The 143,043-nt window shown below is 46.4% G+C and overlaps 5 protein-coding genes across 6 annotated transcripts; 3 read left to right on the top strand and 2 right to left on the bottom strand.

The window, feature by feature from the left end:
* Nucleotides 1-12,389: 12,389 nt before the first annotated feature.
* Nucleotides 12,390-25,203, bottom strand: LOC146181513 (protein limb expression 1 homolog). Its single transcript, XM_084576574.1, has 4 exons — nucleotides 24,757-25,203; nucleotides 19,589-19,731; nucleotides 16,495-16,635; nucleotides 12,390-14,062 (listed from the first exon to the last, which is right to left on the bottom strand). Exons 1-4 carry the CDS (start codon nucleotides 24,992-24,994, stop codon nucleotides 13,667-13,669), a joined length of 918 nt encoding a protein of 305 aa, XP_084432700.1. The 5' UTR covers nucleotides 24,995-25,203; the 3' UTR covers nucleotides 12,390-13,666.
* A 4,740-nt stretch (nucleotides 25,204-29,943) lies between these two features.
* LOC146181512 (FAS-associated factor 1-like) lies at nucleotides 29,944-60,759 on the top strand. 2 transcript variants are annotated; one of them, XM_084576572.1, is made up of 19 exons: nucleotides 29,944-29,975; nucleotides 30,565-30,688; nucleotides 38,012-38,080; nucleotides 39,413-39,545; nucleotides 41,915-42,000; nucleotides 43,383-43,474; nucleotides 44,888-44,972; nucleotides 47,288-47,377; nucleotides 48,021-48,101; nucleotides 49,124-49,217; nucleotides 49,769-49,832; nucleotides 50,355-50,436; nucleotides 50,809-50,957; nucleotides 51,927-52,063; nucleotides 55,829-55,917; nucleotides 56,546-56,626; nucleotides 57,212-57,322; nucleotides 58,108-58,329; nucleotides 60,501-60,759. In XM_084576572.1, exons 2-19 carry the CDS (start codon nucleotides 30,650-30,652, stop codon nucleotides 60,597-60,599), a joined length of 1,803 nt encoding a protein of 600 aa, XP_084432698.1. In that variant the 5' UTR covers nucleotides 29,944-29,975; nucleotides 30,565-30,649; the 3' UTR covers nucleotides 60,600-60,759. The 2 variants fall into 2 exon arrangements, with proteins under 2 accessions (XP_084432698.1, XP_084432699.1); XM_084576573.1 differs by lacking the exon at nucleotides 29,944-29,975 and adding an exon at nucleotides 29,979-29,997.
* A 2,858-nt stretch (nucleotides 60,760-63,617) lies between these two features.
* LOC146181511 (tRNA pseudouridine(38/39) synthase-like) lies at nucleotides 63,618-82,381 on the bottom strand. Its single transcript, XM_084576571.1, has 12 exons — nucleotides 82,143-82,381; nucleotides 81,239-81,354; nucleotides 80,016-80,217; nucleotides 77,440-77,524; nucleotides 75,791-75,896; nucleotides 72,803-72,863; nucleotides 71,664-71,845; nucleotides 68,952-69,111; nucleotides 68,503-68,566; nucleotides 66,049-66,166; nucleotides 64,685-64,800; nucleotides 63,618-63,943 (listed from the first exon to the last, which is right to left on the bottom strand). The coding sequence occupies exons 1-12, from the start codon at nucleotides 82,272-82,274 to the stop codon at nucleotides 63,849-63,851; spliced, it is 1,437 nt and encodes a 478-aa protein (XP_084432697.1). The 5' UTR covers nucleotides 82,275-82,381; the 3' UTR covers nucleotides 63,618-63,848.
* A 583-nt stretch (nucleotides 82,382-82,964) lies between these two features.
* On the top strand, nucleotides 82,965-84,596 carry LOC146181510 (uncharacterized). Its single transcript, XM_084576570.1, has 5 exons — nucleotides 82,965-83,112; nucleotides 83,191-83,461; nucleotides 83,769-83,942; nucleotides 84,030-84,104; nucleotides 84,408-84,596. The coding sequence occupies exons 1-5, from the start codon at nucleotides 83,010-83,012 to the stop codon at nucleotides 84,463-84,465; spliced, it is 681 nt and encodes a 226-aa protein (XP_084432696.1). The 5' UTR covers nucleotides 82,965-83,009; the 3' UTR covers nucleotides 84,466-84,596.
* Nucleotides 84,597-86,222: 1,626 nt separating this feature from the next.
* Nucleotides 86,223-119,879, top strand: LOC146181509 (phosphoglucomutase 1-like). Its single transcript, XM_084576569.1, has 7 exons — nucleotides 86,223-86,521; nucleotides 115,200-115,362; nucleotides 116,584-116,771; nucleotides 117,025-117,590; nucleotides 118,019-118,322; nucleotides 118,544-118,678; nucleotides 119,623-119,879. Exons 1-7 carry the CDS (start codon nucleotides 86,285-86,287, stop codon nucleotides 119,710-119,712), a joined length of 1,683 nt encoding a protein of 560 aa, XP_084432695.1. The 5' UTR covers nucleotides 86,223-86,284; the 3' UTR covers nucleotides 119,713-119,879.
* The last annotated feature ends 23,164 nt before the right edge of the window (nucleotides 119,880-143,043 follow it).

The following is a 143,043-nucleotide window of genomic DNA, read 5'->3' as shown; positions in this document are numbered from 1 at the left end:
TCGGGCGGCTCCACAGTTACCCGCCTGGTGACGTCATCACCAGACGTGACGTCATTATAACTTCTAGTTATTAGACATGGCTTGATTTGACGCCATAATGACGCCCCATCCGGTCATGCCATCACCGTGTGATGACGTCATAGCCGGTCATTGTCATTAGTCATGGCTATTTAGTCATTGTCATTATTAATTACTATTTAGCCATGGCTGTTCCCAAGGAAGCGGGATCGAATCCCGGCCTCGGCGGCCGCTTTTCGATGGCGGCGCAAAGCAAGGCGCCCGTGTGCTATGCGATGTCAGTGCACGTTAAAGAACCACAGGTGGTCGAAATTTCCGGAGTCCTCCACTACGGCGTCTCTCATAGCCTGAGTTGCTTTGGAACGTTAAACCCTACAAACCAAACCAAACCTTGTCGTGACTAATATGACTAATACTAGTTACTGACTAGTCATAAGTACTGCTTAGTGACTAGTTAGCCACGAATTGGCTGTGGTTTAGATGGTTAAACCTGGTAGAGTAGCGAGTAGAGTAGCTAGGCTCAAAGTGCGACCACGGCCAAGGTGCGAACACGACGAAAGTGTGATCACGGCGAAGAGGCGAAGCGGCTGGCATAGTGTAGCTCTCGCTACAAAAATAAAATGATCACATGATGAACCTTGAAAGAATTCTCACTGGCCTTCCTGAGCGCGTCTTCTTCGGGAGTGCTTGCAGTGGCTCTCGGGTATGAGGGACAGTCAGGCAGGGCTCCCGTGTGTGATGTTGTTGTGGCTGTAGGAAGAACAAAAAGAAAATGCACGGGCCTGCTACTGGCTCTGTAGCTGAGCCACCTCTGCTGCCTGATTTAACTGATTTATTTATAGGAAGGGAAAGGCGCGGTAACTGTCTCACTTGATTTCTGTGGACACCGCAACCGCGCCGTAAGGGAGGGGAGGAAGATGGGAGTGAAAGTGGAAAGAGAGAAAGAGGAGCCGTAGTGGAGGGCTACGGAGTAATTTCGACCACCTGGGATTCTTTAACGTGCGCTGACATCGCACAGCACACGGACGCCTCTTCGTTTCGCCTCGTGCGGACAGAAGAGATAGTAGAGAAGAAAGAAAAAGAAGAGGGAGAGAAAGATGCGCGCCGCAAAGCCCCAACAACAGCCTCGTCCACCACCGAAGCAGTGACGGGTGCAATTGACGGCCTACAACAGATAAAAATCGGTGGCAGGCTAGCCCCCTGTCCCAGCGCTAGGTGTTGGCCAGGATCAGCCACCTTTCCCCTCTCCCTGTGTGTGAGGAATGATGCGGCTCATTTTCTTTTGTCTGCTTATTAGGATAGTAGTCTTCAGGTATTGCCTGGGGACCCCTTGAGCTGCGCCGTATTCATAGGTGATGTCGGTTACGTATGTACGCTTTACCGTTGGCTGCTGTAACTGTATACCTTCGTGGCTCTGGGCCGACTTTCGTTATGACTGCTTTCTCCCATTCCTTTCCATGCCAAAACCACACTGGCTGGTTCTTGCTTAATGGGGGCAGATCTTGAGCATGCTGGTCTGCGTGCCTGTGTTGTGCCTGTTGGCTTATTGGAAGTTTTTTCTGGAGCTCCTTGTGCGGGTAGTGCATTAACGAAGTACTGGAATGGGCTGGAATAAACGTTTATTCTTCCCATAAGCATCTCTCCTGGGGACAGGAGGCCATTCATCGGAGCTGCTCTGTGATTCCACAGTACCACTGCGAGTTCTTGCCTTCGGACAGCGCTCTTGTAATCATTGCCTTTATGTTTTGGATAGTTCTCCAAACTTGTCCATTTGAGCGAGGAAAAAAGCGGTGATGTGGGTTTGTGGACAATGTCCCATTCCTTGTTAAGTTTCTAAACTGGGTGGAGTCGAATCGAGGGCCTTGATCACTCACTACTGAAGGTATGTCAAAGCGTGCATACGTATCCTTGAGCACTGTGACTACCTATGAGACCGAGGTTGTTGACATTTTCTTGACCTCCACAAACTTTGAATAGTAATCCACTATAAGCGAATAAGTAGCACCACTGTGGTGGAAGTCCACTGCCAATTTCTTCCAAGGACGTGTTGGTAGTTCTCTGTCAAGGAGTGGCTCTCACTGGTTACCTCGTTAATGGTTTCGGCATACCTAGCAATTAGATATCATCTCCTCAATGTCCTGGATTATTCCGGGCCAGTAGACACTCTGGCGAGCTGTGTTCTTGCATGAGACGATGCCTCTATGGGTCATGTGGAGCTTAGAGAGTTTGGGGGCATGACAAGTCGTTATAGTGTATAGTTCACTTTTGATGGAGTAGTAGGGCTTCAATGCTGGGGCAACTTTTGAAATCTCATCAGGCCTGCCCTTCTGAATGTGCGTGGCTATACACGTTGGAGTGTGCTATCAGTAGGGGTGAAGTTTCTTATCTCGGCTAGCTTGGCGATTGAAGCTTGCACTAATGTACATGCCGAAACCTGATACTCTTAGACAGGGGTCTTAATGGTGACTGTTGTATCAGGAGCTCGAGACAGAGTGCCCGCAACTGTCAGGTGTTTACCAGGTACGTACACCAACTTCACAGTGCAGCGCTGGAGCCGAAGTAGTAGACATTGTAATCTGGGGGAGATTTTATGAAGTCCTTACATTGAAGACCGATGAGAGGTTTATTATCAGTTTCAACCGCAATGCTGCGACCATACATATAATAGTGAAACTGTTCACATACAATCACAACAGCCAACAGTTCCTTCTCAATTTGCGCATAGCGCTGCTGTGCTGGTGTAATTGTGCTGCGGATGCATAGACTACTGGGTGTCCATTCTGAAGAAAGGCGTTGCCGATTCCATAGGAACTTGCATCTGTGGATATGGTAATAGGTTGTGCCGGGTCAAAGTACTACGTCACTATTGCTGCTGTCAGCTTGCTCTTGATCTCGTTGAAAGCATTTGCCATCTTGGGAGACCAGGGCCGGCCGCGAGATATCAGACTTAAGTAGCTCTCGAAGAGGCTGTGTTCTTTCGTCAAGTGCTAGCTACCAAAATGCACTCTTAGCATTCAAAATTGAGAACACTGTGCACCCACTCTGTCATGTAAATAGTTCTTCTGGAACCGGAATACGATAGTGATGCCGCTTCACTGCTGCATTTAAGTTTTTGGGGTCAAGAATGATTCGCATACTGTCTTCTTAGCGGCTATAACAATCGGATGCACATAGTCTATTGGTTCTATCACATGCTTAATTATGTCATTCTGTTCCATTCATTCGAGTTCAGCTTTGACAGTCTTTCAGTCTTTTCTAATGCACTTGGTACACTGCGAGAGGCGGACTCTGTAGGTTTTGCGTCTGGCTGGAGGTGTATGCTGTACTCTCCTGGTAGCCTGCCAATGCCTTTGAGAACATCAAGAAATCCTTGAAGCAGAGCTTCAAGCTCCTGAGAAGCCGGAGGGCATGACTCTTCCTCTGCTCTGATGCTCCTGACTCTGTGCAAGCAGCTGCTTAAGTATAGGCTTCAGGATTTCTTTCACTAGCAAAATTTTAGAAAGCTTTGCTTCTGAGCAAGAGAGTTCACATTCATATCCAATGTTGAGTTGCTTACTTAGGAAAGTTGTAACCTTTTTTTTGAACACTAGCTGTTCAGGGAGAATATTCACGTCGGATACCGTGTCCAAATTAATGTCCACGTTCCGGCCATTTACTTCGACGCTTTCCAACCAGTCTGACGATGCATCGTGTATACAATATCCACGGTGAAGCTACACAAGAATTCTTGGTCGGAGTCGTCATCATGCTCAGCGCCAAGCATGCGAACTTTTGTCTGCTTTGTTCGTTGCTTCTGGCGGCAAACACTCGCTTAGTGTCCGAACGTCCCACACGCATAGCAGGTAGAGCCGTAATCAGGACATTTTCGGGGTAGGTGCACGGTTCCATACCTGCCGCATGTACGCTGTGGCACTGTTTCTTTGGGCTGAATGTTCCTTCAATGAAACGCTGGTTGTCCCCTCGGATGTTGCTGATGATGCTGATGCGGCCATTCCCCTTTGTATCGGGGGATCACAAAGTTCTGGATCAGGCCAGGAGGCTACCTGTTGTCGATCGCGCTTGTATTTTCTGCTCAGGTTATCCACCATCGTTTCTTGTCCATCTGCAGTCGTTGCTAGCGAATACACATGCTGCTTGGATATTTACGCCGCTCTGCACGTAGCGATTTTCTCCAGCGTCAAATCTCTCTCGCAGAACAGCCTTTCTCGTAGTGATGCGTCAAAATTGTCGACAATGATCCTGTCGCCCAAGAGGCGGTCGGTCATGCTTGTCAGCGAAGTCGCACATTGCTGCTTGATGCGGAAGTTCAGCAATAAACTCGTCGATCGTCTGGTTTTATTCCAAACTCATGCTTTTGAAGACGGCGGTCGATTGCGTCACGTTTTTGTAAGGAAGGTACTTTTCGTCGAACTTCGAAAAAATGGCTGCTACCGTGTCACTTCTCTGCTCACCTTTGGCTGCCTCAAGAAAACGGAATCTTTCCACGTCTTTCCGCAATGTTGGGTCCATGACATGAAGTAGCAGTGCTCTCCTTGTTGCTTCTGACTTTGTGGTATATTCGCGTGCTGTTTCGTAAAGCTGGTAGGCCGCCTGCCAGTCCGACCACGCTACCGCGGGTTTGCTGCCCGGCTCGAAAGGTTTCGGTGGTTGAATAAAGTGGAGTGCCATGCTTCATGTACTGTGGTGCCGAGTCACTCAGGGGCCAGAGAGGTGCTACGTTCCGTTACTTCTGACACTGTTATATCTGAATGACTACACACATTATGGTTGACGGATGATACGACAGAGAGCAGACACCACGGTTAGCAGATCACATGACTCTGGCCTACTACACGTTAGGAGTGGCGTTTATTGAGTAAAAACGAAGAGATTCTTAGGCGCTACTAATTACATAACAGATTGCTCATCTCAAAATTAAATTACCACTTCTAAAAGTAATAGAAAAAAAACTGTTCGCAACGTGAAGCTATAAAATAAGTTAACGAGAAATAGCACGGCTGTGCAAGTGTGTCAGCCCGATCAGGTGTGCCATTAGGTGTATCAATCGAATGCTGTGGAAGCCTCTATGGCTAAAACAGTACACCGAATAGTTACTGTCTTCGAGTGCATTACAAACGTTCTGGCAGTTCAGCTTACGCAAGCTTTGCAAACAAGGACGACTCCTGTCATGACAAACATGCCTTCTGAAATGTATCAGCCTCAGGAAAAACCAATGGCTGCCTCTCCTTTTCACAGGACTACAACTTCAGGTGAAGCTGTGACGCAAATATGGTGGAGTCAGACGCACGAAGTCTCAAACGTAGTGGTTATCCCATGTCATCCCGGCTGGGTCTGTTCGACTGGCACCGTCATTCTGTCATGGTCACGTTGGGTTCAGTACCTCTACCAGATGTCACATGGTGGTAACAACGAAGTGGGCACAAAATAACAGGTAGGCCTGACTTGCGCCAGCAAAAGAACTAAGCAACTCGGCGGCGGCAATAGCAGCAAACGTGTTCTCTTGTCTTCGAGCTATGTGATCCCCGGTGCACTCGTCAGCGCTCAACTTGAAGTCGTTGCAGAAACATCTCCATAAAGACGCAAAAGGTGACTAGCACGTGCAACTTGGAACATTGTGGAAACGGACGCGCGTTGCTGGAACCATTCGCAATACACCTCGGCGCATCTTGCGAGACTAAGACAATGCTAAACTACGCCTCTCAGCGACACTGAGTGTAAATAAGCAAATAATCGTTTTTTTATTGTGCAATGACCTAAGGGGTCAAAACATATTGATGCAGGCCTGCGGCACCTGTGAATGCCAACAACTCTCGGTGATGGGGCCCATATGTCCATACTCATGTATCAGATAGCAGAGTATAATGGTTTGACCAATCCTCAAAGCGCTTCCCGTTACATTAGCGTCTTCTCTACGGCACCAGAACCGGTCTGCATGGGGAAGCGGGAAGGGTAAGAACGGAATAACCGCTCTCCCCGCATACAGCGAGGAGGGCCAGTCTGTCTCCCGCTAGCTGTGTGTGCGGTCTGCTCTCTGGGCGCCTCTACGCGTGCCCTGAGAAGGGCACGCTTGTAACCCGCGCATAAGTGTCTTAGGCTCGCCTCTCACAAACGCTATAACAATTCTGGCGACGAAGTGAACCCTTTTTCCGGCATTGTACTAAATTCTCTACGACTATGCAAACCTATGAGGTATTGGAGCGTTTCACGGGGAAGGAGTACCCTGGACCGAGTACCTGGAGCGAGTGAAGCGGTTTTTCGATGCTAACAGCGTTCCCGGGCAAAAGCAAAGGTCTGCGTTCCTGACGTGCTGCGGACCCAACACTCCTTGCTACGTAGCCTGGTGACGCCCAAGACGCCTGACCAAGTCTCAATCGAACATAAATTCAGCGTACTCTCCAGCCACTTCATTCCGAAGCCTTCCGTGGTGGTATGCCACTTCAAGCTCAACAGTCGGCCTAGCCAGTCAGATGAATTCGTCAAAGATTACATGCCTCGCTGAAAAATTGGCAGTGACTTAGCTCAGCTATGCCAGGATATACGCAACAAGAGGTACAGGTTTCACTCAGTCTAATCACATGATCGGTTACACGGCAGGCCTTCACGTCGTCCTCCATCACCGCATCACCTTCCAGCAAGGCCAGAGCACGCCGCACGAGTCCCGACGCCGTCTATTGGCCAGGCGCCCCGCTCTCTGCTCTGGCGTCTCCAACTCTCGCTTGGCCTTGCGCCGTTCATTCTTCCTGTTCTCGGTGGCCAGCCAGCAGGCCGCAACCTCGGGGTCGGACGAGTTGAGATTCTCCAGTCTCCAGCACCGCTCGGCAGCGGCCCGGCCGTTGTTATTGTTGTTCTTGTGGTTGTAAGAAGAAAAATAAAATGCAAGCACTGCTACTAGCTCTGTAGCTGAGCTCCGATGCCTCGTGCGGACGGGAGAAAGTAGAGAAGAAAGAAAAAGAAGAGGGAGAGAAAGACGTGCGCCGAAATAGCCGTTGTCCACCGCCGAAGCGGTGGCGGGTGCAATGACGGCCTACAACAGATCAAAAATTCGGTGGGAGTCAAAATCCTTTTTGCGATGGAGACAGCCAGAACAGACTCAAGCATGTTGATGCAAACACAGGGCGTGGCCGAAGCTCAGACCGTTTACACTGCGAAGCGATGAAATAGACGATAAGCTATTATCGCTAGAGCTGCAATACGCAAAATGCCAGCATGCCAAATCCCGTTGCGATGCATGTGGCAAGAGAGGGCATTTAGCGAGTGTATGCCTCTCTATGAAAAATACAGACATGAAGCAGAACATGAAGTAAACACAGCAAGAAAAGGCGCCAAAAGCAGCCGTGCACAGCCTTGAAAAAGTGCGAAAATTTTTTCTACCAAGCCGCAAGTCTACGAGACGTGGCAGATGAACAGCGACAAAATAGTTCCACCGTTTGTAGCAGTGTTGTAAGTTGCAGGCAGATATCTTCACATGGAGCTGGACATGGGAGCCAGTGTCTCTGTCGTGCATGGTGAAACTGCATGTTCCAACAGAGTAGAGCCTTCAGACGCAATACTGAAGAGTTACTGCAGAAGGCCTGTTAGAGGCAAGGTTACCATGCCAGTCCAGTTTGGATAAAAAGAAGCTACATTGCCATTGTTTGTAGCTGGGTGTCAAAAAGGTGTCAAAATGCTCAGAATGAAAAGCCAATGCTTTATGATGCTAATGAGAAAACTTAGTTTGTATTTGTTAAATTAACTGAAATAAGTGAAAAATTAAAAATGTGTTCCAAGGTGTCCAAGTGCTCAGAATGAAAAGACAATGTTTGCTGATGCTAGGCGTCAGTGTATAAAAAATTCTAAAACTTTCACCGCAGTGGTGTAGTGGTTAGGGCACTTGACAGCTGGGCCCAAAGGATACAGGATTGAATCCTGGTCGCGCCGCTTTTCGACAGAGGCGAAAACGGCTGTGTGCTGTGCGACATCTGTGCACGTTAAGAACCCTAGCAAGCCGAAATTTCCGGAGCTTCTACTACGGCGTCTCTCACAGCCTGAGTTGCTTTTTAAGGTTAAAAGTCATAAACCAAAAAAAATTTAAACCAAATTTGAGGTGATGCCACAATCGAACCTTGACATTACTTTTATTACAGGTGTTAGCCTGATCATTGAGACAGTACGCCTACCTAGATCGTGACTTCAAACATACCACATGATAATGTAAAATGTTTTTTAGAAAAATAAAAAGTAAAACAATAACAAAATATAGGACTAAAAAAATTAAAATTGCTGCGAAATTTTGCCAACGATGGTGCCACCGATCAATTTGCATACAATCATTCCTCTGTCATTTTAATCCACTACTATGCTAAAGCCAGCCTGCCTACATGTGAAGCAGTAGTGATTACATCACTGTTTTTTATTTTTTATCCCTCATGTGGCCTGCACTTGACTTTGGCCTCGCAGTCGTAGCTCGGAGATTCGAACTAGAATCGAAACAGCTGAGAAAATTTGATTACAAATAATTAATGCACATAGGCAAATATCACGTGGTGATCCATATACAATAATGCATTATGCATTATCACAAATCATAAAACACGAACACAAAAGTTAGGTGTCTACTCCTAAAAAGAAAGATACCACAGATGTTTGAAAATGAAACTGGACATGAGACTCTGTTATACCATAAAAGCACTTTATTCTGCAATGGTGACTGTGCCTAAATTATCAGCCCATATCTTGCAGCTTCCTTAATGCGTGTACATGCGGAAGCTGCACTTGCTTATATAAATGGAAAGCCACAAAAACACAGGTCTGCCTTGCCACACACATAGGACTGGTGCACCGCTACCAGAGGACAAGACATTGAGCACAGGAAACTGGTGCGTAACTGCAGCAGCTGAGTTTTTACAAAAAGAGTGACAGGAGGCATGGTTTAGGTGAATGATCAGAAAAGCCAAGATGCAAACAGTGCTTTAACCAGTTGACTACCACATTCGCTAAGTGAACAACTGCTCCACACAAGGTTAGGTCCTCTGCAGCAAACAGATCTCCCCCCAATCACATTTAATTTACTCAGGCCTTGCACTGTCCCCCTATCCCAGCAAGTTTCCTGGTTCCGTTTCCCCACCTATTAATGACTGTTTCCCCTCCTATGGTATTTATCATATTATACTAACAGATTACTGGTTACCTGTTCTCCATGCAAAATTTTCAAACCAGGTATGGTGTTTGACAAGAATTTGGGTCCTACCGTGACTGTGGCTGGAGCGAGAGTGCTGCCAAGCCACAAAACTGGATTGGCGACTTTCGCTAAAGAGTGTGTGCCAGGCAAGAAAGGAAGTCCCTCCGGCTACCTAGCTAATAGTGAGGTTGCGATCTCGCAAGAACTTGCAAGCCCCTCACCTGGCATATTCTATGCTGTGACAACCATCTCCAACAACAGGGCCATGGATCACCAGTGCTCCTACTCCAGACACAGTCGCTGTGGGCTCCAAACTTTTGAGAAAGACTGCACGCTTTCTCCTTTAGTTTCAGCTAGAATATCATTAGATTGCATTTCATGTCTAACATACGTGCAAATTTCATGCACTTCTATGTAAACAGCCCCCTTAACAGACTTAAATTGTTATTGGCATTATTATTAATTATTATTAATTAAATTGTTACCTTTATTAGCATGTTATTAGCAAAAGTGCACTATGGTGGACAGTGGAAGGAAACAGCCAGTTACCACAGCCAGATTTCTTTAGGCTATACACAATGACATATCACATTAACTTGCAGCTGATGCTTCTGCAGATACTCAGACACATAAACTACCCTTGAACAATGCTTTCTCTTCCAACTCGCGCAGGTGGCAGTGGCTATTTTTAAGAGAAGCCTCTATACCGTGACACCGTTAATGGTTCATTACACCATATATATTAGCAGTGATCTGAGAATAAATTACAGCATTTTTTTTTGTTCCCAATTTCGCTATGCAGATGGGTGCACTAATTTTGCTTACGTAACTTAAGGATGACAGGTTCTCTATACTCTTGCTTGTGTTGGAACAGAAAAAAGGTACAAAATTATGCTCAATGGTTTGCAGTCATGGCTCATCCTCACTTCACAAACAATTTAGACCATCTGCACCTCATAGCCCAGGAAGGCAAAAAGGAAAGGTTGCAATGGATTAAGACCAAATGCCAGCTGCACTATATCAAGACAGCACAAAGAGAAGAATCACAGACTAGGAAGAAAAGAGAAGCACATGGCAGCAATCACAAGTGGCTTGACGATTCCCTCCTCCTTCCCCCCTTCCCTCACTGCGGCACACACCACTCACTTGACCAGCGCTTCATGGCAAATACATGAATCGCATCACAGACTAGATTACCACAGCATGAATGCCGTGCATTGAGGGTGCAATCTGGCACCGAAAGCACGGCCACACACATCTTATCTCACTCGGCGCTGAGACAACCGCACACCAGCTGGTCTTCAAAATTCCCCTTTCCGCAATAAAATAAAGAAAACAGGTATAATATACACATATGTATATATATATTATAAAGCAAATGCAGCATCGGGGTGTAAAGATAAAATTACAAGCATAGATAAAGTCTTCCTTTCTCAAATGACCACGCACTTGGCTAACATGAGATGGTTGATAAAGTTAGCATACTCTTCTGCTACTTTTTCAACTCTACAAACAAGCAAATGCAACTAGCATACAAAGGGACAGCAACACTATACTCATAAGGAGCACAGGTGTGCTTGAACTCAGCCAGCCATGCTAACGCAACTGCGATTCGGCAAGATCTCTCAGAGAAGTAGACTTCTCAAAAAGGCAACACTCATTATATATGCACTCAATCAAGCAAGCTGCAACTGGGTTCAAGCTCGCTCTTCAAAAATTTCCACCGTGCTCAGCATGCCTTACGCGACAAAATCACTCTTTTATTTTTGTCATAAATCCGTTCGCACTTCGTTACGCTACAGGCCTACTTTCCCATCTGTACAAAAGTCAGTGCGATTCAAGCATTAGTTATCAAACAGTCGTAAGAAAAAGAACACAAATAAATATGGCAGTCAAGAACAAAAATGTAAAAATCGCATCAAGACGCACTCTGAAACTTCAGCACCAGCATATACACAAAACTATCTCAATTCAATGACCAGTGTTCTACACATCACAAATGTCCATCAGCATGAGGTCTCACTGGAAAGTGGACATTCAGCCCGCGCTGCGATCCTCCCAGCACAAAATGAGCATCTTTTTACAAATGCCACCCTGTCTCTACAGCTGCACAACTGGCATTCGTCTGTCTTGGCATAGGTAGGCACTCTGCCAACTCATCACAGGTATGTGCGGAATCCAGACATCCAACGAGGTGGACCTTTCAGGCCTTTGCCAACAGCTTCGTGTCAATGAAATGCCTCATAAGCAGGTAGAGTTTCCAGCATTCCCCGCTTTAGAGTACTCTTCATAGTGTTCAACAAGTCGTCTCAGTCCCGCACTTCAAGAACACCTTCAGCGGCCAGTACTGCTAATCAGTACTTGTGCCAATGCAGAAATTGCTAAATCTGCAACGTTTTAGCGCCAAGGCTCTGTTGTAAGCAACACCAAAATAACCGCTCAAGCGTGGCAGCAAATGTGAATGCAAAAAGCTTAAATGCAAGTGAACACAATAAATATTTCTGCACTTGAATAATTATCAACAGAACATCGCACAGCCATCTTAGAAGAGTACTGACACAAAATTTTCAACATCTCCTCCGGTGGCAATTAACATTTGCAAGTAGAAAACTGCAATTGATGAGTAAATATCGGCATTTAATACAAATAGTTGTGGATTAGGGTAAAAAGGATACTCAGTAAATTACCAAGCACGGCAAAATATGCAGCTGGTAATCAAGTAATCCGGCAAACTTGTGCCACTTCATTGAAATGCCAGTGCCATAAATATGCCACCAAAAGCAGCCAATATCTGATAAAACTCCTCTCCTAATGTCACAGAACATCGCGGATATCATACAGAGTACTTAATAATCTCAAACACGTTTTTAAGGCAATTTTTTAGTGTTCGAATGAAAAAATTCAGATATGCTAAGCTCCCTCCATTATTGCCTAGAAGTGTCCTCAGAGATATGCAGGAACTCGGTCCCACACAGTCCGCTGAAATGGTTTTGTGTCAGTACTCATCCAAGACTGCCAGGCCCCAAAAGTGTGCACGGCCATCTACGCATAAGGTGTGCACAGATTACAATAGCCACATACAAGCAGATCTACTTCCAATCAGCAGCAAAATGCTGCATGCAATCAACCCAGCATTCAGCAGAATTCTAATTGGCACAGGAAGTGGCAAGCCTGCCCTGAAACAAACAAATGTTGATCAAGCTTCAACAATCACGAGTATTCTTTTTCTTGCACTTATTTCCCTTTTTCTTTTGAGTATTCTTTCTTAGGCAGTGAGTATCAATCAAGACACAACATTCAAAGGTAAGAGCAAAACAGCCCGAAACAATAAAAAGTGGACCAGACGAATACACTAAACATCTACAATGAAGTCTTTATGCCTGTCTGGTAAATTTTAAGTCTGTTACAGACAGCTCCTTGCCATTTGATGCAGGGATCAAAGCCTGATGGCAGTTGTGCACTGGTACACAAGTTCAGCATTCATTTGGCTTATGTGCACTGAAAATATCCTGATAAAATCATTGTAAAAAAGAGAGCCACATGAGTATTTTTTTCCTCGGCATAAACCATCTTCCATGGCACTCAGATACGCCTAGCAAAAATACAATTTGGCACAAAGCAGCAAGCTAGCGACAAAGGCTGCTAGATAAATTATTTAGCCATATATACCCTAAGCATCAAGGAGATATCATTGTTTGCCCATTTATAAAGCTGGTCTTTAAGCAGCTCAGTTCTACTAAATTGTCGAGCCCAGCTTAGGTCACCTGGCAAACAAAAAGTTTGCATGTTAAAAAGCCTCAGTGGTGGCAGGCAAGCCTCACCCACATGCTCAGCACAGGAGAGCAAAGTGTGTCAAAACAACCACCCTATCAAGTAAATAAAAAGGCAGAGGCAGGAAAAGCCTACCTTTGGTCCCATGTGTTGCCAACAGCAGCACCAGTATGGCCACATCACCAATAGAGAAAATTGTGCTAGGAGCGACCAATAACAACTCCTTAAATGGCTTCAGTCACTAACCTGCAGTTTCTACTCCAGCAGTGCAACACTACCGAGTTTTCAACAGAGCTCAAAAAAGATGAGGCACTTCAGTGGCTAGTCATTGCTGAGCACTATAGTGTAAGCCTCGATGCCCACGTGGGTTCGACATACATGGGCAGTGACAAAGTTACTGGCTTCTTGTGTTTGTTGGCAGCAGCAGCAGTCCGAGTATGGGCACTCTAGTTGTACTTGAACTGTCTTCTGCAAGAGCGACGCATTTGTGCCCAAATACGATCCCATCACAACCCAATTGCATTCACAGCAGAGTTGCCAGCATAGGCAGTATAAGCAAAGAAGCACTTGAAAGACCTTGACGGCTGAGCATGAGGCAGCCTGCGTATATCGAAGGCATCACAGCAGGGGAATGGTACTGCTGAGTCGATATGACAATGCCCTTCCTCTGTTCAGAAGCAGGCTGCCAGCCCACACTGCTGAAAGCGGCCAGGGCGGGGCTCAGGGACTCACGGTCGGGCCATCAGCACTCATGCGGGCAGCAAGCGCCAGGATGCGCTGCTTCTCCAGGGGAAAGCGCAGCTCGCGGCCCGCAAGTCGCGCCGCCTCAAGCTCAGCCCTGGCAGCAGCGGCCTCAGCAGCCACACGACCGGTACCAAGCTGTCGCTCGCGTGCCGCCCAGTCGAGCGCCATTTGGGAGCGAAGCTCATCATCCAGCGGCCGGCGTGAGTAGTGCGCAAGCACCTCCTGGCGCGAGCACTGCCGTTCGCGCATCGCCTTCAGCGAGCCATTCCAGTGCAGCAGCTGGAAGACACTCATCAGCTCCTGGAACTCGAGCATGGTGCGGCCGCGGTTCGCCTCTAGCATGAAGCGGAATGCCTCGACGCCTTGACTGCCCTGAAAAGCAGAATTAAATAGTGCACTTTGAATAGCGCCCTCGGAGAATGGGTGCGTCAGAAATACCATTTTTGTGCCCTTCAAGACAGAGCTCTTTTTTCCATACTTAAAAGGGTCATGCCAGGTCATCCACTATATGACAGGTTTTGGCTTGTGGCAGATAATACTGGACATATTTATTCTATTTCCAAAATTTTAGCACCCTAGGAGCATTCCTTATTTCGAAATAAGTGGCTGAAGTTGATACCGCAAAGCTCCTCCCACCAGCAACGATCAACATGTTGAAATGCTTGATGACATCACAGAGCGGCACTGGCCACCGTATCGTCTACTGCTGTTCCGGCACCGATAAGCTAATGATACATTACTCTGTTCGCGCTTGCTAACATGATTCCCAATCAGTGTACTCAGCATGCTTTCTGTAGCATGCAGACTGTCGTGAAGCGCGATTTAGTTCTTGCCCAGGCATCCACCTTCGGCACGACTGCTACCATCGGCCGATGGCAGCACTGTCCCCACCGCCTTAAACACTGCTGCGCCGGCCGCGCCGGCCGTGCCTTCAGCGCAAGCCGTCCGTCAAATGTGCAAAAGCCATATTTGGCCCAAAACAAGGAGTCGAGAAGAACATGACTGAAGTTTATAAACGGATGCAGTGAACAAGCTTAGTTGTGGTGGTGAAACATTTTTTCTATTGTTACTTCCTCAGAGTGCGAACCTGGCACTAGACAGGAAGAGAGGTCTATCGGGTGCACAAGCCTGATTGCAGGTGACTCTGCGATATGACGCATCACGTGCTTAATATAGGATAGCATTTGCAATAGTGGCAACACCACGAGGGTGTGGGGGGTATGTCTGCATTGGACGCAGACCTAAAGGAGGTGCAGCTGCAGCGTCGGAGGTGTGTGACGAAACGACTTCAGTGGTGACATTGCATCAGTCGCTCCGCACTGGACTTCCTCACGTTTATTGCTCAGTGGGATGCAAATATTTGTGAAGATATCCTCGTCTCATGAAGAAAGATAAGTGTGTGTGTGTGTGGGGGGGGCATTCAATATGAAACTGATTAAAACCTACCTGACATCTACAATATGCGAGCACATTCATTTTCAAGACTTCTAGTATTATCTGTTGAACCGAATTGGAAGAAAGCACCGACACTGAAGACACAGACAGTAGCATTCGACCCTTCAAGATTAGAAATTTTTGTTTGCTGTATAAACACTTCAAATCAATGAATGCCTTCACCAATTGTCTTCACAATTCGCACATGCAGTAGTTCTCGACTAGGGTAACACAAGGAGCAATGTCAAGTGATGCTTTGAAAGTATCTTTTTAATATTTGTACACTACTATCCTAAGAAATGTAATTTAGCTGTTTTCCAGTATTTGTGCAAACTGTCATTGTTAGCTGTTCTTTCTATAAGTTCAAGCGGACTCTGTACCACTGACCCCCATGCCCAAGCAGCACTGTTCATATCACTGTAAACGTTTTATTGACTCAAAATTGTTCACAATTCTAGTTACTTTGCTATCAACTGCAGCATTCGTCAGAGACCAAATCTCAGAAAATTCTTTTATGTTTTTTCTAATAGCCATGCCCCATTTACTCAGTGGTTAGGGTGCTGGACTGCTGAACTAATGGACGCAGACTTGATCCTGGCTGCATTCTGATGGAGGCAGAACACAAGGCACCTATGTAATCTGTTGACAATCTCATTTGGATACATGTTCAGCCTCAAAGCACTCCAGACTTGGTGCAATTCGGTCTGCCAGAGACAATGTGCAACATGCGAGGCACGAGGTGAAGGTGCACGGTACAACTGCTTGTAGTGGTGGGCCTTTAATTGCACTCGTAAACCGAGAAGTTCTCAAACTCTTTCTTGCTTCAAAGGTGCCGAATATACACTCGAAATATAAGGCACAGAGTCACCGATGCTAGCACTCACTGGTAAGGTTCTTCTTTACCGAAACGCACATAAAATTCCATTCACAAGCAGTCAACCATGTTCTGTTAAGTCTATGAAAAACCAATCACGTTTCCTTACCGTTCACTCTATCCAAAAATTTGGTTCAGCCAAGTTTGTGTCAGGAAGAGCCTACTGTGTACAGACCACACAGTTCCAACATGCACAGCGTTATGACACTAAACACAAAACTGATTCACTCTGAAATGTGTATACCAAAATTTATTGCAGGGCTCCTGTAAGCACCTATCCTGGAGTGACGGGCACGCAAGTCATGCACATCATGAACGAGCCTTGGCAAAATAGCCATATTCACCAGGCACCAAAATCTGGTGTGCGCTATGCAATCAAAATATTGCATGGAATGGGCCGCAGTCATTGAGCCTTAACTCAGTCATGGCCGAGTATAAACTGCTACACCGCACCAGTGACTGCCAAAATACCTAATGCCAATGAGCCGGTACTCACGCCAAATGAGGCCTTGGCATCATGCACTGCTTGGGCAACAAATTCATCTGAAATGCGCCGGCTTGGGTGTTCGTTGAAGACCGAGTTGACCAGGGCAATTTTGGCTGCACTGCGGCGAGCCTCTGCCTTGGTTGGACAGTTCTGCAAAAAAGAACAAGGCCAGGATAAGAAGCCACATACACCCCTGTCGAAATATGTGCCCCAAGCAGCCACAGCACTGAATTATCTACCAAGTATGTGTGAACGAACATGTAGGTTTTACAGTGAAGAGGCTGTGTAACATGCTTCTACAGTTCAAACTTATTCATATCTCTACTTCCAGAGGAAGTCTATTAATACACAACATTATCAAAGGAACTGTCACCAATGTCATCAATTTCACCCCATAGTGAGTGATATCAGGGCATGGTCTGTTCATTTGTAGCTCTCACTGCACCTTTAAAGCAGTATACGCATTTAATTATGTTATTACACACGAATCATAAAAAAAGGTGCACAGCCTACACCCATCTTCTGTGGTAAAAGCAATGATAAGTAATGCAACCATGAACAAAATATATTGTCACAAATGCAGAAATTCCAGAGCTACAAATTATCCATGTTCTAATCTAATAACCAAAACCCCTTCCATGTTTCAGCAGTTCCTATTACGCTGAGCAATTTCTGGCTCTAATTAAAACATGCTACTATCTATTTTCTATGTGTATTTACTTTAACAGCCCAGTGCACATTCTGCTGACCTTGAGTCAATCGATATCAACAGACAGCAAAAATGCATTAGAATTTTGCAAACTAGTACAACTTAAGAGGAACAATTTTTTTTAATGTGCTTGATGCTCATGGAGCCAGAGCATAACTCTGAATAAACCAAACGTTGAAATTAGTGACTTATCACTGTAGCAGGAAAATTAGTCTAATCATCAGGCAAGCACACTTTACTCACCATGTATGCTGAATAATCCATGCTAAGTATACATCACAATCACAGCATGAAAAATGCATATCAATAAACTGAAGCAGTACAATCTCAAGGCTGGATCAGGAAAGGGGGCTAGTGCTTTTCAATAATAATGCACTTAAGAAAACAATAGATAGATGCTTCTTTGAAGTTTCTAAGATGTTAGGTGAGCAGGTATTAAATGCCTCAAGCAAAAATTAAATGCTCAATTAATCCTTATCGCAGAGATTCTCACAAGGCAGGAGTACATTATTATAAAATGCATCTGATAAATACATCTGACAGATGCAAACATTTTCTGAAATATTCAGCACATTGTACACATTGAAAAATTACTGACCTGCGACGCTGCATGTGTGCAGTCAGAGATGGCACAAATAGTGATGTAAACATGTTCCTTTCTGCATTACAGCGCACAATGAATTCTATAAACTCACTCTAGCACTAGTATTGAATAATGTAGTATATACCTCAGTGATACTGCCTAACATGTTCAAGACGACTTCTGCCCAGTGTCACAGACGAGTTAAAAGAGCCAGTCTGCCAAGTAGAGATACATGATGGTGGAAAATAAGAGCAGAACTGGTGTTTTCTTTGGCAATTTAATTATTTTTAAGTGACAGAGACAACGAGGTCAGGCCCAACAGTGCTGACATGGTGCCCAAACTGTCGCTGTGATGACAGCTGGGTGACATCATCTGGACTGAATACTGCTCCACGTTACTTGAAAAGGACTTAGCACAATCCAGTTATTAAAGTGAAAGCCTTGCTTTCCTCATGAGTGGCTTGAGCAGGATGTGTGAGCAAAAACAATACCACAAAACTCACGCGATTTTGTAACAAATTTGTGACTCAACCATTCCTTGTTCAGCATTCAGGGTGATGTCATACCATTTCACTTCTCACAGAGTGTTTATATGCTAGCTAAGTTGGAGGATAGTTTGCTATGCTGATTCCAACCAACTACATCTGTACCTCAAATTGTGTGCCGTTCATTGTAGTTTCAAACACCCACCAAGTGAAGCACATAACTTCGCTTTTCATTTCCCAAAAACCAAATCAAAGACGTTTAACACTTTGTCAAACTCTCTAGAAGTCCCTTAATGCTAAACTGACAGCAAAATCATACCAAACTATGCCAAACTTCTTTTGCACATCACAATCAGTTTAAGCAGAGTTAAACCCCGCCTAATTTATTTTACGGGATGAAGTATTGGGCATCTTTTTATTTCTTGGTTTCGCCATTGTTAGCCTTTCATTCTTGTGATTACCTGTGTTCTTTTCATCATGTCCTAAAATACTCTGAAAGGAAAGAGCGCCATTATGGTCCCAGCAGCATGGCGACTCACAAGCACATCTACCCGATGGCACCATCTTACTGGGATGATACAGTTGCAGGCATATACGTATCAGATGGCACCAGTTTTCTTTCAGGGACAAGTTCCTTAAAGTTATTCGGACATACTGCGAAGTGCCTGCATAAACAGATTACCCCATTCTGCTGACATAGAAGGCAGCTTCTTAATGCTAAAAAGCAGAAAAAAAAAAAAGAAGTTAAATACACAGGTACCGCCACCATTGGTTCTTTAACCGGGTGAACTGCAGTGACTTCAAGGCATTTTTCCATGTGCAAACCCCTGACACTACTAGCTACACTGCCATTCACATCCTAATGCAATCACAGAGTTCCTCTTGGTCCTGGCATCACAAGTTTGCACTGAGTGACAGGAAAGAGAGTGCTCCATTTTCAGCAACAACCCAATATTTTCAGCAACAAAGGAACTTTTGCTAGCAAAACAAAAAATGTTAAACTGGCCAGATGGAGCCGTACAATCATTACTTGTTTCCTTTCATTACTCCGCAGAAACAACAGTCAAATTGACTGGTTTACTGCAAAAGAGAGTAGCATTCGATTTAATCTAGTATCAAAAACATTTTGAAAAACTGGGCTGATCTTCCGAAGCACACTACCATTTTAGATATGTTGGCATTCATCACTTACTGCACAAGCAATGATTAGTGAAAGCCACTGCACACACTGCCCACCCACACGCTTGCCAGTCACAGCATACAGGACACAAAAAACTGTGCAATGTGATGAACCACCACAGAGGAGTGCAATCTGCAAAAACTCACCTGGAAGCTTCCGAAGCAGCTGCCACCGGGCAGCGTGACGTAGCACACGTAGGGCGGGCTGCAGGCAGGAACCAGCTCGTATGTCACCGGTTCACCGGGACGCTTCATCTGCCAAAATTCCTGCAGAGCCTCCACCACGTTCACTGCGGGCAATGCAAGGAGGAGACATGTGCACATGTTGGCTTTTCAAAACACAGGACCAGGTAGCACAGCAGTGTAATCACAAGGAAGCCACAGCAAGACCACCAAAATTAGGACAAGGCACCTGCTTGCACAAGCCACACCAGAGACAGTGCCGTGCATTCAAAAATGAAAAAGGCAGGTCACAGGATTATGCCGATGCCTCTCTCAATGTTTCCAAACGCCTTCTCACACCAAACTGTTTCTAAGTGCTTCACTCAGTGTGCTGCCGAAATGTACAGAACAGTCCACTGTTAAAGGGAACATGAGACTGCGTGGCTGCCATGCTTTACAAAGCACTGCCAAGAGAGCTAGTGGCAAACAATCGCACAAGGTGCATGCAAAATAAGCACGGCTTGCTGCTCTTCCCCAGCATGCAAATGATGGCACCCATTCTTGCCAGTTGTAGGCGGCAGTGCTTTGCGAAGGGTTTAAGCCATGAGACCGCACGTTCCCCTTAACAATGGACCATACTGTACATTGAACATGTAGGGCTTGGCACCAACAAGATTCACGACAATCAACCAGGCAAGTGCCGTCAATCACCAACCACATCCAAACTAAAAAGACAAAGGTAACAGGGCTGCAGCAACAATGCAGAACTCCTCCAATTTTGGTGGTCAGCACTGAGGGTCGCCGAAGAAGGGGTAGGCAGCGAACGCGATGGTTAGATGGCATCCTCGAGGCACTGCAGATGAAGTTATGTGATGTTAGGAAGATAGTGAGAGACTGGAAAGCGTGGCGTGACATGGTCTATAGGGTCACGAAGAGTCAGACACGACTGAACTGAACTGAACTTCATCATGACCCCCTTTTCCAAGTCTCATTTCCCATACAGTAGAAACTGAGATGAGCTGCTTGAAGAATGATATGTGCTGCTTCACTTCGAGCATGTTTCAAACAATCTTTCCCATGCTGTTAGCGTGAAGTAAGAAATGCAAAAGCTTCTATTGTCCATTACTTCATGGAAACCTCTGTCCCAAAAGAAGTAATTCTTAGTAAAGTAGAGGGCTGGCATCTATTAGCTTCAAAACTGAAAATTCTCTGCAAATTAAAAATATTTCCCTCGTGGAAGGCTTTAATCAGGAACTGACTTCAGTACCCCTGCTCTTCCCGCACAGCCACTGCTTGTAATGAGTGCCCTTGTGATGCTTCGATTAACCAGACATCAAATGTGAGGAATATGTTTTGCTCTAATGATCCCCAGTAACCAAATAATAGAGGCCGGCAAGAGAAGTGAAACTGCTTGTGGATGGAATCTTCATGAGTGCACCAGAACAACAATATTCATGTTTAACTCCCGTAAACCTAAAAACACAACCAAACATCTGCACAGACTACCAAACTACTCAATCTAAATTTGCGCAAGCAACATGACACAAATGTGGTATGTGACAGTGTGCAAGGTTCTGGTGTACCAATTCCATCAATTTAAATCTGTTGGCTTTTGATTCCTTTGCCGAACTTTTCGTGATTATTTTCTACCAGTAGTATGGCCCTCACTTAGTGCTAGTTTTCTTCTAAAAATAGGCATTTAGAAAAAAAAAACCTTTTGAAGAAGATGAAAAAAGAATGTTTATTTACACCTTGAAAGTAATGTGGACTTGGGAGTTTTGTCGGCAAAATAATGTTTTTAAATGTGGTGGATCTCGAGGAGTGATTTTTGATGGCACCACATCACTACTGTCTGTTTCCTAATAAGAAAAATGCACTGCCAAAAGTTTTAATTGCTGCATTAATCATTCATTTTAATGGTGCATTTACTCCTTATGATGGCTGCGAGCTTGTATTCGTGACAATAGCCAACTAAATGGTTAACAAAAATGCAAACAATGATAGTTCAAGAATAGTGTATCACTTCTGCAATCTATAAAAAAAAAAGTGGAAAACAGCAATTCCGTAGTGCCCCACATCATGACAGGTAAATAAAACAGTTAGAATGAGTATTTCCAAACGATCCCAATCTTTGGATAACATACACAACTTCAATCAGTCCTAAAGTTGGGGCTCTATGTAAAGAGAGGTCTAGTAACATACACAACTTCAATCAGCCCTAAAGATGGGGCTCTATGTAAAGAGAGATCTAGTAACATACATAACTTCAATCAGCCCTAAAGTTGGGGCTCTATGTAAAGAGAGGTCTAGTAGTTGAAACTACAGCTTCAGGTTAGGTAACTCCCTGTTATTAAAAACTCACTCCTTTCTTAATACTTCGCTAGTGACGAGTTGAGCAGAACAATACCTATGTTGACATTGATCAGAAAGAGGCTGAGGCCACCAAGGAAAGCTCTTGCATTGACATGAAGAAGCTCCAAGACATAACTTCACTACGTACGAGTGTCCTATATGCTAGTGAATGTCTTTCCATTCATTATGCAACATCCTTTTGCATAAAACATAAGAAATGCTAGGACTAGAAAAGCTCTTCCTAGCAATTTGACAAGCAGCTTAGCTAAGGTCCTCTAACGTTTTTTTTTTTTTTTTACAACGTGAATTTTTGAAGGAAAAGAGTGGAGGTTAAATAACAAGTGAAGATAAACTACACCTGTAGCTACTGAACCTATTGGCAATGCTAAAATGTATTTTAATTGTTTACTAGGAGAGTTTAGCCAGTTCCTCCAGAATAACCTTCTGGCAAACGTTGTCAAACGATTTGTGTATATCGACAGCCAGGAGATAGTTAGGCAGAGCTTTACGATGAGCTTTATTCAGAACTCTTCACAAAAGCCAAAGACAGTCATGAGTCCCGAGGTTAGGGCAGAAGCTGGCCTGGGCTGGAGGATGAAATCCAGGACTGACGTATTCAATGTAGTGACTGATTCGGGTATGCAGCAGGCGCTCGATGAGTTTACAGAGATGTGAAGTCAGGGCGATTGGCACAGATCACTAAAAAGTCGAGGGTTTTTGCCAGGTTTAAGGATAGGGAAAATAAAAGAAAGCCTCACCTACTCTGGGATTGCCCTGCTTTTTCTACTGGACGCTCTGAGATAGAACCCTACCGCCTGAACTACAGTTCCCTTCTAGGAACTGACGCTAACACACAAAAAATATTTGCTAAGTATGGCTCCCTTAATGGCCTGGTCAGAGCAATGTGATTTGAGTGACGACCTGTGCAAACACTTAAGGTTCTGCTTACTCCCCGTTACTCCCATCCATGGCCATGAGCCTTCCTATTTAATAAAGGACTTTCAACTCAACTCAATTGTTTACATGCAGGTCGAGAGAATAAACAAGGAATAACACAAACAATACATAGGCTAGGAACCAACTTATTACTTGCATTTTGAAGCACTTGCATACATTTGTGACAGAAGACATGAAACTAGACTGTTTCTTCACCAGGTGGAAACCTAAATCCTAGGCAAATCTTGCCATTAATGAACTTGTGCTCCTGCTTAAATTTGCCGTCACACGTTTTATTAGCCATTTACTAGTTTACGCATAATTTTTGTAGTCCTTCCCCTGCATGTATAGAGTTCAAATTCTGTTTAGCCCCCTAGCTCCAGTGGTGACATTCTAGAGTGCATCCCCTGCCTGAAAGCAGAAAAAAAAATTGCCATGGACTACATTCTTGGTAGCTTCTTGCTGTTGTCTGAATTAGAGTACACTTATTCAACATTAATTAGCATGCATGCACATATATGAATGCCAAGTGAGGCTTTTGCTAGCTGCTAACAATAATGACTGTGCCATGTTCTACCAATTACCGGTTAAGTCTGCAAAGGCTTTCTTCTGTACCTTAATGACTGGCAAGGTCGTCATTTATATTGTTTGTTTTTTAATCTGATGTACTGGCTGATAACCGAGGTCTAGAGTGACAATAGAGAACTACCACAGTCACGACAGGTGTATGAAGCCAGAGTCCACCAGGTGGGATGTCTCTCTAGTGTTGATCGCAAATTCTGTCGAAGGCATATAAATGCTTTAGCTATAGTCCTTCCTCCAAGTTTAGCCAGCAGCATATAGTAACATTTCGTTTTAACAAACTGATTCCTATCCAGCATGCTCTGACCACAGGGCTCAGCTTGTACCTCAAGTTCCAGCTGCTTATAATTTAAAGCATCGGAGACAAAAGTTGGCATCAAACTTAGCAGTGCACTGTGGGCATGGTTCAGGTAGGTAGGCATGAAGAGAGTGCACAAATGTCTATCTTCTTACAGCAGCACACAGAAAATTTCAAAACTGGAATTCATTTTCAACCCTTGAAGTTAAGATACTGTGTTCCATAGCGATGGTTTCACAAGTAGCAATACCAAGCGTTACAGCATATAAATGATGTATCGATCGAAGTGCTCCCGCACCCTGTCGTAGCCAGATAAAAGAGCGAAACATGCAACGCCCGACTACTGTGCCAGAGTTCCCGGGTTCGATCCCGACCACGGCAGCTGTGTTTCAATGGAGGCGAAATGAAGTGGCGTCCGTGTGCTCTGCGATGTCAGAGCACGTTAAAGATCCCCAGATGGTTGAAATTACTCCGTAGCCCTCCACTACATCTCCCCTTTCTTTCTTTCCACTTTCACTCCCACCTTCCTCCCTTCCCTTACGGCGCGGTTCAGGTGTCCACAAAGCAAGTGTGACAGATACTGCGCCTTTCCATTCTTGTGAACCAATTATATATAATGTGAATCGCTTTCCAACGCGCAGCTAAGCGAGCTGTGAAGTGTCGTGAATGAAATGACAGAATTCAGTCCTCTAGCGTGACCAGCGCCAACCCGGAGAGATGCGTGCATGAGCCTCGGCACAGACGGGCAGTGTACTGCACTGCGATGCCGCGGATGAGTCGGACAGAAAAGGATCGTCGACCGTCGCTCTTGTTGGCGAACTCAGCTGAAGAACGCGTCTCAGCACGTGCGCGAGCGCTGCCACCCGAATAACCGGTCTCGGCCCGCGCGACGGCCGACGACCCTCCCTGGGCCGCCGGCCGAGACGAACGACCCCTTTATGGCGAGTGGGTCAGGGGCGGCGGCGGCGTGATCGCGTTGGCCTACCTCGGCTGCAGCCCTGGGGGCCCCGGGCGAAGCTCTCCACCACAGCGTCGACGGCCTCGCGAAGCATCGCCTTGGCCCGCTGGTCAGCGTCGCGCTGTTGCTGCTGCGAAGAAGCCGTCGATGCCGACGATCCGGCGCCGCCGCCGCCGCGACGGCCGCCAGCGCACTGCAGCGACGTCGTCGTCGCCGCTTCGGCGTCGGCCGCGCTCCAGCCGAACCCCGCTGCCGCACGCATCATTGCCACAGCTGGACGACGCGACGACACGGGAAGCGTGGGTGAAAACTGCCGCCGCACCAGCAGCAGTGCGAAAGCACACGTGGGAACGCGCTCTTCGCCAGCCGAGTCCCGCTGACAAGCACAACCAAAACACAACACAGATGCGCCGACAGATGGTCCCGACGCCAGACGGGGGCAGACGCTCCAGACGCTCTCTGCGCTGGCGGAGGCAGGCGGTGCCAGCGGCGGCGCGCTCCGGATGACTGGGGAAAGGGTAGACAGAGAAAAGCGAGGAGGACAGATAGAAGAGAGGGCAAGTAGAGGAGGGGCACAAAGTGGAGTAATATAAACTGTGTACGGTCCAGAGGTTGGTGCTGCCCAGCGCCATGGTTGTTCCCACGAGGGCGCAGTAGTTTAAAAACCTGTCTTAACGACTGCGCGTTCTCCAAGGTCGCTTTTATTTTTTTATGTCGCAAGTCGTGCATGGCTAGTCGAGCTTAACGCCGCTATCTGTTACGAAAAGAGCACGAGTGAAATGCTGTACTCGTCTGACCGCAACAGAGGGAGTGTATACATACTCATTTCTGCAACGGTGCTTCGCTCGGTTTAACACCTCGATGCGCAGGCAGTTTAAACCATAGAGTTAATCTGACTCGATCCTTCTTTTTTTTTTCGATCCTTACACAACTTTTTTCACGAAAGCGTTCTATGTACTGTGAGCATGCCGTGCATGCAGAGCGGCAGAGCCTCGTGAATTTCACATTATACAGTCGTTAGTTCTGTATGTCTATTTTATTTGAATTCCATACCTGTGCCTCGTCACCAATTGATTCGACCTGCACGCCGCTGAAGCTACGTTATAACCACCAACATTTTCCCTGTGCCTGAAGTTATATATCGTACGTGCTACCATGTAACGGTGCTAAATCACATATTGCGCGTACTGTACATATCCAAGCGAAATTGGTCGACGGAGAAATTGGCGTCGGTACCTGACTGGGCAGAGCTCTGCAGCCAGTATACATTCTCGGCTAGACAACGCATGCCTAAAGGTCGGGCATGGGTGGTACTCCATATTACACTGATTAATAGTCGGCCAGACTTTATAACAATCGACAAATGGTACGAAATTAGTCTGCACCCAGTACTCGAGAGCCAAACATGGTCCAAAGTAGGGCCGCGGTTGGCTATCCACGAGGTTGGCCAAATACTTTGAGCCATCCACAACTCAAGCATAATATTCGGACAGAAATTTATAACAAAGTTGAGAGCCTAATACACTGGTCATAAAATTTATTAAATCAGGCCTGCTACTTTCTGTGAACTCCGACATGCAATACTAAAAAGTAAAATGAATAGGATTTGGAAATGCACATTCTATATGTGCATGTATTGTCTTAAGCAATTATAATTTCCATAACGTTCGCACAAAGGAGGCAGAACGACCTTTTGAAATAAAAATTATTACCAATATTATCTCGACCTCCTTTATTTTTCATTTTTGCTGAACTGAACTCTCGACTCGCGAGTCACTCACTGAAAGTTGCTGTTGTATATGTGTGTGCACGCGCGCCGCATGCTACTATTAGTAAAATGTTTCGGCTGCGAAAAGGCGTCCATGTGCTCTGCGACGTCTAGTGCACGTTAAAGATGCCCAGGTTGGTGGTCGAAATTGCTATGTAGCTCCCCACTACAGCTCCTTTTTCTCTCTTTCCACTTTCACTCCCACCTTTCTCCATTCCCTTACGACGCGGTTTAGGTGTCACGGGAAAATATGACAGATACTGCGCCTTTCCTTTCCTGTAAATTAGTTTATTTATTTATTTATTGTTTCTCGGTATTTCTTGTCGCCATAGAAATGTTTGTGTTAATTACCCAACTAAAGAAACGATTTTGGCCTTATGCTGATCCTGCATCAATATACACCCTGGCCGAGCTCTAATGTTGGGCCGATCGTTGAAATTAATGGTTATTCGCCTACCGAACGTTGCCTGAAATTTTGATGGATGCGGAACGAAGTGTCGTCCGCGTGCTGTGCGATGTCAGTGCACGTTAAAGATCCCCAGATGGTCTTTACTCCGAAGCCTTCCACTGCAGCACCCCTTTCTCGCTTTCCGCTTTCACTCCAACCTTCCTCCCTTTCCTTACGACGCGGTTCACGTGTCCACAGAACAAGTGTGACAGGTACTGCGCCTTTCCTTTCCTGTAAACCAATTATTATTATTATTATTATTATTATTATTATTATTATTATTATTATTATTGCGAAAACAACACTATGCTAGTCGTCGAGCAATTTCGCGTGCCACAGCTTGGGCCAAGTTGCGCATGCGCGAGTAGCCGCGGGACGCCAGAGGCAGCTGCTGGTAACGTTACTAGATAGGACCCTATCTAGTAAGTGACCCTAGAGTGAGTGAGTGAGTGAATAAACTTTATTAAAGCGCGACGTAGTCGGAACTGCCGAAGCAGCACTGCCGCGCGCTCTGCCGGTACCGGAGAAGTGACATCATAACCACAGCCGGCGCCAGCTGCGCATCTCTCTCGGTTGGTTGTGCGAAGAGGTGCGTGCGGCCAGAATAGACCAATTATGGAGGAGAGCTCGGCCGCTGCTCAGAGCGTAGCCCAAGCTATATCCTAAGCGTAGCTATGCAGCTGTTGCTTTCGCAACCCAACTAGGTTTAACCAGAGCCACTGCATGTATTATTATTTACCCGCTGACATTACTGGCAGGAAACGTTCTGAAATGTTTATTTCGACCTCAATGGCAAAATTGGGGGAACGGGAAAGTCCCCTCACCACTGCGATGCAACGGGTTTGCCCCTCCCCCCCTTCTAAGACAAAATCCTGCTGACGCCCATGTGTAGTGCAATGTTTTGTAATTGCTCCTTTCGTTAAAGCATTTCTGCAGATGGCAATACATGTGAAGTCAAAATGGCAAATAACGTACGGCAGTTTCGCACAGTAATGAATGTCAATACTGACGCCATCTTTTCTGAACATCTGAAGGTTCCGAAGCTAAAAAATAGTTCCCTATGGACCAGAAATGTCCACTGAACACTCCGTTGAGATTCAAACATCCGCCCATCACTCTGAACGTTTATGGGATCATGTGCCCCCTCGCTGGCAATATTTGTACTCAAGTGCATATATGTTTATTTGAATATGATTTGTCCCACTTGTCTGTCCCACTTGTTCTGTGGATCTGACCGCGCCGTAAGTGAAGGGAGAAAGGTGGGAGTGAAAGTGGAAAGAGAGGAAAGAGGAGCCGTACTGGAGGGCTGAGGAGTAATTTCGACATCGCACAGTGGGCGGAGGTGGTGAAGGGTGGCTGTTCCTGGCCCTACAGGGCTGGGACTGGTAGGTCAACGCCGCTTGCGGGGGGGGGGGGGGGTAGCCTGCCACTGAATTTTTTATCTGTTGTAGGCCATCAATGCACCCACCACCGCTTAGGTGGTGGACAACGGCTGTTCCGGTGCGCGTCTTCCTCTTCCTCTCCCTCTTCATTTTCTTTCTTCTCTACTTTCTCTCCTGTCCGCACGAGGCAGCGGGGGTGGGGTCGCCCCGCCGGGGTGGTGCAGTGGTAAGACGCCCGACTACTGTGCCGGAGTACCCGGGTTCGAACCCGACCTCGGCGGCTGCGTTTCGATGGAGGCGAAACGATGAGGTGTCCGTGTGCTGTGCGATGTCAGCGCACGTTAAAGATCCCCAGGTGGTCGAAATTACTCCGTAGCCCTCCACTACGGCTCCTCCTTCTCGCTTTCCACTTTCACTCCCATCTTCCTCCCTTCCTTTACGGCGCGGTTCAGGTGTCCACAGCAAACAAGTGAGACAGTTACTGAGCCTTTCCCTTCCTGTGAACCAATTAAAAGATTAAAAGAAGGCAGCGGGGGTGGCTGCAGCTACAGAGCCAATAGCAGGCCCGTGCATTTTCTTTTCCTTCTTCCTACAGCCACAACAACAACGATATCGCACTGCACACGGATGCCTCTTCGTTTCGCCACCATTGAAATAATAATAATAATAATAATAATAATAATAATAATAATAATAATAATAATAATAATAATAATAATAATAATAATAATTGGTTCACAGGAAGGGAAAGGCGCAGTATCTGTCACACTTGCTCTGTGGACACCTCAACCACGCCGTAAGTGAAGGGAGGAAGGGAAGAGTGAAAGTGGTAAGAGAGAAAGGGGAGCCGTAGCGGAGGGCTACAGAGTAATTTCAACCACCCGGGGATCTTTAACGTGCGCTGTCATCGCACAGCACACGGAGGCCATTTCGTTTCGCCTCCATCAAAACGCAGCCGCCGTGGTCGAGTTCGAACCCGGGAACTAGTAAGTGTTTTCTGCCGTCACGTGCAAAGCAAGCGCGCCTTCCTTCCCCATTTCATCATGTTCCCTAGTAACCCATGCAAGAACAATGCGGCCGCGCTCACAATATAAAACCGAAATTTTAACGGACAAAACGGCAACGCTTACTGGGAAATCATTTCCTGGATTATATATGACATCATTTTCCAACTTCGTTCAAGTTTTAAATATCGCGGGCAAGCATATGAGAAAGACCGCGAAATTTAAAAATTGTAACCACGCCATGGTTGAAGGAACTTCGGTTAGTCATCTGATAGTGTTGGCTTTATCAGGCGAAAATTGTGACCGGTCTAAATGGTTTAAGGAACAATTCCGAATTGATACCAGTTGGATTTGTATCGGTAGCTCTCAAGGATACCAGATTGAGGGCGCACTGATTTTAGAATCTGGCTATCAAATATTCCTTTTCAGCCGCTCAAATTTCCGATCGCGTTCTGTGTTAGTGGCCGGTTGGTAAACTTTTTGTGCCTCCATTCTATCAATCCCAGAGTTTTCGAAGTTTCAGTTTGTTCGTTGAGCGAGATACCCTTGCCTTGTCAGATGGAAGGAAGGATGCACTAAGTGCGATCCTCTTGTGAGGGTACAGACCTCAACCTGCGACCATCATCATCTAACGGCTACCCCAGGCAAGGCCTCCCGCACCATAAGGTTTGGGGGGATTTTTGTTTCGGGAAGCGAGATACCCTTCACGTGTGCGGATAGAGGTAGCTACCTTATGTAGTTATGTGACCTTCCAAATCATAATGTTTTATTTCCAAAGCAGTTGCCTTCACGCCATGTACGTGTGCTGCCTAGCGAGTGCGCTCTCGGAGCAGACATATGTGTCAGGGACAATGTGTAGCCAGTGTATTCTTCCATGGCGCCTCGCTTAGAATTGCTCATTATTTCATATTTCAACCGAGGCATTTCCGGACAAAGCAGGGGCTTTATCTGTTTTATTCTTAAAACACGGACACGATTTCTACTGAGCCCCTGGCGGCGGTTGGTTGAGTCACCGAAACCATGGAACATAGAGTTATCATGGAACTAATATCTATCAAGAGTGGCCGATAGGGGAGGCGATTATTCATATTACGGGCTAGGCTGTACACACTGTTGTGGACGTCTGGACGTCTCTCTACTTCCTCTTTGCTTATATTTGTAGCGCTGCTTATTGTGTTCTTTTTATCTCAGAAGGTCAATATCAGAGCGAATGTCTCTCTGTGCTGGCAACAGCGGCCGGTCGCCAGAATGAGCGTTCACATCACACGGCCATGGTCGCAAGTTTCTGGTCGCAACAGCGGACCTCGGCACGGACGTGATGACTGAACAGCGAGACCAAATCCTGGCCGATTTTCAGGTGAGTGGGCCATGTCATCAGCCGTTTGCCCGGCGCTTGCGACTGCACCCTTTTTTTGCGCGAAATGACTCGCGGTTTCGCGGAGCGGATTTGCGCTTAGCTCCCTCCGGTCTTTTAAAAGCTCTCGCAGTCCAAGCGCTGGGAAGCGTCCGCAGGGCGACCCTGTCACCGGACTTGCGCGAAACTCGCAGCGTCACGATCACAAGCGTCGGCGGTAGCTCGGGGCCGTCACGGCCTGCGAACAAAGGCATGGGCGCACCGAAGCGGACGGACATATGATCGCTGGCTCTGACACGATCTCCGATTGATATAGGAAACCAGCGGAAACGACGAGGCGCAGGCCCGTTCTTGAGGACGAGATGGCGATTACTTCGCTCGTTCGTCTCGTGAATGAGTTTTCCTTCTCATTTCTGTCGCTGTAGTTCGGCAAAAACCTACAAGATGCACTTAGTGCCGTTTGTGCAATCGCTGTTTCATCTGCGCCCGAGTGTCAAGTGTCAATTCTGGCCACCCCTTTTTTCTTGAGTCTGTTTCAGGCTTCAACAACGGCAGGCTAAACAAGTGCCGATTATCTGCTGCAGTGAATGCTGAGATTCAGATTACAGGCGACGGAATGTATCGTTGGTTTCGTTTAAGGCGCTGCGGAAAAGTGTTGTGTTGGCCGCGGAGCGTTGATGGGAACGTTGTGTAGACAAAACCGTGTATCACAATGTGAATCCTCCGAGTTACGCGTACGCCTGGTTTAGCATATTGTTGAGCGCATAGTGCGCCGTTCTGGCAAGAGTTAAAAATAGTCGAGGGCAAGAGTCGTGGCACCAATCAAGAAGCCAAATCGAGATTGTATACGCAGCTTGTGCGAGACATGCTTTGCTAGGAACCGTTGTTGGCTGATCGGATTTTTTAGTAGGTTTCTAATCATCTGCATGCCTGCACTCGATCCTAGACATGAACTAATTAACTATTAGTCGCATTTCCTTCCTTGTGGTGAACCTATAGAGTGCGGTCGTGATATGCACAGCCTCAGCAAGTGTCAACATAGTGATAGCTGTAACTGGAAAGCATTTGCTTGAAGGTGGAAATAATCAGCACTAATCAGATGCAGTAATTTGTATTATCCTTCAAAATTTTTCGCTGCATATGTACGCATATGTATTTGCTCCTAGCTAGTAGTCACAATGTAGAGCTTCCTGAACCGTTCATAAAATTAAGGCACTTCCTGAAAAGTCGAACTCCTGTTATTATTTTTTTTTTTTATAGATAGAACATCTAGTTAAATGGGATTATTTGTATGTCATGCTAACCATCCTCATACCTACTGGATGCCTCCATTCTACTCTTCCCTTTCTGATATCTGTGAGCTTTGTTAAAAGATTTCCATAACATTGACAGCACAAGGGTAGATATTTTAATTACTAGCAGATGATAGTTGCTGTAATTTTTCGTTGACAGTTTCATGCCAATATTATCTTATTTTGTCAAACTGACGTGCACAGCCAGATAACGAGCCGCAAAGAATCTGCCTCTGTGGATAGGATTCTGGTGTTAGTGGTGACAATGTAATTGCAAAAAGTGCAAAACTGTGCCGCAGGGATTATGATGATTGGGGTGATAACTCCACTCTTTGTACGTGAGAGGAGTTTTATTTTTATTTATTTATTTTTTTTATTCGATACTGCAGACCTTGCTCAGGTCCAAGTAGGGTGGTAAAATACAACAATATTATAAATGAACAATACATCAATCAATGGAAACAGGCAACAGCGAGTCATTCCAATCTACAATAGTACGGGGAAACAACAAAAACTTGAAGACGTCCGTCCATGCAAAATAAGGTGTTAGTGAATTCGGATGATGGTGTCAAGTAAGCCTAGATGTTGAAAGAGACAGATAAGATGAAGAGTCAAAAGCTAAATTTCCTTTGCAAAGCATGGAAACACAGTCATAAGTTTTTCCTTCGATGTGCAAGAAGTTCAATGCCATTATCACGCATTATTTCTGAGGGGGACTCATATCAAGAGAATTTGGAATAGATAAATCGTACTGCTTTTCTTTGTACCTTTTCGAGACATGTAATATTTTGTTTAGTAAACGCGTCCCAAACTATGCATGCATATTCAAGTTTAGGTCTGATTAAGAAATAATAGGCAAGCAATTTTACGTTAGGTGGAGCACTTTTAAGCTTGTGCCGCAAAAAATATGATTTACGCAAGGCCGAAGAACAGATATTATCAATGTGTAAATTCAATGATAAATTGTTAGCAGTTGTGACACCCATGTACTTATAATTGGTTTGTTCCTGCAAAGGCGACGAACCTAATGTGTAAGTAAAGGATAATGGAGCTTTTTGACGGGAGAAGCGAAGAAAGACAGTTTTTTCAGTGTTAAGTCGCATTCCCCAGATTTTACACCAATCAAAAATGCCAGCAAGAAAAGCATTAAATCAGTTTGATTGTTTGATGGCGTGATTTCGAAAAAGAGCACACAATCGTCCGCAAGCAAACTGATTTTCACAGTGGAATTAATTGCAGTGGTAATGTCATTTATGTAAATTAAAGCAATGGCCCTAGGACACTTTCTTGAGAGACTCCTGATGTGACCGGAAGACAGCCAGATTGTTGCTCATTAATTGCCACGAACTGGTGGCGATTTGTTAAATAATTCATTATCTATGTGATCAAAATTTCTGCAAGCTCAAGATGTCTCAGTTTTAGTATCAATTTGTCATGTGGAACAGTATCGAAGGCTTTGTTGAAATCAAGAAACAGAGCATCAATTTGATTATTTTTATCAAGGCTTGAGGCGAGTGAATGTGTTACAGTGACTAGCTGTATAACTGTCATAGTCTTTTCTGAATCCGTGCTGAAAATGAGGCAGTATTGAGTATTTATTCAGAAATTCATTAATCTGATTAGCAATAATATGTTCAATTAGCTTACAACAGGAGGATGTCAGTGATATCGGACGGCAATTTTCTAACAATGAACGGTCACCCTTCTTGAACATGGGCACAACACTGGCTGTCTTCCAGTAATCCGGTAATTTTCCAGCGATTAATGAAGCACAAAATATAATAACAAGGACCTTTGCAATGGATTAGCATATCGTTTCAAAAAAATGTTTCCTAGGTTGTCAGGACCACATGGAGATTTAGTTTTTAAGTTTAATAGCATCGAAACTATGCCAGGGTGCAAAATAAAATTTGTTTCAGATCGGTGAACCATTTTTTCATTGGATGAACAAATGCCAGAATTAGAAAACACACTATGGAAATAACAATTGAAATGACTCGCAATATCCCGGTGATCGGTAATGATTGAACCATCAATGCAAATCTGGGATACTTGTTTCTTTTTTTCGCTCATATGATTCCAGAACTGTTCGGGCTGTTCAACAATAAAGTTTGGTAATACTGTATTGAAGTAGCGTTCCTTCGAGGTCCGTACTGCACAAGTTTTCTTTCATTTCTTTAACGTGATGGAGCTGTAGGGGTTTTTTTCCTTAACCTTTTTATCTTGCGGGTCATGTGAATAATGTCACGTGTCATCCACGGATTTTGTTTGCAAATTTGCATTTATCAGGCCCAAAGTTATCAATACAGAACTGACAAATGTCTTTAAAATGGCGCCAAAGTGTCACGTCACTGTCGTTAAAGTCTGAGTCAGGTTTCCATATATTCTGTTATGGCTGCATCATTTGCGTGCGAGTAGTCCTTGAAGGATCGCTTTACAGGTTTTTCACATGAGGCGGAAGTGACTATGGGCACACCGATACTGACAAGTTGGTGATCAGATATACCTTCTACAACTGCAACATTATACTCAGTTAACATTCTGGGCAAAAATACCAGATCAAGCACAGATTTGCAAGGTCCTTGCACACGTGTTGGCTCCTGAACTATTTTAATTAGATCGTGCGTTAGCATTATGTCAAGCATGGTGTTCAAATGTTTACTGTTCCGCGAAAGTGCTTGCAAATGCTCCCAATTGATGTCAGGTAAATTTAGGTCACCTACAAGTAACAATTTATTCAATTGGAATTGAGACATGTTTCCTTGTAGCTTGACTAAATACTCAGGCGGCGCATAGGGAGGTCTGTAAATGGTGAACGAAATAAATTTGTGGCCCCAACACGTGATTTTTATGCCTAAGTTTTCGAGACTTGGATCGTCTTCCAGGACAACAGCTTCTATATGGTTCTTAATAAGGACTGCAATGCTGCCTCCCATAGTATTCTGATCCTTGCGGGAAACTTGATAGCACTGAGGGAACACATCCTCGTCACTTATTTCAGACCGCAGCCACGTCTTCGTTATCACAGCGATATGTGGATCGTGCTCTAATACAGTAACTTCAAGATTTTCTGTTTTGTTTAACACGCTGCGAGCGTTTAGGTTAATAATACGCAATTGCTCGTCGCACTTTTGGAAAAAGCGTCAAGTTTCTGGCTGGGGGGAGGGTTTGCTGAATATCTTTACATGCATGTTCTTGGCCTCATCCCAGAAAAAAATTTCTTTATCAATCTTGAGTTTGTCATGAACTAGGTATATTTTTTACCCTCTAGTTTATCAGCTTGTGCGCTTGTAGCTTTTTTTTAGTGTAACTGTAGAGAGAAATGTAAAAAGATTCAATACAGGAAGACAGGCATTCCAGCATTGTTTTGAACCAACGTGACAAGGTTGTAGGAAGCTGACATTGGAAAATCTTTTGCATCCTTGCACATGATTCTTTATGTTTGTACTCTCTGTTGTGCTCGGGACTGTTGTAAATCTGTCTTAAGAATGGCAGTGTTTTAGTTGGGAATGGATTTCCTATGCAAAATCTGGTGCCCAGTAAGGCAGTGACAGAAATGGTACAAATTCTAATACTTTGCAACTTAAAATCACAGTATGTAGTTGCTACATCAACTGAGATGCACATTTTTCATCGTTTTTATTCATATTCTTTGGCATATTCATCTATTCTTAGGAATATCTTGACAATTCTTACTGCAAAAATGGTATTATAGCTCCTTTGTTTTTATTTTTTTGTAACCTACTTAGTTCATCAGCCAGTTCATCGTTAAGTTACAGGGATTGAAAATGCTGCTGTATTTTTACTGTTTATTTTCACATTTCTGAGGCACATTTTATGTTGTGTAACATGTTTTGAGATTTTATTGGCTGGTAGAGTAGTAGCTGTTGCTGACTTTCCCAATGGGGCTGTATTCTTTCTCCTTAGGAGAGGGTTGTGTGGCAAGGCATAAGGCACCATGCTTATCAGTGCCAGCGCAGCTAAAGTCAGTGCTGTATGTCCACATTTATTGTCACTAGTCTGGAACCAGGAACCGTTCCCCATTTCGAAGTAAGGTACCCTTTTTGAGATTAATATACAGCAAATGTAATTAAATTACGTTGTGAAGAGTGCTATTGTTTTGTTTCTTACCTGATGAAAGTAGCAGTAAGCCCATATGTGAGCTCTTTAGCCAAGCACCAAAGAGTGTCATTTGGAAGGAACTGATCAACCCTTTGACTGTCGAGTATTCAGAAAAAAGATTCACCCCCCCAGTGTGAAATGTTTTTAAACGCTATGCGTTTAGTGCAGTACCTGTACGGCAAAAACGCTGCGGGACGGAATGCGGCGGCAGTACCCGTACGGCAAAAGCAGTCAAAGGGTTAAGCTGTTAATTAGGTTCATCTCTCTGAACATCATGGGTAATCCTATTGATGCGTAACAGGATGCCGTTTAAAGCAAAATTATAATCAGCTTTGGACTGCCCCTCTAGTTAAAGACGTGGAAGTTTCTTTAAGCTCTTCCGTAGTGCATTGAAAACATAATGAAAGCATTAATACCTCAGAAAGCTGCTCTAATTTTCTTTGCATGGTGGCTAAGGCCACCTAAAGAAACTATTATAGTTTAAGTTGGGTTACATATATTTAGTTACATACTGGCAGTAGTTTTAGTGAACGTAACTTGAAAAAATCTCGCCTACCATCAGCTCAAGCCTGAAAACAAATCTTTGAGTGGGTAATGTAATTGTGGCCTGTTCTTGCAATGGCCATTCTGCAGTGTCGTGTTGCTGCAAAGACAGCATGAAATTCAGAAGAGACCTTTTAGTAGTTAGAATGCATGGGTTAAAACCTGTTTGCGACTGAGACAAGTTTATAACACATTCATTTCTTTGCTATAGTTTGTACTTGTCTATATTGCATCTTATTGGTAGAAAGGCCCCACGTAAGTGCAGCAGCTTGATTTTTAGGGCACTGGACTGCTGAGCCGGACAATCCTGGTTTGATTCCAGCTGTGGCAGCCGCATTTAGATGGAGGCTAGACAGAAAGCAGCCATAGTCTGTGCAACATCAATGTTCGTTGAAAAACCCCAGGTGGTCTGAATTAACTGGAGCCTTTCTACTACAGTGACCCTCATAGCCTTGTCGCTTTGAGAAGTTAAACTCCATAAAAACAAACTATTAGCTCAAATAAGGCAGTATGGATTACATAGCAAATATGAGGTGAGGATATTTTGCCCATAATTAAACAGAGGAAATTGGCATGGTCAGGGTGTTGATGCACAGGACTGATAACTGGAGACCTTTTGGGGGTGACAGAGAAGTGACCTAGAGGGAGATGATGTAATTTTGGGTGGCAGAGAGTCGACAGAGCGAATGGACCAGCATGGTTGTTTTTGGCTCTTTCTCTCTCAAATGCACAGCACTAAAATTTTCGGTCGGTCAGTGTCAGTAGCAGCAAAAAAGGATGAAATTTCATTGCATTGTAGAGACATAATGTAGTGCTTGTCACAAGCACTACATTATCAAAAGTGACAAATGTTCATGATGAACATTCATCTTTTTTTTACACTGAGAATTAATAGCATGCAAATTGCTTTTATCTCCTATGAGTATGTTGCCTTTTAGCTCAGATATAGAGATGCATTTTAGTCTGTATTGCTTTTTAGAAAGGCCACGAGAACGAGACAAGTTGCAAGGAAGTGACGCTTTACCTTTCACAAAATGTAATTGCATGTTTGGTTCATGTCAGGTGTGGTCATAGGGCATTGGGAGAGGTTTTTCTTCTTACAGTATATTTGACTTGGCTCACATTGATAACAGTGGTGATGTTGCAGGCAGCTTTTAAATGTATTGATACATCTTGCATTGAGATGTTGAGTAGACAAGGGTCATGACATGAGACTCTTGTCATCATACACATATACACATACGAAGGGAGCTGACAATCAGCAGCCAACAGTGGTTTCTTAGGTCTCTCTGAGAGGGTATTTCTTGCACGCTGCTGTGTTTATGAAGTTGCTGTGGACAGTGAACAACCTCAGTGATTGTTGTTGCAGGCCTGCACCGGACTTGAGGATGTTGGCGAGTGCTTCATGTTCCTGGAGCAGGCAAATTGGAACCTGCTGGTGGGTGCCGCCTCCCTTTTTACTGAAATCCACTTGAGCTACCCATGACGAGTCTTGTGTGTTTCAAGTTTGCGCTCTCTCATTGTTAGTTGCTTGCCTTTCTCTGTTATAATGGATGTCCCCAAGAGGCCCATTATGTGAGGATTATGAATAAGGACAGGTTGGATTGGCCATGGCACAGACTGAATTTGTGGGCAGCCGCGACATACCAGTATCCCCATGAAACAGAGTATATGTGGCAGTTTCATCTTGCCAGTGTGGCTACACCTATAGTCCGGAAACTTTTGACTTCAAACGCTCAGACTTCGATTCAGCCAAGTGTGAAAGATGTAGCGATAAGGGCAACTTTGGCCAACAGAATCAGAGGATAGTCAAGGATATATTTTAGTCAAGAGAAGAATTTAAGTGGGATATGCAAGTCAGAGAAGAGATAACCGGTGGTCTGCAGGTAATGGAGTGAATGAGGGGTTACTACGAGAAAAGAGAGCTACGGCTGGAGGTTATTCACTGGGGTAGGGCTGGTGCGTGCCAGTAGCTTTGGCCAGTTGCTGCCGAATATATAGCCAACAGGGATTGGGTTTAATGTGTACTTTTCACTCAGGCTAATAACCTAGGCTTAACACTGAAGGGCGCTTGGATACACAAACCCAAAATGATCTATACAGAATGTGAGAACAAAGTTGGGAAAGATTTCTTCAGTTGGCTGAAAGCTGGGGAAGTGGAATGAAAAATGCTCACTCAGAAAAGGTGTTGGGGTTGTTTGACATGATAAATGGGCTGCTGAAGTAGCTTCCCTCTGTCCCTGCCAATTGGTAGTGGTAGTAATTTAGGATTTTACAGCACAGCAGCAGTCAGTATCTTTGAGTTTGCATATGTAGGTTTTGTTTGTCAGTGGCTGTTTTGAAATTGCAGTGAGCTATGAAGTATTTCTCTCTCAGACAATAACTGGCTTATTGTGCAGTATTAACAGACTCGCTGAATTGTGGGTTACTGGTGGGTCACGCTGCATATGTTTGCTGTGTGGTCGTGAATACTGAGTCCCCTGTAAAGCTGCAAGTTTAAAAGAGGCCACGGAAAAAAGCATACTTTTAAAGTCGCCGTTGTCACCTGACAAAACGCAAAGAAGCAGACCTAAGAAAATTCAAGAATGGCCTACCAAGTGGCCCACGACGCAAAACGTATAAGGGCTCCAAAAATTGCTCCCAATTGAACATTTCAATGCAGTGAGGCACATCTCAGCCATACTCTACCGCAGATTCTTTCGTGTGTAAAGCTTGGTTGAGAAATCTGCTTTGTGGTGTGATGCTGGTGTTGCCCGACAATGCCATGCAGGATGCGGTACACAATGCCCTGCCCCGGGAAACTCAGTCTCTGCCATCCGAAGAGGACTCAGTTCAGCGGCTGCAGCTCATATATCGTGACCGAGCAATTGCCCTCACACTACCACAGCAGGGAATCACATGTGGTGAGTCAACCGATGCGCCCCATTGCTTGCTTTATGGCTGCCAGCCACCTCGCTGTTTCAATGCATGTGTGAAGTTATACTGTGCTGTATCAGTTGATGCATGCATCTCCCACTCCATGGGGTGACATCGAGGTGCTGTATCAGTTAACGCATCCATCTCCCACTCCATGGGGTGGTATCGAGGTGCATACAGTTTGAAACGAAAAATCTGTAATGATGCAGTCACTAGGCCAGCAGTCGCAGACAGATAGAGGTCAAAGGCGATGAAATGGTGCAGTTTCTTGCTGTCTATTCTTGTGCACGGCCAGTATGGCAAATAGAACTGCCAACAGTTTCAGATTCTAGGGCATCGGTACAGTAAATTGTAGTGTAGTGGTAGCATCACACCATTTTGAAGGGTTGCCCTAGTGCCATCTCGCTGTGTGTGCCTGCCGGAGCAGGAACCGGTGTGAGACACACACTGCTTGTGGCTGAGCCATTCATACATCGGACAGTGCAAGTACGTTGGCTTAGCAAATAGGTCGGCCCCGCAATTTCAAGTTACAGTTCCTGGGTGGTAAAGAAAGTCTATTTGTATGCAACAGCGTACTTTAAACGAAAACACAACCAATGAAAAAATGTGCTGAGATGGCTTGCCGCAGTTGGATAGGAGCTGGGTCTAAACATGGATTTTGTTTTCTGGCAAGGTCAAGGGTTGAGGCTTCCCAAATACCTTGTGGTATTCCAATCTGCCCCTTGAGGTAGTTTTTTCCCATTAAGACACTAAATGTAAAAAAAATGTGCAACCTTCCCTTGGAAAACAATTGGTTACTCTTAGAGACCATCAGTTATCCTCTCTTTGAACTACATGTCCAGCCCATACTCACTTCTTCTTAATTTCGACTAGAATGTCAGCAACATGATATATTTCTCTGACCCACTCTGCATGCTTCCTATCTCTTATCGTAACACCTACTATTTTTTGTTCCATGGCCTTCTGCGTTGCCTTCAACTTAAGTAGAACCCTTTTCGTTAACCTCCACGTTTCAGCCCCATAGGTCAGTACCGGTAGGATGAAACTGTTATACACTATCCTCTTGAGTGATACCGGTAAGCTGCCAGTCATAATTTTTTCATTCCTTCCAAATGCGCTCCATTGCAATCTTATTCTCCTAGTTATTTCCCTTTCGTGGTCCGGATCTGCGGTCACTACCCGTCCTAAGTAGACATATTCGCCTACCACTTCCAATGCTTTGCTACCTATTTTAAACTGTTCTTTTCCTAGGCTGTTCAGCATTACCTTAGTCTTCTACATATTAATTTTTAATAAGCAGCCTAACATCCTGTGTGTTACTGTCAGCCTCTCGCACTTTGCCTTGGGTGTTGTCACTTTCATCAACTTGTATCTGCTTGCATGTAAGTTCAGAAGTAAGCTTATGTGGCCACTTGCTGTCGCATTGTAAATAGGTAATGGTAATTGTGCGACCATGAGTTTTTCGTTGTGTTGTTGCATGGGACTTCAGTGGGTGAGGGCTCTGCGGAGGGCGGGGTCAGATACGTTGGTGGTTAATGAAACTCCTGAAAGGCGAGTCTGGACAGGATGGTCTGCGAGGAGGATTGAGGGTGGCAGTGGTTGGATGGGCTGCCCTTTCACTAAGGGGTGGGAAGGATGGCTGGGTTTGTCACTGTCTGAAACGAGTGACTAGAGAGATGCATGCTTTTGTTATTTCATTGTGACACTGGTACTTGTGCAGCAAGAAAAGAGTGCTGTGGTCATTGCTGAGCTGGATATCTTTGTAGTTGACATATTCATGAAGTGCACAGCGTTGTTGTGGACCACAAATAGGTTTCTGGCCTTTTTTCACGGTTGGTATAGCTGTAAGAGAACTAGTCATGGAGCCTTGTGCTGGTGTCTGCTGTTTCGCGTTGTCCGTAAACCTGATAGCAGCAGCATTGTTCTGTTCACGCTCCTGGCCTCCTGACACGGTGTATGAAAAAAGAAAATGGAAGATAAAAATAGTGCTGTTGTTTGGAAAACAGTGTTATCTTGAATTTACGGCTTGATGAAATGCATGAGAATTTGTTGGTGGTCAGAAGAAAATCGGCAAGAATGCGTATTGTTTGCGAGAGAAGCAAGGGGCAGCCCAGCAGCAGAAGTAGTGGTAGTATAGACTTTGCATACTGAGCTGTATGCCAAGGGCTGAAAGTTTGTTGCTGACCACGTCCATTGGGATGAGGACAAATCCTTATTGCTTACGAACCCCTTTCCTCACTCACCTGGTTTGGTGCTGTTTAGCTTGGCTTTATTGAGGGACCTGTTTGACTTGGAACTTTGCTGTGTTTTATGCCATGTCTTCACTGTCTTTATCATCCTACTGTTGTGTGTCCAGGAGACGTGCGGCAGCTGATTGCACAACACACCTGTGTGCCACCATGCCGGCAGTCTCTCATGGGATGGGACCACGTCACAGATGAGGTGAGTCGCCACTACCTGCCCACTGACAGTTTGGCTAGCTATGGTTGCACGTAAAGCACTGTGCATCTGTGGTGCCTCAGTGAGTGGCTCGTTTTTGTGTGAATGGAAACTTTGAAGAAGGATCATTGTCATCATCCTGACTATACCCAATGCAGGCAAAGGCCTCTCCCATATTCCTACAATTAACCCGATCCTGTGGTAGCTGCATCCTCTTGACCCCTGCGAACTTCTTAACCTCATCCGCCCACCTAACTTTTTGCCCCCCCCCCCCCCCCTGCTGCGCTTTCCTTCCCTTGGAACCCAGTTTGTTACTCTTATACTTATCCTCTCTTTGCACTACATGCACTGCCCATGCCCATTACTTCTTGATTTCCACTAGAATGTCAGTAACTTGAGTTATTTCTCTGACCCACTCTGCACGTTTCTGTATCTCTTAATGTGGAGAAGAATAGTTAGTGCCAGTGAACCCAGGGGACAGCTCCATTGAACTGTTCCTCATTAGTGAACAAGCTGCGAAGCTAGGTGAATTTTGTGAAAATCAAAGGCACTGAGCGTGCCAGGTCTGTATATGCTATGTCTGTTAGATCGCAGTGATAGCTTCCACTTGTGGCAGAGCCCATGTCATGTTGCTCCTAGCGTTGTGAGCGTGAAGTAAAATCGATATTTTAGCTAGCTGCTTGAGAATCTTGAAAACGCAGTGCAAAGGGACGAAGGTCGCAGACGCAACAAAGTGCTTTGGTTCGTCTTTCTGTATCCTCCTCCTTTTTTGCGCTGTTTTCAAGATGCTCACGGCATGAAATGTGCTTGGGCATGGGGGGCTAGTTCTTGGGCGATGGTGCGTGCCTTTTCAGATGCACTCGAAACGTACAATCTGACATACACTGCAGTGTAAGTGCTGCTGAGGACAAGCAGTTGGTGCCGAGTGATGCGAGGTTGCCTTTCCATCTTGAGTAGAGCAGCCACCCCTCTTGCACCATGACGATGCTTGCCGAGTGCCTGCTTGCCCTACACATGTCATTCTAGCTGCATTTGCACCGTATGTGCAACTCTTTTGCGTTTCCCTTAAACCGTGTGCTGTTTGGCCAGGTGAGCAGTGATTTTCAGTGCACAATTAGCACACACGTACACACTAAGAAGGCATGAAGAGCTTACACGTGCCATCTTTTTGTATGTTTGCGAATGAACATTCAAGAAGGTGACGCATCTATGTCTATTCTGCATTCATAGTGTAGACCTGCGAGAGCTGCACAAGTTCTCTTGTCAGTTACGCACTAGCCGGCTCATTCGTGTGTGAGCTGTGTGTTGCTTATTCGGTCTACTTTAATGAGTTTGTGCAGGTTGTGGTGTTTATGTCATGTTTCTGCCTGTCTGGTCCCTCGCAGACACCTTTCGTGGCCTCAGAGTTGGCGCCTGGTGGGAGCTTGCTACTAAGGACCACCTCCCCTTACCCAGAACCCGGTGCAACCAGCAGAGGGTGAGCGCCACTTTTCTGGTGCTTGCTGCTGCAGTCGCGCTACGTTTAAAGCACAAGCAAGTCAGCGGAGCAGGGAAAGCTACGGTGGCACTATTGCACCGGCAGGCACCACATGTGTGCATGCAGCGAGAATGGTGGAATCCGTGTATTGCAGCCAAACATTGCGCTTGCTAAGTTTTAACGGGATAGTGTTAAGAGCCTTGTTACCCAGAAGATATCGGTGTTGTGAGTGAAAGATCACGGACATGGCGCCGGTAACTGGCAGTTGGCATGGCCAAGCGCTGATTCTTTGATGATTTGTGCAACACTACGAAACCACATGATATTAGAAAGTTGGGACGAGCTGCCAACTCTGGTTACTGTGGAATAAGAAGCGACCTTCCAGTGCTCTTGGATGCTGAGTCAAGCATGCAGGCACGTTCATACGTCTTGGTTAAAGCGAGGCTTTATATGTCGGGTGGTTGCGTACGTTATCGCGCCATACCCTTAAGTGTCCCTTACAATGTTTTGCTCATAATTGTTGGTTCTTCTGGAACCGCTAATAGCAAATGTTCGAGGGTGACCTGGAGGATTGTTGGGCTTGTTTTGCTAACTGGGATGTGAGCATTGAAGCTGTTAAAACATTTCACTGCTGCTTGTGTGTGAGAGGCGTTATTGTTGGCCTCGTGTTCCCTTACAACTTCCTTGTTACCAGGACTTGCGTGCTACAGAAGGGACAGTCAAAATTAAGTATGAACTACCGAGTATACAGTGGAATCTGCAAAGGTGACAAATAAGCTGCTTACATATGTAGAAACTACAACTGAGAAGCACAAAGAGGAAAAGTGACCTGGTGCTGACTTCTCAACTCGTGCCTCTTTTCCTTTCTGCTTTTTTGTGTTTTTTTTTTTTACCAAAAGTTGTCCGCTCTTTATTTTTCACACTTTCGCAGTGCACTGCATTGTTATTGATCACGAACCTACTTTTCAGGAAGAGATCAATGACCTCAGACTTAATATTTATTCACTACAGCAATAGTACTAAACCTTTTTTTTGTCTCTGCATTTTTATGCACATCACTTTTGAATTTGCATAAATGTCAGAAACAGCACCGGTTAGGTTATCTTAATAAGCTGCAATATGTGCATCCTTCAGAGAATACAAGAGTATAACAGTTTCTATAAGACTTTGTCTAACTCAGACATGCTAGCATGGAAAAGGCACTGTATATATGGACACAGCCTGACGTGAAGGGCATTATGGAAGGTATCATACTTAAGTGTCAACAATGCATTTGTATAACCGTGGAGTGCAGTCCTAAACTGAAAGGTATCAAAGCAATATCAGTTATGTTTTGCTAGGAAACTTTTGCATAGCTTGTAAATTGGGAGTATAGCGGAAGGATTTGACAAAACTCTGCCCTGTTATGTCCAGAAACCAAGTGCGACTTCACATCCAAGATGACACTTCTGGAAACGAGTACTCCATCAACTTCCCTGGCTCCAAAACCATTCTAGAGGTGAGCACAGAAGGTTTGGTTTGGTTTGCTTTGCTTTATGGGGTTTAACATTCCAAAGCGATTCAGGCTATCAGAGATGCCGAAGAAGGTTGTCGCTCGCTGATTCACAGTGTCGTCATGGAAGACATTTGCTTGACCTATCTACATCTAGTATCCTACTTATAGTGCACCGCATTTTTTGTGGTAACTCAAAAAGTTTATTGTACAAAGGCTTGGACCTGACAGCATAGGAGGAAGAGGCTCTAAAGCTTTCCTAGGTAATCATTGGTAATTTTGTTTTTATTTGTGTGTGTTGCTTGCCTCCAGAAAGGGCCACCCATCTTTGAAAACAGTGGGCCGATTCAATCCTATCTGCGACATCGCAATTTCTCAAGAAAAGCGGACAAGATTTTGTGCATTGTCATGATAAAATCACTGTACATAGTGACAAGTGTCATTAAAGTCGACACCAAATATTTGCAGTTTTTTTTTTTTCACATAATAGGTATAGTGCATTTGCATAGTATTCTGCATTGTAGGATGGCTCAAAAGTCAATGTCGAGAAAATGATTTTTTAACGATAACCCTGAACTCTGAAGTGATATAAGTACTTTTGTGTCAAATTCGGTTTTTAACTCCTGAAGTTTAGGCACCTATGTGTTTAACACATGGAAAGCTCACATGAAAGATATTCTTCTCGTCTGATATTTCAAGATGTGTGAATTCAAGCAAACAAAGGTTTACTGTGTTTGACTATGTCCGCTGTCAATCGCTTTTAACATTTACTGCTTACATCTACTTGCCTCAATTTTTTTATGAGGCTGCATTGCTGCTTTTTCCTGTGATGATCTCGCTGCCATATTTGCACTTTTTTAAGGCAAAACTCCTTCTAGGCTCATGGTGAAGATCTCACGTTTGCAAAATGTGTTTCAAAGCTTTCACGAGATGTGTCCGCAAGATTTCATACTAATAGGTTCGGACGTTGAAATACTTTTCCTGGTCAGGACATTGCAATAGGTTCTGACGTCAGCATAATTTCCCCGTTCGGCTAGTTAGGCGTAGTCCCTATAAGAAGCGCTGTAGGGCCGCTTGTAAGTCAGTTCAGTCTCTCATGTCGAGGAAAGGAGTCCTGAGATGCCGATGACGAAAGCAAAGAAAAGAAAGAAGTGAAATTTCAACTCGTGCACAAGCACGCAGTATAGAGAATGAGGAAAGGCTTTTGTCATTAAGCTCTTGAGCGAAATTAATTGCAATCCTGTAATTTTTTATCTATATCTATAAATACAGCAGGTTCATATACAGGGTGTCCAAGCTAACTTTAGCCAAGGATTAAAAATAAAATATTTGAGGTGGGCCAGAGAAACCACTTGTATACAGCTGTCAGCCATATGGCGTACCAGAGGCAATTTCTTCTGCAAATAATTAGTAATTAAGGTGATTTTTCTAATTTACTATTGCCTTTAGACAATAAATGAATTAGCAAAGTTTGAGAGTGCCTTTTAAGACCCCCTTCCATTTATTTCCGACAAAGAAAGCCTCACGTGTATCATTTTTCTAAGCTCTAAAGAAAGCCCTCCGAGCTGTGGCCTTGACTCCACGCCCCCGTTGCAGGGGCAGACCGATATGTCTGTGGTGGTTTCTTCATCCGCTTCAGGCAGTCTGCGCACATAATGGTTCAAGTCTCACTGCAACCATCGCCAACATATCAGCCTACCGATGGGACTGGGCTGTCGTGTCATGGCCGCAGCTAATTTCGTTTACTCATACCACGATTGAGAGCACCACAATCGTGGCGGGCAGAAGCTTTAGTCACGTGATATTTTTTGTACTATTTCGCTGGCTTTCTTTAGAGCTTTGAGAAACGATACACGTGAGGCTTTGTTTATCTGAAATAAATGTAATGGTAGTTTTAGAAGGTGCCCTCCAACTTTGCAAATCCCATTTATTGTCTAAAGGCAATACTTGGTAAATAAGAAAAATTATCTTAATTACTAATTAGTTAATTGCAAAGTAAGAAAGTTGCCTGTGGTGCGCCAGATGGCTGGCAATTGTATACAAGTGGTTTCTATGGCCTATCTCAAATGTTTTATTTTTTAACACTTGGCTAATGTTAGCTTGGATACCCGGTATAATGCTTATGCATCGTAGTTAAGCGGCTCATTCCAGTTGCTGATAGGCGTTCAGTGTGTTTGAAGGGTTGCATTAAATATCTACATATTGGGATTGGCAGTTGCATTATTTCCTACTGTATGAACGCTCTTGCTTGAGGTTGTGCTTCTGTGGCCTTTTTTTTTTTTTTGAGAGTGCCATTGAAACTATTTCCCTCTTCTCCACAGCTGAAACAAGATGTGAGCGATCTAACGTCCATTCCCGTGCGACATCAACGATGGAGAGGCTGGCCTCTGGGGACGCCGCCACGTGACGAGGTGAGTCCAGTCATGGGGTTTCTTCCGACATCCCGAGCCAGGATAAATGGGCACTTGGCCCCAGAGCAGCCGTGGGAGGAAAGGCTTGCACTCGGGAATTGCTTGATGCTGGCAGCCTTGAAAGCGCACTTGACGGCACGCTTTTCCCCAGGGCTGCTCAGGAACTTTGTGCCATGTGTTGGTGAAGTGGTACTAAAGCAGCACTCTTTTTTTTAATTGTCCCTAGACACACTGCCTGTACACAGAAACATGTGCATCAAGGGTAAACTGATCAGCAGAGGCTAGGTGTGTTATTGTTCTCAACACCCTCGGGTTGGTATTTCTGCAAGCTTGCATGATATTCTTTTTATTCATTTTCTTCTCTCTATCTTGACTTGTGAACCAGAAGCCGCATCTCACTAGTTATGTTTGGTGCAAAGAAACAAAGTTGAAAGGAAGTTGCATTTCTACTTTATTGACGCAATTGAAGGCAGTCACTGGCAAGTCTTTTATCGCCTAACCTGATAATACTTCCTTGTGTCAGCACCAAATGAGTTTAGTTTCAACCCCACTTGGTGTCAGTGTTATGCGAACATGTTTTGAACTGTAAAAGCTTACCAGGTCTCCTGTCCCCTCTCCCCTCCTTTTTGTCACCCTGATGCAGTCGGCGCTCTCTCTAGCCCTGGGTGGACTCGACGAGCACTGGCTGACTGTGGAGAGCACTGCGGGTGCGAACACTGCCACGGTGGGGACCTCGCTTTTTTTTTTTTTTTTTTTTTCCTCGAGCAGCTATGGCCGGCCTGAACTGTTAGAAACTTTTCAGTATAGCATACATTGGCTAAACTGGAGTGGTGGTTTTGAAGTCACTCGGACTGGCAAAAATATTTACTATGTTGATTGAATATTTAGGGGAATCCTCCAAGATGGAGTAGATTTGTAATAAGGGAGTATGTCAGTTGCTGGCAATGATGTGAACCTGAAGATGCTGTCTGGTAATTAGATGGCTACTTACTAAACACCTCTTGCTGGTTTATAAAAGAAATGCTCTGTAATACCTTCCAGCCTTCTCTTATCGTTTTTTTATGCAGTTTTTCTTTTTAGTTACCTGATTTTATGTTTACATCCCATGAAAGTATGAGTACAGATCAAGTTTAGTTTTTTGTGAAAAAACAAAGCTTTGCATGAACACAGTGTCATCGTCTTCTGTGCTGCATGCTTTGCCTCGTGGCTCTAAGGCCCCCGTAAAGCTGGCTTCTCCTTTAAGCTGGTCAGCATGGTGGCACACGTGCTGCAGTGTCATTTCATTGGAAGTATGTCATCGCAGTCAGACGCACTTTACCATAACCAGATTTTTATTAAAGATGTCTTTACTATAAACAAAAAAAGAATGTACAATCATATATGGAAAACGAACTGGGACTTCAGTTTCACTTTACTATATCCAACTTTTCACTATATCCGAGTTTACTGTTGCAGGGTTCTTCTGTATTATGTCATGCTCACTGTTGAGCTGCTGAAGCTGAACTGAAACCACATCGAGGCAGTCCGTTTATAGATTGTTGATCGAGCAAAGGGCAGCTTCATGCTTGGATCCACATGTACCCACGCTTTGCACACCGCACTGAAGATAGAATGTGCAACAAAAATTTAGTGTCCTTGCCTCGTTTAGTAGGAAATGCTTGCCGAGATGTTGGCTCTTTTGCCTGTGGTGTTTCTTTGGCTTGTGCTGTTACATCAGTGAACAGCATGTTCGATTGAATGCTGCAGGCGGAGCTGGTGTCGAGCGACAGCAGTAATGCCGACGAGTTTGAGGACGCCAACGAGTGCCTGATTGCATCCGACGACACCACAACACCCCTGAGTGAGTGGCGCGTAGCGCAATCTGTGTGTCACTGCTTATCCCTAGTTTTTTACTTTTGCCACAAGCGCATGTAGGATTGTTATTGAACCCTTGTCTCGCTTGTTTCTGGATGTTTGTTGCATCTTTCCTTTCTTTGAGACCTCACAAAAGTGAGGTGAAGGGCTAGTTGGTATTGCATAATGAAAAAAATTTTATGAACGATGATAAAGCAGTGCCCGCGTGTGTCTTGTGTTCGTTCCTTTTGTTGTTGTTCCTTGCACTGTTTCACCATGTGGCTATCATTCCTGCTTCTTTTGTCCTTTGCTCTTGTGTACCCGGCATGGTGCATCATGAGAATGCCAGTGACGACAGTTGCGCTGTGCCCACAAGTAGAACTTATGCTGGCAGTTGTAATTGCCTTATTCACGTTAGTAATGAGGCTGAGTCGTAAAAGTTTGGAAGGGTGGAAGGGTCATTTGAATCGTCCAAGCTGCAAAAAGTCTCAGTCTCTGCTGTAAACTGGCATGGCGTAGTTCAACTGTTTTTTGTTTTTTACTGCTTTCCTTGTGCAGTGCCCGAAGGCATCGTGGACGAAGCAGAAGCTGTGACTCACTTTTCGCGGGCATTTGTACGACGGTAAGTTGGCACATTCTTGTACTTGTGTTCTTGTGTATGTACTTGTGTTCTGGCAAGCAGTCTTGCTATTTTCCAAACTGTTGTGAGCAAGATGCAGTGCTCAAAGATGTTGTGTATCGAAAAGGTTGCAACCAGTCCCAGAAAGGCAATTGAATACTTTCTGTTGGCACAAATTCGTCTTTTCAGTGGGGCCCTTGTGGGTTAGAAGTCATCACAGTGGTGCACTGGTGAATTTAGGAGCCTTGTCCTTAGAAATGCAGGCTTCAGGCATAGAGATGCTTTATGGTGCTTGAAAGTGTGCTCTGTCCTTGCTCTTTGGTTAGAGCATAGACTATCCCTTGCTCCCTGTGCTCTCATTGTAGTGAGGGGCCCACAGTTGTTTTGGAGCCATATATTGTGCTACACTTGTACATGTGGTGGCAGGCATTTTTCTACCATGTGCAAATTATTTTCCCTGCGATCATCAAAATTCTGGAGCATCCCTGGTTTGTTGAGGGTTCGTCGGCATTACTCGCTGTGCAGGTATGGAGAATGTGCACCGGCCTTCTTCCAAGGTACCCTGGCGCAGGCTATTGAGGCGTCTTGTTACAAGCCCATTCGAGAGGTAAGTCGCACGAGCGCTCAGTCAAGGGCTTAGATTAGCCTGTTTTTGATTCTATCCTGGGCCTTTCAAGATGTGCTCACTTGAAAGTTAATATTTTTCAAGACATGCTTTTTAAGCCATCGTGACAAATAGATGCTATGTAAAGCTTGATTTTTGAGAACTTTTTTTCTATTGATGCTCTTGAACTTTCATGATGACGGTTGTACAGATGTAGGCATTCTTGGCTGCACTGAATGACCAGTGTGCCTTGTGCTCAGAAATGCTAGGCTGCTTTTTTTTTTCTCTACTGACTGAGTACCACTGGGAGTTAGTACTGCTAGGAGAGAGGTAAACAGACGTACTTTTGGTGCGAATAAGGTTTTCTTGATGCAGCGACGGCCGCTGGTGCTGTACCTGCACCAGGAGCAGGGTGCGGGCCTCTTCTGCGGGCAGCTGCTGTGCTCCGAGGCGGTGGTCTCCTACCTGGCACTCAACTTCCTCCTCTGGCCCTGGGACCTCACGCTGCCCTCCAACCGGGACAGGTGGGCCACTTTACCTTCGCTTGTCACACTGCACGGAGAACCAGGTCACGTTAGTCATCCCTGTTACAAAAACTCTGCATTAGAGGTGCAGGTTTGTCATGTGCCCAGTTGCTGATATTTTAAACAAGCCATGACCCTTTCGCTGAAATATTGCTGGTGAGATGCTATTGAGCTGGCCTCCTAACCGCGAAACAGTGAAGACGTCTATGTAGGGTTGTATGTGGGCTTTATGGGAGCTTTACGACGTTATATCAATGAATCCTAGCAGAAGGCCTTGTGCCGCCATCAGAAATTGAAAAGTAAGGAGTGGATTTCCTTTTCTTATCATCTCTTGCTTTTCAGTTGCAGTATCTTGCAGCCAAGGAACACGGCAGCTGACACATGTGACATGGCATTTTAGCTGCTAGTCTTCTTTCTTTTCATATTACTTCAATTTATTCATTATGCAAACCACCTGCTTCTCCTTTATGCATGTCATACTGTGCTCTCACACTATGGTAGTGAGCATGCGCAGATCTTTCACATTCTTTTTTGTAAGCTGTTTGTCTCTCTGCATATCTCTCCTGTCGTGTTCAGGATTCTATTCAGATCCCCTTTTTAGTGTGAGATATCAAAGCCAGCAGTGAGAATTGCACTGAAAGGCAAATGGAAAACGCTTTACCCCTCATTGCCAAGCCGATTTTGTAAACATGACAAGTTCACAAGAACTTAGAATCCATTGCACTTGATGGTATCCTGCAAGGCGTAACAATTTTCAGCAGTTCAATAAAAAAAAGTATTGTTTATCGAATCCCTCCCAATCACCACCTTTACCACCACTGGTGAGTGAGGACTGTTGTACTGGTGGCATTCACTAGGTGTTACTGCGCATGCTTGAATAAAAACCTGTGGTACCCCAGATTGTGCTGGTCGCACTGCACTGCCTTGAGGTCAAGTCCCATGACCCAGTGCTGGTCGCTCGTTGTGCAGGTTCCTGGAGTCCATAAGCAGGTCGCTAGGGGCCGGTGCCGTGAGTGCGGTCCGCAGCAGTGCCCTCGACTGCCTCCCGGCATTGGTGGTGCTGTCGAGAATGCGTGGCTCCCTCGAAGTGCTCTCGCTCATCCCTGGTGAGCGGTGAATCGGTTTAGGCATGCATGCATGCCTTTCAGTACGCTTGACCTGTCAGCCAAAGCCATCACTGTATCATTTTTTGAGCGCGACTTTCGTGGGTCAATGTCAGTGGGCCAGTGAGCTTTTGGAGATACTCTCCAGCAGTTGCAATGCAGGTGCTCGGTATCTGTCTGCATCTTTTCCCCTCTCTTGTATGTACTTGGACAAAGCCATATACCACCAGGAGTAATGAAGTGTGTAGTTAAGCGAGGGAACGTTGTTGCTGTAGTAGTATTCGAAAACCATCTGTCAGTTTATTGTGACTAGGAGGAGGCAGTTGAGGGGGAAAGACTGGCGCCCCACACAGGGCTCTACTCCTCACGGGTGCGACGTTGTGACCATTCTAAGCCTTGCGCTTGGCGCTAAGCTTTCCTTGGCAAACAGAGCAAAGGCTCCTGGAAAAAGCGCTCTTGATTGATCCCGCGTAGGGTTACCACGTGGGCTGCATCTCAGTGTAGCCATTATCTCATGCTAGCCAGTTGGTTTTTTCACATATCCAGTCATGTAATTGCCATTCCAAGTATTCGTCTATGGCACATTTCGCCTGTCATGTCATCATTTGGATGCCGTGTGTCATATGCCTGGGTGGCTAAGTGGCTTTGGCATTGATTGGGCTGCTGATTCCAAATTCGCAGGACTGAATCCCAACCGCATCATCCACATTCTGGTCGAGGTGAAGTAAACGCAAAAGCACCCGTGTGCTGGGCAATCTCAGCCCATGTTTAAGAACCCTACGTGGGCAACGTTAACTTGGATCTCTCCACTGAAGTATCCTTCGTAGGCAATGTGTCCGCTTGGGATGTTCAGGCATGGGTCTCACATTTACCTGACCACTGGCGATTTTCATAACATTGTTTGCATGACCTCTGTACTCCTCTTGCTTGCGATAGAGAGACAAGTTTTACACGAAGCGCATACAGCTCGTTCGGTCAAAAAGCTTTCGCCGTTGCCATAACCCAAATTGTGGAAAACAATGTTGGAAAAAACATGCATATGGTTTCATTTTGAAATTGTGACGTTCCTGCAGTATTCAGGATGGTGTCATATTATTTTGCTTCCCATTTAATATCCATCATCTAATCAAGTGGGACGCTAGTTTGCAATAGGGATCTGAACTAATGACGTATGCACCTCTGACAAGCGCAGGTGCCCATCAAAAAGTTAGAAGTGTGTCTTCCTTTCGCCAAAAACAAACTTAATCTTAAAGTGAAGCTTGAACGTCTAATTTCTAGCTCGTTAAAGAGATAAGTGTAATGTGTTTTTCAATGATGTGTGTTGCTAATAGCAATATATATTGTGAGCCACCACTCAAACAAACGTCTTTATTCCAGCCACAGTCTGGAACGCTGCGCGTGATCTTGCGAACACTGGTGAATGATGATGATGCTGTGTATGTACAGGTGAAAGAGGCGAAAGTTCTGGCACCGCCCTCGCAATATCTATATATTGTTGACACAAGGGCACTGAGCTAAAAACTGAGTGCGTGTAACTCTTTTATTCAACTTGACTAGACGTTATGCCGACGGTCACATGTCATCATCCAAAGCGGTGCGGAAGGGAGTTTGGAGCGTTTTAAAATGTGCAGATTGTGCTTAATGCAATTCATCTGAGGTATCTTACGAATTCATATTGTTAGAAATTTGCATCGCACTTTTTGATATTATCTGATGTTTTTGAGTGAACGGCTCGGTAACACAAGCACAAAAAGCTGGTTTTATTTTCATTGCATCATTTTTATACTTTCCGTGATGACGTCACGGTGATAAGCAGCATACTGTGGCGTGAGGTGGAGTTACGGGCATGCTGCCTGCTGGCAGCTGACGACACACACTTGCATGACGCAGAATTATCAAAGTTCCACTGTGGTTACAAGTACATCTTGGAACAGTCCACCAATTGCTGTGGCAAAGCGCAACCATTCAGGGCAGTGTTGCCATCTACAGATGCATTCTTACTTCTGATTTCCTTTTCATTGCTGCTTCATATTCCTCATGAAAAGAAAAAATTAGCTATGGTTTAGCTTGTGGTTAAGCCAGGAATTATGTGAGAGCAATCTGCATGGCTATGCTTAGGTTCGGTTTGAAAGTAAAGACATGGCTTTTGCACATAGTAGTTTACTCTATGGTTTCAGCTTTATTTATGCCATAGGGAAATCACTTCATGTATGAGCACCCGTTGCCTCTCGTCGTTGACCGTTCTCATTCGGGTGTAGAAGACTTCTAGCGGTATGACATCCTCTCTACGTCGAACTCCGGGGCACACCGCTGTCACAACATTAGAACAAACCTTCTGTCCGAGCAACTTTTTGTTGGCGTTCGGCTCTACCAGCTACCGAGTTATCTGTCTTCTTTTTCTTCTTCTCACGGATAGGCACGATGAAATGGCAAGACTGTGGCTAATGTAGCTCTTGCTACAAAAAAGAAAAGGTACGAAAGGGCATCTGAAAGGTTTATGAAATGAAAATAATCGCATGAGTCCCCAGGAAAGGTCTCTTGAAAAGGAGGAGGACTTTGAAACACGGGTAGAGAAAGAAGAAGTGCAAAACACTGTGTGGGGCAACGGAAGAGAAGGAAGAGGACAAAGGTTGTGGCTGCCTGGCTAGCAGCACGCACCTGTACTCAATCAGCTGGTGCCAAGACAGGCAAAGAATTGGACATCCAGGGCTGGACATCACCAGGATTCTTTGGTCTGCGAAGCCATATGGAAGTGTAAGCGCAGGCTGCTGTTTGCAAGGCCTAGCTGGGGTTGCAAGACCTAATGGCATCTAGCTACAGTGACTTCGAAAGGTCCATATATCTTCAACGAGTGCAGAAAAGCCTCATTGCACTATCTGTTCTTGCAACATCCTTGTGTGCCAGAAGTATTTGAAATAGTACTCAATTAGAAATTATTTGAAGGCAATCAGTATTTGCTTGAAACTGAAAACTCCACATTTGTACAAGTCTGGTCAGATTTGTTACACTTCATACACTGGAGCTGTGTGGCATGCTAACTTTAGGGAGAAGCTCGCTCTTTATTCACGCAAGCAGACTACCACTTTTCAGGAGCTTTACGTGACAAATGAGCCAGAAGTTCACGGTCGGAGGACTTGAATGCACCTTTCTCCAGGTAGCCTCTGGACCCTGTTTGCTGGATGCTGGCAGTGGTTGTTTTGTCGCATGGAGATTTGAGTGTACACCCTCTGCCTGTTCTATTTAGAGCGTGCTATGAGGGGGATGAGTATCTTAGGCAGTTTTTATTTTGCTTTCCCGCTTTCTTTTTCCCTTTTTCTCAGCAAGGTAAAGGAGGAGGAGTGCTAGTAGCAAATAGGGATCGTGAGGATGAAAAGTTGATGGTAGGTTGGGAAAGCGAATTTCGGAAGTGGTCATATTTTGCCAATATGACGAGGCCATATTTGTCAGCACCACTTGAGCAACGTGTCCGGTCTTGCCTTCGTTTTCATGAGGAGCGGTTCCAAAAGAGCACTATTTGGCTTGCTTTCGTTGACAATGCCTTACATATTTCTGAAGTCTGTGATTAGAACATAGTAATAGTACTTGATTTCTACTTCTACTGCTTTCGATGGCTTGTGGCAAAGAACTCTTGTCAGGCCAGTTTCCAGTCTCGCCAGTCAGGGCTGGCTGTCCTTTCTGCAGAGCTGACCAGGGCTCTGAAATGTGGACTCATAAGTTCATGTGTGCGCAGTTCAGTGTTGACCTTTCCCTGCCTTGTTTCTCCTCCAGGCACAGTGGAACTAGATGATCTCATGACCAGGCTCATGCAAGTGGTCGAGGTGTTCACCAGCGAGATGGCCAACGAAAGCCGGGAAGAGGTGAGCTTGTCTCTCCCAGTTGGCATGTATGTGTTGATGTGCATGTTGCCAGCATACTACCAAACTGGGTGAGAGCAGTGCATATAGTAAACGTCTTGACAGGTGGACAGCTCTAAACGGTAACAGTCACATAATTCCACTCAGTTGCATTGTAGTGAAATTGTGGCATAATAATCGTGGAGCAATGTAGCTAGTAGGAATAGAACTGATGATTGGAAACTTTAACTGGCAAATAGGACTCCTTGACGGATGCTCCACACCTGCAGATTTCTGGCTGGGTGTTCAGTAGAAAATGGAACTTGTGCCGCTGATGCACTATCCGAGGCGCGTTTTCCAAATGTGTCCGAACCACGCAGCAATGACTATTTTACTGTAGAATGTTAGCTGCAGAGTGTAATTGAACACTAGCTTCGCTTGCTGCACATCCATGGTGGCAGGAAGTCGAAACTCTAGGTGTTCAAAGTTAAACGGGAGCATTCCACTGATGCGTGCCTTTTGGGGTTAGGTACTTGTCTGACATGTGAGAAAGAAACCATTGATCTACTAGCTGTGTTTTATCCCACTAATGTCGTCTAGCTGTTGTGCCACTGCAGTATTTAACAAGGGTTTTATCTTCTCGCCCTTGCAGCAAATGCGGGAAGCCCGAGAACAGGTCCGACGGGAGCAGGATGCAGCGTACGTTGAGTCGCTCAGGGCTGACCAAGAAAAAGTGAGTAGCCTGTCTGACCATCATTGTTAGCTTGATGCATTTGTGCTCTGGGCCCGGTCGGGACATGAGATTAGGACCGAGATTTCTTGGTGTAGCATTTCCATGACTGGCTCAGGATGGGGCTTAATTATTATTTACTGATAAGCTACATAATGCTTTGAGTTTCAAAGCGTAGCAAGATTTTGTAGCCTGTCAGATGCCACAGTGTTCTCCCCACTGTGTGGCAATTCCCTCACCATACTGGCGACTGCACCATGTTACATTCCAGACGAGGTTTAGGTACAAAATTATTAAAAGGAGGCACTTTTTTTTTTTTTTTTTTTGTAATCATTGGTTTCGTTTGAAAACAATATCTCATAAAACTAGGCCAATCCTATTCTTATTTGGTGACTTGCTGTGCAGATACCTTCCCACTTTGTGAAGCGCTCCATTTGTGACATTCCAATGTGTCCTGATCTCGAGAGAAATATTCAGGGATTGCCCAACATTTTTGTTCTTTGCACTGGTGTTGAAGAGAGCAATGTACAGCATTTTGCAAGCCGCATGGCTTGTCGCGAAATGAGCGTCTTGCATGTTTGTGTCCAGGATAAGCAGCGTCAGCAGGCAGAGCAGGAGTTGCTGGAGCGGGAGTCTGAAGCTGAGCGACAGAGGGCGCTCCAGCGGGACGAGAAGCTCCACCAGGAGGAACTCCAAAAGGTCATTATCACACCCTACTGTCTTCCCTAGGTTTTCTCTTCCTTTTTCCCCTGTCTGTCTCTGGTAATTGCGCAGGCAGTATTGAAGGTACCTAAACCTCTTCCATCCCAAAGAGTTTATTCACTCACTGAAAGGGACACAGAGGGCATTTCAATCCAGTTATTGTCCTTTGCCATATTCTGTTCTATGACCCCTTGTGGCTAGCAGCAAAGTACTGATTTATCGCGGAGAAAAATGCATTTTATAGTTTACACCTCACTCTATTCAAAATCACAGTGGCTACACTAAAGGATTCCGTGATCACGGTTTTTTCACTGAATGGTGTTACATGTAGCATAGCCTTCAGTATCCACAAAAAAACAAATACTGTCAATGCATCATTGTTTACTCATGAAATCAGCTGGCAGTGGCGACACCCACATATGACCTTTTCATTAGTGCCCGTTCTCTCTTATAAAAAGCTCCACTTTCAGTGATGGTGGTGTCTTTGTCATAATAATGCTGTGACAAATCGGTGCAGGACAACTTCAAATTGTCTTCGGTGTTCCTTAGAACAATAGGCTGTTGGAACGCATGACTTGAGAGTGATAGGCTATTGGATCAAATGCGACTTGATCAGATCATGAAGAGAAAATGGGTGTACGTGTAGAGCAGCTATCTGCTGGTAGTTTGGAGCAATGAAGTGGATTTGAACGGAAGGTGAAATGTAATCAGAGCCTCGGCTAGGGTGACCTGTATCCCGATCACAAGGGTGACAGTTTCTCGCCACGCACACACCCACGCAGGCCATGCTGGAGTCCCTAGCGGCAATGGTGCCTGCCGAGCCCCCCGAGGATGGCAGCAGCGAGGGTGCCGTGACACACCTTCGAGTGCGGCTACCCTCGGGTGAGGTGCTAAACCGGCGCTTCCTGGCCCAGTCACCACTCAGCCAGCTGCTGCTGTACCTGGCATCATGTGGATACCCCTCGCAACGCTACCGGCTGCTCTCGGCATGGCCCCGGCGAGATGTAAGCTCCCCTGTTTGCTTGTTTTCTGTATACCGGGTGTTTTTGTTTTCAACTAGTATTTACAGATTGTTACTTTAAACATACTTCGGTGAGCTCTGTGCAGGTGGACTGTACAGCAAGGCAGAAATTATGTACGTGATAGAGCGAAGTGATGATATGGTTAACTAAAATTAACTAATTTACTGTTTACTTTTGATTTCAGGGGCCAATTACATTAAGGAAATGAAGGCCATGAGCAGAAAAGATGAGTGCAGCTTTTAAGTTTTCTTTATTGACAATGCAGCTTAAAGGGCTTAATGTCAAAAATACACATTTTTTTTTAGATCATTAAGCTGGCTTCCTGAAATGCACATTTTTTAAATGGTGTCGCTGGGCATGGTATTATCGTGGAAATAATGTTCACTTCTTCTGTGGCACAATAGACCGGTGGCTTTCGATTTTCTGTATTACAAATGCGAACGGCACCATTTTATGAACGTGCATTGCAGCAAGCCAGCCTTACGAACTGAAAAATGCACATTTTTGGCGTTGAAATATTTCGAACGACATTGCCAATGAAAAATATTTATAAACTGGACTCGACTTTTATGCTGACAGCGTTCATTTTTTTAATACAGTGTTGGTCCCTAAAATCAGAAGTGAAAGTGTTGATTAGTTAATTTTAATTAACTACTTAATTACTGCATTCCGTCACATACATAATGCTCGCCTTGGTTTACAATCCACCAGCAAAGATCACACCGGTGTGTGTCTCATAGGAACTCATCTTTTCTAGCGCTTCTTATGTGTTCCTCCTTCATCTAATGTCCCTTGTGTGTTAAAGAAGCGCTAGAAAAGATGAGTTCAAATGCTTTCCAACTCGCCCAAATTTCCGCCTTATTAAGTGTCTCATAGGGTTTAAATAACGATCTGCAAGAAAAAGAACCTGGTATACTTTGTGTGCTTCATGATGTCCAGAGGTGCAGAAGCTGTCCTGTGCTGCTGTTGCAACTTGCCAGGTGCCAGGATTGAAAGGGCGGAGAGAAAAAAAAGCTTGCCTGTGGTCTCGGAAGAACATGGATCTAATGTTGTCATACGCCTGGGGCAGTGTTAGCCTTTGCCAGCATGGTGTCCATGAGGGAAGCCGCACTTCTCAGCTCACAAGACAAGCTGCAGCATCTGTCCTTGCTTATCTGTGATGAGATTATTGTCAGTGTTGTCCATGCTTCCTTATACAGCAGGGTCACGCTTTGGTAAATTTATGTTCTCCTTGTCCTTCCCATTTGTGTGTTTTCTTTTCTCCCATCTGAAAGCCTTGTACAAATTGGGCACACTGGCCGTTTTTTTTGTTTTCTTGAAATTAAAGAAAGTGCCCCGTTTGCTGCGAAATGAAGAGAGGAATACAGAAAAAAAAAAAGTGATGTGCTAGCATCCTCCTTCTTTTTTTTTTTTTATATGTTTGTACAAAGTTGCTCATCATCCCGGCATCACACAATGCCTGCTCTGTGGGCCCTTGAAAGCTCACTACTGTGAGCACTCTTAGCTAGTTAACCTTCCTGGCACAACTAAAAGTGCCTCAGAGTAAATCTCTTTCTCTCTTTCCCAAGATTTCTAGCCATTCGTAACAAAACGCATCAGGCGCCAGTGACCCTTTAGTAGCTGCGACTGCAATAAAAGAGGCATCCTTTCCTCGCAAGCGATTAACATCAGTTGCTTAATCAGCCAGATGATACGTGCAACCGCGGCATCGTTAATCTGCATCGTTATACATATTTATTGTATTAACAGGCACATGCCCAGCTGCCAGACGTCGTCGTGTGTGCTGCTGCTCGGTGTGTTTATATCCGCTTGAGCACCGCCTCTCTCGTTAGCAACCCTGCAGAGCAAGTTTGCAAAACTGACGGCGCTGCTCTGCATTTAAAACTGATTGCTGGGCTAGTTGGTGCATTAGTATTAGTATCATCTCTCTCGCTGTATAGTAGTGAAGGTCGACTGTTAAATGTTGTTAGGCAGGGTAGGCCTAAATTGCTATGCATATGTTGCCGACTTTGTGGGAGCATTTGGATGTTGAAGAAGTTTGTATGTGGTGTTTCGAGAAAGATTTTGGAGTCGACGCCTGTCCTGTGTGTCTATTTGTGCCTATTTGTTGCGCTATTAACCTTTCCTTTATCTGCTCTGCATTGTTCCCGCAGCTGTCGGACCTAGATGGAAACAAGACCTTGGAGGAGCTGCAGCTGTTCCCCAAGGAGACGCTGACTCTTGAAGAGCGGCCCTCTGTCAGCCTGGAGTAAATTAAATGCACCACACAGCACTGCACCGTGCTGTTGCCTCCATTGCACCTCTGGTCGCCCGTGAGGCTGCATACAGACCGCACGAGGGCCAGACGAGAAGGGGGCGTGAACCCCCCGTTACCGACATCCCCATTTGTGCAATTAAATTTTTGCAAAGCAGTGGGAATCGATAGCATGTCGTTGTCTTTGCGATGACATTACTTTGTGCAGTTGCAGATAATGCATATGGCAACAGCCACATGGGGAGACCGTTTCATAGTTATTTATGATAGAAGAGAGGCGGCCTTTTTTTTTTGTACTAGGTTAAAGGACTATGGACAAGAAATTTCAGTCTCATACTTTCTTTCTTGTAATGTACAAGACATTATTATAGTACACGAATTGCCACATAGTATTCATTTAAAACTCTTATTCATAGTTTAATTTCTCCTCATGCTATTTCACTCTCGGTATCAACAGCTGCATGGTGGCTGTTCTACCACAGGTTAATTTAGGTCATATGAATCATAGGAGACTGCAATCTTTCATGACTTTCCCATTATAATTTACTGCATTGATAAAGCTAGACTGCTTGAAAGCTGAAAGGGCCGTGGCGGCCTTGAAATGCAAGGCGCCTGTCCGATGCAAGTATACATTAAACAACCCTAGGTTGTTGAAATAACCGCAGCTCTCCGCTGCGGTAACCCTCGTAGCCAGAGTCGCTTTTGGAACATATATCCCCGCAAACCCAAGTAGCCGAAACCTAAATGACAGTATATGAAGCAACAGTTGTGCCTCATGACCTAAATTGACCTTTAGTGTCACTGCTCTCTGTTAAAACCAAAAACGTAAGAGAATACTTGATTATAAATTATTTAGCATCCGTAGGCAAACACCATATCCATGTATACTGATGCCTTACACATCATGACAAAAACAAAACCATGCAATCAAAACTTTGATAATTAAGGGAACTGGGTAGCTAAAATAGTATCTTTTTTCAATGTCTCATTCTTGAGCAAAAAATTTTTTTATATCAAAACGGCAGTTTACGCAGCCTCTGTGGTGACCAACAATGCCCAGTGTTATGTTCAGTGTGCAATGTCATTTACGACTTGTGACATTTACAGCATAAATGAATTTCATTATTAAGACTTATTTATATATATTTCTTTTAAAATATCATATGCTTATCTATTACCTATGATTATTGAAGTTAACCTTTGTGGGTATATGCCATAGCCTATGTCGGCTGTCATCCTGTTTATTTCTGGCAAGGCTTCCCGACGCGGGACGTAGTAGGCGAGTTCTTATTCTGCAGAACTCACTGTCAACAGCACACATGGACGACCTAAGGGTGTGGCACCAGTTGTGGCTATGCGCTGGCTGAGAAAAAAAAAAAAAAAAACTCGAAGGAAGACGCACAAAAATGCGGGAGTTCTAAAAATTTTCTTTGTTAGTATGCTGCAAAGGTTGTGATCATCGGTCATTACAGACCTTAAAAATACCGAGGATAAATGTTGCACTAATTTTTAATGCTGGGAGCACTACTCCAGCAGATATTTTTGTTATTTGGTGTTTGACCAGTAGGATGTGAGGAGCAATAGCTGTTTGAGGCTGACAGGTGATTTTAATTTGTAGTAACAAGCACACGCCTGATTAGAAAAACCTAAAAAGCAATGCAGCAAAAAAAAACAAGCAGTAGTCGTCGTGATTGTTACCTAGCTGGTGGCTCTTTATACAGTAAATTGTTAACTCAGCTTAAATAGACCAAGAAAAATGAGGTCACAAAAAAAAAAGTTTGAATTATCCCAAATTCTGAATGGTCAGATGGGCCTAAAAACAGCTTATAAACCGCTTGCATCACAGTAGTTATATCTAAGGAATGTCTAGAACGTATTTGTGTATACATATAAGATGAAGACTTCATAACAGCAACAATTTTTCAGTTTCGTCATGTGCTTCGCGCACACGTTGAAGATTTGCTCCAAAAACGTGCCTCCGTGGCACTTTTTAATGGTGCAATCAACGCAGTAGCAGTTGTGCCTCTTCACAGATGGCTTCGCCGCGTTTTGAGGACGGTGAAACATCCTCGAAACATGGCAGACAACATACTCAAAGGGTGACGGAAGCTCTTGGATGCAACAGATAGAAATATGTACAGGCATTACAGCGATGCGACTTCATCACATGTGCGAGTTTTGCTGGCAGTGGCGGAGTTCTGACTGCTGTCATGCCTGCCGTAGCGCGCACGACTGAGTTATGCAGGCACTGCTGTACCATGTTCCATGTGCAAGCTACCCGTGCCCGAATTAAGTAGCGTCAGACACCTTATATGTACTTGGTGTCAGCCAGGACAGTGCTCCTAGTTCAACTTATCAAAGTTACAAGAGAATTGGATTAACCAAATTTATCGCACCAACATTCATTTGTTGAGCGTGTAGTATTGTAATGGAGCTTTCTCATTATTACAAGGTCTGTTTTATCAATTTTTGCAATATTTGGCTTCCTTTCTCAGGAACCACAAGATCTATAGTCTGATACAGCTCAATAAACAGCCATCTAGGGTGGCACCATGTGACATGGTCATCACCATTTTGACACCACTTAACCCAGGAGGGCCATGGGGTGGCCGCCATCTTGGGTGGCACCACGTGAACTAGAATGGTGTCATCTTGAATTGCTAGGGTGTCAAACCACAATGGTGAACACAGCTTCGGACTTAAGAGAAATTTCTAACTCAAGCCCTTGATATTCACGTGATACGTCTACCATCTTGAATTTAGAGCTGGATAATTTAAATCGCCTGGTGTTCTTTACCAAAGACATTGCAGAGCATGTGGGCGGCCTTTTGTGCTTTGTCTTTATTGAACTACAACCACCGTCGCTTGGATTGTGGTTCCTAGCAAGATTACCGCAAAAAAGTTAGCCAACTTTGTATGAATTGTGAATGCTTCTGCACTGACCCAGTCAATAAAATGGGCACTTTCATTCGTTCACAGCTTTAAACTCAACTTAGCAAACGGTTCAATGCCACCTGTGAGGTTCAGAGTGGAATCGGTTTTAACAAATAGATGGTTCAAGTCTGTCTGTCTTCAGCACAAAGTGCCAGAAAATACTCAATGCCCCGTATTGAAATGAGATACTGCACTGCTGTTACTATTGAGAAAGCAAAAAGCACTGCACATGCATTCCATTTGAAGGAAGCCCAGGTCCAATGCATTCATGAGCCACTCTGGGAAGGGGGAACGGTCTATTGGACCTACTGCTTTATTCCACCATGTCGTCTTCTTGGCTGTCTCCTCGCTCGTCTGTGCAGATTTTCCGTCGCTTGGCAAATGATGCCATGCGCTCTTCCAAGCTGCCTGAAAAACAAACGCTGCTATAATGGCACTTGCCTTGGGCGCTCATATCTGCAGCGGCCACAAAGCGTTGTACTGTGCCACATTTGGACCTCGCTCTCAACCAGCACTGAATGTTTATGATGCCTCCTTGAAGCTTAACAGATTTTGCGTACGCTGCTCCTATAGTCTGATGCAAGTTAAGTCCGCAGTAACCAACACACACAATTCCTTCTCAGGAGAAAGTAGTTCGTTTTTAGGGCTTTTCTGATTGCCCATCACCCGACCATTCTATAACGAAAGCTAACCATCACAGCAAATTAAAAGCACGAGAATTTAAATGCCTCTGGCTTGCTTGGTATTGTCAAATATCAAGAACTGATTCTGTTTAACTGTTCAACAGAGTAATACAGACGCCGGCCATAGTTAGCAACTGCCTTTTTTTTTTTTTTTTCGTTTTCTTTTTTTAAGTTGTATCCTACTATCATGAAAACCTGTACTTCTATCAATTTGCATCATAGCAGACAACAATGCTCGTAGTCGTTAGAACTTTCAAGTAGCCTAGTAAAAAAAAAATCCATGCCATATGAGCTCTTGCATAACAAAGTCATTCTGAAGGCAATGGATGTCCTCCACTGTGAAGTGGGGAACATCCATAGCCTTCAGAATGGTTTTGTTATGCAAGAGAGTCCCTCACTGTGAAGTGGGGGCACATACAGGAGGTGGCTCGGGCAGAACAATGTGGAAATCAACGTCCGCACGTACCACACATGGGCCGCTCCAGAAGGGGCTTGTGGCTGCGTGCCACGGATGGCAGCAGGCAGCGAGGCTGGCTCCGGACGTTGGGCAAGCCCGCCAACATGCTCTCCATCAGGGCACTCCTGCAAGGAAGAACGCGCGAGGGTCACGTGAAACCAACTTGCGTGGAACTTGCACGCAATGGATGCCACTGCACTTCAAGCTGGACTTGAGGACTATGTAAATTTAAAGCAGCATATTTTTCCACGTGCACTACTCGTGCAAGCGGGTTCCGCTGCTACTGCAGCGATACCTGTAAACTTCAAATGCTGCAGTGCAACACTTGAAGCTGCAATCTCAGCTTAAAGGGTCAATGAGGACAAACTGTAATTGGCTCGCATTCATAGAATGCAGGAGTCTGAAGATAAAAATGTTATTTTCGGCGAAAACTGACCTTCTGTAGGCTAGAAAAGCCAAAAATATAAATATGGGTGCCTCCATCACTGACTGATTTCATTTCAATTAAACTGCATGCTTCGGCACCAAATTTTGGATGCACATCCCAGAAGCCATAGTACTTTAGCGGTGATCATAGTCTTTATTTATGTAGAAAGCGATAGGTGTATCTTTTGCCTATGGGCAAACACCAACACATCCGGAGAGAGCCACAATACTGATTTTTGTGTAAAGAACAAGGATTCGGTGGGGGTTGTAACCAGTACCCCTTTTATTGCTACAAGTGGCTAATCTGCACATATTGCTGCTGCATTCAAACTGCACAGTTTCAAATGTGCATGTGCTGCACCACTGCCACGTTGATTTCATTTTGTTTTTGACAGCAAGTGCCGGAAAGAGGCGAAGGATGAAGAAAACCTTGTCAGTCAGAAAAGTCAAGGCTATCAAACAATGGTTACTACCCAGTGTCAGCTACACTGTCAAGTGGCTGTTGTGATGGACACAGTAGACTCAGATTAACTCTGTGGCAATGCTAGGAGCAAGTGTCTTACAGAGCAGTATGGCCATCGCTCTCATCTACACTTCATTCAAAAGATTTTAAAAATTGACAGGTCATTTTCCAGGCAACGTTCCCTTGTAGTCCAGAATGCCATTGAAAGTAGCAGAAATAGCAACATGTGGTCGCGCTCCTTTGGGAATGGTCTGATTTGATCTAGCAAGCATAACAATTTGCCTCATGCAGCAAACAATGATACAGTACAAACATGATCTTTCAAAATGCCCATAACAAAACTAGCCACAATGTGTCCACATGTACTTTTGGCAACTCTGCTACACTAACAGTGCACTAGGAATCCTGGTGGAAAGGAGTTGGGAAACTTGAAAAGTGTCAGCATCTCATCTCCAGTGTACAGGAGAGAGAGAGAGAGACCCACTTGATCCGTGCCTGTGTCCACAGTGCCTGCAGGTGTGTAGCGACTGCCTCTGCCTTGGCTGGGCCCTGCTGCCACTCGAGGCCCTCAAACTGGCAGTCATAGAGCACCAGTGGAAGCTCTGCACACACCACAGTCACACATCAAACACACATACACATTGGCGCCAGAATGGAAACCAAAAAGCAGAGCCTCAGATAAGCTCAACAGTAATATCACTTACAGCAATGCTTCGTCAAATTCAAAGTTCCCCAGCTGAGCATGAGGACCAAGTTCCCAATCTGACTGATCCAAATGAATACAGCGACAAAGTGCAAAAACCGTCTGTAGAAGAAAACAAAATCTGACAGCCAGTTGCTACACCTATAGGACTTGAGATGCAGTGATAACTATTTGCAGTGCCAAACACACTGTTCGCTATGCTGTCAAGTGGCGCCCTCTAAGTGCAGGGGGGTTGAGGGAAATGGCACGAGCACCAGTTCACACCGCTGTACACTCAACTCGTCAAATGGTGCTTTTCTATTTAAAACATAGATGGCAGCACATGTTTTGCGTTTTGCGCGTTTACTGAATTATAGTTTGCGCACAAGATGGCGCAAGGTGTCTCCTGTGTTTCATACACTTTCCCCCACTTTCAAACAAACATGGCATCATCCGTGTGGCATTCCAATGCAGGATAACGTTATACATCAGATTATGACAGTGCAAGTGATTGTTTTATTCTTCAAGCGAAGAAGATAGTGATGATGTTTATACCGACAAGAGTGCAACGAGGAGACGTCGACCAGCTCTCGCAATGGTACCCCGCTTTGAGCGCTATCACACAGACAGCAATCTAAGCTAGTTTGATGTGAACTATGAATGAATGGACAAAGGTGCAGGACTATTCAAGACATATTCTTTTCTATACTTTTTCTGGCATTTATTTACTTCTTATATTAGACCTAAATGGAACCATGTATGGTGTATTACTATAGGCAACAGCGAATGGTAAATAAAACATCATAAAAAATTTCGCAATATTGGAACAGAATTTTTTTTTAGTATTAAAGCCCTTAAGGGGTTAAAGCCAGCCGTTCCCGTCACTCCTGTGGTGCAATGGATTAACACTATGTATCTCAGCACTGAAACATCTATTCGAATCCTCTGATTGCAATTTTTTTCCGATTTTCTTTTTTTTGAATTCACAACATTCAAATAAATTACTAACATCTTTCCTGGGGTGTGTTCCCCTTTAGGTTGCATAATATGATGTTTTTTACTCTTAATAGCCGCAATACCAGCCGTGAACAGAGCCAGGAGGTGAACGTATGGCAACGGTTACACTATGCAATTAATTTACCTTCACCGTAATCATTTCCTGCCTTCAGTCAGTGTATGTTACCTTTACGTTGTATTCACAGACACCTCCTAGCAACTATTGCCGTTTAATTCGATGAGAGACAACCATAGAGGAAAAAAGTTGCGGGACCCTACCATTAGAGAACGGAATTATGCGGTGCGGCTAGTACGCCAACTTTCCTTTAGCTGTTCGTTTCTGCTTCGTTTTACACCGCAGAACCCATGACCATATCCTATACAGATCTCGCTGTGAAGTATATGTCATGGTTTGTGCCACCACATTTTTATGGTGTGTACTTGGAGTATATACTTTTTTTTCTAAGTAAATGCCTCCCTAGCCTAAACGTAATCTTCAGCAGAAATAGCAGAAAAAGGATTCCTTTATCAAAACAATTTCAGTACAGTAAAACTACCCTCACAAGCTGATTTGAACATCTATCTGTTGCATTCCAAAGAAAGGCGCTACGTAATATTTCAAGGCCCCGCCAGGGTCACCTGCCTCTCAACAGCATTTTGTTTCCGAGTCCACTTTGTCTTGCCTGCCACTATATATCACACTTGTATGACATTATGTATGCATGTATCACAGCTTTGCAATGCTTGTCTTTTAGAATTGAATATCACCAGTTATCAGCTACACAGACACTTCCGTATTTAGGTGCTGGACTTCTAGAATATTCTCTGCAAAAACTATTAGTCTATTTGAGGCAAAAGAAACCTCGATACGAAAAGTACTGACATATCTGTGTGAAAACATCGCTCACAAAGTAGCATATTACAATCTACTTTGTTTGAAAAGTGATTTAGTATAAGTATTAACCTCGCTTTTCCGGAATCAATGAAAAGCTGCTTTTCTCGTTGATTTGGGAAAACAGAGGCAAGTGCCAACATTAAATGATTTCTCAAAGAATGCATACCATGGTATGCTACCTTGTGAGCAATATTTTCAGTTAAATATGTCAGTACATTTCACAAAGGAGTTTTTTAAACTTTGGTACCCAAATATAGAAGTCCCTGTAAATACTAACAGTGCAAGCCTGACTATGTCATTGATTCTAGGCTGCGTGCCTCATCCCATCACAAGCACAGGTAACACAAGTGTAAGCTTTTATTTACCTGATGCCATGGTGTACTGTGGCTTCCGGGGGTTTTTCGCGACGTCCAACAGTTCTGATATGACCTGCACCAAAATAGCACACATGGCATAGCACGTACAGACAGAAAAAAGCATTTGTTTTCTTTGAGCTAGGAATGCACAATCTGTACAACATTTTAACCATGTTCACTGAAAAGATTGGTTGTTCTTCTACAAAAAATGAAAGGAGCTGTGGTGTTTCAGTGCTAGAGAGGGGAAAAAAAAAAACCCTTAATTTTATACATGCCATCAAGTATATCAAAAAATGGTGCGATGTCTTTACACTCTAAAATGAAATTTTGCAATGGCACAAACCATAAGGACACATCTTGCCTTTGAGGCTTGCTAGTGGGACCTTCCACAGACACACTTTCCCCACTACAACAACTCAAGACAGATTGATCAACCTGCAGCAGGAGAGTCTGCTCACCTGAGGTTCCTCGAGTCGCTGCCCCACCAGCAACAGGACGGCCACGATGCAACGCACTTGATGCCACAGGAATGCCTGGCCCACTATCTCCAGGCAGAGAAGCCGATAGCCATCTTCACAGCCATCTCCATGGTCGACTGAGGTACTGGAGCCATTCTGACTGCACAATAAACAGGCACTCCCAACACCACATTCAACCAATGGAGTGGTGGACTGGTTCCACTGCATTAGAAACTGTCACCCAGTGGATTCTTCAGGGACGACAAGGCACACCTCTGAATTACTCAGCAGTAGCTTAATAAAGTGGAGGAGTGGAATAAAGCCACTATGTTAACTTCATAGTCAGCAACTCCTCACTGTCATGACGCTATCGTGTAGTCTAGTCATTTCCACAAACACACCGTTCCGTGCTGCAAATTCTCTTATGTGTCACCAGATCTATACTAGCGAACGACTAGAAATTCGACATCTTAATCACAGGAATTATCATTCAGTGCATAAAAAGCTAAGTGCAGCAGATGCTTCGCAGAGTAATTTTCTCGGTAAAGTCTTCACTGCTTTCCTGTCCTGTGCATCAAATTTCGCAGCGAGGCTGTGTTTTATTCCAGCATAAACAAATATAAAAATTTTGCATTTACATGACCGTATTAGAAGAGATTTTCACAGGCAGCCTTGCGTCATATGTGAAGTCACTAGGCACCCAGCTGTCAGTTCTCGCTCTGTTTTTGTGTTTAGAAAAGTAATGACACACGTTGTCACTTACACCTGCCAATTTAGCTATTCAATGCATACTCAACAGGTTTTGTGAGAGTACCTATAACATTGTAGATTGGTCTGTCATAACAAAGTAATTGCTTTGTTGAAATCCAGTTTTGTATTCCTGACTTTTGTTCTTTTAGAACACTTCTCGGTATTTTGCAAACTGTTATATTTCTTTTTCAATGAGAAGGAACTCTAAGGGATGTTGTTTGATTACCAACTCAAAATGATAAAAAAGCAAACAAACCTCGAGTTGCCTTTTAAAAGCTTTTCTTGTTGAGCAATCAAAAGGTTATCATCCATGAGACGAAATTACGAGTTCAATCAATTTGATGTCAATGCCTTGTCTGCTACTATCGTCAAAAAGTAAACAGTTGATTCACTTCATCCTGCAAATGGTCAGCGCAGTCCAAACATAGGATGCCACACACCACAGCCAATTATTAGCAACTGCCATTTTCATACAGAAAAAAATCAGGCTTTGATTCAGTGACATGACTAAACACACCAATGAGTCCCCAGTAGTTTTTCTTATATACATGTTGTGCAGCATATTCTAGAAATATGTGTTTCAAATTTTCAAATCGTGATTATTTTCACATTTCAAGTTTTCCACTACCATTAAGTCAGACTCTCAAACCTTAACTTGGAGCCACAGTAGAACCACTGCTGCAAGCAGCCTCATTGAGAGGTTCTTAAACAAGAAATGTGCAGAGAAACTTGGAAAGAGCAAGGTTTATGCACCAGGTATTTAAGCAATGACAGTTAGAAACGACATATCCAGTGGCATTAGGGAATCCCTTTTTCCTTCTTTCTCATATTTGTTCAAGCAGTCTTGAGGAGAAGGAAGGTCGCATTCTTAACTTTATTAAGAGAAACTTTAAGCAAGCCCTGCAGAACCCTTTAAATATATAACCAATGTCCGGCCCATCTTTGAATATGCCCGCATTGTATGGGACCTCTCCAAATAGCATCTCATTAACACTTTAGAAGCTATTCAGAATTATGCTGCCCGTTTTGTAACTAGTTCTTACCAATTTCTCAGCAGCAACTCTGCTATTAGACGCCGGACAAATTGGGTGGACCACTCCTTGCATCGTGAACGATTTCGCCTCTTATTTTTGCGGGATGCACTCTATAGTGAAACACCCTTAGCTTAAAGTACATACTATTTACAAGCACTGAGTTAAGTGTCTGAGCAACGAGGTCAGAGCTTAAAGATTAAGAAAATCTTTGCCCGCACGTCTGCCTATAAGAACTCATTTTTTCCACGCATTATCAGTAAGTGGAACTGGCTGCATCCCGAGATAATTTAAAATGCTGACCATGTAAGGTTTTCCAATGTGCTTAGTCAGTATCTGTAGGCTGGTTGGTTTTTCCTTTTGTGTCCAATGAGTGATTGCCCGATGTTTGTTGCCTGTGTTTAGTACTTTGGTGCAAAGATTGGTTGCTCGTATTTGCTGCTTGTGTTTATTTATTACTTTGGTGCAATAAAGTGTTTGTCTATCTATTCATACCCCTTACTGTAATGCCCATCAGGACGCTGTATTTGATGCCTGTATTAATTCAATAAGTAACTTCAACGCTGTCAAGTGTTTCTTTTTTTTGTTTGCCTCGTCCCCGCTACTGTAATGCCCACCAGGACGATATGTCGGTACTGGAATAAATACACAGCAGGAGCGTCCACAGTATCGCATTCCTGTCTCATCTTCCTGATCCTTTCATGTCCTTTTTTGCCAGTGCTTCCGCAGTCAGAAGAAGAAATACACACTGACCAGAACGCGACTGCAGTCCAACTGCACTGGTGCTTCTGTCACGTGATTTTTGCGAGCCCAAATAATGCGTGAAGAAGGCCAATCATGGCCAAATCTGACAGTTACGTTAAAGGACAGTGCCCATTATACTTTCTTTGCGCCTCCATCTAACTGCTTGTTGCAAGCTCTCTTCTGTTACCTTGTGCTTTGCATGGTAGGGCTTCCTCCCCCAGTAGATGCAGCCGGCGGCCGCGTCCAGGGGAAGATGTCAGTTTGTAGGATGCAACGCTTGTAGTTTGTGACACCATTAGCCACATCCATTTTGCAGAGGTTCCGGAAGTCATGCTCCCCAACCAACAGCGCAGCAGCCTCTTGCATCCTCTACAAAGAAGGGGGAGGTCGCACCATAATCACACCATTCGACAAAAATACTGATCAGGGATGTTTAAATGGAATTCCCAGTAGCGGACTCTGGCCTCACAACATGCTTTTGCATCTACAGCCCGGAACTGCATTAACAAGTACATGGTCAACTGAACACAAGATCCAACTTTTGACATGAAATCTGGGACACGGTGTAAATGCCTTAAAGTGGACTTATGAATGCAATACAAAGTCAACACAGCCATGCTGTGTATAATTAATAAGATTAACAAGACTCTCTGCACAGTAGTTCAGTGACTAACGTGCGCAGATGCTGGACATGGGTTCAAGGGCTTAAACAAGCCTGTGTGGCCATCATTAAGCTGAAATGCAATTAACCCCAATGCACTGAGATTCCAGTGCAAATCAAAGGACCTCAGGTGGCTGAAACTGATCCACAGCTCACCACTATGACAAAGTATGGAGTGTCACTTTAAAAAAAAAATTTTAAAATCCGTTAAACAATTATCAAGGCCTCCATAGCAAATTCTATCTCAGAAAATGATTTTTACAAGGTATAGATGCAGTCTGTCCAAAGGAAAGAGCTGAGCAATGAGCAGTCATGACAAGATATGTTTATCAAAGTCCATAATAGGAAGCTAAAAGATATGTTACATACTACTTCCAGATGACAAAGCCCTCAAAAGTTCAGGTTAGGTTTCAAGACAAAACACAAAGTATGCAAAGGGCTACGTCCATGCATTAGTGACGGAAACAGAGCATGTGCTTCTCACAAAAATACAATATTCCTTTCATAGTAGTATACTTATGACAGCATGCAGCTAAGCAATTGTCCCGAGTCCACATTAGAAATCTTTGATGGCACAATTCTTTCTTAGAAGGCATGGACAACTGATGCATCAGCTCGGCACACCACACTGTCAAAAATCCTCAAAAGAACCAAAAAATGCTCACTGGAATGTCCAGGTTGCCTTGTGGGAAGAAGTACCGGTACGTCCGCTGCCGGCAGTCAAACCTGGAAGTGCATGATTATTGGTCTCCGCATACAAATTAGCACCTAGAAAATGCATACAGTTGATTCCCGCCACAACGAATACCGCCACAACGAAATTTCCGCGACAACGAATAATTTTTTATTCCCCGCGAGTATCCTATAAGAATTAATGGCCTAAATTTCTCTGCACAACGAACCATTTTTGCAGAGCGTTTCCGCTTCAACGAAATTTTCGCGTTCAAAATCGAAACCAAAACTAGTTTTATTGGCGAGAAGTCCAAGTCAAATCCAAAGCCACATTAAGCATGAAATCACGTGATTGCAGTTCCGCCATTTTGGCTTTGTGTCGTGGTCGCGTTGTTCACTCGCTGCCTTTCTCTTCGACAACGACGAGTTTTCATCCGCAGGACACGATGGCAACGCAAGTGAAAAAACGCAAAACTCTTTCCCTTGAGCAAAAAGCTCAAATAATCACCCAAGCAGAAAGCGGAAGGAAGAAAGCGGCAATTGCTGAAGACTTCGGAATTCCTGCAAGTTCGCTGTCAACGATTCTAGGCAATAAGGACAGCGTGAGAATGGCACTTGCTTCAGGCACATCCTCGAAGCACAAAAAGGTGACGCGGCCCCTCCATGAAGAGTTGGACAAAGCAGTGCATGCGTGGTTTGTGGAAGCACGAGCCAGCAACGTCCCCCTGTCCGGAAGCATCGTCCAGCAGAAAGCCTTGAACTATGCATGCCTACTTGGCATTGATGATTTTAAAGCCAGCATTGGCTGGCTAAACCGTTTCAAGGCCCGCCATAACATCGTTGGAAAAGTGTTGTGCGGCGAGTCAATGTCAGCAGACGTGGACGGAGCAGCTGCTTGGAAGGCGAGTAACATGGCCGGAATTTTAAGCAACTTCGCGCCTGCAGACATTTACAACGCCGACGAGACCGGGCTATTCTACGAGATGTTGCCGGCTAGGACGCTCGACTTCAAGGGGCAGCGCTGTCACGGCGGCAAACACAGCAAAAAACGCATCACAGTGCTGCTTTGCACAAACATGGATGGCTCGGACAAGCGTCCGCCGTTAGTCATAGGCAAAAGTGCCAAGCCGCGCTGTTTTAAGGGAACTCGTAGCCTACCTGTGCAGTACAAGGCGAACAACAAGTCATGGATGACCCGCGCTATTTTCACCGAGTGGATGATGGCATTCGACCGCGACATGAAGCGGCAGGGCCGTAAAGTTTGCTTGCTTTTGGACAATTGTTCAGCGCATCACTCCGACGAAGTCAAGCTCACTAACACGGAGCTGAGGTTTTTCCCTCCCAATTGCACGTCTGTCTTACAGCCTCTCGATCAGGGCGTGATTCTTAGCCTGAAGCGCGCTTACCGCGGGAGGTTAATTCTGCGGCTGCTTTTTAACACTGAAACCGGCCGAGACACGAAGGTGGACTTGTACGTGGCACTGCAGATTATGTCTGCTGCCTGGAGCACACTGGGGCGCTCAGTAATTGTGAACTGTTTCAGGCACGCCGGATTTGCCGAAGGTCGACCCGTACACTCTGCTGGCCTAACACCAGGCGTTACAGACGACGACGAAGAGGCGCCACCGGCTCCGGGGATCGCGGCCGCCTGGAAAACGCTGGGAGAAATAGGAACCGTGCCGCCTAATCTCGAGCTCGACGAATACATCGGCGCTGACGCTTGTGTTGTTGTTCACGAAGATGTGAGTGATGAGCAGATCATAAAAGCTGCCCGGAATGATAAGGACTCTTCCGATGAAGAAGACGACGACGTACAGGAAGCGCCGGCTGCGGCAACCGCCGTACAGGTGATGGACGCTTTTGATGTCATCAGGAATTTCGTTGCTGTCCGAGACGACGATGTTGCAATGAGTTTGCTGACCGAGTGCGAAAATCGCGTGACGGCGTTGCTCGCCGTGAAGCGTAAGCAAACCAAGCTTACAGATTTTTGGCATTAAACGCCTTTGCTGCTGCTTGGGCAATTCTTTCTGCGTTTCACGTCAAATTTTTGCGATAACGAAGTTCCGCGAGAACGAATTTTTTTTCGTGCACCGTGAATTTCGTTATAGCGGGATTCAACTGTATTAAAGATGCGCCGAAATTTGCATCCTTTAAGCCGATGTAATGCCTCGAAGAAGACTGTGGAATGCCCTACAAATGATACTGCAGAAAAAATTTTCCTCATACAGCCGGGAAGTAGAAGAATAAATAAATTTTTACATGAAAAGGACATAGGCTCAATTATCGGGGTAGGTGACAGAGCGGGGGTAGGTGACAGAGCGTTAAGGCCCTTTCCTTAAGCGTGGGCCCTTTCTGTCCTCTTACTCACAAAAGGAAATGAAAGTGAGATATGTTAGATATTACAGTGCATGATTATAAATTACCCCAGTGCATAGTTCAACAAATAAGTTACACCTGGATGTAATGAACCTTCATGCAAAGGACTCGTACATATTGTGAAGTTTCTTAATACCAAAATACTTATCCTCACTGAAGTGCACATATTTGACAGCTCCATGTTAGCAAACATGTTGTGGCATTTGACTCTGTAATAATGAAACCCCAATGCCATGTGGTACCTGTGCTGGGTTACCGGAAATTTCGCTTAGCCTAAACGGTTGCTCGTAAGATGTCAGTCCTGAAAGTTCCCCTATGTTGGAAGTATGGACAGAGGCAAGGCAACTTCACATAAAACATATATTTTTTTTAAATTTCATTTCTGTTTTGCACTGTCCTTTTTTGTGCTTTTGCACAAAAATTACGCATAAAACACCTGGATGTTAACAAAAAATTGTGCTTTTTTTTCGATTTGGTTACAAGGTTTTGATTTGGTTACTGCACTCATTACCAAGTTATGAAAATTGTGCCATCACTCAGCCAGGAGGTGAGCCTGACCTGCCGTTCGAGTTCTTCAATGCAGTCAGTGGAGCTGTAGCACCCACCGAGCACTGAAGTCTTGGTCAACGGGTGCCCAGGCCAGCACGCGGATCTCCGGTGGCAGGACGCCATTGAGGATCTTCGCATAGTCCAACTCCTGAGTCCGGGGCGCTGCACAGGACACTAACAGTCGAGCAACACGCTCAAGCAGCAAATGTTACCAGCAACTATTATGCCGAACCTTTTACGAGCAGCAGGCAAACCAGCCACAATTGGACCCAGTCTCGTCGTGCCACTAAAGCCACACTGACACCGATCAATGACCAAGCAAATGTAGTGAATATTTATTAGCTGTTGCTTAAATGGCTCACAACCTACTTTGGGCTAAGCAAAGGCTGCAATGTTCAGTAATCATGCTCATCACGACTTGCACTTAGCCATGGCCACAACACAGTACATTGTTGCAATGAACCCTACATTTCAAGCGAAGCATAAGCAGATTCTATGGAGTGCACCCAGCTGAAGAGCATTCACAATCTTACTGAAGCTTCAAAGCAACAGGGTTTGCCACTCTTACAGTGTCTGTATTGCTGCTGAGGTTAGACACATGGATAGGTGTACCTTCTGTACTACATATGTAGTACTATCGGAGACAAAAGTTTCCAGGATACAAGAAAAGGAATTTTCATGTACAAGTGGCATATTCTTAGGCGATAAGTTGATTTCGCTATCTCACATCACAGAACCCATGCCTCAGCTGTCACGTCAACAAGTCTGGTCTCCAGACATTGGCTAATAACGGAGCTATGAGCTCTGATTCTTGATGATGAATTCTGAAAACTTTCGTCCCCAATAATATTTTACAGCACAAAAGACGCAACAGAAAGAATTAGGGGAACATTTCAGCTCCACCTTAAGGGTATGATGCAGTAAAGGCCTCTGGTCTCCTCTTACACACATACTTACTAGAATACAGCCGTAACATACTACCAGTTTATATAAAAGGCCACACGCCATACATATAAACTTTTCTTTTGTTCCTCACCCATACAAGAATGTGTTGCATTCCCTAGTTGGTACAATGCTTGGCTGCAATCCAAAAGTCGTAGGCTGAAATCCCACCACAAACCTGAAATTCTTGAAATTTCTAAGTGAAATTAGTTACTTAATAAAGTTACAAAAAGACAAGCAGCTACATTTAATTCACATTATGTCACACTTCAATCACTTTCACTCCACGCTTGACATCACGTCTAATAAGAGTGTTGTGAAATGACATCCCAAGCGAGGTCATGTGGTCGCGACGACGACACCAACCGGCTGATCAGATTTTTCACTCATGGCCAATGATATCGACATTCACTTTTCCTTGACATGTGATCCTTACCTCTATCGACATAGAAATAGAGAACATATGAAGCCACTAGCTTAAATTCCGCCAGGCAAAAGCATCTCCTTTTTCTTTTTGCCCGTCATGCCTTTTGCACTACAACATACATGTCCGGCATCCTATAAGTTCCACTCTCACGTTCGTTGTCACCCCCGCTCATACTTTCCCACAAGACACTGCATCTGGTTGCCACCATCAACGCAAGACTTCAACATAGAGCCTTGTTTCGCCCTCCAGTTTGTGTGTGTTCCACACTCAAGCAGCAAGCAGGCGGCGATTAAAAAAAAAAAAAAGTGTTCATGGCCAAGTCAAGCATGGCCATACCTGTACTTGGGTCTGGCTGGTAGCCCTCCTGGGCAAAGACACCAGTGCCCTCAGTTAGGTTGGTCCGCAAGTCAAGGGAGATCACCTGCACACCAACAGGCCCACACATAAGGTTAGCAACCCAATGGAGCACAGTCTCACTCAGATCAACACTATAACAAAATCACTATTATATCAATCTAATCCACACTTTCATTAACAAGCAGCAAGCCTGGTTCCTTCAGCAAAAAAAAAAAAAGAAAGGGACAAATTGAGCAGAGCTGACTGCAGCCTACTCATTTTGTCCATTTTCAGAATACAGGTGACAGTAATACATACTATTCTGATATTCAGTGAGCTCCATGAAGCCACAATATTAGTATTAAAGGAGGCCAGCTAAATGATCAGCTGTCCATTAATGAGTCTTTTCACACCAGAATAGGATTACATTCACAGCTTAATCAAGAACTGTGTGTCAGAACATAAAGTGCCTTGAAGTAAAGCAAGGAAGCTCCCAAATGCACCGAAGGGTAAAATTAGCTGTTACTTGTATGTAAACTTTCGAGGAGTATGACAGGCGAATTTCTTAGCAACAAAACATGGTGGTCACCCCTCAATTCTAACTTGCTTAATTCAAACTTCTGATTTTTGAACCAACCAGCACTTTTGTTCTATAAATATTAACTGTACTAATTATGCTGCCCTCAGATAAAACTCCACATAAGTTTTCTACTTTCTTTGAGTCCGAGATAGAGTCAGCTGTATTACAAACTGACAATTTAGGTTTGACAGAACAACAAACAAGTAAACCCTCATGGCATAATCGTCATGCCTATTTCGACATCCGGTACATTCAATACATAAAATTATTTCAGTTACAGAACAGGGACTTGAAATGTGAACTACTATATAGGAGAGGTTCTATTAGAAAATAGAAAATTTGGTGGTTCATTTACAAGGTAGCAGGATAGACATTTCAGCTCCACAGCTTCCCTGTAAATACGCTGCTCCTGTCATGGAGTGCCATCTGCCACGCTCTGTGCTTTCACTACAATAACTTCGTACACTACCTTACAAGTGCACAGGTCACGTTAGCACGTCGTAATGCACTGCCTGCTTCAAAGCTGCAAGAAGACTGGTTAGACTGACTGAGGGAACTTATACTCATCAAGCAGACAAATGACAATGAGGAGGCTTGTTTGACCATGAAATGAATTTTCTAAGTCAGTGCGATCACACCTTGTATGATGTGCACCTCGTGGTAAGTCATACAGTTACATGTTTAAAATATGTGCACTGCAAAATGAAGAAGTGCACTCTTTGAGCATACCATCATTTGCCACATGCAAAATTTACTATATGCTTCATCTTATTTTACATAATAGGTGACCTAGTACACAGCATGTTTTTCAGTGTCTGAAGTTCATTACTTAGCGCAGACTATAATGAGCTAAGTTTCCCTTTACTAGCTTAAGGAACAAACTGTCAACTCAGAGCTTCCAGACTTTCTTGAAAAACAACAGACTGAAATAGCTGTACCAAGGTACCATATATACACAGCTTTATTTACCAGCCTTAGAAGAAAGCTACCATATGTCCAGGTACTTACGCACATTGCTCTAGCAATGCAAACATGAAGCTTCATTGGTGGAAAGCACTGCAGAGCAAAGCAGGTTTTGTTGTCGGCGCCGTGTTTGGGAAAGCTGAAGCAGCATCACTATTCAAATAATAATTCTTGATGCAATTACTTTGCAAAACTGCCTATAATCATGACCGAGCAAGGCTGCCTTATGACCATGATCAAAACAAGTTCCTCTGCAGTCATCACCAATAATGCAGAGAGCAGCTTCCTTCTCGGCATCTAATCACAACACAGGTGTTTTTCTAGGCCATTAATTGCTAAATCCATTACACTACTCCATTCTCATGAAAAAGACCGTGAGCAACAGGTGCACAGGTAAAGACCTTATGGAGGAGAAATGTGGTGCGAAAGAGCAAGCTCTTGGACTAGTTGGTGCATCTTGAAATTAGAGAAAAACTGGGCGTACCAGCAAAAAAAAAAAAAAAGGGGGGGGGGGGGGGGAGGGGGGACTCGTACACAAAAAGAGATGTTAGACAGAGATGAAATAAAGAGTACAGTACAGCAAACACAAAAGACCACGCCTTTTGTATTTGATGGTAATCCTATTTTGTTACAATTTCAAGATGCACCAACTGGCCAATGAGCCTGCTCTTTAGGCACATAGGCACGTACTAAGCTCAGTAGAGTGAGGCAACTTAAAAGGGATCCGGCTTTTGACGTTTCATAAAGCAAACCCTACATATACATATTGAAATCAGTTTCTACTGTCTTAAAGTAGGGACCAACCTGCATTGCTCTTTCGAGGAGGGTGGGATGGGGGGAGCATTAGCTGAGCTAAAGCCCTAGTTAGCACTTTTAGCCAGGTCCTGATAGAAAACAGATGTCCAGTTCGATACAATCCCAAGCCTTCCTCGGTGATAACTTTCATAAAATATTTGCTGCTTTCTTTAATGCTAGTTTCAGCAGTATGTCATAGAGTTACTGCTAAAAGACAAGAAACAAGGAAGCGACAGACCTGGGAGAATGCAGAGACGCCCTTGTCGGTGCGCCCGCACCGGTGGTAGTGGGCCTGGGTACGGTCCTCCAGTAGACGGGTGCGCTCCAGGGCCTCGAAGAGTGCAGCTTCCACCGTGTGGCCTGTGTCTTCCTGTAGCACGTAGCCATCATAGTCCCAGCCCAGGTAGAACAGCCGCAGTGCCACATGCCGCCGCTTGAACCTATGCAGATGACAGGGCAACCGCAAGACCAGTAAGGAGTCTACCCACTGTCATGGAAGATGTTCGCATCACTGCAAGGCGTAGCTATCTAAAGTTCTGGCTGGACCAGCTTGGAAACGTCTCAGTAAACTAAAAACTCTTGTCTGTGTGGAAAAACTTTTCTGCCTATAGATACGCATGTCCATCTGCTGCATATGCGTATTTCTACAAAGGTCAACATACTCCTGCTATGCACATATGCTCATCCTGTGATGAGGGACATCTGTGGAAAATGCTGAATGTCACGAAATCAATTCGAGTCAGCACTGTAGTTAGGCGGCTTCAGTGAGAGTCCACATCATCACTACAGGTCTAATATCAGCTGGGCAACAAAAAGCCCACCTATCCACAAGGATACCTGGGCCTCTATGGGAGCTCCCCAGTACATACACTAGATAGCAATATTTTAGGCATTTTAAATACATTAATAATTCAGAAAGAGACTAGTGATGCAACAACATGATGCAGTGATGCGACAACACCAGAGAGTCCTATAGAGCTATGCCTGCAATAAATATAATGTTTTTCGCCTATCCTTAGGTCAAGCTGGAAAGGCTGGCCCATTTTAAGGCACACATGAACCTCATGCTGATGTCACGTGCATTTCACATCAGCCACATATTCTCATGTCAAGCATCATTCAGGTTATTGGATGCGACATCCTAAGACACCCTTGTTAGTGGGATTGTTCGACCAAGACATTTCACTCCTGGCATTTTGCAAGTCATATTTCCATGTGAATATATCAGTCACTAGAATGCCCTGTACATGTGCTACCGCATTGCTGTACAGAAGTACTAACAGACATCATGGTAATGCACACTTGATTTGTATGAGCTCTCCCGCATCTTGATAATATAACACAAAGAATGAATACGCTGACATTTTTCAATCGCATCGCTACCATGCACTGCTAGCAACACAAAAAAAAAAGTCTTCAGATGTGAGAGGCAGCTGCACTGTTTGCATAACTGAGACTAACCGAGTGAAGTCGAATGGCCTGGTTGGTCGCACGGGCTTCTGCTTGTCCTTGGCTTGCAATAGGTTCTGCAACTGCCGCACATGTGTCTCTAGCTTCTTAATTCGTTCCACCAAGGCCTGCAGATCAATAAGAGCCAAACAAACTGCTGCAGCTTCAAATGAAGCAGAAGTTTGGTTAGCATTCAGAAACATGGCAACAAGGCCAATAACAGAGTGCCCTCCGTGGCATTCTTACGCATCTCCAGGCAACAAAAACACTTTAATCGCACTCTTACTATAGCCTCCAAATGGTGTTTTCCAACTGCTTAAATACCTAACGAGCGGCTGCCTTAATAAATATCTGCTGTTCGTCCTCCCTTTTCAGCTCGGGTGGAAAAGTTGCTTGCATCACTTTGTTAATGTTGAACATCCGTTCAGATCACACGGTTTTTTGCAGAGTCGCGCACCACACTCATGTTTCAAAAGTTTTAAGATGTCTTGCATGTCTCCTCACATGTTTAACCACTTAAATCAGTGAGAAGAACGCCAGTGAGTAAGTCTAATGAAACCAAAAGCGATCGCCAAGCGACAGCAGCTCCCACGTGCTAATCTGAGCAACGTAGTTCGAACAAATTGGTGCGATCACCGCACTGCACACATCAGGTTTCAGACATTGGCAATTACTAAGTTCCGCAGACTACGTAAGTACATCGCCATGCTCACTATCCGTCTTCTTGACATCTACTGACGCGAACGATCCGAAACGGATGCACGGAAGGCGGTATGTCGTCGTTACGTTGAGGTGTGAGGTGTCGATATGGCAGCAGCATTCATAAACCTTGGTCACATGTCGCTTTTGCTGGACGGTATTTATTCTCCTGTCTGAACAGCTCTGGGGAAAAAAGCAAAGCGCGTGAAAATTTTACCGATTTGTCGAGCTGCAAGAGACTCTCCTCGGACAGTTTCTCTTCGCGGCGTTTACTGTGTTCTTCGCGCACTTCCATAGTGAAGAAGAATGAGCAACCTTTTTTAAAAGGAAGGTGTCCGCACCATAACATTCAGCAAGCGAATGACTGTGTTCACACGGGTCATGTGCGCGCAGCTGTCGGACAGCACTGCAGATACTACAGACAGCACGTTGCAAAGTTGTCAAAAGTGGCCATGTTTAAAAACTGGCTACGTTTGACTACTGACTTTGAGGGTTGAGACAAGCCTGGTCAAAGAAAGTCGAAAGGAAGAACGTTTTGGTTTCTGTTTAAGCGCGCCTTTTAACCTTTTTATCATGCCTTCCATAAAAAAGAAAAACTAAAAAAAAAAACATATTATTTGCGCTAGAAAACTCAACTGCAGCCTACTTTATTCTGATCTCGTGAAAGAAAAATTATACAATTACGCTGCCATGCTAAGAAATGATCGTGTCTTGGGGCGGCACGACCTTGAGTAGACATCGTTCAAATAAAGATCGGACATTTAAACTGTGTTCTAAGATTAGACCATTGATATATTGTGATAATTAAACTCACTCCAGGCCATCTTCTTTTTGCGCCTCTTTTGAGCGCCCCCTGACGTTAGTCCAGTTCGAACGTTTGGAACTGGTCTCCTCGATTTGGCTACACTTTCTACACTAGTTCAAGCAGTGCTACAATCGCGCCCTCGATTTGTCAGTGTAGTCAGCGCCACCTACACTTAGGCACTTGATTTGGCCAGCGCGCTACACGAGTTCTCTACACTTCAGCACTAGCCTCCCGGCGAGTTCATTTCGTGTAGGCGCATCTGCAGCAGACGCTTCCGCGATGTTGGTTTTGATCGACGGCGTCGAAACGCCAGTATATGCCGTGCTTGACGAGTACGGCTCGCACATGCAAACCGATGATGGCTTTCTTTACGAGACTGAAGGTGAGTACTATTAATTGTTGGCTGAGCACGTGGGCTGCCGCTCTTTGTGATGTGCTGAAAGTTATTTTATTTGCCTAGGTGGCCTTCGCATCAGTATACTGCATGTGGCAGAGCCGACCGCACCTCCACCCACGATACCGGCTGTTGTGATACCGGCTGTTGTTGAGGATGACAGTCGGTTCACGCCATCGCCTCTCCGGCAGCCCACGCCGCCTGTGCTTTCATGTCGTGATTCGCCGCCACCGTCCGGCGATGGTGAACGCGAATCATGGAGCGACAGCAAGTCGAGATATTTAATAAGTAAATATAAGGAAGCCAAAGACAGCATTGGCAAAAGGGGTGGCTTTAGGTAAGTCGCAGCGTGTGAAATGCTGCAATGACGCCTGCTTAAACGCCATATATGTCGGATTTCTGCAATGCAACACTGGCGCACTTCGTGTTACTCTTTCTGGTTTTGTTGTTAAAGTTTATAATAGATATCTTTACCGTCTACTTCTAGAAGCACGTCCTTCATTTTTTTTTTTCCCTGTTTCACCTCCTCCTTGGCGTTATTAATAGTTGCACAAAATCACACAGGTCCGTGGATTAAGCTTGGAATGTACTGTAAATGCTGTTATTATGCAAGAACTTATCTTCACAAATGCTTGTTTCCTCAGGACAAAAAAGGCCATGTGGGAAAAACTTGCACGTCAAATAAATGACGAATTTGGCAGCCACCTCACACCACTGCAAGTGGAAAACAAATGGAAGACTATGGAGAGGGCTTACAAAAAGTCAAAAGTAAAGAATGGTTCGTCCGGCCATTCACGATCAACCTGCTTGTACGAACGGTATGGACAACAGACATTTCAGCTGACTGTTCAAGTAACTATATATATCCTGTGAAGTCAATCTTTGGCATTGTATTTTTTTGACAGAGAACTCTCCGAGGTGTTGGAGAAAGAACACCACATTACCCCTGTGGCATTGCTTGCACCAGGAAGAATAGTTGCGTAAGTTTACATAAATATTTAACATTTTTTTCCTTGGATGCAGTATTTTAAAATAGTGTCATCTTATTCTGTGCACATAATGTACAACTGCTATGTTTTAGTAGTGGTTCTAATTTGGTTTTACATGCTTCCATGCATGTGTGTTTATGGAGGGGCCCAGTACCAAGAAATAATGACTAATTAGTGAATTGTTATTGTACAATTCAGATAAAATATGTAACCTTGAATCTGTAATTCATTTTTTAATTCACATTACAATGCCCTCTCCAGCTCTTAATACACTGTGTGCTGCTCTGCTTACAGGAATGCTGAGAAACCAAGCTACCCAACAGCTAATTTCTCTACAACTTGTCTTGTTTAGTTATAGCATGAAACAAACAATTTTGTGTACGTTGAAAATAATGAAACTTTATTAACGAAAGTAATAGGGAAGAAGAGAACATGCTGCCCGACAATGGGCCTGCTGATGCTGAAGAGGAGGAACCACCTACGCCCTCCCGCAGCACCGAAGCAACACCAGCTAGGAGGCGAAGCCGGCAAGACAGAACTGCAATTGGCAGCCTCATAAAGGTGCTGCAAGAAGCAATGGCTGAAAAGAAGCAGCAGCATCAGGAGAAAATGCGTCTCCTAGAACGCCTAGTGCGAGCTGCTGAGGCCAATAAAGAATGAGTCAATCCAAGTTCACATTGCTCCTATTCTTTTTCGGTCAGCATTGGTGCTGGGCTATTAGCTTCCTTCGGCTTTCACAGTGACCTGCATTTGCATCACTCTCACTTGGATCTTCATCATTACCAACTTCATCATGAGCAGGCAGGTCTGCAAGCTCTGTTATGAAGTCTCTCTCAGAATTGCACATGTTATGAAGCACACACGCTCCCATAACTATACGACAACACTGCATGATTGTTTTAGCATCTACAAGATAAAGTCTTCTGAAGCGTTGTTTCAGAAGTCCAAAGGCGTTCTCAATGGCAACTCTCTGCTGGCTGTGAAATTTGTTAAATCTCTTCTTCCACGCAGGAAAACTTGAGCCATTGTCCTTGTATGGCGTTAGAAGCCACGGCAACAGGGGATACGCAGAATCTCCGAGTATGTAAGAGTCTGCGCATTTGCTTGCAGCTTCCTCAAAGAATGGGCTTTCCCGCAACACCCGAGCATCGTGCGCTGAACCGGGAAATCCAATAAATACATCCAAAAACTTATTTTGGTCGTTGCAAACAGCTTGGAGTATTACCGATGGAAATTTCTTTCTATTGATGTATGATCCAGTTGATTCTTCCGGCTTCAGTATTTCGATATGACAGCCATCGATGCATCCAACGGTGTTGCGGGGGCCTTTCGAACTGCTCTTTGAAAGGAAGGCCATTTTACTCCGGGCCATGTCGGCAGCGCTTGGCCAGCATATCACCTCATCGCTTATTGATTGCAGAAAGTTTAACACCCTTTGAGTGCACAGCACAACTGATGACTCGGCCACGTCGAATCTATCGGCAACAGAGTACATGCTCGTTTGAGTCCCAAGATAGCACAAAGTAATGAGGCAACTTTTCTCTGCTGTTATCTGAGGACGACCTGAAACACTTTTCGGATAGTACGGTGACAGCCGAAACCGCGTGTAGAAGTTTTCAAATGTTCCACGAGAAAGTCTAAACAGTTTCTTGAATTCAAAGTCCAAGTATTTTGTCGTCACCAGTTCAAAGTACCCGTTCACTCGATGACGCTCGACCCGCGCCACTTTGCACAAGGCAACAGAAAGGGTTGTGTCAAATTCCTCATCACTGTCCGAGTCAACGAGCTCCATTGCTGCTGCCACCAGATGCTCCATTTTCCACAGCGCACAGCGTTCACAAGAAGAAAAACAATGCTGCGCACATATCACATGTGCCACGCGCAAACAGGCACGCAAGCGTGCTCAAGGGTCAAGCGTCGCAAACGCGGAGGAAGGGCCGCAGCAGACGAAGGCTTGCACTCTCCTGTACTTGCGCACTCGATTTGGCCGTTTCACGGAGGGCGCTAGTGTTTAGCTACACTTACACCGCGAAAACTGGCGCTACACTTGCACGGAACTTTTGTGAACTAGTGTAAAAAGTGTAACCAAATCGAGGAGACCTAACGTTAGCCACAGTCGCTGAAGCCAGCAAGACGTCCGCATTGACCCTCAAAAAAGACGTCTGCTCGCGATGCCGGTCGAAGTGGTGCAGACGACGCCCTTCGAGGGCCAGAAGCCCGGTACCAGTGGACTTCGGAAACCCACAAGAACATTCATGCAGCCTAATTACACAGAGAACTTCGTGCAGGCCATCTTCGATTCTATCGGGCCGGACTTGCAGGGGTGCATGCTTGTCGTGGGCGGTGATGGACGCTACTTTGTCAAGGAGGCTACGATGAAGATCGTTCAGATGGCTGCTGCGAACAAGGTGCGTGTCTTCCGCGACTTAATTCTTCACCAGGTGCCCGCCGGCGTTCCAAGGTGCGCGCGTTATCGGCGCGCCGGCCGGCTTGCATTGTCCAGTTTGTTTACAAACAGCGGTGGATCCGCGCAGCAGATATGACAGATAGAATATGGGATATGTAGTACGCCAAATGCTGCGCGGGCGCACTGCACTGCGGACTGCCTTAACAATTGCTTGTGTAGAGTGAGCGCACAGCTGCCTTCGCGACACGAAGTCTTGCCTTGTACGGTAAAATTCGCTACTTTCGTCAGCTGGCATGCAACGATGTCTAAGCTCGGGCACTGAAACCGCGGCGCGAAGCGTACGAGCGCGCTATATGATTGAAGAGAGGTCACGTGACCGCTTGCCGGCGCCGTTATCGAGTTCTCCAGACACGGCAGCGGCGGGCTTATGATAATTTATGCCGTGCGTGATCAAAGCTCCATGCAGGGGTCGAATTACGCTGTGACCATATCACAAATCTGTCTCAGACCTGTCTGTTAGGGCATAGCCTCTATTTTAAAAACAGGAGCGATGCTTGGGTTATGATAGTTTGTTATGTAATCGATGTTTGATTCGATCTCCGGTTAGCTAAATTAATCCGGAACCCTCCTTTACGCTCTCCGACTGCCCAACTATTATAGTACAGAAATTGTCGCGCCTGCCAGTTCGCCCCGCTCCTATTGGTCGACATGTCCGCCAGTTAGAATCGACCAATATGCGCGGGAATTGATCAATCTGTGACAAATTTTTGACAGTTGTAATGTGGTCGTTGCGTAACACGGCCACAGATGTTTCGTCGCTGACGTGGGTTTACGTGCTTTTAATTGTTACCTAGCTCGTTCTGTGAAGGTGCTCGGATCTGGAAGAAACGTAGTGGAATGTCGGTTGGATTATTTTAGGTTACTGATTAACGAAGCATAATACTAAAACCGTCTTTATGGGTTCGTGGTGACTGGGAAATTCCTGATGCTTGGTCGATAGTCAAAGTACGCACATGTAAAATTTCAATTAATTCAAACACGTGAGCGGCAACTGCGGAGCACATTTGGCGTATGCAGCAACGCGCGTAATCCAAAGCGGCGCACTTGAAAACAAAAAAAGTGAGAAACTGTCCCGGTAAAAAACAAAAGTGTCCATTTGAAATCACTTGGACTCAGTAGGTCAGCCAACTGGGCTCAAGGACCCATTTGTGTAGTGTGTGGCTTTCCTAGTTCCAGTTTGGCGTCCGTGTTCTGTGCGATGTCAGTGCACGTCAAAGATTCCCTGGTGGTCGAAATTACTCCGGAGCCCTCCACTACAGCACCCTTTTTCTCTCCGCTGTCACTCCCACCTTCCTCCATTCCCTTATGGCGCTGTTCAGGGCCCGTAATCCGAGTTTGTTGTTGTTGCGACTGAAAAAAGAAAATGCACGGACCTGCCGCTGGCTCTGTAGCTGAGCCACCTCCGCTGCCTGATTTATTTATAGGAAGGGAATGGCGCGGTAACTGTCTCACTTGTTTTCTGTGGACACCTCAACCGCGCCGTAAGGGAAGGGAGAAAGGTGGGAGTGAAAGTGGAAAGAGAAAGGGGAGCCGTAGTGGAGGGCTACGGAGTAATTTCGACCACCTGGAGATCTTTAGTGCGATGACATCGCACAGCACACGGATGCCTCTTCGTTTCGCCTCCAGCGAAACGCAGCCGCCGAGGTCGGGTTGTTGTGGCTGTAGGAAGAAGGAAAAGAAAATGCACGGGCCTGCTACTGGCTCTGTAGCTGAACCACCTCCGCTGCCTCGTGCAGACAGAATATAATAATTGGTTCACTGGAAGGGAAAGGGGCTGTAACTGTCTCTCTTTTTCTGTGGACACCTGAACCGCGCCGACGTGCAGACAGAAGAGGAAATAGAGAAGAAATAAAAGGGAGAGAAAGACGCGCGCCGCAACAACAGCCGTCGTCCACCACCGAAACGGTGGCGGGTGCAATGACGGCCTACAACAGATAAAAATTCTGTGGTAGGCTAGCCCCCGCCGCAAGCGGCGGTGACCAACGTGTCACAGCCCCATCCTCGGGTTCACCTCCGCTGCCTCCTGCGGACAGAAGAGAAGAAAGAAAAAGAAGAGGGAGAAATACGCGCGTCGCAACAGCCGTCGTACACCACCGCAACGGTAGTGGGTGCAACGAGGGCCTACAATAGATAAAAATGCGATGGCAGGCTAGCCCCCGCCGCAACCGGTAGGTTGGCGGTAGTGACCTACCAGTCCCAGCACCGTATGGGCGAATAGCAACCACCCTCATCCTTGCGAGTTTGCGTCGTTATCGAAGTGTCGCTATCTCGCGTGACCTCGAGTCATCTGATTGGTGGAAACGCCGGAACCGTGTGTTGCCACTACCAAACCGGAAGAGCTAGGCCAACATCATGTTCCAGCGTTTGCGCCAATCAGATGACTCGAGGTCACGTGAGATAGTGACACTTCGATAACGACACAAACTCGAAAAACGGGCCCAGGTGTCCACAGAACGTGTGAAAGATACGGCGCCTTCCTTTCCTGTGAACCTATTATTATTATTATTATTATTATTATTATTATTATTATTATTATTATTATTATTATTATTATTATTATTATTATTATTATTCCCCTCCATTTGGATCATCCAACTGGTTTGGGAGGTACCACTTGGTTTCATCACACCTGGGCCTGTATTCCGAGTTTGCGTCGTTATCGAAATGTCACTATCTCACGTGACGTTGAGGCATCTGATTGGTCGAAACGCCGGAACCGGGTGTTGCCACTGCGTAACCAATCAGATGACTCGAGGTCGGGCAGATAGCGATACTTTCGATAACGACGCAAAATCGGAATACGGGCCCTGGCTTAATAGCCCAATTCATTTCCTGCATGTGTTCCTTCTGGAATTCTTATTCCTTCCAAACGCTTCCACTTGGTCCCAAGTAAATATTCTATTTGTAAAGTCCAATTGTCACGAAAACATAACAGCCAACTCGACACGAGTCTCCATGAAAGCATAACAGTGAACTGAACATGAGTCATGTAAATGAGGCTTTAGCTGCTTAATGCGCAGAATTTTCTTCATTGTTTCCATCATCAGCGCGGGTGTTACGACCAAGCATCCGCATTTGCGCGCTCTATTGTTCGCCTGTGGGCATGGAAAAGTATTGTGAATATGTGGTGATGGTCCAATGGCTCTAAGTGAGCCTGTTTCCAGGAATCCTGTTTTGTAAGCCTGTTTTGCTTTGTGGACACTCTGCAAATGCCAAATTGACCCTGCCAAGAGAACGTCTGGAAAAACACAAAGAAACGTCCCCCTGCGGGAAATGCAGGAAGTGCTTTCTTTCTTTTGTTCACCCTTCCAGTCGATAAGCCCTATCGTCCAGTGAGGAATGCCTACTTTCCAAAGGAGACGACAGAGTGACATGTCCGCTGACGTGCAGGACAAGAAAGGAGCATGACGCATACAGCCATTAAGTGATTTCCCAGGAATGCAGGAAAGATTTGCAATTGTCGAAAACGGACAATGCTGGGAGCGGATGCGGCGCCACGTGCACTCGGGTTTCTGAGAAGTAAAACCACTTGTCAGAACCAGCCTGTGGTTTCTTTGCTGAAGAATAGAAAATGTACCTCCTCTCCTCGCCGTTCCCAAGCTTTTCCCGCCAACAAGTGATCACGCCCAACGAATGAATGCCGGACCAGTCAGTGCTTCAGACCATCAGTGCAGTGATGTGTTCGATTGGATGCCGATACCTGAGGGGCGTGCCCTGGATTTGGTTGGTCAGCATCTTCAGAGAGGGGCTGGACATAGGGGGTTTTAAGGACGCTGCAGAGCACGAAATGTCGCTCTGGGCCCTGGGTAAACGGCTCATCCAGTCGCTTCTCGCTATGAACTCTTAACGCTTGCCATTTTGCTGATGTACCCTTCTTTTTCGTGTAAATAATCTTGTAAATAAGTTTCTCAAAGTGCCATTAAACCTGCTTGTACATATTTCACCAACTTCGAAGATTCAATCCTACTTCAACCCCGAGTCTCTGCACGCTACCAAGTGAAGGCCGGGTCGACATAGCCCCAGCGTCACGACAACTGGTGGCAGCGGTGGGATCTGGATCTACAAGCTACAACAACTGGTGACCAGCGTTGGGATCTGAATCTACAAGCACGACAACTGGTGACCAGCGTTGGGATCTGAATCTACAAGCCACAACATCTGGTAATTGGAGGTGGGATCTGGATCTACAAGCTACAACATCTGGTGATTCGAGGTGGATCAGAATCTACAAACCACAACATCTGGTGATCGGAGGTGGCATCTCAAGCAACAAGCGGAGCAACAATCGGCCAACAAGAGGGCAGCTCGGAACATCGATCGCATGTGTGGGTGAGTGCTTGGCTTTTCTTCTGATGTGGACCAGGTTCTAGAACAGGGTTAGATTTTAGAACTGGTAAAGGGAGTGTGGAAACGCCTTTAGGTTTGGTAGTTTGCACAGTTGTTTTGGAAGTAGCCGACACTCGGAGCGATCATGGACCTACAAAAGCTGCAGAAACCGGACCTGTTGCAATTGTGTGAGGAATTGGGAATTGATACAAGTGGTTTGGCACGAAAACCTTTGATTATAAAGGCAATCACAGATTTGGGAGCCGATGATGAGGAGCTCAGTGAAGCATGGAACCTCATCGCCCAAAAAAAGGAGGAGCAGCTCAGACAGCAGAAAGAGCGGGAAAAAGAGGAAAAGAGGCGTGAGCGTGAACTTGAGAGGGAAAAAGAGGAAAGGGAGCGCGAACGTGAGAGGGAAAGAGAGGAAAAGAAGCTAGACATTGAGCTCCGGAAATTAGAACTAGAGTTGAGCAAGAGGTCGGGCGATTGTCCCCAGCTAGCGGTACCTCGTCTCAACAAGGAGGCAGATTTCAAGATGTCAAAGTACATGCAGCCATATGTGATATCAGGGGATATCGGTCTGTATCTGGCTAACTTTGAGCGAACCTGCGAAAAACTGTCCTTCCAGCGAGACACTTGGTCTCAGAGATTATTGACGGTTCTGCCCTGCGAGGCAGCGGAGGTTGTCGCGCGGCTAAGCAAGGAGGACGCGGACAACTACGAGAAGGTCAAAGCTTGCCTTCTGAGAAAGTATAGGCTTAGCGCCGAGGCGTTCAGACAACGTTTTCGGAACGCTACTAAGTCCAGAGACGAGAGTTACCCTGAATTCCTATACAATTTAAGAGTTAATTTGGGCGAGTGGCTAAAGAGCACTGATTCCTACAGTGATAGGGACGCTGTAGTCGAGCGAATTCTTTTGGAGCAGTTTTATAGCTGCCTCCCAGAAAAAGAAAGAAATTGGTTACAGGACCGAGGCGACATTAAGTCGGCAACTGAAGCTGCCGAAGTCATTGAGGAGTACGCTTCGCGCCGACAATTCAGCAACCCAGCAGTGGATAGGCTCCGCAATCCCAAGTTGAGTGTAAATAACCGTCAGAAAAGGCACTTTGCTAGATTTGCAAACAAAGAAAGGAAGGCTTCTTCAGGCAAACGCCCTAGAAAGGACGGCAGTGAGAAAAGTGGGGAAGTGACCAACGCGCAGAACACAAAGAACAAGCTTGGGGCTAGGAAGCCGCTCACATGCTTTAGGTGTAATGAGCAGGGTCACATTGCCGTCAACTGCCGGAAAGAAAATATTGCTTTCTCGTATGTCAGTGACTGCGATGAAAATATGCAGCTTTTGGAACCCTACCTGCATGACCTAGTAGTCAACGGGAAGCCTTGCAAGGTACTGCGCGATTCGGCCGCAACGATGGATGTTGTCCATCCGGCGTATGTGTCGCCTTCCGACTATACAGGACAGTGTGCATGGATCCGCCAGGTAGTGGAGGAACAGAGTGTGTGCTTGCCAATCGCGAACGTGGTCATCGAGGGCCCTTTCGGCAAGTTAACAACCGAGGCTGCCGTTTCAGGAAAGCTTCCTAAGTGCTATCCGTATTTGTTCTCCAACAAATCGGACATGCTACTGCGAAAGAGGGGCATTCTTTTCGGAGACAGAGTTGTGCAAGCCTTAACACGTTCAAAGGCGCGAGAACTAGCTACACTGCTCATACCAGAAAATTCCACAGCGGAGGAAACGGCAGTTAAAACAGTGGTCTATGTGGAAGATAGCAGGTCAGAAAACTTTGAGAGCGAGGCATCTCAAATAAGTCAACTTGAAAGTGAATTTGATGAGACGCGGAATGAGGACGTTCTTGAGAATAACCTCTTGCCGCCAGTGTCTAGTAATCTCACGAGACTTTTAAGTGGAACCCGAGAGGACTTAACTATGGAGCAAGCCAATGATCCCAAGAATAAGCTCGAAGTACAGTGGGAAGGACCTGCTGAAGTCGTTGCAAAGCTTTCTGACACTAACTACGCAGTGAAAATCCCCGATAGGCGTAAAGCAGTGCGCATTTATCATTGCAATCTTATAAAGCCCTATGAGCAGAGGGAAACCATGGTAAATCTAACGTTAAACCTTCCTGAGGAGATTGGGGATAACTTGATTTGCCTCAGCGGAAAAGGAAGCAACGCTCAGGAGCTTCACAAAAAGACGGAGCAGAGAGGAGAACTAAAGAAATCCCAGCTGTCCGATCTGGGCGAAATAATAACAGAGTTTGAGGCCTGCTTCGTGGACAGGCCAGGCAGGACTGATTTGACTGAGCACGATATTGAGCTGACTTCAGACGTGCCAGTGCGATCAAGGTGCTACCGATTTGCTCCAAGGCAAAGAGAAATTCTGGATAGGGAAGTAACTCGCATGCTGGAATTAGGAGTAATAAAACCCTCGGAAAGCGATTATGCTTCGCCTATGATCTTAGTAGAAGCTCCAGGTAAAGACCCTAGGCCTGTGGTAGACTACCGAAAGCTAAATTCTCTCACCAGGGATCAAGTGTATCCTATTCCGAATATTGAGGAGAGAGTAGAACAGGTCAGTAGAGCGGCATATGTGACTACGCTGGACCTTACTCGAGGATACTGGCAAGTACCGCTCACTGAACGCGCCAGCAGATACGCGGCTTTCGTCACTCCGACGGGCAGCTACCAGCCAACAATGATGAGTTTCGGGCTCAAAAATGCTCCATTTTGTTTTTCCCGACTCATGGATAGAGTTTTAAAGGGGTGTGAAACATTCGCGGTGCCTTATTTAGACGACATTGCGGTTTTTTCCGACTCATGGGCGGACCATATGGTACATCTAAGAGCTGTACTGAGCCTTTTGCGTCAAGCTGGACTAACCGTAAAGGCCGAGAAATGTTGCCTGGCAAGGGCGACCGTGGACTACTTGGGTCACAATGTAGGTCAAGGTTTCAGGAAACCCAGCGAGATTAAGATTTCTGCGGTAGCAGACTATCCGCGGCCGAGCACGAAGACGGAAATTCGAGCATTCCTAGGTCTGACGGGATACTACAATCACTACATCCCTAACTATTCAGCTTTGGCTAGCCCTCTGACCGACGCTCTCCGCAAGACAGAACCGACAAATGTAGTCTGGGACGAACAAAAGGAAGCCTCCTTCGTAAACCTGAAGGCTGTGCTGATTAGCCGTCCGGTATTGCGAGCTCCAGACTATGGCCGAGAATTCACGGTCCAGTGTGATGCCAGTGATCGAGGGCTAGGTGCTGTTCTCTGCCAGAGAGATGACGACGGTAATGAGCACCCAGTGCTCTACCTGAGCAGAAAACTGAGTTCTAGAGAGAGGGCTTATTGCGCGTCAGAGAAAGAGTGCGCTTGCATTGTATGGGCCATTCAAAAATTGCAGTGCTATCTTGGAGGGGCCAAATTCACCGTAGAGACGGACCATTGTCCCCTGGCTTGGCTGCAAACTGCGACATCGAAGAACAGTCGCCTTCTTAGGTGGAGCTTGATTTTACAGCAGTACAATTTTGAAATAAGATACAAAAAGGGGAAGTTAAATGGGAATGCGGACGCACTTAGCCGCTCTTTCTAAGCGGTCCGAGATGTTCCTCACCATGTATCCAAATTGATAATCAGGTTTTTTTTTTTTTCTCGTGCGCTTGTATATGTGTGGCTATGTAAAGCAGCACGTTTGGTTTTCTAGGCATACGTAGGTCCTAACGTCTTGAGTGTGGGCTTTTCTCGAACAACGATGGCAGTTTTCTTTTAACCTGGTCTCTTCAGACGGGAGCCGAGTGCTTGTTTAGACATGTGGTTGAGTTTCAGACAGCTCGAGCAATTTGGCCTACAACAATCGAGACAACGCGACAAGCAACAGCGAGCTTCAAGCGTTCACGTGCAGGCCATTAAGTCGTCTCTTCATGCAGCAGCTGGGACTGCTGCCCTCCGAGACTCTTCTGGCGGGGGAGGAGGCTGTTACGACCAAGCATCCGCATTTGCGCGCTCTATTGTTCGCCTGTGGGCATGGAAAAGTATTGTGAATATGTGGTGATGGTCCAATGGCTCTAAGTGAGCCTGTTTCCAGGAATCCTGTTTTGTAAGCCTGTTTTGCTTTGTGGACACTCTGCAAATGCCAAATTGACCCTGCCAAGAGAACGTCTGGAAAAACACAAAGAAACGTCCCCCTGCGGGAAATGCAGGAAGTGCTTTCTTTCTTTTGTTCACCCTTCCAGTCGATAAGCCCTATCGTCCAGTGAGGAATGCCTACTTTCCAAAGGAGACGACAGAGTGACATGTCCGCTGACGTGCAGGACAAGAAAGGAGCATGACGCATACAGCCATTAAGTGATTTCCCAGGAATGCAGGAAAGATTTGCAATTGTCGAAAACGGACAATGCTGGGAGCGGATGCGGCGCCACGTGCACTCGGGTTTCTGAGAAGTAAAACCACTTGTCAGAACCAGCCTGTGGTTTCTTTGCTGAAGAATAGAAAATGTACCTCCTCTCCTCGCCGTTCCCAAGCTTTTCCCGCCAACAAGTGATCACGCCCAACGAATGAATGCCGGACCAGTCAGTGCTTCAGACCATCAGTGCAGTGATGTGTTCGATTGGATGCCGATACCTGAGGGGCGTGCCCTGGATTTGGTTGGTCAGCATCTTCAGAGAGGGGCTGGACATAGGGGGTTTTAAGGACGCTGCAGAGCACGAAATGTCGCTCTGGGCCCTGGGTAAACGGCTCATCCAGTCGCTTCTCGCTATGAACTCTTAACGCTTGCCATTTTGCTGATGTACCCTTCTTTTTCGTGTAAATAATCTTGTAAATAAGTTTCTCAAAGTGCCATTAAACCTGCTTGTACATATTTCACCAACTTCGAAGATTCAATCCTACTTCAACCCCGAGTCTCTGCACGCTACCAAGTGAAGGCCGGGTCGACATAGCCCCAGCGTCACGACAGCGGGATACAGTGTTTCTTTAAGGATGAGAAGCCTTAAAGAAGCAAACTGTTGCGGGCCCCTCAAAGTTGGGATGTCTGCTCTTGCATAGTGTGGTTGTGCTGATGTGCCTTGAGCACTGAAAAAATAAACCGAATTTGTTTTTGATTGCTTTCAATTGATTGGTAGTTATCCTTGGTGCAGAATTCAGATGACTCTGTCGTATTCAAGGACTGGTTTTACAAGGGACTCAACTTGCTAGCTTTATTAAACCGATATTGTTTTTTATTGCTTTCAATTGATGGGTAGTTATCCTTGGTGCAGAATTCAGATGACTGTGCCGTATTCAAGGACTGGTTTTACAAGGGACCCAACTTGCTAGCTTTACTTTAGCTGGTGCCCATGTAAGTTTTCTGTAAAGATTCAAGCTGTCTGTATGCGCTTTCGTGCACGTTCAATGGATGTAAACATCCAGTTTCAACGGTAATTTCAAAATATTTAACTGCGTTGGCCTCTGTTACTTGTACGCCCATTAAATGATAGGGAGCATCCGTTTTCTAGTTATACCCGTGTATGTGTTTTGTTTTTGTTTCTTTCCATTCCCCATTCCTGGCACCACCTGGAAATGTTAGCCAAGGCAGAATCGAGACATACCTGCTCATTAATTGTGCTATATATATTATTAATGGCCCCTAAAATGCTACTCGATGTAATACTCTAATGCAAGAAATGCACAGAGGTGGTCTTTATAAGTAAGTCAAATTTGAAAACATAATTTATAGATAATGTTTAAAGTACTACTGGCCACCTGCTTGCAACCGATTTGGGCGAGAGAGAGAGATGTAAGTAATGTCCACTTGTGGGGACTGCAAGCCCGGGCCAGGCACGGCCTCACTGATCTAGATGACTGACAGTCCATGCTACTGCAGCGCATCCGCGTGGTGGCGGTCTTCTGCCGGTGCGGGTCCGTCGCGCGCTGAGTCCTCCCATTCCTCCCTGGTGGAAAGCTCCAAGTCCGGCGGGGAAGGATCAGCCGGGCACTCCATGACATGTTAGAGTAGCGGTGGGGTGGGAGCATAAGGAACATGATGGGATGAAGGCATTCGGTCCATGCGGGATAGTAGATAAGGGGTGGGGAGGGTTCGGGTCTGCAGGCTGCGCTAAAAGATTTGGTGGTCGATGAGGGATGAGTGGGGTGAAAGGCAGAGTTGCCACTCGGCTCGACAAGCCTGCGTCAGCTCGCAGAATGTATGCATGCACTCCCTCGAGTCGTACTGGCCGTAGTCCGCCGCCTCGCTATGAGTCTTCGGGCGTGGACATTGGCGGCCTTACTGCCAGGATTTCCTGAGCGCGCAGGCATCCAAATCAGCCCCATTTGGAGGGATGGTTCAGGAATAATCAGTTGTAAGATGCAGTAGGCGGTCTGATGGATTCTGCCTCTAGCGAAATTTTGTATTGCGGTTTTTAAATCGAAAAGAACGTACCGCGGATCAGTGTGAGCAATGGCCTCGGCCTATTCTGGTGTGGAGGTGGGTGGGACGGGGGCAGAGATTAGTGAACAGTCCGTGTGGTCCCCAACCGCCACTGCAGCAGCCGTGCCCGTGCAAGCCGCGTCCACCTATACGGCCTCCTTCTCGGACCCGTAGTATTTTGGAAGGCGCGTGTCGCGTGTTAAACTGGGTGTGTGTTCCGTGGGAGGGGTTTGACTAGGAAGTTGTAGTCCATAAGTTTAGGGACGAGGAGAAACTGGGGGTGGTTGGCGGGTATCCAGATATGGAGCCTATCAAGTATGTGTCTACCTGTAGCGGTTTTATGAGCCGTAGGTATTGAGATTGGCCCATGTGTAGCGTTGTGAAGACCTAGTTGTTGGAGTTTCCGAAGCATATCTGTGAGATGAGGGAGATGGAGAGCGGTTTTCTATGCTTTCTTAAGGAGGGCTTCTAAGGTGTCTTGTTTCCCTGCGGTATAGTTTCAAATATACTGAAAGCTGCTAAGTAAGAAAGCGTGTATAAGGAGGCATATGTCGTGTTATTAGGTCCATAGTGTTTGGCGCAGACGCGCGGTATGATATGTGCCAGTGCAATTGTGTCTGTTTTTTATAGTGAAGCTTGTGTCCGGTATTTCGCAAATGGAGCCCAAGTATACATATACCGTGTTTACTTGCGGTATAGGTTGTCCCTCCAGAGTTATGTTGATGAATGTTGTAGGAAGGGTGCGGTGTTTTGTGCTGATTAGGAGTTCTGATCTGGATGGGGAGCAAGTGAGGCCAAGAAATCGAGCGTACTTTTGTGCGTGGGTGACTGCCTGTTGGAGAATTTTCTCTTTGCGCGTGGTGGTCCACAAGGTGATGTCATTGGCGTATAGTTTGTGTCGGAGGTGCGGTATGCGGCTGAGAAGCACCTAGTGAAATGAGGGTGGCGTTGAATAAGAACTGCGATAGCATAAAGAGCCTTGTGGTTGGTTGGTTCACAGGAAGGGAAAGGCGCAGTATGTCACACTTGCTCTGTGGACACCTGAACCGCGCCGTAAGGGAAGGGAGGAAGGTGGGAGTGAAAGTGGAAAGAGAGAAAGGGGAGCCGTAGTGAAGGGCTACGGAGTAATTTCGACCACCTGGAGATCTTTAACGTGCGCTGACATCGCACAGCACACGGACGCCTCTTCGTTTCGCCTCCATCGAAACGCAGCCGCCGAGGTCGGGTTCGAATCCGGGTACTCCGGCACAGTAGTCGGGCGTCTTACCACTGCACCACCCCGGCGGGGCAAAAGCCTTGTGGGCTACCCACTCCTTGAAGGAAAAGCCTTGTGGGCTACCCGCTCCTTGAAGAGTGTAAGGGGAGGAGGAGTGTGGCCTATATGAATCTCCGCGGTTCAATTGCTCAGGAAGGCGCAGACCTAAGTGTACATTTTATGTCCAATATTTAGCGGGAAAAGCGCGGTCATTATGGCGGCGTGGTGGTTGTGGTCAAAGGCTTTAGAGGTCTAATGCGAGTATAGCTTTAGTGTGGGCTGGGATGGTGGGCATATCCCCGCGCGCACACCTCCCCTATGACGTCATTAGGGCTTGCTGAGCACGCCCGCTCATTGGACGCACCTAAGTTACTCTGGCGGGACGGGACGAGGGGTGGGACGCCGTGGCGAACTTTTCTCACGCCAGACGCGAGCTGAGTTGAGGCGGGAGATGAGGAGCATCGTTTAATAGCTATTAATGGGCCCTTTAATTTTATCATTGCTATTATTTATATTATATGAAATCATGATTGCGAACTTTGTTAACGAATATTGAGAATATAATAAATGGCTCAGCCTTGAATCTGCCTTTAATTGTTTACCACTGATTGATTTGTAGGAAGAGAAAGGCGTGGTAATTGTCTCACTCGCTCTCTGTGGACACCTGAACCACGCCGTAAGGGAAGGGAGGGAAGTGGGAGTGAAAGTGGATAGAGAAAGGGGAGCCGTAGTGGAGGGCTACGGAGTAATTTGACCACCTGGGGATCTTTAACGTGGGTTGACATCGCACAGCACACGGACGCCTCTTCGTTTCGCCTCCATCGAAACGCAGCCGCCGAGGTCGGGTTGGAACCCGGGTACTCCGGCACAGTAGTCGGGCGCCTTACCTCTGCACCACCCCGGCGGGGTTAATTGTTTACCAGCAACTCCCTTTGTGAATAGAAAGTATTTTTCAGGGGGCCAATCGGTTAGCAGAGTGGCAGTTTGGAGCGACGCTGTAAAAACTGCAGAGAAAAGGACTTATCTGCTCTGCGTAACGCCGGAATTGGATTAACGAGCCATTTGGCCTGGCGACAAAGTATTTCAAAGTAGAAGCATAAATTAATTGTGCGGAAACATTGAGGCCTAACTATGGGTGGCGAAATCACATCTTGTTTTCGACCCGTTGATTTGGATGAGGAATTTTCCAATCGGACCCATTTTTATTTACTGGGATTTAAAAAAAATCGAATTTGAAAATCGAGAAATTGAACGGTGCAAATATTAGCGACCCCGCAAGGGTCACCGAAAACACACCATTCATCTCCACCAGAGGGTTAAATACAGCTCTAATTGTACCCCGCCGGGGTGGCGCAGTGGTTACGGCGCTCGACTACTGTTCCCAAGGACGCGTGATCGAATTCCGGCCTCGGCGGCCGCTTTTGATGGAGGCGAAAAGCAAGGCGTCCGTGTGCTGTGCGATGTTAGTGCACGTTAAAGAACACCAGGTGGTCGAAATTTCCGGAGTCCTCCACTACAGCGTCTCTCATAGCTTGAGTTGCTTTGGGACGTTAAACCCCACAAATCAAACCAAGTACCTCTAATTGTCTGTTTCCTGTGATGATCGTGACACAGAGCTTCACGGTGAAGATTTTAGACTGATGAGGCGTTTTAAATGAACAGCAATAACGTTTATCGCGAGTAGAGCCAATGCAACAGATGTCACCCATTTCATCGAAGTCCCTGTTTCCTAAGTGTCGAGTCGAAAGCCACTCATCAGCTATGTTCGCGCATTCTCATCGCTAAGTCGTGCACCTCTCTCGAGAGCTGTTTACACGTCTTGCAGCCTTCGGCAAATCTGCACACGACGCGCGTATCTAACGGCACCGGAGCCCCTTCTGCGCCCTGCAATCGGGCCTTTCTTGCACAAGGACTCGTGACGTCACGGGTACTGGCGTTGTGCCCTGGCGCCGCCGCTGGGGTTGTTGGTGCTGCGAGCTGCGTCGTTCAAGCCAGGCCGCTGCCAACAGAGTGGTGCACCGAAAGTGTTCTTTATTTGAAGCCATCGTTCTCCACATCCTGCACACCTTTCTCCGTGGCTTCTTCAGGCTCTTTTTAGGTTTCCACTATAGACGAGAGAAAGCAGGCCTGGTGGACCGCCAGGACGGAAGTTTTATTGCCGTGTTGCCGGAGTGCTTGGCGTTGCGGCCAATGGCCTCAAAAGCTTTTCGGTGTGCGCAGAAACTGAAGTCCCGATCATTTCATTGGTTATGTGCTGCTGGACATTTGGACCCTTCGCAGTTTTTTTTTTTTCTCATTAGTTTGGCATGGAGAGAGTGCTTTTATTCGCTAAGAGGCACATTTAAGGGGGTCCGTGTGCTGAGCGATGTCAGTGCAAGTTAAAGATCCCCAGGTGGTCGCAATTACTCCGTAGCCCTCCACTACGGTTCTTCTTTCCCTTCTTCCACTTTCCTTCCTCCCTTCCCTTGCGGCGCTGCTTAGGTGCCCTCAACCCGGCCTCGTCGGCTGCGTTTCGATGGAGGCGAAACGAAGAGGCGTCCGTGTGCTGTGCGATGTCAGCGCACGTTAAAGCTCCCCAGGTGGTCGAAATTACTCCCTAGCCCTCCACTATCCTCTTTCCACTTTCTCTCCCACCTTCCTCCCTTCCCTTACGGCGCAGTTGAGGTGCCCACAGAAAACAAGCGAGACTGTTACCGCGCCTTTCCCTTCCTACAAATCAATCAGGTGCCCTCAGAAGTAGTGTTGACAAATATTTGATACAACAGATGTTTGGTTTGGGCTAGTTGACAAATAGTCCGCCTTTCCCTTTCTGTTAACAAATTATAACTTTTGTTAAGGGGGAAAATCGCAGCAACTGTTTAATACATAACGGTTTGGTCATTCATTTCAAAACTGGACGAATTAGATTTTGCGTTAAAAATTAGAGGGTCTCTTAGATCTCGCTTAATAGGAGAATGGCGAAGCCTACCCTTCCTCTCATCGTTTGCCTCATCATTTTTTTTTATCTTATCGTTATCGTAAGTCGTCATTTGAAATATTGGTCGTTTCGTAGTCAGGCTGAGTCATGCCTAGTCACTGTAATCATTATCGTTCATCGCTAAGCATTTTTTCAGTCATTTTCGGTCATTCAAGTTGTTTGACATATTGGTTGTTTCGTAGTCATGATGCCTAGTCGTAATCGTTATCACACATCGCTTAGCATTTTTACTCGTTTCCAGTCAGTTGCAGTCATTCAAGTCGTCGTGTGACCTATTGGTCGTTTCGTATTCGTAGTCATGATGAGTCATACCTAGTCATTGTAGTTATTACCACTGATCGCTAAGTATTTTTACTCATTTACAATCAGCTGCGGTCATTAAGTCAGTTTGACATATTGGTCATTACAAGTCACTACAAGTCATTATTAGCCATAAGCATTCTCTATCTATCGATGTCTACTTATAACTTTTATTCATTACCTGTCACCGTCAGTCGTTTTCATTCTTAATGTCCTTGCTTTTTCTTAATCCTTGCCTAATATCATAACAAGAATAAGATTGGGATGGAGCGCACTTGGCAAGCACTCACAGATTATGACTAGCAGCTTACCGGTATCGCTCAAGAGGAAAGTATACAACAGTTGCATCTTGCCTGTACTCACCTATGGGGCTGAAACGTGGAGGCTAACCAAGAGAGTCCTGCTTAAGTTGAGGACAACCCAGAGGGCTATGGAACGAAAAATGGTAGGGGTAACATTAAGAGATAGAAAGCGTGCAGAGTGGGTCAGAGAAATAACTCATGTTACCGACATTCTGGTAGAAGTTAAGAAGAAGATATGGACATGGGCAGGACATGTAGTGTGAAGAGAGGATAACCGATGGTCACTGAGGGTAACAAACTGGATTCCAAGGGAAGGAAAGCGTAGCAGGGGCGGCAGAAAGTTAGGTGGGTGGATGAGATTAAGAAGTTCGCAGGGGTCAAGTGGATGCAGCTAGCACAGAACCGGGTTAAGTGGAGAAATGTGGGAAAGGCCTTCGCCCTGCAGTGGGTATAATCAGGCTGATGATGATGATGCTTAATATCATTGCCCGCTATTTGCAAACGACACATCAGTGCGCTGATCTGACGCAGAGATCACATGTACAGATTTTCGCGCCATAAACCTAGAAAGGTTTTCGTCTTAAATATGTAAATTGGTTTACAGGAAAGGAAGGACGCAGTACCTATCACACTTTTTTGACACCTGAACCGCACTATTAAGGAAGGGTGTGGTGGTGGTGGTAACAACTTTTATTGCCACGAAATGAAAGGAATTATTTCGGGCTGGGGCTAGTCTAGGGTGGGCTCCAGTCGGGAGCGACCTCTTGAGATCGCGTGACGAGGGCCAGTTGCGTAGTTTTTCTTGGGCTGGCCAACAGCTTGTCCCATTCCTCCGCTGAGGGAGCTGGCAAGAGTGTCTTTGGAGGGGGATTGCTGGCGCATTCCTACAGTATATGGTCTTGAGTGGCCTGTGTCCCGTCACCGCATTGCCGGCATGCAGGGTTGAATTCTCCGTTCGTAATTAACGATAGTCGGTAGGGGCTAAGAATGGCCTTTGTTTGTAGGCATCTGAGTGTCGTGGCTTGCGCCCGGTCGAGGTCGGGGTGAGGGGCGGGGTAAGTGCATCTTAGGTCGCGATAAAAGTTTGTGACCTCCGCGTATGTGCGCGGTGCCTCGACAGGCGCGTCCGTTCCCGATAGATCTCCCGTCTCCCGGTTGGTTAAGCCTCGGGCTAGACGGTCGACCCCTTTGTTTCCGGAGTTACCCGCGTGAGCCGGAACCCATACGAGATTGGTTGTGATTGAGAGATCGGTTGCGCAGAATTCGCGCCGCGAGTGCGCTTACAGAATTTTTGGCGAAATTTTGAACGGCGCTTTTTGAGTCGCTTAGAATAGTTTTGGTGCGGGAATCCGCGATGGCCAGTGCGATAGCTACTTCTTCTGCCTCGCATATGGAGCTAGCATGAAATGTTATGGCGTTAATGAAGGTTGACTTTGGAGTGGCCATACATGCCACGTATGCACCTTTTTTGATGTGTTGAGCTGCATCCACGTACACTGCTTGTGGATCGTCCTCGTACTGTTTCTCAAGGGTCTGTGCCCTTGTCTTCCTGCGGGCATCATGTCTACCTGGTAGCATGTTTTTGGCTATTGGTTTAACAACTAGTCTACCAGTTATGTCAGCGGATAAATGGGATGTTGCGCACACCTCCTCAGTGGGGTGTATGTGGAGCTTGTCGAGAATTACGCGTCCCGCAAGGCTGCGTGACAAGCGGGTCACTTGTGCTGTTTTATGGGCTTCAACTGCAGTAGTGGATCTGAGTTAGCGTATACTGGTAAGCTAAGGGCCGCTTTGCATGCTGTTCTAATTATGCTATTAAGTGCATGTTCGTCCCTACGACGCAGATGATAGTACGGGCAAGCGTACATGGCGGAAAGTGGGAGTGAAACCGGAAAGACTCGCCTGTCTATAGTGGAGGGCTGTGGAGTAATGTTGACCACGTGGGGATCATTAAACATCGTTGTTGTTGTTGTGGCTGTAGGAAGAAGGAAAAGAAAAATTGGAAAACGCTTAAGCTTCAAGAGTGGAACGCGATAGCGTTATTGCACCTTGTTCGCACCGCCCACTCATTTGCTCGGTATGCTCTTGAGTCCCGAAGGGGAGAAGCGGGTGAGCGAAGATAGTGATGTAAAGAAAGGAAAGACGCTTGATTCTACAACCCGTGAGGGTGCATGGCGAAACGTCAGGGGCGAGTGGCGCGCCACGTTTCGGGGCAGCGCCGCACATTGCGAGGAGGGGTTCTGTGTTTGCCGCAAGATGGCTCTGCATGTGCGCAGAGCGCAGAAGAACTGTAGCGGAAACGTACTTCGCTACTCGTGTAACTGCAACTTCTGTAAGTAACATGCTCATAATTACCGATGTACACCGCAGTATAACGTTCTACGGCACGTTTCTAAGGCAACACCGCATTCACTAGAAGCGCTTTTGTACAGCTTTTAAGCATCGAAAAAAAAAAAGAACTCGTGGCTGAGTGGTAGCGTCTCCGTCTCACACTCCGGAGACCCTGGTTTGATTCCCACCCAGCCCATCTTAGAAGTTACTTTTTATTTATGAAGTTCATGCCGGGATTTATCGCTCACGGCCAACGACGCCGACGACACCGGCTTTTCTGTGACACGAGCTCCTTAACGCTACCGCGTTAAAATGCACGGGCCTGCTACTAACTCTAGCTGAGCCACCTCCGCTAATAAAAAACTGATTTATTTATAGGAAGGGAAAGGCGCGGTAACTGTCTCATTAGATTTCTGTGGACACCGCAACCGCGCCGTAAGGGAAGGGAGGAAGATGGGAGTGAAAGTGGAAAGAGAGAAAGAGGAGCCGTAGTGGAGGGCTACGGAGTAATTTCGTGCAGACAGAAGAGAAAATAGAGAAGAAAGAAAAGGAAGAGGGAGAGAAAGTGGCGCGCCGCAACAACAGCTGTCGTCCACCACCGAAACAGTGGCGGGTGCAATGACGGCCTACAACAGATAAAAATTCTGTGGCAGGCTAGCCCCCGCCGCAAGCGGCGGTGACCCACCTGTCCCAGCCCCACCTGGGGAGTCTGCTCAACATTAAACATCGCACAGCGCAGACGCCTCCATTTCGCCTCCATCGAAATGCAGCTGCCGCGATCGGGTGCGAATCCAGGTACCCCGGTACAGTACAATAGCCGGGCATCTTAATCAATGCGCCACCGGGGCGGGGCAACCAATTCGCAAAAAAAAATCGCATTTGGCTACAGCAGCGACGGGATCTCCTCTCTTGGACGGCGTTGGTCGCGTGCGAGCCATGGCGGTGCGACTCGTATTTGAGCGTCAGTTAATCCAACCCAAACCTATTGCCGGCAGTGCTTGTTCTGTCTGCGACAAAAACACTGCGATTCTTGGATATGCTGCCGAGCTCCACGTTCGACGGCGGTTGTGTACATCACCGCATCTGTTATCAATCGCATTATATTGAGAAGGACTGTTAACGGCACCCTGGTGATTATTCTCTGGAATGAAATTTGAAAACGTAAGACATATGTTGCACTTGAGGGGAGAGAAGGGTTTTGACGCTGCGTCTGTCATTCGAACTTTTGTGTTTAAATGTCAAGGTGCGCTTGCCCTATATCCTTGCGCACTTTAGAACATTGCTACACACACCGATACATTTTTGCGCTTTACAAGTTCTGATAACGTTTGCCTTGTCAGTATCTTCGGCCTGCTAAAGTTCATTGTCATGCCAGGCAGAAGGGCGCCAACAGCCACCGACACAAGGAAAGTATAGGGGAATGTTTTATTGCGAAAGCAATACTACTTGCACTTTCAAGCCTTTGCCGTACCGTGGCGGTGGACCTTTCGCGTGACCTCTGTGTGACGTCACGCCGAAGAGCTGGGCGACCATCTCGCGCCGTCTGCGAGCAGTGGCGGTGCCACCATCGGCGGCCTAACTCCCGCGCTCTCCGCTAGGAGCGCAACAGGTGTTGTGACGTCACGCCGAAGAGCTGGGCAACCATCTCGCGCCGTCTGCGAGTAGTGACGGTCAACGCTGCCAACCCTAGGGATTTTCCCCTATATCTAAGGAAATTAAACGTAGTTTAAAGAAAAGGGGATCTAGGGAAATTTCGTTTTCTCGATGGGTCATTTTTATTTCTCGTTGTGAAGCAGGGCTCGTTGCTCGCCGGTTCTTCACCACGCTTGGTGCGATGTATTGGTGTCACTACGGCCAGTACGCGAGCCGCGTCGGGCGCTCTTCCCCCACTGGCATGGCACCGTCTCTACTACAAAAATAAAAAAAAAATAGAGGAGCCTTACAGAGGGGTTTTACGGTTTTACTTGGGCCGCGGTGCGCGCGCCCCTGGCGGCGGAAAGGGCAGAACGATACGCGCGCCCGATCCGGACGCGCCGCATAGACGCTGCTAACGCTGCATTCATATGGCTGCAAAGCTGCCCGCACGTGGGTCGCATTCCTCCTCCGTTCTTTGTATTCGCGGCATTCTTTGGTCACAGTAGTCACACATAGATTGGTGCGTTGCAGTGTGCTATAGCAGTAAATGTATTCTTTAAATGATTAGGTAAATACACAGTCTACGCTTTATCTTGTATCGTCATTTGTGTATGTATGTATGTATGTATGTATGTATGTATGTATGTATGTATGTATGTATGTATGTATGTATGTATGTATGTATAACTTTATTAGGGAGCCGGATTAAAGCGTCGTGACGCTGGCCAAGCGTCTACCCGGGGTTAAGCCCTACTCTGCACTACCTCATTTGGCCCGTTTGTGGTGGGTTGTGAGGCTTGTGCTTTTCGAGCGCACCCCGGGCCTGCTGGACGGCCCATAGTTGCATGTCCTTGTCTGTATTCTGCACTGCACTTTGAAGTTCCGGCGGGTATGTCCTGGATGCAGCTTCGGTCAGGAACCTGGCACAGTCCCACATGATGTGCCATTGGTCCGCCGGACCCACTTGACATACACTGCACATATCACTCGTGTAGATGTCTGGGTGGAGGACGTGCAGCACTGCCGGGGCTAGGAGTGACCCGGTTTGCATTTGCCTTAGGATGACCGCCTCCTCTCGACTAAGTGCCGGGTGAGGCGGCGGCATTGTCCGTCGAGCTAGGCGGTAAAATTTTGTCACTTCCTCGTAACTGGCCATTAGGTCTTTTGTTTCGAACCACCATTCGGAACGGTCCTTCTCGGGGGCTCGGAAGGTTAGCGCTCGCGCCGCCGAATGGGCCGTCTCGTTGTGATTCGGTGAGGATGCACAATCTCCCGCGTGCGCCGGGAACCACTTGATGCGGATAGTGTTGCCGCGGTCTTGAAGCTGAAGCTTACTGATGATGGCGGCCGCCGGCGCGCACACTCGCCCCTTGGCAAAGTTGCGCACGGCGTTCCTCGAGTCGCTGAGCACGGTGCGACACTCGGCCACCGAGATCGCCAGAGCGATGGCAACCTCCTCGGCGTCTGTGGCGTCCGTGCACCGCACGCTCGCTGCCGCTGCTTTGATGCCGGTAGCCGCCGCAACGGCCACTGCCACGAATCCTTCTCGCTTGTATCCCGCAGCGTCCACGAACCGGGCGTGCGGGTCTGGGCGTGTTGCCCGACGAGGGCTTTGGCCCGCGCCTGCCGCCGTTCTTGGTTGTACTCGGGGTGCATGTTTTTCGGGATGGGGTCCACGTGGATGTGGGCCCACGCCTCATCGCTGATCTCGCACGATTGCAGAAGCTCTCCTTTCTGTTTGTATGTACTGTTTTGTTGCAATATTAAATTATTATTTGATGGCCATCACTTGTATACACAGTGTACAATAAAGAGTTCTCTTAAAAAATGAATCGTTTAAAATTTACAGCTTTCAAAGTTGCTACAACGTGTGGCAAAAGGGTCTCTGGGAAATAACAGAGCTTGCGATTCAACTACGCATCTTTTTTTCCTCGACAGAACATTTTTAACCGTATCTAGGGAAATCTAGGGAATTTTCAATTACATTTTGGAGGAGAGGTGGCTTTCGAGGTTGGCAGTACTGGTGGCGGTGCCTCCGCCGGCGGTTTAACATCTGCTTCGACGATGCCACCTACCGCTAGGGAAGCTCGTCGCAATGAGCGTAAGAGACAGCAGCGATCTACAGAGACTGAGGAACAGCGTATCCATGTCGTATCCAGAGTGAATCATTGTATAACCACCACAGTCTAACCATAACAAGCATATCCTTAAACCACTACCAGCCGAACATTATAGCTGAAGCTGGGCGTAGCCATGGGTATTGCTTTCGCAATCTACCGGGCTTGGCCTCTGCCAATTTTTTTCGCCGTGTATCAGCCAAGGCACGCCACGCGACAGGGGCGATGGTGTGTACCATCCAAACACACTTGTCCGAGAAAGTGTGACAGGTTCTGCGCCTTACATTTCCTGTAAAGCAATTATAATTCCGATCAGAGGCAAATGATTGAAATGTAGGCTTTTGCCATTCTCCTATTACGAGACTCTCTATTTTGTTTTGAGTGTGTTTGACCCCATTGATGTGCTTTGTTTTTGTGTGACTATTGCGAAACCGAATGCGAAGAGCCCAAGAGCTCTGGCATCATAGCACGAAACGCAGGTTATTTAACCGAGCAGGGGTGCATTTCTGAATCTGCACTTTTTCTCTGCTACTGAAGCGAAATTAAATCTGGGCGTATTTCATTGCGTTCAATATAGCGCACATATACCTTTTATTCCTTGAGCTCACCTGTACAAGATAAATGAGTTGCCTAAGCGGAATCTCATAAAGGAACACATTAACATTACGAGGGTGGAGATAAAAAAAAGCTGATTTGCAGTGACTTTAGTTATGAAAAATGAAAGAGTAACCATGCCAAACCTAGTTAGGCGAAGCGAAAGCGCAGTTTTGCTTTGGTTTTGCTTTGGTTAGGCTTAGGTTTAGACATCGGCAGACCTGGTTTTACAGATATTAAATTGCCGAGACATGCAGTCAAAGAATCCATCAAATACAAGAACACGTGATGATGTATCTGCCGTCAAAAGTGAAAGCTCAAAGTGGTAGTACACCATAGGTGGTACCACGAATAACCTGCATAGCCATTGTGACCTCTATCTCGTTGAAGCTAGGTCAAGAGCCGGGCAGGTTGGCCTTGGCTGATGGCATAGTGACGCTTTCAAGATCAAATGTCAGGCGGTGACACACTGTACTGGCGGCAATCTATATATGCCATGGTTAAGCTATATAGCCACACCATGACCTCGGTTTCGTTGAAGGCCAAGCGGCCGAACAGGTTGATTGATACGTGGCATAGTGAAGCTGTCAAGGTCAAATGCCAAGTGGTAGTACACTGTAGGTGGTGCTATGGTTAAGCTATATAGCCACACCGTGACCTCGGGCTCATTGAAGATCAAGCGGCCGGATAGGTTGACCTTGGCTGATACATGGCGAAAAACATTACCCTATACTTTCCTTGTGTCGGTGGCTGTTAGCGCCTTTCTTCCTGGCATGACAATGAACTTTAGCAGGCCGAAGATATTGACAAGGCAAACGTTATCAGAACTTGTACAGGGCAAAAACACATGTATCGGTGTGTGTAGCAATGTTCTAAAGTGCGCAAGGATATAGGGCAAGCGCACATTGACATCTAGACAAGAACACATCTCGCGGAATCTCGCGCACAGATCCAACGCCTTCTTATGAGGCGTTGACAGATCTCGCGCATAATATCTCGCGCGCCTTTTATTTCTGTTAAACCAATTGTAATTATATTGTCACGTGCTGTGGAGCGTCATGAGAAGATAGAAGCAGCTGGAGTGTGAAGAGTAGGAAGCAGAAGCTGGTGTGCCTTGGGGACTCTTGGTGTCTAGGCTTTTAGTGCCTAGGCTTAGAATATCAACACTCCCGTTACGTACTGAGTACGTGACAGTTGTGGGTGAGCTTGCGGGGTAGATCAGCACTGGTCCCCGTTGTCTTCGACGAAGTCGCTGACTCGCTGATTTACCGCCCCTACCATCCAATATGGCTCAAGACGGTGGCACCGGTCAACCAACACCTGCGGTCGGAAACTGGCAGCATTACCGCGAGCCGTGCACTTTTGGTGCGAAATCTGACGAGGACATCAACGAATGGTTGACCAACGAACGCGTGAGCCGGTAGAACGTATAGTCTTCTTGGAACGCACGGCGCTAATTTGGTTTGACAATCATGAGGACTCACCAGCAGGGATCGTTTCACAGAAGACATCAAGTGCCTTAGCGACGGATCCGCGAAAAAGAAATGCAGAGAGCAAACGCTCCTGCAGCGAGCCCATGTACCGGGCAAGATGTCCACCACGTATATCGAGGACAACGCGAAGTTGTGCAAGGTCATAAACCCGCGGATGTCCGAGGAAGATAGACACTTACTCAAAGGGATCGCTGAAGTCGTATACACTTTCCTTATTAGCACATATAATTTGAACTCCACTACTCACGTCATCAGGCACTGCCACACTTTCGAAAGCTTGAAGTTACGTCGGATCACACCGAAGTTTGGATGACTGGCCAATGCCACATCCGTCGCAAGCGTTGATGTAACAGCTCCGGAGTCACTGATGTAACAGCTCCGGAATACGCCGGATCGTTCGAGAACTTTTGCGCGCAACAAAGATCCTGCGTGCCGGGAGGAACACCAATATGAAGGTTGCGCGCTGCAGGCAGAATCCGCGCCCCAACAGCCTCCTGGACTCAGTCTCGAAATGCGCCATGCTTTGACGACCGCAGACAACATGCCGACTTAGTCTATCTCAGCAGCGGATGGGTAGAAGAACCGATACACAGGCGAATTGGGTCGTCAGCAACGCAGGCCCGACTAAATTGCCAGCCATAACAAGTTTGCACCCACGTTTACTCTGCCCGGGGGCGCCCGCAATTCCTGTGTGTTACAGCTGTGGCATGATTGGACACATCTCTCAGTATACTGTCGTCGTCGAGGCCTGCTGCTCCACGCCTCTGGGTATGGGCTGCGCTGGCGACCAAGTCTTTCTAACCGAATTCTCAATGTTGCCTCGTTCCACACATGAAGTAATTCTAGGTATAGACTTTTTGCAACAGTGTAGTGCAATGTTAGACTGCCGGAGTGGACAGATCTCACTGAATACTACGTTGAGGTCAGCTCTTGTAGAAGCCTAGTCGCCCGATTTGGCAGCGTTTTCTGTGAGGATACAGTTGTACCTGAAGCCACACCTTGCTGTGGATTTTGAGCTATACAGACGAGCCAGCCGTGTTACCTCGTGGCCTGAAACTCGCTCATTTCAAGGAAGGTGTGCCTAATTCAATGGCGGCACTAAGTGACTGTGGTCTTGAAGAGAAAGCATATCCTTTAGCAGAGTCTCGACTCCAGGCAATGATAAACATGTCTTGGAACAAAGGAACGCCGAATTTCGACTGACCTGCTTTCGAAGCATGTTTCGATTTTCGACTTCGCCAGAGATCATCAGCCACCGATTCCAACTTCTTGTATTTATCATTCGATTGATACTGGAACCTCTCCCCCGTTGAGGCGAAGCCCTACCGAGTGTCGCTGAGCAAACATCAGCTTATCGACGAACATGCTCACGACATGCTCCAACGGGGCGTGATCCAGGAATCTTCAATCCTTGGGCGGCTCCAGTTATCCTTGTTAAAAAGAACAACACGTGGCGCTTCTGTGTGGACTATTGTCGACTTATTGCCGTAACCAAAAAAGATGTGTATCCGATTCCACGTATTGACGATGCAATCGAGTGTCTTCACTCAGCATCATGCTTCTCCTCGGTAGACTTGAGATCGGGGTGCTGGCAGTTACCGATCAACCTGAGCGACGAAGAAAAGACTGCATTTGTGACACCCGACGGTCTTTATGAGTTCAACATAATAATGTCCTTCGGATTGTGCAATGCGCCTGCCACTTTTGAACGATTTCTGCGCGGACCCAAGTGGAAAATTTGTGCTATTTGGACAACATTGTGATCTTCGGCAATACCTTTCAGGAGCACAACAGCCGCATCGCCATCGTTCTTGACTGCATTGAGAGAGCTGGCCTCGTCCTAAACTCTAAGAAATGCCATTTTGGCGAACACCAAACAATTGTCCTTGATCACTTGGTTCGTAAGAATGGTGTTCGGCCGGATCCCCAGAATATTGAAGCTGTAACTATACACCACCGAAATCGGTGAAGGAGCTTCGGAGCTTTTTAGGACTATGTTCCTATACTTTCGGCATTTTGTGCGCACATTCGCTGACATCGTCTACCCTCTCGCTGTCTTTCGTACAAAGATGCCGCGTTCATTTGGACTACTGACTGTGATTCTGCTTTCCGCCCTCTCAAATTTCTTCTAACATCGGGACCTATTCTACGCCACTTCTGCCTTTCTGCCCCCATCGAAGTTCACACCGACGCTAGTGGCGTTGGCGCTGTGCTTATCCAGCACCATGGCCGCGATCAGCATGTGATATCTCGTGCTAGTCGTTCCTTGAGCAAGTCGGAACGTAACTACACCGTTATTGAACAAGGGTGCCTGGCAATCGTTTTCGCGGTGTGATGATTTTATTCCTACCTCTATGGAAATGTTTTTACCGTGATCACAGACCATCATTCGTTCTGTTGGCTTGTAAATCTCCGTGACCCTTGCGGCCGGCTTGCCCGATGGGCTTTGCGTTTGCAAGAGTTTTTAACTTCACTGCGGGATACAAAAGCGGCCGTCAACACGCCGATGCTGACTGTCTCTCACGCTTGCCGCTTTTGTCAGCTGGTAGTGACAGTTACACCTTTCAGCAACGTTTCATGATCCTCAACTGTTCCAAACAGAACAACAATAATCAGACTTTGGCGCCGCTCTTCGCCGTCGCTCATGCTTCAAGACCGTGCCGGCCTACTTTACAAGAATTTCAACTCCGAAGGAGCGCGCTTTCTTCTCGTCGTGCTGGAAAAATCTCCTCATTCCTGTTCTCAAAATTACGCATTTCGATGCCACGTCTGGCCACTTTGGTGTCGCCTTGACCCTTCACCGCACACAGGAACGATTTTACTGGCCGTAAATGCGTCAAACAATTCAGCTCTATATAGCCAGTTGTGTCAAGTGCTAGCAGTTCAAGCTGCCTACTTCCCTCCACCAGGATCGCTACACCCTATTGCACCCCCGACCGCGCCATTTGAGCAGGTGAGCATCGTCCTCTCGGGTCTTTTTTCGTGGTCTTCGAGCGGTAACCGGTGAATAGTGGTATGTGTTGATCATCTCACTCGATATTCAGAAACAGCCGCCATACCCTCAGCCTCTGCTTCAGAAGTATCTCTATTCTGCGATTTCTCGTCCTGCGACATGGCCCTCCTCGAGTTCTGATCAGTGACCGTGGACGCCAATTTACAGGTGAAGTAATTCAAGAACTCACTCGTCTCTGTGCCTGCGATTACCGTCATTCAACGCCGTATCACCCTGAAACGAACGGGCTTGTTGAACGCACCAACCGCACTTTGACCGCTATGTTGGCGATGTACGTCGATTCGGATCACAAGCACTGCATGGATGACATTGTCCCTTTCATTACATACGCTTATAACACTGCGCAGCATGAGACGACTGGCTGCAGGTCCGTTTTATCTTCTTTATGAACGAGTTCCCCGTAGCTGTCTCGATACTATTCTTCCTTTCTCCTTCCACAACGAGCCTTCTATCTCTGCCGCTCTGTGTCGAACGGAAGAAGCTCGCCGCATTGCCCGCCTACACATACTGGACTCACAGGAGCGTTTGAAAGAGCGTTATGACAACCGACGCCCACATGTTTGCTATGTCCGCGGCGATTTGGTGTTTCTGTGGACGCTGCTGCGCAAGCGTGGTTGCAGACGCTTCTGTTTCACTATAGCGGACCCTTTGTCGTTCTGGAGCGCCTGAGGGACCTGAAGTATGTAATATCTTGCCGCACTGAAAGTGGTCGATGCTCACGCAAGACCCGAGTGGTGCATATCGCTCGGCTAAAAAAGGTTCCATCCTCGGCACCCCTTACTTGAACTGCTTGCCCTGGGAGCTTCGTCTACGAAGGGGTAAGTGTCACGTGCTGTGGAGCGTCCTCAGAAGGGAGAAGAAGCTGGAGTGTGAAGAACAGGAAGTAGAAGCTGGCGTGCCTTGGGGACTCTTAGTGCCTAGACTTAGAATAAAAACCCCCATTACGTACTGGGTACGTAACAATATGTAGCACTGCAACGAACGCCTATAAGAGGCAAATGATAGGAGATGAAGGTTAGGCTTTCGGCATTCTCCTCTTAAGAGATATATAAGGGACCCACTAATTTTTTTTAATTTCACCGCCTGCATTGAAACCGGTATATCATGTTATCATAATGCGTCTCGGATTTTATGTACATCGTATCTCGTTTTCCTTTTTAAATCAAATTCATTTTACTTTGTCGCCATCTGCCTGGGATTGGTTTCGGAATGGATTCATTATGGTTGTTCGTAATGGTTTTAACCTTTCCTTGCTCCTTGGACCAATTTCTTTAATCATGTTGCTTAGAGTTTCGGCTGTCCATGCGGACGTGCGTTTAGGCATATTTATTTCCGCCGTTTTTCTCGCTTTATATTGGTCAGTTTTAAGTTTCTTTTTACTCTGCTCTCCTGTTGCTCCCTCATTTGGGAAGATTACCCTATCATTGCTGCTAAATGACTCGACTATAACTGTCTAATGTAGTTCACAGCATCGTGTTCCTCCAAGCGTTCTCCCTCAGCATCCGGGATCCGTTCCTGCTTTGTTTGTCTATCCTGTCAGCTTATATGAATGCTGCAACATATATAGGCTATAGGCATGTGTGCTGCAAAACCGCCGCCGCCGCCCAAAAGAGCGTATGAGAGTGGGAAAGTGAGAGGAGAGCGCAGCATAGTGCTATAGCGGAGCACGAAATAGATAAGGCACAATTAAAAAATGTAACAACGAAAGCAAAATTTAAAATAAATAGATCTGGTGACGCAGGAATGCTTCATCACATGATAAAAAATCTAACAACGAAAGCAAAATTTAAAATAAATAAATCTGGTGACGCAGGAATGCTTCATTACGTTGTATGATATCGGCTGTCGCTATTTCTCTTTTCGACGGTTGCAGGTGGCTCACTTGGTTATCGGCCAGAATGCCATGTTCTCTACTCCGGCCGTGTCGTGCGTGATCCGCAAGCGCAAAGCCTTGGGTGGCATCGTGCTCACCGCCAGTCACAACCCGGGCGGAATCGACGCCGACTTCGGCATCAAGTTCAACACCGCCAACGGAGGTACGTGTATGCGAACCGCGCGTACAGTCGTGGATTAAGTGTACACTGTGCCAGAGACGTCGTGTCGCTGCTCCACTGGGTACGTGGACATGTAGTAAGTACACAAGGAAGTCCATTACAATACGGACATCGCAAAGGTGCACATGTGACTATAGTACCCTAGCAAAAAACCCTATGAGTCACAATAACCTCATACAGATTGCTCATACTAAACTCGTATAAATCTCATAATCTCATACAATTATTCAACGTATATATATGAGAAATATATCAGATTTTATGAGTTTAGAATGTGTTTAGTATGAGAATTCTGTATGAGGTTATTGTGACTCGTACGGTTTTTTCGCTAGGGTACCGCCCTGATTTCTAGGCACTAGGTTCAGATCTACTCCAGATAAGGTTTCTCGACGTAACACTAAGTTAATTCACCACCTCGCTCTTGCACTACGCAAGCTGAAGCCGAGAGACGGAATATTTTTCTGGCTCAAATCGAAATCGGAAACGTGCTCCATGATAGGAAAGTGCCTTTGGTAGTAGTTGGAATTCACGCAGTACGTGGCAAAAACTCGGTGAAGGCGGTACGGTTTCTTTGTCGGAACGTTAAGCATAACTCGAGACCACCGTGCCCGAGACCGACAGGCATTAAGGAGATGGTAAGGTTCGCGTCGATCTTAGTTGCGCTGAATCAACGCAGAATGGGAATGAACGGAGCTGGAACAAGTAATAAAAAATTACAAGAGTTCAACAGTGCTGAACCAAATATTGAGCGAAAGCATTAGCTGCGGGTGACCGAGCGTGCTCTTTTTCTTCTTCCTCGGCCCACATATAAACCTCCGCTTTAACGAAGCCATATGAACGTGCCTTAGTGACTTATAAGGGTAAAGTGAATGCCAGGGTCCTAGCAGGCTGATTCTGACGTAACCGTCCCATGTGAAACGAGAGACCCAAGTTGGCAGCTTCTGCCAGCCCACGAGGGGTGTGACGTCACAGCGTCACATGGGTAAGACGTGACTACCGGCCGCGCTACGCTGAAGGCTCGAAACCTAGACTAGTATTGCTTTCGAAATAAAAGGCAGTTTACCGTTACCTTTCGCGGTACTGGCCTGCTGTATAAACTCGTCGAATGTAGCCGTGATATCGCGCTGACGTACCCCGTTCCGTCAGAATACGCCTCCACGGAGTTCTGCAGTCGGGCTGGAGGGATGTTTCTTTTTCCCACAGGTCCCGCGCCGGAGGCAGTAACCAGCGCCATCCACGTGGTGACGACGTGCATTCACGAGTACCGCATCTGCCCCGAAGTGACGCCCGATCTGAGCCAGCTGGGCTCGCAGACCTTCGACGTCGAGGGCCGCCCTTTCACCGTCGAAGTGATCGACTCGGTCGATGACTACGTTGAGCTCATGAAGGAGGTACGTATATACGCTTCACTGGACCAGTTCTCGTCCCCGTCCTCGATGCTCGCCAAACAGCAGGAAGCCATTTTTATTGTGTGGCTGTGGGGCAAGTCAGCTTTTCCACGGAATTGTCTCAGATGTCCAGGCTGTGTTCGTTCACTTTCGTGCGTTGAAGTGCAGGGAACAGCGCAGCATGAGTTGTGTCTCCTTGCCTCACTGGCATGTCGGCCCCCTTTTGTGAGTGTTGTCTTGTTTCGGTCTGTCGCAGGTATTTGACTTCGCCGCGCTGAGAAAGCTGATCGAGGGCAGCGACGAGCGGCCTCCGTTCCGGGTTCTGTTGAACAGTCTGTGCGGCATCACCGGGCCATACTGCCGGCGCATCTTCTCCCAAGAGTTGGGCGTTCCGATGGAGGACGTGCGCAACAGCGAACCACTGCCGGACTTCGGGGGCAAGCACCCGGACCCGAACCTGACGTACGCCAAGGAGCTGGTGGACGACATGCGACAGGGCACCTACGACATGGGCGCCGCGTTCGACGGTGACGGGGACCGCAACATGATCCTGGGAGCGGGTGCCTTCTTCGTGACGCCGTCGGACTCGCTTGCAGTGCTGGCAGACAAGATGCACGCCATCCCCTACTTCCAGGCTACGGGCATCCGAGGCCTGGCACGCAGCATGCCCACCGCGGGAGCTGTGGACAGGGTGGCCGCCGCCAAAGGGCTGCCCATGTACGAGGTGCCCACCGGGTGGAAGTTCTTCGGCAGCCTCATGGACGCCGGGCGTCTTTCGCTCTGCGGGGAAGAGAGCTTCGGCACCGGCTCCGACCACGTCCGGTATGTGCCTTATTGGATGTGTGCACCAGTCCCTATTGCACCTTTGCTATATTGCGTCTCTCAGCCTGAGTCGCTTTAGGACCTTAAACCCCACAAACCAAACCTTTGCTATCAGTTGTTTTGCAGTCAATGACGTCGATGTCTTCAGGACCGTTTCCATTCGTTGCACGCGGCCTTAGGTAGATGTAAGGGACTACTAGTTACCAGTTTTAGCTTGCAGTGAGGGCAACGAAAGAAGCTAGTTGCATGGTGCGTCAGAACTGCAGTGCTGATTCAGCGCCCAACTTCCCAGACGCTTTGCTGCGCTGACCCAGTGCCTGCAGTGCCCCCCCCCCCCCCCCCCCTGCCTATAACTGTAAAACCATTACACCGCGTATACTGTTCTTTTGACTTTTGAGCTGTGCCTCTATAAGCGGCGATGATCGCAGGGAGAAAGACGGCATTTGGGCGGCGCTGGCGTGGCTCTCGGTGGTGGCGCACAGCGGCCTGGGTGTGCAGGAGCTGTGCGAGGCACACTGGGCGCGCTACGGACGCAACTTCTTCACGCGCTACGACTACGAGAACTGTGAGACGGGCGCCGCTCACGAGATGATGGTGCACATCGAGAACCGCATGGCCGACCCGGCCTTCATGGGGCGCCGCTTCCTGTGCGACGGACACGTCTACACCGTGGGCCGCGCTGATAACTTCGAGTACACCGACCCCGTGGACGGCAGCACCGTTTGCAAGCAGGTATATTGTAGTGCACAAATCTCACTGTTATTTCGAAGCATTTTTAGGAGCTACAGGTTCCAGCAAGCCTCATTGTCACGCAGCATTTTGTGGCGTGCAGTCGCGCACAGTGTGACCTGCAACGCTGTCGAAACGTAATAGCGTCGACCGCATAAGCCCTTCTTGCACAGTCGTTGCTCTACCATGTATTGATGCGGTACAGAGCATTGCCTTGTGCGCAGGGCTTGCGTATCGTGTTCCGGGACGGGTCGCGCGTCGTGTACCGGCTGAGCGGCACCGGCAGCTCGGGGGCCACCATCAGGGTTTACGTGGACAGCTACGAGCCGGACCCAGAAAAGTGCAAGCAGGACTCGCAGGTGATGCACCCTCCTGCCTTCCCCCATCGCCCATCTTTGTTACGAAGACAAATCATGTCTTCAGGAGCACACCCACAAGCGCTGACTTCGGTCGGCGAACATTGCTCTCATACTGGACTTATGTAACAGGTAGACTGTAATGGGTGGCGGACCTTTGGTAAAGCTACGAGTGGACTCATTTTTGACCACCCTGAGTTCTTTAATAGATACCGGCATCGCACAACACACGTGTCTTTCGAATTTTACCTATGCGGCCGCCATTTCAGGGATCCCATTCTGCAAACTAGGACTCAGCAGTGCTGATGAGACCGCGGAAGAGTCGAAACTATACTTTTTTAAGCTAAGAAAGGTTTAGATAGCTTCAGTCCGTATGACGTCACGGGCGCAACGATGGAGCACCTGTTGGCCATCGTTTTTTGTCAGCGCAGGTGGCAGCAGGCAAAAAGCAGCTTTTCGACTTGCTCCCGCCCATCATAGCGGCGGCAATGATGTTATGATGGCCGACAAGTGCACACTTTAACAAGTAATAGTTGGTAATTATTTTTGGCATTGTATTAGCGCAGAGTGATAGAAATGAAGGGGGCGGTACAAAGCTAACAGTCTCGCGACATGCGATCTCAGACCAAGCATCGAACTACTCCTCATGTCCGACCTGGTTTGGTTTCGAGAACCGCAGCTTCTTGTACACTGCCAGCTGCACGCATCTGTCTGTTTCCGTGGAACTCGCCGTTCCTCGACGTTTAAAGCTGAAAAGACGCTCTTGAGTGTTTGTGGTCTAGCAAGATTTTTGTGCTCTTAGAGGCGCCGCCAGTGGGTCATATGGTAAAAGGAAAACAGCCCGCCATCATAGCGCTAGCCCGTGACGTCATTGCCCGTGACGTCATTGACGTCCCAGATGAAGTAGCTTGTTTTATGTTTACTCTCAACCACCCTTTCTCCCACAGACAATGCTGCGACCCCTGGTGGCCGTCGCGCTGCACATTGCCCAGCTTCGTCAGTTCACCGGCCGCGGCAGGCCCACCGTCATCACGTGAACGCCACCGCCATCAGTCACCCTCCCGCCCCACAAAATGTGCCGCAGAAGCTGCCAAAAAATGGGGGCCGCGGCGCACATGGAACCAGCAGCAGCCCCCGTGTGTGGCCGCTCCCCTGCCCTCCTACTGTCCTTCTAGAGGCAATAAAGTGTGGTTCTTGCTTTTGATGCTCCCGTCTGGTCTGCTTTACTGCCACACGTGCAGCAGAAAATTGTAAATTGTATGGTGTAGAGTGCAGAGGCCTGCGGTTGTTCCAGCGGAAACAAAACTACGACATCAAGCAGTAGTATTATAAAACGCCGAACAACATAACAGAATAAAACAGCATGTTGCACTCAAATTGCGTTGGTCAGATCGCTGTATGGCATCGAGGAACCTTTTTGAGAATATAATGCTTTACTCCTGCATCTGCTCACGAATACAATGTGTCCGGCAATATTTTTGATTCCCAATTCTACGGGCAGTGCTCACATTGTAGGGAGGTGTCTGGCCCATCCCTATCCCCAACTCCACCCAAGAGAACTGGGAGGCGAGCCTGTCCAGCTGCTGCACTCTCGAGGCCCAAAGTGCCTTAACGCAGCATGCCCGGAATGCCGCAACCGCCAATGGAGTGCCTGTCTAGGCATGCCAGCTAGTCATTGTAAGGACCATTCAGGTCACTATACCCAACAAACGCATGTTTTAAGCACCACCAGCCAGGAACCGTGCTCCTGTATATGCTGTGTAAATGGGTTTATCGTAATATGTCGGGTAACGAGCTGTGCGCTGACAGTTGCTGGCATTGGAGAATCTTGTTGAGATCATGATGCCACCAGCTAGACTCCGTGATCGTGTAGACACTATCCTTCAACAGTATTTGGGATCACAAGCTGTTTGCTGCCAGCTTGATGGGGGCATTGGAAAACCTTGAGAAAATGGTGACAATAGCTAGAGCTGCTGGAGAAGGATGAGGACTAAATTTTTTACTCAACTGGTACCTCAATTAAAGGCCACCATTATGGGCAATTACGTGAAGGATTTCTTTTCATCTAGGAAATTGTGAATCCTGTAGATGCTCTTATGTTTCGCTACCATCATGTAGAGTATTTGGTGTTGCAGCCGACGCCAGGGCATCATTCGGAGATAATTGGTTCTCAGGAAGGGAAAGGAGCAGTATGTCACACTTGCTCTGTGGACACCTGAACCGAACTGTAAGGGAAGGGAGAAAGGTGGGAGTGAAAGGTGAAAGAGAAAAAGGGGAGCCGTAGTGGAGGGCTTCGGAGTAATTTCGACCACCTATGGATCTTTACGTGTGCTAACATCGCACAGCACACGGACACCACTTCGTTTCGCCTCCATCGAAACGCAGCCGCCGGGAACTCCGGCACAGTGGTCGGGCGTCTTACCACTGCACCGTATACATTTTGGCCATTCAGAAAGACGCGCGCTGCAACAACAGCCGCCGTCCACCACCGAAGCGGTGGCGGGTGCAATGACGGCTCACAAGAGACAAAAATTCGGCGGCAGGCCAGCCCCCGCCGCAAGCGGCGGTGACCCACCTGTCCCAGCCCCATTAGGGGAGTACCTCTGGGACTGGTAGGTCAACGCCACTTGCGGCGGGGGCTAGCCTGTCATCGAGTTTTAACGCGACAGCGTTAAGGAGCTCGTGTCGCAGAAAAGCCGGTGTCGTCGGCGGCGTTGGCCGTGAGCGATAAATCCCGGCATGCACTTCATAAATAAAAAGCAACTTCCAAGATGGGCTGGGTGGGAATCGAAACAGGGTCTCCGGAGTGTGAGACGGAGACGCTACCACTCGGCCACGAGTTTTTTTTTTTCTTTATTTCCGAGGTATACATGAACAACAAATTGTCACACTTAATAAAACACTTCAGCTGCCCTTGAGCTGACGCGTGTGAGGTTAAAATTTCTTCAATTTTACCAGGTCATCCAGAACTTCTGCCCACTGTGGTGGGTCGGGGAGCGCGCAGATACATTCCCGTAGATAAACAGCACTTTCAACAAAATTTTCACGTACACTGCGAATGTTAATATCTTCATGCCTTACTTGCATCCGTGTTTTCCACAAGCTGTGGAGGCCCAGAAGCATTATTAAATCATAGGGTACGTCTTCGTTCTCCACCGGTAAAAACCGGATGCCATAAGGGTTTAGTGGTAGCTCTTTTTTAATTGTTCGATGCTTGAAAGCGGTACAAAAGCGCTTCTAGTGAATGCGGTGTTGCCTTAGAAACGTGCCGTAGAACGTTATACTGCGGTGTATATCGGTAATTATGAGCATGTTACTCACAGAAGTCGCAGTGGTTACACGAATAGCGAAGTACGTTTCCGCTACATTTCTTCTGCGCACATGCAGAGCCATCTTGCGGCAAACACAGAACCCCTCCTCGCAATGTGCGGCGCTGCCCCGACACGTGGCGCGCCACTCGCCCCTGACGTTTCGCCGTGCACCCTCACGGGTTGTAGAATCAAGCGTCTTTCCTTTCTTTAGATCACTATCTTCGCTAACCCGCTTCTCCCCTTCGGGCCGCGCGGGTACCGGTGCGAGGATGCCCCAATACCCTTGCGTTTAATAAGTTTTCTCGCTCTTTCCCCTTCCAACATCCAGCGTGCGTCACTCGAACAGTGGTGTTTAGGCGACGCGGCTCCTCTTTCCGCTCACAGTGCGATTGCTAGGTGCAGCGTCTGATGCCGGACGCCTCTGACGTGATCGCTACGCCGTAGCGCTTCTGCTGGGAAAGCGTCCCCTGCGATGTGTGCCGAGCTGCTTCCGAGGAATTATGCTTCTGCGTGGTGCTCCCAAGCGAGATTGAGGGCGATCCCATCAAGGCGTCAGCCCCATGATCGCGTCCGCCTTCATGGCGCGTCGCTGCCCGGCTTTCGCCCTCCGAGACACCGAGTTCTTTGGTTCGTTCCGCTTGCTCAGGAGCACGTTTCGTTGCCGCGCCGAACGCTGCGTTGCTCGGCGCTCACCGCGTGATTCGTGAGTGCAAAGTCCGACGCGGGGCGCCTCATCAGTGATTGCTGCGCCGTAGCGCATTGTCTTACATTCCTTGGCAGGTCGACGGGTGTTGTATTGCAGGGCCTTGCGCGCTCGCTCTTGAGACGCGTGTGATGAAAGCGGCGTCGTCTACCAGTGCCGGTAGCGCTGGGCGGTGCGAACGAGGTGCAATAACGCTATCGCATTCCACTCTTGAAGGCGAAGCTTAAGCGTCCTCCAAATGTTTTATATGTTGGCAGTCATTGCACCCGGCACCGCTTAGGAGGTGGACGGCAGCTGTTGCGGTTCTATCTCTTCTGTCCGCACGAGGCAGCGGTGGTGGCTCAGCTAGAGCCAGTAGCAGGCCCGTGCATTTTCTTTTAGCAATGGGCCTGGTTCGCTCGACTCCTAAAGAAGAGCTTTTCAAACTCGGGGACCACAATACCTACGAGGAACTCAACGAAGCACAACGAACTGCCCAAATAAGGCGCCTATCTAGCACGCCCGCCTGTAGTACAACACTTGAGAGATTAGGTATTGAGGGCGAATCCCTACAAGACCTCCCTCAAACTATACCACGCGATATCCGAAAGAGGATCACCGTCAAACCTTTTCCTCGGAACATGAACCCCCCCGCCCATCAAGGCCGAAGAAAAGCACGAGCTATAGAGCCTGCACAAAACCCTGAGCCGGCTACAGGATGTCATCTACGTCGACGCCGCAGAAAACGCGGAAGACCCTAACAAATATTTGATATGTGGAGTCACACAGCCCAACACTAACCCAGCGAGACTTGTTATGGCGGAGACTGTTTCCAAATCCAGACCCTAGTGGCGGAGGAGGCCGCCATCGCCGCGGCCATCGCTTTTACTAATGCAACAACCATAGTAAGCGACTCCAAACTGACAATCAGTAACTTTGCTAGAGGTAGAGTCTCCAAACCCGCATCACAAATACTCAGTGAAATGAGAGAATTTCCTCTCGAGAGAGATATCGAATTATATGGACCCCAGCTCATGCGGGGAATCCGGGAAATGAGGCTGCCCACCACTACGCTCAAGAATTAGCCTGCCGAGCGGTGGCGCAAACTCGGTAAACCGAAACCCTTAAGTGAGCCAGCCGTATCATACCACGAACTCACTGTACATTACAAATCAATGAGAAGAACACTCCCACCACCTCATAAAACACTGACCAGACAACAAGTCATATGGACACAGCTACAGACGGGCACCCTCCCCAATCCAAACTACATATCAAAATTCATAAGGATATATGAATCCCTTCTGCCGGTTTTGCGGAGAGAAATACAACTTCGAGCATATGATCTGGGCGTGCAAAGCTCATAAGCCTCCCTCAGAACTCTTGCCTGATCACTCTCAAGAAGCTTGGAACAAGCTAAGGTCCAGCGATCACCCTGGCCGTCGAATGGGCCGGCGTTGCCAAAAGTCTTCACGGCCTGCGGCACGCTAGTTGACTTCCCCTATTCCTCCCACTTATTGTGAATAAAGTTTTATCAGCCTCTTTTCCTTCTGCCTACCGCCACAACAACAACAGCATCGCATACGCAGGGCATGAGAAATAGAGAGAGAGAGAGAGAGAGATAACATTTATTGCCACAAGTCTAAAGGTTGGCGAGGATCCGAGGCGCAGCTCAGTCCCAGCCTTGTCCTCCCACTCAGCAGTCGACCTGGATCTCTTGAATCTGAGCAGCAGTCAGGGCGAGACGGATGACTGCACGTTGCCCTTTCTCGTCCTGTTGGAGAATTGTAGCTCAGTCCCAGCCTTGTCCTCCCACTCGGCAGTCGACCTGGATCTCTTGAATCTGAGCAGCAGTCAGGGCGAGACGGATGACTGCACGTTGCCCTTTCTCGTCCTGTTGGAGAATTGTAGTGCCTCCCAGCACTCATCTGTTCTGTCAGGTTCTCCAAATCTAGGACACTTAATTCCATATCATGTGGATCATGTCCGCTATGCCATCGCAACGTTTGCACCATGGCAGGACATGAAAATGGATTCTGCCTACAACGTAGTAATTTCGACCACCCGGAGATCTTAAAAATGCACTGACGTTGCACAGGACACGGACGCCTCCTCATTTCGCCTCCATCGAAATGCAGCGACCGGCTTCGAAGTCGCGTTCGCGCCACATTCGGTTGAACAGTGTCGAACCCCTATATTTTCATTTTTCTTGTGTGTGTGCAGCCGAAGCCGGCAGCCTAGCGCATCACTGTATTCCTGCGGTGGTATATTGTGTGTTGGTTCTGTGTAATTTTAAGCCGACAGTGTGCTGCAGTGAAGATCGAGCAACGCTGCGTTGAACGCAAGGACTCAACTTGAAGAATTATCTCGCTTTAAACAAAACTTATTCTAAATAAGCTTTCAGAACTAAATCCCACTAAATGATGCTGTGAAGCTCACAATCTCTCATATTTTTACCAGGAGCACTATTACGCAACTAACTGCTGAATATTCAATTTTTCTCAAATTTGTAACTTCTTTCTTCTTCTGGAACAACTTACGTTCTTGCTCTCTGACAGCTTTTAGGCACCTTTCTCTCTTATTGAGGAACTTAAAGAAACAGTTTATTTGACTATTGTGAGAACAAAGTCTGATTAAAAAATGTTCAAAAAACATCTTTGTTGTTGAGGGCAAAAAATTAGACATGTTGGTAAATATTCCTAATGGAAACTAAAGCACGAAAAAGACGAGCACACTGACGGAATAGACGCTTTTCCTGTGTGGTCTCTTCATTCAGTGTGCTCGTCTTTTCTGCGCTTTAGTTTCCGTTATAAACATCTTTTTATACCTATAGTGGTTTATATTTAAAAACATATTCAGTTTGATTTACTGCATATGGAAGTGAAATGTCTTATTTATACGAAAAGAGTTTCAGATGTATGCGTAAGAACTTTATTTCTTAGTTGTTGTTTTTTTCTGTGGCTATGTTTTGCTACCCCGAAAATGACAGCCCCACACACGAAAAAAAAAAAAGAACTTTTTCGCCAAAAATAACTGGAATAATGGTTGTAACTTACACTAGGCCATATATTTTAAAAACAGAAATCGAGATGGATCAGTTGGCGTGGAATGATCTATATATATATATATATATATATATATATATATATATATATATATATATATATATATATATATATATATATATATATATATATATATATATATATTTCTCACTTTGGTTTGCTTGCCGTATATAGTGTTCAAAATACCTCCTTGAATATACTCACTTGCATACATGTTTGCGCTCGGCAGAGCGCATCCCTACTTGATATGCAAGTGCCCTGTTCTATAATACATCGCCGCATCGTGACAGAAAGTTAATATATTTGTGGCACAAGGAATGTTACATATTCCAAACTATAAAAAAAATGAAATTGTGGTTACATATCTTTTTGGTTTCCCATTCTAGAACAATAAAATATGAGCACTGTTCAAGCAAGGATCCAAAAACCGGCACTGTGATAAACACAGCGAGGTACGTGCTCTCGCAGCTATTACATTTTTTTTTCTCCACGAGAGGCATGCGACATTCAGGAATGAAGAACTCGCTGCGAGTGTCATCACGTCACGCTGGTTAAAACGTAGCCAGATATGAGTGGGACACGGGCCAGACTTTCTATAAAAAAATTGATTCAGCAGTCCAGAGTCAATGCTATATAGATCCAGGTAATTTAGAGCGTCTACCAGGTAAGGCACATCAGAGTCCAGAACTTTGCTAATTTGCCACAAATAGTGACTGGTGCTTCGGTCGGTCAACATGAGGGTGGTAGTCGCTGGCAGGTGCAGGATTTTTTTTTTTGTCCGATTCCGGAACTATGACTGGCGCTCCCCTTGGTCAGTGTGATAGTGGCAGTCGATGGCAGGTGCAGTATTTTTTTTTGTCTGATCCCAGACGAAAAGTCTATCTGAAAAGAAACGGATAAGTTGTCTTAAGAGGTTGCTTTCGGTGATTAGGTAACGTTGTGGTGTAGGTAATATCCGGGGTATCCCGATTACGACCGATTACAGCAGTCGATTCGCGTACATTGTCTCCTGCACTCATTGCTTTGACTTATGGGCGGCAGGCCGGTGAGCGGTCCCGCGTACAGGCTACGATCGCGATATAAACGCTAACTATAAAGGAGTCAGCTCTAAACATGCCAGCATGTAAAGAGCGCAACTATTAGTGCGAAATCGCTCATCCAGGCATCTTAACCAGTGGTAGAAAATTGTGAGCCATGGTTGCCGTAGCAACAGTGTTTTCTTGGTGTTCGCGATCGGCAGGAGGAGAAAAAAAGAAGACCGTCGGAGCGCAATGCATTAGAACCAAGAATTCGTCGTGGAAAGAGAATTCGGATCCTCGTAGCTATCGCCTCGCGTGTGTTAATACTGCAACACACTCTAGTGATGTGCTTTGTACGTCGTCGTCTCCGTCAGCTTTCAACTTCGCGCAAGATCTTTCACACGTCTTCCTAGGATTTTTATGTGAGATTCTGTTCCTATACCGACCCTGCGAGTATGACATCGGGTAAGCTTCTATGTCCCATTTCTCGTCCTTTCTTTCTCTCCCTCAACAATAAAGCCTAAAACTTCCTCTCTAGCTCTAAATATTGCATGCAGTTCTAGATCTCCACGATTAATGTTGCGCCTCTATAAATAATCAAAATGGTTAAGGCAATGACGCTGTTAAACAGAACAGACGGAATCTTCATTTTTCCAGGACTTACAAATCACCAAACAGACACCCCCAGATACCAACACCGCCATCACCGGAAGTCATATTTTAGGACAACGGCACGACAAAACTCTGTACCGATATATTTAGTTAGTCCCGGTGATTACTGCGTTTAACGTGCAATCGCATCTCGGTGCGCTGCGAGGCATACGAGGAAAGCTCCAGTTTCACAACTCCGCGGCCGTCTGGGATTCCTTATAACGCACCGAAATGCGCGCTGGTTAAGGCCTTACGCGCCCAGTTAAGAGGGACGTTTTTTTACCACAAATCGAACGGTTCCAGCTTTGTGTGCGCCCTCGTTACTGGATGCGTCTACCTGCAGTCTAAACGCTAATTATCCTTGAAGGAAGTAAACATGGAGTAAATCTCTATAGTTCACTCCCTATAGAAGCAGGGTATTCTTTTTAAACCGTAACGTAAATTTTCGCGCACTAATAGTACGAAATACTGTACTGTTAGCAACAGAGGCCTATTATCACCTCAAACAGCTTTCGCCTAGTATAATTATCAATCGCAGAAGACACTTACCGGCGGCACTAGAAATCCCCAGGTTAGCAACGAGGGGAGATTAAATTGAAACTTCAGTTAAGATCGTTGTAACTGCAAGAGTTTCGCAAGTTTTGCAGTGAAAATCTACTTCAGCTGCCAACCGCAGGTACTCTGTATCTTTAGTGATGCAAATCTACCCCAGGACTTGGGCAGCATACCCTGCTTCTAATAGAGAGTGCGCTAGAAGATGTACTCTCTTTTTACTCCCTTATAGGGTTACTTATGTTTAGGGTGTACCAGAACAGTGGAAACAAGCTCGAATTTGTTGCCTGTCACCGCTTGACGATGACGCTAATCTTGCGCTCGTGCACTGGAACGAGGTTAAACCCCTTATGCGCTTACATCTGGGTCTAGGTTACCGAAGAGGCAATGTTCTTTTTTTAGTTAGAACGGCTTCGCAAGATTCCTAACCACGGAAAACATGGCAGAGGATTAAAAGTAGCGTCTAATGTTATGGTCACAGTCAGAACTGGGCATGGTCTTACTGATTGGTTTCCGATTGAGAAAGGAGTGAGGCAAGGCTGCATACTGTCGCCCTGCCTATTTAACCTATATGCAGAGTGCATCATGAGGAAGGCCGGTCTGGACGAGTCTTCAGCTGGAGTGAAGATTGCTGGAAAACGTATCAACGACCTTAGATATGCGGATGGAACTCAAGACACTTCTGATGCGCGTACAAGAAGAGAGTGAGAAGTTTGGGCTTAAACTAAACATTAAAAAGACAAAGATTATGGCGTCTTGCCCTATCAAGTCCTGGAGCATCAATGGACAAGAAGTGGAAGCTGTGACAGATTTTCTCTTCTTGGGCTCCAAGATTACCTCGGAAGGAGACTGCAGCCATGAAATTAGGAGACGCCTGCTTCTGAGAAAGAGAGTAATGGTTATCCTTGACCGCCTAGTAAAGAGCAGAGACATTAGTCTGCCAACCAAGATCCGTATAACTCGTCCTATGGTCTTTCCAGTTGTTATGTATCAATGCGAGAGTTGGACTGTGAAAAAGGCTGACCGCCGAAAAGTTGATGCGTTTGAATTGTGGTGCTGGCGAAGACTCTTGAGAGTTCCTTGGACCGCCAGAAGATCAAATCAGTCGATATTGTCAACCATAAACCCTGACTGCTCACTGGAGGGTCAAATTCTAAAGTTAAAACTCAGCTACTTTGCTCATCTGATGAGAAGAGAGGAGTCGCTGGAGAAAGATTTGACGTTGGGAAAGGTTGAGGGTCGCCGGAGAAGGTGTAGGCAGCAAACGCGATGGTTAGATGGCATCCTCGAGGCACTGCAGATGAAGTTATGTGATGTTAGAAAGATAGTGAGAGACCGGAAAGCGTGGCGTGACATGGTCCATAAGGTCACGAAGAGTCGGACACGACTGAACGACTCAACTGAACTGAACTGAATGTTATGGTGAAAGCGGAATTTCAACACTCGATATCTACAGTCGGACATTGCACGCAGCTGTGATAGGAACGGGTATGCCAGAAGTTCTGATCAGTTATCACCTTCATGTGTGTTTACTCTCTATGCAATGAGTTTGAATACTTATAAACATAATCCCCTCTCATCTCCTTTCTTACTGTCCTAATACATCCTCTCTATTTTCACGAACAAAAATATGTGGGTGCAGATTACCTTTGAAATATAAGAACTACCATTTTATATGTAGAACCGTTCGAAAACACCAGTATTAATCGGAAAACCAATTGGGTCACCCGGTCGTGGACGCCACTGACTGAATTATTTCTCTAATTTGATTTCAATTTTCTCTCCTTGCTTTTTCTTCATACCTAAGCTACTTCATCCCTCGATCTGTAGCGCCGCAGCTGCAGTCGTCTTTGAGTACTTTCCAGAAAAAATAGCGGACGTTTAAGCCTAACCCTATACTTGATCACAACGAGCGAAAACACCCGCCATCGTGTTTGCGTGTTAATTGCCTCCGAGATACCGGTTGGTCGGGGTGCTTATGAAGCCGGTGTTCATCTGGCGAGACCGAGAAGGTCCCACTGAAGCGCGGCCTCTTAGCGGCACCCACACGCCGAAAACGTTGCACTGTTTTTCTGAAGTAGAATACAAATTGAAAAAAGTAGCAGTTGCTAATTTAGTGCAGCGATACGCGCCATGTGTATCACTACGCTAAACCGTAAACAGCCAGCTTTTAATGTTTCACAATACCAAACAGCCAGAGGTATCGAAATTCGTGCGCTTTTATCGTTCCGACGGTTAGCTTTTTATTTGAGTTAATCATGAAAAGCCCTAACTACGGACTATTTCCTGTCGCGGAGGAATGGTGTTTTTCGGTTACTGCAAACTTAAGTTGTATCTGACTATATATGCTCTGAACTCCCGGATTAGTACCTGTGTAATGAAATATCCTGCATGTTGCGGGGTGGAAACAATCGGCGTACACACTAAACCTTTTACACCCATAAAAGTGTAACGCTGTACCCTGACTAACACCCTATGAGTAGAGCAGCACTGCTTCAGCATGGAATATCCTTCGCTGTGCAAATGGCATTTTTTTGGGCGTCGAAAAGTTGTTGCTGTGTTCTGTTTAGTCCACAGCACGCGGCAACCCTCACAGTGCTCAGGACACTGCTACAGCGGTTTTTGGCTTTCAGACCACATTTATCCGTTTCGCTTTTTTCTCAGATGCCCCTATTGCATTTCACACAACGCAGGGTGAGCCAACCGAAACCCCTGATTGTTACCCGCTGTGTCCTCCCCACCTTTCTTCTCATTAAATTACTCTCTTGCCGTTTTTCAATTAGGGTGTTAGCCCGGGGACACTGGAGCACCTTTTTTACACCAAATAATGGTGTAAAATTAATCGAAAGGCGTAACACATATCCGGAGCTTACGCGGAGTAGAAGCGGGTGGAATGGTATACCTTGGGCGGCCAGGTGGGTGCATTCCACGTCCTGGGAGTGCGAGAGTGTCACATATCGCTCTGCTCGGGCGGCTTGACTGATGTGGGCTCAGCGGCATCGGAGTCTTCGTCCTCGTTTTCCTCCTCGCTCTTCTCCACGCGCTCTCGCATTTCCCTGACGGCCTGGAACTCGTTGTAGTGCATCTTGCGCTTCTCCTCGAACTGGAGCTGGCGCTCTGCGTGAAGCCAAGCATGTCTGGTAGCAGTCATGTATGGAATGGCTCCAGATATGGTATGCTCCGGCATCCTCTGCCCAGCCAAACCAAGTGAACTAGCAAAGCCGATATTTCTGCACAGTAAACTACCTTGACGTTGGGTCAAAAACAATGACAGAACGTAAAGCCGGCAACGTGGTTCTAGTAGCGTTAAGTTATCGGAGAAAACTCTCATTGTAACGCGTCCACATTTTATGCTCTTTATTATCAGAGGTGAGCGGCGTCTCAACGCAGGCAGGAATCACTTACGGAGTGAAAATTTTAATGTTTGCATAATTTTAATTTAAGAACTGTGAGAGTTTCATCGCTGCGATCTGAGCGGATGTAGTACACAGTATGGTGAACATCACGTGCTTCATACGTTGTAGCGGACAATAGAAAGACTGTGAATTAACTAAAATTAAAAACCGAGTTTTAATTTTTGATTTTAAGGAAGGAGGTTATAGGGCGAAATTGAAGGAAGGTGACATATAGAATTTAAACCTAGACTTTAAAGTTTCTTTAATTGGCATTATGGTTAATTAGAAATATCAAACGCCAAAATTATGTATTTAAAAGCTTAATCGTTCGTTCTCTTTCCCAATTCGTGTGAGAATGAATGGTTTCTCATATATATATATATATATATATATATATATATATATATATATATATATATATATATATATATATATATATATATATATATATATATATATATATAATGCGGGAAAACCAACTTAACGATCCTTAAAATGTCTACTTTAGACATCAGATATGTCTAACCATATTTTCGTTAACAATTTTAAAAAAGGACTTATTTCTGGTGTTAACTGCCTTTAAATTAGCAATATATTGTTCCAAGTTGATTAATCACCTATTTTAGCCTAGCTGTTGCCACCAAATATAAACAGAATACTGGCCATACAAAAGAACTAAAATTCCCTTTCCCGGCGCGCTTCGTTTTTCTGTACTTCTCACAGTACGACCTTGAAACATGGAGATCTAAGAACTTCGCCTTAACACGCTATGCTAAACAGAGCACTTACTCTAGACAAGGGAAGTTATGGACTCGTTCTCAAGAATTCGCCATAGATTTGCGACTATACCTTACTCGGCTGCGGCACGAAGGATGGTGGCTGCATGGAACCTCGACATGGATGCAACTCACTTATTTTTGATTTTCGGATCTCCTTTCTTTACCTTACGGAGCGACCTCAAAAAATAGAGATTTAATGATATCGAAAATCAGTTGGCGTATGCAGGTACGACGCATCCTGAGAATGAACCACAATCTGAGTGAGTTCTAAAAGTGACAACTTTTAGTGCTGTTTTCAAATGGACGCGCATGGCGCGCTCACGCCAAACTTCGTGTGACGCATGTATGTCCTCACGTGAATACACAATTCACTGCCGTATGCTCAGCATAAGCCTTCGAAAACAAGCAAGCATAAAAGCTATAAACTTCGGTAAGAAAATAGAGGCCCTTTGTGCGCCGCTACCTTGTGACGGCGTCATATGGTTAAATGTGCGCAAATAACACCACGAGTATCAGCAGCACATCACAGCAAGTATCGAGGCGACATTCTTGACACAAGCGCCCATTGAACCAGCAGAAAATTAAGAAAGCTGATCACTCTGTAGTAGAATGGCCTATGGCGCATAGATTGGATTGGATTGGATTGGATTGGTACTGAGGCTTCCCTTTTTTACCATTAGCGCACATGTACCCAGCACAATAGAATCCAAATTGTAAACACTGTGGCGAAATAGCAGGATATGATCACATATTATGGAGTTGCAAAAAAGCGCCGCCACCAGCGAACCTACTACCAGTCCCTTCTTTTGAGCGCTGGGAGGCTATAGGGGGTATTCACTGACGCACTGTGCGCGGTGCATTGTGGGTAATTGAGGCGCAGTCGGCCATTTTTGTGTCCACGGAACGAACAGGGCGAACGTACGTATCAACTGCTGTCATGCGGTTCTACAATCAGTGGCATCCGCAGCAATATGTTGTTTTTTGAGCTATCGTAGACTAGCTGTAATAGACGCGTGCATAGTGTAAACAAAGGAAGCTGAAGAGCTGCGCGAACGACCTCGGCATTTTAAGGTTCCGGGAGTACACACGAACAACTCCACTCGAACGAGATACCTCACCGAGATGCGACGTCACGTATGGCTGGCACGGCTCAACCGCACAAGTATCATGGAATATGAGAAATGCATGCCAAAATGGGCTGGACTGGAATCTTCCGGATGTGCCCCAGCAGCCAGCTCTTGTCACTATCCGTGCACGACTGTTCTTCACGCACTCGGAAGACACATTCCCGGTAAAAGAGCAGCGCGGTATCGCTTCCAGTCATGCGCATGCATGCAGCGCGCCGCCAACACCACCTCGTCGGGTTTTGCTGCAATAAAATCCTTAAAAGAGGGCTCGCTAAACTTTGTGTTTGTCGTACTTGCCTCATTCAATCAGAAGAAGTCGGATGTTCGCATCGTCTGTGTCGTCTGCTAATCAAAGCAGACCGCATGCAGATTCGGCGAAGGAACGTAGGCGGGCAGAGTTGTTTTGCAGAAGGTTTGAAGAACTTTATAAACTTATTTATCTCTAATAACAAATTAAGTTTAGCTTGGCCAAAACTGCGCTGTATAAGAGTTTTGTTGCAAAAAGTTATTTCGAGCCCGCTAGGCAACGAGGTGGCGCCACCGGTGTCATCGCTGTGGCCTGTGGCAGCGGTTTCTTTTGCTTCCTTACCGCCACAGACGATGCAAACATCCGACTTCTTCTGATCGATTGAGGCAAGTACACCAAACAAGCTTTGTATAAAAGATACTGACTACCAAATGCCATTTCTATGCAGAATATCAGCTACAAAACCTCAGCGGTTTGTTGGTATAAACGTTGGACGGCACGCACGTAATTATACAAAGAGCGAGTTCGTCTGCTTCAACCGCGGCTCTTAACCCAGTTGCTTGTAACGTAGTTGCATTCTTCGAGTGGTCAGTAGGCTTGCGATTGGTTTCTCGTGACGAAGCTCGTCCGTAGGACAAGGAATTCATGAATGTCGCACTTATGTATGCATGGGCACAGGCCGCTTACCGTGCAGTTGCGCATATCGACTGCACACGGGTAGGTACCTAAGTTTTATTTCGTACAGGTCTCTGTCCGCATCGCGCACACTTTGCTGATAAATCAAACTGTCACTCATAATACCGATTGAGTTTTCATAACAACGGTGCTGGCATGAGGCAGAGTGGCAGAGCAAACGGACGCGCACGAACAGCTAAGCTAACCGCCGCCCCGTACTAGTACTAGTCCGAATAGGACACAAATATGGCATCGACTGCATACTGACGTCAGCTGTGACGTCACGTGAATACCCCCTATACTGGCCAGCTCAGACCCGTTAACGCAAGTTCGGGCTACTGAGTGGGCTCAAAAGGTCGCCAGAGCAACGGTCTTGAAGCCATCTAAGTGTAGCGCCCACAAATCGCTCATTGCTGAAAATAAATGTTTTCCAATCCAAGGTGGACTAGAGAGGTCCTAGCCAAGTCAATTCCCTACTGTGACGGAGTCTGTCCCAAGAAGGATCATATAAAACTTCCTTGTCTGTCCCGCCGTACGAAGGATTGCCAGACTTGATATAGCCCCATTCGCGGTCATCAGTAAAAGTCTCCATTTCAGGCTGAAGCTGAAGCTCCTAATTGTATTCATGTATCAACACTCCGAACACTGTCAATGATCTCTCATGCTGGTTGTGTAAGTTCTAGCAGACAAGAGAAAAGCTCAAGATTTCTTTAAAAAGGGTTGCCAATCATGGAATGTTTCGCCGATAAGTAACCATAGCAAGCTATAGCCATGATAGGCACCACCAAGAGGGTACCTATACGCTGGTGGAAACGAAGGGTTATACCCCGATTTGGAACGATTTAAAAACCTCAGAGCAAGAGGCTTTATGGCAAAGAGGGCAGAACCTTTTTCCTCTTCCATGATGCCTTCGTCTTCGCTCGTGAATCGGATGGCATTCAGCACTCCGAGGCGGGCTGCCTCTATTCTGCACGAAAAACATACATTTTGTATTTACATTCCGTACAGCTTTTATTTCTTAAGGCAAGAATACTTAGTATAAAATAATACGCACGTGTGAACGATTTTTTTTATCATAGCGCCGTAATGTTCGGGAGAAAATTTCATACAAATTGACCTCTGAACGTGGTTTTTTATTAAGGACAGGGTGGAAGCGAGTAAACATCGCTAACTCTATAAAGCCAACTGTGATGGGGTAAGCTTCATCAGAGAGTGCTAGCCCGGTGTGCGAAGGCGTCTTACCTTTCTGCCAACACCTGAGCGCTGACGGGACATTGGTCGTGAGTCATGTCGTAGCTGTAAGGTGTCTTGGGCTCCACTATCTTCATCAGGCCGTAATCCTTGTTGGAGGGATGAAATGTCTCCTTAATGTTTTCCTCGTCCCACTTGAGACCTCTTTCAGGCGACGCCGACTTAGACCTAAACGTTAAATCCGAGACATCAATATCATCATTATCATTATGAGCAGAGCCGCGAAAACTGAGGTGAAACATAATTATAGTTGCGCTTGACTTTACAAAGTAACAGACTTTTTCATGACGAAACCCTTACTAGCCTCATTATGCGATAATCCATATGGCCTTGTGAACAAATGGCGGTACCCTTAAAGATGGCGTTAGCTTACAGTATCACTAAATGACCTCCATAGGGCACGCGTTTTCCTTTTTTTCATATCAACATTATGACGCAACCAATATTCGTGCAGCGTTCAGAGTGACGTCATACCATTTCGCTTCCCATTTGCACACATCTGCTAGCCAAATTGAAGGCTACTTTGTGATAGGGGTTCGAACCGACGACGTATGTACCTCCAGTAGTATGCCTTAATCACACAAAAACACCGCGTGACCTAGCGCAACGGGTGCCGTCAGAGCAGAAAGAGTACAAGGGGCATCGCTCCACCAGTCACGTGTTCACGTGCGCCGCAGGAGAAAGCGCGGTGATAGGCCATCGAAGCATGCACTGCGCGAGCCAGCTTTCGCCTGCACATGCATGTTGTAACCCTAAGTGTGCGCAACACATTCTAACCAAACAAACATGTGCCTCATAGTCTTTTGCGTTTTGTTAAAGACCTAAGACGGTCCAGGTTTACAGTGCCGCCACAAAGGGAGAACAGCAGCCAGCACACCAAAGCAGCGCCGCATGAGCTAGCAGCATTTACGGCCTCTCATCCGTAGGTATGCAAATTGGTATTACGGCGAAAGCCTTTCTAAGGCTAATGGAACGAAATCCCATGCGCCAGAGTTGTGCGCGGGATCTGTGCGCTGATTAGTAATGAATAAAAGTTATACGATAGATATCAAAAGAGTAATTGAATAATGATAATGACAAACAAAATGGTCACAAAATGACTAAGGAACGACCAGTGTGTCAAACGACGACTTGTAATGACCGCAACTGACAGGAAATGGGTAAACATGCTTAGCTATGAGTGGTAATGACTAGCATGACTCAGTATAACTCAGCATGACTACGGGACGACCAATATGTCAAACGACGACTTGTAATGACTGTACTGGAAATGAGTAAACAGGCTTACTTATGAGTTGGTAATGACTGCAACAAATAGGCATGATTCAGTATGACCAGAGGACGACCAGTACGTCAAACGACGACTTGTACTCAGCATGACTACAGGACGACCAATATGTCAAACGACGACTTGTAATGACCGCAAACACTATAGAAAAAACCCTATGAGTCACAATAACCTCATACAGATTCCTCATACTAAACTCAAACTAAACTCGTATAAATCTTGTATAATCTCATACAAATATCATTCAACGTATGAGAAATATATGAGATTGTATGAGATTTGTATGAGTTTAGTATGAGAAATCTGTATGTTATTGTGGCTCATACAGTTTTTTCTTTAGGGAATGACTGGAAATGAGCAAACATGTTTAGCTATGAGTGGTAAGGACTGCAATGACTAAGCATGACTCAGCATGACTGCGGAACAACCAGTATGTCAAACAACGACTTATGATAACGATAAGATAAAAGCGATGAGGAAAACGATGAGAAGCAAATGATAGGAGAGGAAGGATTAGATTTGGCCGTTCTCCTGTTAAGAGACATCTAAGAGACCCTCTAGTTTTTTACAACAGGCATCCACTGCGTGTCCATCTTGAATTGAGAGCATTTGTAAATATTCCCTCGGTGACATAGACCGAGTAAGTTGTACTTACAGCCTGCAGCCCGCTGCCTTGGAGGCTCGCAGAATGCCCCGTGGGCAGTCTGTGGATGTTGACTTTTCGGACAGCTCGGGCTTGCTAGGTGGTTGGCCTTGGGATGAGTCCGCCGTGCCTCCGCCGGCCCATTGTGCGGAATTCGCTATGTTTCGACTGGCGGCCACATCGTCTTCCTCCTGCACTTGCACATGAACAACCAACCGGAGAAAGAACTTTAATCTGCAGGTGGCGGTGCAAGGGATATGCACCTTTCGGTAATGTATGACATGTGTCCCTTCGCCGCATAGAACTAATGTGAAAACCTTGAGGAAAACAGTATCTTCGCAACACCCCCCCCCCCCCTTCGCTGGTCCAGCAGCTGCATGAGTTGGATCCGAGTTCGAAGACTTAGGGCACAAGCGACTACATGAAGTTACGGCACTCTCAGCCAGTCCCTTAAGTGGCGTGTACTGTGCACTGTGGGGAACGATCTCCCATCGTCCCTTTTAAAGTCGGCTTTCCCCCCGCGGTAGTTACTCTTGCTATCGCGAAATGGCACTAACATTGGTGGTTAAAATTAACTATCGAGAGATGGCGCCAGCGTCGCGGCAGCACAAGCGCCACCCCTGATCTTGCCACCGCGCACGCGGACAAAGTGGGGATATTAAAGGCACCTCCACCTCTTGTGATCCATCGCATCAGTAAATGATTTTATTCTCTCTTCGGCATCGGGACCTGGATGCGAGCGGACGTCTCCTCGCGGCACTCCGCAGTCACCGGCGAGGTGAAGCATCGTGGGACTTATCCCGCTTGCCCATCTTGTCCGGCCTCGGAGTTCATCCCCTGCCCTAGCGTGGGCGAACATTCGCCCGTAGCCTTGCTGGTGAGTCAGACGACCTGTATTCATTAGTGTGTTTTATTGCTAGGTGGCGTTGTTATTGTAGCAATAAATGCCTGTTCGTTGTCAGCACGTGTTGTTCCTTTGTTCCCAAGAGCACGGCCCGCAGCGGTCAGCGTGCGCTCGGTAGCACACGCGATCACTGGGTGGGGTCGGCGGTTGTGACGGTCAGCCGCGACTAAGCGGGGGAAACACATTTATCCCCCTATTACAACCCCACAACTCTCATGGCCAGACCCAGGCCACGACACAACGGAGAAGCCGGGACGGATGGCTGCTAGAATAGATGAGCGAGCTACGGTGCTAGACGTTGAGGGGGTCACGGCGGGGTTGAATGCAGCCAATTCATCTTTGATGATGCTGCGGAAATCCTGTGTGGGAGATTCAGTGGTCCAGGACTACAGGGCTCGGCCCGCCCGTATGGCACTTCCCGTATGATCTCCACAACTTACGGCAAAGATCTGGGGATAGTGTTGGCGTCTGGTGACGGATCCGGTCGGAGTAGCCGCATCAGCTGGTGCTGATACCCCTGCCCTGACCCCATGTAGGGCTGCGGACGTAAACAGCGGAGGTTCAGGAAAGGCGATGAACGGAGACAAATCAAGATGTCGGGGATATTAAAGGCACCTCCACCTCTTGTGATCCATCGCATCAGTAAATGATTTTATTCCAGGACTGCTCGGCGCAACAGCACGCAACCGTCAAAACACAGGCTAGCGACGACAATGGGTAAATGTAACTAAGTGAAAGTTCACCACAGCACTTTTATGTTATCTGTGAAATAACTATACTACTAATTTTCTACTCTTTAGCGTAAAAAAGAGATACCATTTAGAGAGCTTTCCTGGGAGTAAGAGAGCGTGCTTTAAACAGGGGTACCAGTCGTCCTCCCATTCACCTCCTTTAAGGCTCGCTTAAATATGCGCAAATCATCCTTGTGATCAAAGCATTATGAGGAGGCAAATAAGTCACTTTAGCAGTGGATTGTAAAAGCATTAGAAGCCACGCTGCAGCCACAGATTTTTTATTGCAGACCGAAGCGCTTGCTGTCACTTAACTCAGAGCTGTGTTTAGTTTTCAGCCACTCTGGTGTGGAAGCGTAGTCGTATTTCTTGTAAATATGTTTCTAGCTGTTTTACTGTTACCGTTTATAAAGTTAAGTTGCCTGTGTTAATCCGTGTGCATAGTCTTTCCATTGTCAACTACTTACCCCTCACAGCAAAGTCCACTCGTGCACCTTGTGAGAAGCGGAATTCAGAACACAAACACTATCGAATCTGATTTTACTGTGCCCTTGTGACATCACGCACCACGGCGACAAATCAACGTTCGCACGTACTGCGACGTCGCGCTGTGACGTCATCGACACCTTGAACAATCGGAAAATGTTGTGGCAGCATCGAATTTTATTTCTCAAGTGGACTAAAATGTGACCGCCATAAAACGCCCTGCTTAAACTCCTCAACTCACGCTGCACGAATAAATGCATGAATATGCTCGTTCACAGTATCAGAGCGACGATGCCAGTTTTGAAGCATAACGTCCATGTTTTGGAATCCAGCTACTGGTTTGGCCAAACTTCTGACGCTATAGCTGACAGTCCCGATGTCTGGGCAGTTAACTGCATCTAGCTGACACAAAGTCCGAGACTAGTTTTAATCACGTTGTTGGCAACAGATACAATGTGTCATATGCCCAATAGAGAGATGGCACTGCGAGACATTAAAAGCCAAACTTGTAACCTATATCAGTGCTTCTAAAGTTAGGGACTACTGATGGCGGAAAGTTTTGGCGCTCCGAGTTGGCACCTCCGCCTTGACGGCTAAGCTTCGAAAAGTGGTCGCAGGGACTAGTCAGGTGTCGAAGAGGAGTTTCTCAGCAGGTAGGATTTCTCCTGTGACTGCGATATTTTAAGAGAGCAGCGGCTTACTTGAGCAAGTGAAGGTGTGAAGCACTTGAATGCCACATCGGCACAATCTGCTTCAGCATTTGACGCCACCGGGCTTCGCGGAGAAGATCGTTTTGCAGACCCAATGTCCATCTTGTCTGCTGGTCCTTTCAGGATATTCGCCTCTGTTCCTGGAGGAACCTCCATATGCGGCTTACACCCCGTCCCTGGCAACGTTGCTTTTGGTGGCCCTTTAGATTCCCCGGGTTGGCCAGTAATCGCTGACTCCTTGATGACTGGAGACTCGAAGCCTGGCTTCTTGGGCACCCGCTCCACACTGCGTCATCGCCAAACAGAAAACAGTGTTGATTCTCACACACAGCGTGAGATCAGCCTGAATATATCGCGCTAACTGGTGCAGAAAGACGTGCACAAACACTGGGACAATCGTAGAGCGTACTGTGAACTGATTTACTGAGTAGAAATTATATGTAGCTTTTAGTGCGAATGCATTATTTCATGGCGTCTAACCGGGCCTTAAGGATGTGCGCCACAGATACTGATCCTTTCCTTTGCTGTAAACTAATTATTGGCGGCTGCGTTTAGATGGAGGCGAAACGAAATGGCGTCCGTGTGCTGTGCGATGTCAGTTGTCGTGGCTGTAGGAAGAAGGAAAAGAAAATGCACGGGCCTGCTACTGGCTCTGTAGCAGCGCCACCTCCGCTGCCTCGTGCGGACAGAAGAGAAATAATAATTGGTTCACTGGAAGGGAAAGGCGTTGTAAGTGTCTGACTCGTTTTCTGTGGACACCTGAACCGCGCCGTGAGGGAAGGGAGGAAGGTGGGAGTTAAAGTGGAAAGAGAGAAAGAGGAGCCGTAGTGGAGGGCTACGGAGTAATTTCGACCACCTGGGGATCTTTAACGTGCGCTGATATCGCACAGCACATGGACGCCACTTCGTTTCGCCTCCATCGAAACGAAACTAGAGAAGATAGATAAAGAAGAGGGAGAGAAAGACGCGCCCCAACAGCCGCCGTCCACCACCGAGAGAGAAAGAGAGAGAGACAAATTTATTTGCCCCAGATGTTGTGAATTAGGGCAGATGGGTCCTATGTGGCCCCCAGGTGGGGGCGACATCCTGGGCCCACGAAATGAGTGAAAGTTGTGTGTTCCTGTCTGGCTTGGTAAGGAGTTGGTGCCAGCTTTCCGCATAGGGAGCTGGCAGGAGGGCCCTTGGGGGCGGGTTATTTACGCATCCTCAGAGGATGTGCGCCTGAGTGGCGGGTTCTCCGTTGTTACAATTTGGACATGCGGGGTCGTATTCCCCGTTAGTAATTAGTAATAGCCTGGAGTGACTAAGAAATGAGTGTGTCTGTAATCTGCGCAGCAGGGTGGCTTGTGCTCGGTCGAGGTCGGGGTGGGGAGGCGGGAAAAGGCTTCGCGTCTCTTTGTGTAAATTGATAATTTCGGCGAAAGTCTGGGGGGCTCCAGCGAGTGCGTCTAGATGCGTGAGACCGACCGCCCGGATTGTTAATCCTCGGGCAAGTTGGTCGGCCCCATCGTTTCCAGAGTTGCCCGCGTGGGCGGGTACCCAGACTTGGTTAATTTTGTGGTCGGGAGTGCAGCCGCGCAGGATGCGTGCAGCAGGAAGGCAGATGTAGCCTGCCGAGAAATTTAGAATTGCTCTTTTTGAGTCACTAAGGACTTACGCGTACGCGGGTCAGCGATGGCCAGCGCTATAGCTGTTTCTTCCGCTGCGGTGGGGGACGGGGTACGCACCGTGGCGACGGAGATCAGTGTAGATTGCGGCGTGGTAGCACAGGCCACATATGTTGTTGCATCTTGCCTTGCCGCGTCCACGTATGTTGCGTGTTCATCGGTATGGTAGGTTTCATCGAGTGCCCTGGCTTTGTGCTGACGGCGCGCGTCGTGTCGGCCAGGGAGCATGTTTTTTGGTAGTGGTTTGACAACGAGGCGGCTGTGTACACATGTCGGGAGGGGGGCTGTGGGATGGGGATCGCCTATTGGGTTGACGTTTAACCGGTCAAGGATGAGACGGCCGTGATTTGTCCTGGAGAGGCGATGAATTTGGGCTATCTTATGTGCCTCTATAAGTTCGGAAAGAGTGTTGTAAATCCCCAGTTGGAGGAGGTGTCGTGTGCTAGCATATTGTGGCAACCCTAGGGCAGCTTTGTACATCGAGCGGATGATGCTGTTAACTGCCTCCTCATCTTTTCGGCGAAGGTGATAGTAGGGATAGGAGTATACTATCCTGCTAACGAGGAATGCCTGTGTTAGCCGGCAGAGGTCATCCTCCATCATGCCTCTACGACGTGTGGAGATGCGGCGAATAAGGCCGATTATTTGGTGAGCTGTGGTAGCGAAACGGTAGCGGGTGCAATGACGGCCTACCTACAACAGATAAAAATATGGTGGCAGGCTAGCCCCCGCCGCAAGCGGCAGCTCCGTAGTCCCAGCTCCGTAGGGCCAGAAGCAACCACCACCCAACCCCCCCTCCCCCTTCTAAATTATCTACAGCAAAACGAAAGCAGTTGTTTCTTTGGGCACTCGGACTAGACAGATAGTTTCAGAATTTACGAGAATTTTATTGGTTTCAAATTATCTATAGCACAAAGAACGCAGTTTTTTCTTCAGGCACTCGGACTGGACAGATAGTTTCAAATTTTAATTTTTTCTTTTATTTTCACACGTATTCCTTCAAGAAACACTCAACTAACAGTTCTTGGCTGTCATGAAAGAAGCTTTGTAGTCGGAGAAATGAAGAGAGCAATTGATTTATCGAGAGGTTGCGGGAGGCGGCACATGGGCCCAAAGGAATGTTTCGCAACGAACAGACAGCAGCGATTGACTGATGCCGCTGACGCCGCTAGAGAGTGAAGCGAG

Source organism: Amblyomma maculatum, chromosome 8 (assembly GCF_055883805.1).
Source record: "Amblyomma maculatum isolate TAMU_Amacu chromosome 8, ASM5588380v1, whole genome shotgun sequence".
Lineage (NCBI taxonomy): Eukaryota > Metazoa > Arthropoda > Arachnida > Ixodida > Ixodidae > Amblyomma > Amblyomma maculatum.
This window is presented reverse-complemented; position numbering and strand designations above follow the sequence as displayed.

What these genes read in the sequence shown, in the direction of transcription:
- LOC146181513 (XM_084576574.1), bottom strand. Translation starts at nt 24,994, where the DNA reads ATGATGCGTGCGGCAGCGGGGTTCGGCTGGAGCGCGGCCGACGCCGAA. An exon ending in CCCCCAGGGCTGCAGCCGAG is followed by an intron (nt 19,732 to 24,756) that starts GTAGGCCAACGC and finishes CATTGCCCGCAG; the next exon opens with TGAACGTGGTGGAGGCTCTG. An exon ending in ATGCCAAGGCCTCATTTGGC is followed by an intron (nt 14,063 to 16,494) that starts GTGAGTACCGGC and finishes TCTGCTTTTCAG; the next exon opens with GGCAGTCAAGGCGTCGAGGC.
- LOC146181512 (XM_084576572.1), top strand. Translation starts at nt 30,650, where the DNA reads ATGACTGAACAGCGAGACCAAATCCTGGCCGATTTTCAG. An exon ending in ACAGCAGGGAATCACATGTG is followed by an intron (nt 39,546 to 41,914) that starts GTGAGTCAACCG and finishes TTGTGTGTCCAG; the next exon opens with GAGACGTGCGGCAGCTGATT. An exon ending in GGGACCACGTCACAGATGAG is followed by an intron (nt 42,001 to 43,382) that starts GTGAGTCGCCAC and finishes GGTCCCTCGCAG; the next exon opens with ACACCTTTCGTGGCCTCAGA.
- LOC146181511 (XM_084576571.1), bottom strand. Translation starts at nt 82,274, where the DNA reads ATGTTATGGTGCGGACACCTTCCTTTTAAAAAAGGTTGCTCATTCTTC. An exon ending in AGGCCATTCGACTTCACTCG is followed by an intron (nt 80,218 to 81,238) that starts GTTAGTCTCAGT and finishes TCATCTGCATAG; the next exon opens with GTTCAAGCGGCGGCATGTGG. An exon ending in CCAGCCAGACCCAAGTACAG is followed by an intron (nt 75,897 to 77,439) that starts GTATGGCCATGC and finishes TGTCCTGTGCAG; the next exon opens with CGCCCCGGACTCAGGAGTTG.
- LOC146181510 (XM_084576570.1), top strand. Translation starts at nt 83,010, where the DNA reads ATGTTGGTTTTGATCGACGGCGTCGAAACGCCAGTATATGCCGTGCTT. An exon ending in TCAACCTGCTTGTACGAACG is followed by an intron (nt 83,943 to 84,029) that starts GTATGGACAACA and finishes TTTTTTTGACAG; the next exon opens with AGAACTCTCCGAGGTGTTGG. An exon ending in GCACCAGGAAGAATAGTTGC is followed by an intron (nt 84,105 to 84,407) that starts GTAAGTTTACAT and finishes CTCTGCTTACAG; the next exon opens with GAATGCTGAGAAACCAAGCT.
- LOC146181509 (XM_084576569.1), top strand. Translation starts at nt 86,285, where the DNA reads ATGCCGGTCGAAGTGGTGCAGACGACGCCCTTCGAGGGCCAGAAGCCC. An exon ending in GTTCAACACCGCCAACGGAG is followed by an intron (nt 115,363 to 116,583) that starts GTACGTGTATGC and finishes TTTTTCCCACAG; the next exon opens with GTCCCGCGCCGGAGGCAGTA. An exon ending in ACCGGCTCCGACCACGTCCG is followed by an intron (nt 117,591 to 118,018) that starts GTATGTGCCTTA and finishes CGATGATCGCAG; the next exon opens with GGAGAAAGACGGCATTTGGG.